The 144,179-nt window shown below is 40.1% G+C and overlaps 4 protein-coding genes across 5 annotated transcripts; 1 reads left to right on the plus strand and 3 right to left on the minus strand.

The window, feature by feature from the left end:
* Positions 1-18,498: 18,498 nt before the first annotated feature.
* Positions 18,499-33,157, minus strand: LOC139449136 (arrestin domain-containing protein 1-like). Its single transcript, XM_071230623.1, has 14 exons — positions 33,094-33,157; positions 32,157-32,190; positions 30,614-30,875; positions 28,817-29,043; positions 28,387-28,516; positions 28,142-28,281; positions 27,777-27,881; positions 27,147-27,276; positions 25,949-26,382; positions 25,085-25,225; positions 24,057-24,228; positions 23,242-23,347; positions 21,017-21,162; positions 18,499-19,397 (listed from the first exon to the last, which is right to left on the minus strand). The coding sequence occupies exons 3-14, from the start codon at positions 30,864-30,866 to the stop codon at positions 19,018-19,020; spliced, it is 2,364 nt and encodes a 787-aa protein (XP_071086724.1). The 5' UTR covers positions 30,867-30,875; positions 32,157-32,190; positions 33,094-33,157; the 3' UTR covers positions 18,499-19,017.
* Positions 33,158-42,936: 9,779 nt separating this feature from the next.
* Positions 42,937-69,074, minus strand: LOC139454309 (partitioning defective 6 homolog beta-like). 2 transcript variants are annotated; one of them, XM_071235937.1, is made up of 3 exons: positions 68,883-69,074; positions 63,399-63,624; positions 42,937-49,555 (listed from the first exon to the last, which is right to left on the minus strand). In XM_071235937.1, exons 1-3 carry the CDS (start codon positions 68,943-68,945, stop codon positions 48,891-48,893), a joined length of 954 nt encoding a protein of 317 aa, XP_071092038.1. In that variant the 5' UTR covers positions 68,946-69,074; the 3' UTR covers positions 42,937-48,890. The 2 variants fall into 2 exon arrangements, with proteins under 2 accessions (XP_071092038.1, XP_071092039.1); XM_071235938.1 differs by lacking the exon at positions 68,883-69,074 and adding an exon at positions 68,786-68,843.
* A 1,024-nt stretch (positions 69,075-70,098) lies between these two features.
* On the plus strand, positions 70,099-90,239 carry LOC139454310 (uro-adherence factor A-like). Its single transcript, XM_071235939.1, has 11 exons — positions 70,099-70,257; positions 72,977-73,086; positions 74,472-74,559; positions 75,423-75,511; positions 78,970-79,023; positions 79,784-79,953; positions 82,198-82,371; positions 83,434-84,323; positions 84,700-87,469; positions 88,806-88,933; positions 89,643-90,239. The coding sequence occupies exons 1-11, from the start codon at positions 70,126-70,128 to the stop codon at positions 89,766-89,768; spliced, it is 4,731 nt and encodes a 1,576-aa protein (XP_071092040.1). The 5' UTR covers positions 70,099-70,125; the 3' UTR covers positions 89,769-90,239.
* A 1,850-nt stretch (positions 90,240-92,089) lies between these two features.
* On the minus strand, positions 92,090-106,834 carry LOC139449151 (cyclic nucleotide-binding domain-containing protein 1-like). Its single transcript, XM_071230624.1, has 14 exons — positions 106,658-106,834; positions 106,353-106,431; positions 103,727-103,840; positions 102,651-102,694; positions 101,752-101,920; positions 100,521-100,669; positions 100,217-100,350; positions 99,367-99,428; positions 98,015-98,093; positions 97,530-97,662; positions 95,522-95,631; positions 94,281-94,431; positions 92,718-92,785; positions 92,090-92,262 (listed from the first exon to the last, which is right to left on the minus strand). Exons 1-14 carry the CDS (start codon positions 106,734-106,736, stop codon positions 92,134-92,136), a joined length of 1,500 nt encoding a protein of 499 aa, XP_071086725.1. The 5' UTR covers positions 106,737-106,834; the 3' UTR covers positions 92,090-92,133.
* Between the last annotated feature and the right edge of the window lie 37,345 nt (positions 106,835-144,179).

Consider the following 144,179-nt stretch of genomic DNA (forward strand, 5'->3'; position numbering starts at 1 on the left):
GAGGCGCCGTCATGAACGTTACGCCCAGTGTTGTGTACAGGAAGTTGACAGATTTCGAGGCGCAAGTGTCATGGTGTGGGGTGCTTTCTGTGGCAATGCACGTTCCAGGCCTCTTGTCATCCGTGGCAACCTCAACGCTGCTGCTTACCTCAACCAGGTACTGGCACCAGAACTTCTGCCTTTTATGGCAGCACATGGACCCGGTTTGATCCTCCAACACGACAATGCCAGACCCCACACAGCAGTTTTGACAAGGAATTTCCCTGCAGAATGCGGGAGTCACCGTCATGGACTGGCCGTCAAGGTCTCCCGACCTCAATCCCATCGAACACGTCTGGGATGCTCTTGGCAGAAGTCTGCGCACTCTCCAGAACCAACCACAGAATTTGCAAGTCCCTTGCACCATTTTGTAGCAACAATGGCGTCGTCTTCCCAATAATGTGTTCACAATAAAGCATCACAAGGTCCATGCGGAGGCGTTGTGTGGCAGTTGTCAACGCACATGGTGGCCATACACGCTACTAAACTTGTGCAGATTCTCGTGCTTTGGACTTATGATTTAAACTGTTGATGGTATTACCGAATACCGTAGGTGCTTAGAACAAATTATGGTTACTACCGTTAATTAAAATCCTTCTTTGGACATTAATGATTAAAAATTACCTTCTCTGATACATTTGTCCGTTGTATGTCATATATAGGATCACTTTTAAAAATGTGATATATTTATAGTTATAGTTATAGTTATAGTTTATCATACGGATTCTTTCAATTCAACTCATCCACAACATTAAAGTTCAGTATATATCAGATATACAATAACGCCTGTTATCATTATAGAGTCATCCTCTCGTATAACCTGTTATTGTTCATAGTATCAGATTTTAATCAACAATATCAAGGGCAGCAATTTAAACTACCGAAACACCCCAAAACAAGGCTGTTATCTAGCTCTAGTGGCTGATCTCCACACATGTGGTTATCATGAATCTGACACACTGCTGAACTAAACATAGGACTGATGGTGTGTTTTAAGTATGGGCAGCTTTCTGTAAGTGTTTGCTGGATATCCTCGATTTAACTATAACTTTTGGTATGTAAGGTAATGCAATTGACGAAGCTGTACCGTTTGGAAAGCAACAGTTACATATTGATCACTTCAGGAATCATCAAAGACACGTGATAGTACATTACCTCAGAGGAAAGGATGTCCTTTTTGTTCCCCAACAGTAACAGGCAAATCACTTACTCTTGAAATAGCACCATTCGTGTTTTAGAAACTTAATGACTCCAACCATGCTACTGTGATTGTTATTTCACCCTTGGTGGCACTAATGACAAAACAAACAGAGAAGTGTTCATCTATTGGATTGAAATCTGTTTATTTGAAGGGTCAACATGACCCTACTACTGATGATGATGAGGAGGAGGAGGATGACAGAGCGTGATGTAATTCAAGACCTCACTTTAAGAGAAGATTTTGAAGGCAATTTACATTGATGAAGCACACTGTATTGCAAAATTTAAAAAAAATGATATATTTTTATTTCGTTTTGTCTGTCGAGACATGACATGTTGAGTGAGGGAGCATAGTTTTACGCAGATTTTGGCAATATTCCAGCTATATCACAGCGGGGCACACCAGTAATGGGCTTCACACATAGTACCGACATGTGTCACGATCACTAAATATCTAATTTGATATTCATCAAATCAAAGTTAAAGCACAAAAAGTAACCTTCCAAAATGTACATTTGTCACATTATGAATACATACAATCACTTCCACAATCAGCATGAACTTGACACATTGTTGATCTGAAACAAGGACCAATTTTGTAAGTTTGGCGGCAGCCCCAGTAGAGGCATTTTGTAATTGATTTTTAATGCCTATATGAGAAAGGAATTCATACATCCACTACGAACAGAAATCTGCCAACTTTCAAGCTGCTGATTATTGAATTGAAGTTCAACATCAATCATACATAACAACATACAGCATACGATAAATCACAAACGACCATCAAACATTAACAGCTTAATACATTCATAATGCTTATTTTTGAAACTTAATTGTGTATTTTTTCAGTGGCAAGAGTAACAAAGGTGAAAGGAATATTAGAAATAAAAAGGCCTTTCGAACAACGTATGGGACACTTGGAGAACTCAGGGCTCTAGCTCAAGGCTTACCAGTGATTGCACTAACAGCAGCTGCAACCAGGTCAACCCGAGATATGATAATTAATGAAATGTGTATGTCCAGCTGTGAACTAATACTCCTTAGTCCAAACAAAGGAAACATCAAGTACTGGCAGATATCAACCAGTGGCAAGATTCACCAGGATTTTTCATGGTTAGTTACCCTTTACGGGAACGGAATCGACAAACATCAAGGATGCTGATATTTTTCCGCAAAATCAAGCAAATAGGTGATCTCTTTTACTTTCTCAAATCATAGCTAAAACATGATTCGTTCAAAAACAATAGTGGAGACGGAGTTAACAGTCATAAGGATCTTCTATTTGACATGTTCCACAGCAAGACAAACAGAGAACTGAAGAAACATGTTTGTTTGTTGTTTAACGCCGCAATCAGCAATATTCCAGCTATATGACTGCGGTCTGTAAATAATCGAGTCTTGACCAGACAATCCAGTGATAAATATCATGAGCATCGTTCCATGCAATTGTGATCGATGACATGTATCAACCAAGTCAGCGAGCCTGACCACCAGATCCCGTTAGTCGCCTTTTACGACAAGCATAGTCACCTTTTACGGCAAGTATGGGTTGCTGAAGACCTATTCTATCCCAGCGTCTTCACGGGACGAAGAAACATGTGTCCCAGTCCATTCAGCATGGGACTTGACTTACAAAGTGTGAAAACCGTCACCCACTCTGGTCCAGCCAATAATGTTGAGGATTATATTCAAGAGACAGGACGAGCAGGCAGGGATCCAGAAAAGCAGGCACATGCTCTTCTCATGAAATTAAGACAGTGTCTCAGTGGCAGGGGAACTACTTCGGATGAAATGAAACAGTAGGTCAGAATCAAAGTGTGTCGACGAGTTCGGCTGCTGAAGTCATTTGACCAGAACCCTCAACAAATTAAACCTTTGCATACGTGCTGTGACAACTGTGCCATATCTTGCAAGTGTGTCTGTGACTGCATCAACTCATGTACATGCAATAGTCCATGCAGTGAATGTAGATGTGATATTCTTGAGTTGTACAAGACTTTCCTTGACTCGAGTGATAGCTCATCATCTCACACAGACTCAGAACAAGAAGATCATGAAACATCCAGCGACATTGCAACAATGTCACGTTTTAGTCATGTGACACTGAATTACACATCTGAAGAAGAATGAAAGGTTCAGATGTCAAAGTATGTGCGGCTACTGAAGACTTTCAGACTTTCTGAAATCCAATTTTGGATTTTATATTGAGTGAGGACAGTGGATCCTGCATGTTCTTGAATTCTTAGTGACTTGTTGCCTCATTGAATAGAACTTCAAAGGCATGGAATTGTTCTACAAGTTAAAGAATATCACCAGAGGGATCAACAACTCCATGCCTTCCCGAACAGATTGTAATATTTTTTGGATAATTCTGCCATTGACAGCGCACTTCTGCTGACCCTGAGAATCGTCTTATCTGTGTACATCCCCTTGTATGTGTGTATACCATCTTTGAAAGCCCTGTTGCAATGCTCCACGTCGAGGTCGTTGGGATGATTGGTGTCTACTCTGCCTTGATGGTTGTCTGTGCGGTTCCATATCAATTTATACGCCTGCCTGAGACTTAACTAGTCTCATCATTCTGCCACCATCCCCCATGTGAATGGAATCGTTGTGATTCATTCGAAGAAGACCAAGCATGAGAGACAGACGGGTGCACTGATACACAGATGATCTAGATTCTGCTGTAGATCCTGTTTGTTTTCACCATTATATTCTGGATCAGAATGTCCTTTCAAACTTGCCTTGTGTTTGCGAAGAGGTTTTGGTCTCTGGTACAGTTCACCACAGTACCTGCAGGCTAGTGTGTTTGATTGGAGACCATGATTTGCCAGTTGAGCAACCTCCGGTAAGACGTGCTTGTCTTCAAACATGACCTAGAAAATAATCAATCATTTCATATGGATTGCTAACAGCACCCGTGTAGCTTGGCGTAGGGACAGAAGTGGGGTGTTCCATTTGGAAGTGATGTAGTCCCCCAGTTACAATGTAGGCGTGGGTGACCTTGTCCATGAATTCAGAGCATGGGTAAAAGTTGTCATTAGGATCCTGAGTAACATTCACCGCATATATTATGCTCCTTGCAGCATGCAGAGTGCCAACAAACTTGTTCGAGGAGGACAAGGAGGACGAGTACAAGTGTTTCCATATACCTTTAGAAATTCAGCTTGGTTATGGAACTCTTCCATCTTCGAGGCTAGTCCTTGTAATCTGGAACTTGGTGTAGGTCCATCTCATAGTGCATGATGGTCTTGTTTCTGCCTCTCAAAGGTGGGGTAGTCCCTTCCACTGAGCACCTTCTGTGGTGGAGAACAGTCACTGAGGTGCTCAATGTGGCCAGGAACGAACTGGTGAAGAAACTACCCTGTGTTAGCCATCTGGTTGTTGAATTCCGAGTGATATCTGAAATAAATCTCCAGTGTGTAAGTTTCTGAACCAATCTTTCATTAATGTATTTTGATAGTAGTTTGTTACTGTGTGTAGGATATAATAGAAACATACTTGTAACAAATATATACATGTTTTAAATATGAATAATCTGTGACAACTCAGCAATATTCCAGCTTAATGACGGTGGTCTGTAAATAATCGAGTCTAGACCGAACAATCTAGTGATTATCTGGTGACATCATGAGCATCAATCCACGCAATTGGGATATGATGACATGCATCAACCAAGTCAGCGAGCCTGACCACCCGATCCCGTTAGTCCCCTTTCACGACAAGCATAGTCGTTATTGAATTAGGCTTGTAACTAAACAAAAGAAGTAAGTAATACAAAACATACCCTTTCTGTCTTCTTTGTTTCCTAGATGTTTTCATGGGGAATAAACGTGGGCAGTACTGCTGCAAAGCTTTGAAAGCAGGGGATGTGTTGTGCCAATGCTTTTGCTACAAAGAAGGCAAATTCCTCAGCGGGTTTACTGCGATCTTCATCATTTAGAGTAAATTTTGAAAACGGAATGTTGTTGATGTCATCCTTTGGTGACGTGTCATCCAGGTTATTGCCTGATACCCTTTTGTTGTAGGCACACATCTGAAACATGTGCTGGCTCTGATTTTGCCTCAAATATGACATGTGCCGTACCCTGGTATAAAATTCAACATTGTCACCAACATGATAGTACCCCTTGTGCACTTGTTTTGTGTGAACAAGAAGAGCTTCTTCTTCACCAGCAAGGTAGAAGATTCTATCAGGAGTTGCACTATACTCCAGCATTTCACCTCTTGTGTTAGCTATGTTTTCCTGTAGCTGACGCTCACGTCTTCCATCGCGCTCACAGTGCTGTTTCCACAATTTTATAGTCTCTGGCATGTCTGAAGCAAATCTTTCAACTTGATTAATTGTAGCATTGTCGCTGAGACTATCATGCGTGGCATTTAATCGGTTGAACAAGGATTTCTTGGCCCCACATTGCAGAAGAATGATGCTGTTTAGGTGTTGCACCAGGATCAGTCGCTGGTTGTACAGGGAGATAAGCTTCGAACCAGCTGTTACGAGGCCAGGAATAAGCATCCTTTAATTTGTTTATCTGGAGAGCTGGATTTGAGATAAAAATCTCCAAACAGGACAAAGGAGCCTTTGTTTTCCATTCACTTACTATGGTATCCCATGTAAGATTTAGAATGGTGGACTTTTTCTTCCTTAAAATGGAAGGCTCATTCTTGCCACACAGACCAGCACTTTCCTTTGTGAACTGTTTGGTGATCGACTTCAAGACATGTACCCTTACGTCTTTTGTGTCTAGTGCCACTGTCGATATGTAGCAGAAGTCAGATGTTTTCAGGGCCGTCAGCAGGGGGAAAAGCGTCTGTACTACTGTGAAATGGCCATGTTGTTGTGAGGGAATTGATACCTGAAAAAAAGATTTGATATCATAACTAACATATACTTACTACATATAGAATGTCCTAATGCAGTCATACCCGACTACACTACCCGACTAGTCTGCTTTTTAATTATGGGTCAGCTTTCAGTCTTGTACTGACTTACTCGGGTGTTACTGAGGGAAGCTTATCGGCTAGGGTGTTATACCCTGTATTTCTAGTAATCCTGTTATAACTATATTCTTTTTAATGGCAACCTGTTCTCTGGATCACAGCTATGTGGTAATCCATAACAATTAATATAAGATGAACATTCAGTTCATGAAAGTAAATGAATGAGTGTGTTTTAACGCCAATGCTGTGCGGTTTGATGACACAATTCTACAAGATGGAACATTTTGAATCCTCATTTAATCCGCTGTTTCATTCCTGGTGACGAAAAGGCCCCCATGTACCTGTAATCTTGTCAAGATAACCATACTTGGTACTGACTACCTTAAGAGAATCATAGTTCACATGCTAATCCATCTCCAAATACCGTCCCGCTGAAGATGACTTTTATTAATGTTAAATCCACCATCTACATGATCGTTTAGACTTAAATTTAATAGCTAAGGACATCTGCAGGGATAAAATTCACTTCGTAGCAAGCTGTGATCTTTATTCACAACCCGGATATTCGTTATGGAGATCAGTAACTGAAGTTTATCGTAATTTTCCGCACCACGCACCTGAACATCTTAATGCTATTGTAAAATTCCTGGAAGCCCCTCTATCTAAGATGTTTGGACGGAGGAAATCTCTGTTTACTGATATTTGATATGCACATATTTAAAATATTTACGATATTTTAAACGTGTAATTGGAAGCAATCAATTTTACGTGAGTTAGGAAGGTGGTTATAGTTATATATGGATGTAGTGGAATGGTAGAAGGGTGTATGTAACCACGAATACGGATACATGAGGGCGGATATATTTATAGTTCAGTTACAGTTACAGTGTTTTATTTTACTCTATAAATATGTTACGCATTTTAATGATTTTAGTGTCTCATAGGCAATTCCTCATCTTCCTCTTCTTCTTTTTCTTCACACACACACACACACACACACACACACACACACACACACACACACACACACACACACACACACACACACCTCCAGAAATCCCTCTCAGTAAGGAACTAGCCACAGAATGTTTTCCCCATTACTTGACCCACACAGTCCGTTGGTTGGACATGTAGAGCACAGTCTCTGATGTAGTGGGATGGGATTTTCTTTTTGTCTTCCAAGTTCAGTTGTTAATTTATGGTTACTTAATCTTAGTTTAGAAAAGTGCACGCGATATTTCCTTATTTTATACTGACGGAGGTATGGTTAATTTTAAACTACCCTGTATGTCCTATGGTTGTTTCCTGTGCCTTAGGTTGCATTAGCATCTGAAGAGTTTCCTTGAACAGAGAGTTTAATTTAGACTTTATTGTCTCCTTGAATGCTAGTGACAGGAAATCTGAATTACTTTAAATATTGTTTTTCTAAGAATAGATTGGTATACCCATACTATACGTTAATTCACCAAAGCTTTTTTTTACATTTTCTCGAGGCAAATGCATTAACTGACTATAAAAGTCCAGTTTCCACCCTTGCCAAACTATGCTGGAATTTTCGGACTCGATCTTAGCGCCACCAATGGCTTTTGCGAGTTATGTCCCTTCTACGTCCTTCCTATTGACCAATCAGATTCCACCTCTCATGTCACTCGCAATTGTTTCAAACAAAATGGCGGCTCATCTGATCGATAATACATGGATCCTACCCGGATCCATTCAACCAATATCCAAGGCATTTACAGATACGTGTTGCTCTGTTTTTTTGGCACGAAGGCGACTTTTCTTTTAATTTTAGGTATTCGCGTTCGAGACTTCTTCCCACACCCCGATGGTGTTTTCATGCATACAAACGGCAATCAAAAGGCAGGAGAGGTTCATTGTATTGGAGATGCGGGATACACTACGACACATTGAAAAGGAACCTTGAGAAGCCTCAGCGACATACCGACGCTCAGGGAGCCATGCATGTCAGTTTATGTGCAGTGTTACTTATTCACTACGACTGCTGTTATTGTACGTGTATTGTGTACGGGCCTTACCTCCCGAAGTGCATCAAATAACTTAACACTTAAATTAAAAACATGAAAAGATTTGCAAAATATCTGTCGACGCCCAGTTGGCGGTAAACATAATCGCAAATCCTTCAGTCATGGATTTACAGAATCTGAGCTGCAGTTTCTCGAGAATGAATGAATGAATAAATCCGAGTTGTTCAGGGGGATTGATTCTATTCCCCAGATTTCTCTATAATATTACTGGCTCCAATAATGTTTTGGATAATTTGCAAGTAAGAGCTGCAGCTGTATCTTGGTTGTGAAGCTTGTGGTAGGCCTTAGGGCCTTTTTCAGAAGAGGTTTAGCCTATTTTTTTTTAGCTTAACATTTGCTTCAAATGTAACTCCTAAGTAATTGTATCTATCCGTAACTAGTGTTTTGCCACCATTGATCTTTAGGTTATTTGTTGGTCAAACTACGCTTAGACCATGAAGTAACACTTTTTATTTCGAATCGGCAAATAGTACTGAGTCATCGGGAAACAACAAATGACAAATGTTGAAACCATTAAGTGTTACAACTTTCAGATTTGAGTTAAAGATGATTGAGGAAAATATTAATTAATGTGAGAGACAAAATGCATCCTTGTCTTACCCGATGTAGGAGTTAACGGATTGTGAAATGCCGTTGTCAGTTTTCACTTCATAAGAGATACAGTGATGATATTATTTTTAATACATTTCCTCAAATTTTATTTGATAGTATTCTTTTCTTTTTACTTTTTTTGTAGAATATATTCATGTTTAATGAACAAATACATTATCTGATGTTCGGTATCCCCTTCTAAATCCAGACTTACAGAGGTCTTGTAATACAGTTTTTCCCATGTGTTCCATGTGTTCCATTATTCTTTCATTTATGAAGTTGCAAAATAGTTCACATAAGTCAGCTGCTTAGTGCAAAACGCCTGTAATTGTTTGGGTGAGTCTTATCACCCTTCTCATGTAAGAATTCACTGGAATGGAGCTAGCTTGAGCTGGCTAGACTGGAAGAGACTGAAATGTGTCTGTAGGAATGTATATCTGTTTTCATATTTCTATATTTACAATAGCATTACTTTGTATAGTTTATGTTGTTAACGACATCATGTCTCTCGTAACCCTCTCGAATTGTGGTACTAGTCTTTATATTTTTTGTATTGTATTTTTACCGGCTACCTGGAGGAGTGTAACTGAAGGGGGTAAACTTAAAGGTAAATCTCTTGTGCATAAGGTTGCTTTGATAACACTGAAGTCAAAATGCACTGTGAGCGAATGTAGACGACGCACTGGTGCATAAAGTCATGCATAAAGCTGTTTTGATAAACCTGTAGGCGAACTGCACTGTTGACGAAAGTAGACAAGGCCCTTTGTAAGGTTTAACAGGAGAGAAATGAAGCTTTTTTTAATAACACACTTCAAGGTCTGGAACGAATGACCAACGCAGCATTTGGCGTTTCATTTAAGAATTGACTTTCACTTTGAGTGAGTTCATTGGAGTATGAACCTTCATAGAGTGAGGGCCAAACTGTATGAACATCAGAGCGTTCACAAAGTGAAAGTCAATTCTTATAATTTTATATCACTATTTTATATCGGGATGTAGCGCTAGATCTATACGCGTGCCCCCTTGTTTACACCGACAGCCATACAACATGAAGCTGTGACGTCGAATAAAATATTTTCCCAAAAAGAGAGGTCGCATTAGCGTGTGTCTGCTCAACTTGCTTTTCAGGAACATATGTTTTAGTTTGTTTCCAAGAAATGTATTCCAATAATGTCCCCATTAGATGAGAAAGGTTTGTTAAGAACTACACCAGCAAGTCTGTCACAACGACAGAGCGTCGTAATACATTTACATCAAGTACAAGACGTCAAAATGGCCGACACAATAAACGTGGCGGGAGAGATTTCCGAAGTCGTTAATGAACCTGTGGCCATTTCAAGTTTTTCATTGCTGATCAATTGGCCGATCATTGAGGGTGATTGTAACCATGTGTCAATTAAATACTAAGCTACATGAATTTTCAGTCGTTTTTCCGTCCAATGACTATATACGGGAAAAACCCGACGTTTTCGTGTTTGCAGTGTTGTCAGTAGGTATTTATAAATATATATATGAATATTTACAGTTCACAAAATCCAGAGATGCGGTTACTACGATAGTCAAAGAATATCAAAGCATAGCATCACAGAAAACAAGTTGAAGAGTGTACTTTAACTTTTTGGGACAAGAGAGAGCTTGGTATTTTAATAAGTCTCTTGATGTGACGGGGCGGTCGGGTAGCCTAGTGGTTAAAGCGTCACGCCGAAGACCCGGGTTCGATTCCCGACATGGGCACAATGTGTGAAGCCCATTTCTGGTGTTCCCCGCCGTGATATTGCCGGAATATTGCTAAAAGCGGCGTAAAACCATACTCACTCACTCACGATATCACGATATCACAAAATCGCAAGTTGACAACGCCCAGTTTAGGTATTTGTTTTTTTCTTGTAAGCTGATTCTCTATGCGCGTCGTCAACTTTCGCCATGCTGGGAGTCCGTACGTTCAGGCCTCCATTTCCAAAGCTCATCTCGTTTATGTGACGTCACATCCGGCTTAGTTCAGCTGGACTCCGTCTCTATTTCGACGTCTCGTGGAAATATACGGGAAGAAGTTAAGATGTTATGTCAATGTAAGTTGCACACTTGTTAGCTCATTTTCTGATAAGATTAAAAGATATCGAATATTTCATTACTGTATAGTGGTTACCCGTAAACTCAGCATCACTAATATCCCGAGACCCCCGATAACGTGATATTAAGTGATGAACCGGTTATAAATGAAAACTGTGTGGATGAACTCAGTATGCTGCTTAAACTATTATACAAGAATCTCAAATACTATATGATATTTGAAAATAAGCAAGAGATTTCATGCCATCGGTGTGTAGTTACACATCAATGTTATATCAGTGGTTGTGAAAATGTTGAAAATATCCCTCAGTGAGTGCATGTGTATGGTATTACGCCTCTAATAGAAATACTTCTACAATGACTGATTGTGTGTATGTTTTCACGCCGTTTTTAGCCATACTTCAGCAATATCACGGCGGGGGACACCAGAAATGGGCTTCACACATTGTACCCATGTGGGGGAATGGAACTCGGGCGTTCGGCATGGCAGGCGAATCTGCACTATGACAGAGGAAGACACAAAACCAGGTCCCATACACGTACAGTACATGTATACGAAAACAAGAAACCTTCGATGCGATGCATCAATACGGCGGCAAACTTTATGTTCGTCAAATTAAATTTACAATATAATATATTCCCAAAATGTTTAATCAAGACAGGCATTATTAAAACAATATGAACATTTGTTTCAATTCATTCCGTTTTATATCTTACGTTTTTTACTACTATGGGATTACCCTGTATACTGAATTTGATAAACAATGTCTTTCCACAGTAAATGAGTGCAGTACCCTGTTCCAGCCGCTTGTGAAGACCGGTACTGTGGCATTGTCTCCCCTTATCATTGCGGTAAATGTTCTGACAAATGTCATGCATTTCAGGCTTTAAATAAAACTGAACAGCTAACAACATATCGAGAATTTTAAGAACTAGAAGACAAAAATAATAGAAATGCATGTACTTTCTTTTCAATTACCCATATGTCCCATATTCAATGTCCATAATGGTAAGCCGGGATAAGTTGAGTGACCTGACAATTATTCCCGTATGACTATGTATGAGGTCCGCTTACTGGCGCGTTGTCCGATGGATGACTGTGAAAACGGTGACAGAATGTATGATTTGGCCATGCTTACTAAGCTTTGACATGTGTGTTTGCAATTAGTGAATGAGTGAGTGAGTTGGGTTTAACGCCGCTTTTAACAGTATTCCAGTTATATCGCGGCGTGTCAGCTTAATGTGGGAGGAAAGCCCGAAGTGATGCAGGTCTCAGACGTTTACCACTTCGGTGAAACCCACGAGCACGGGTATGGTGCTGACAAACCTAGAAACATAATTGGGGCGAACCGGGATTCGAACCCACAATCATAGGTTTCTGGCGTGCCCAAGGGACGCATCACTGCACAGCGAATCGTGGCGCCTTAGATGACTGGGCCACTCTTGCCCCCGTGTTTGCAATTAACTTCTATCAAACCACTTTAGAGATTACTACGACTTGTCAAGCCGACCTCTATTTAGTCTTATGAGCAACTCGTGTGTCCACGGGAGCTTAGTCAATGTCAAGGTCATGGTCTGCACGTGTACAACATGCGTACACCCTCTCTAACTGTAACACACCAAATATGTTTGCCAAACTTCTGTGCACCGCCGACTTGTCTTAAATGCGCTTTGTGAGTTGGTTCAACCTATCCTGGAGTACCAGTAACAACCACAGACTTTTCAGACAACTATTACAAATAGACCAATAGTTGTATTTCGTGAACATTTACCTTTGTACATTACAGACAAATGTGTAAATATCACAAATGAACTGGGTTCATTGGGTTTTATATTGAGAGAGGTACCTAATATATTGTTTCAATTGGTGATTCATTTCAATTAATTGTCAAAATGAGTATTAAACTGATTAATGCAGGACAATGTTAATCAAAATATCACAATTCCTACGCGAATTCTCATTGGCAAGCGCTGCATGTTTCGCGATCTCGCGTTCTCGCGTTTTTCTGCCAATTTCCTGTAGACATCTCGTGGCTCAGTCGTCTGAGGCGTCGCAATTTGCAGTGTGGAGTTGCGTTCCTTGGGCGTGCCAGAAACCTATCTTGGTGGGTTTCGTCCCATTTCAAGCTGACAAGCCGGGGTATAACTGAAATATAAATACTGTTCAAATCGGTGTTAAGCCAAACTCACTCACTTATTCAGATCCATGCCGGTCCCTGGATATTGGGGGTACTTTTCCAGTATAAGCATGCCTATCATGTGCATGTCAATAAATTAATAGTTAGAGTTTGATTGATTTTTTTTTTAAAACATGGGAGACAGGACTCATTTTATTTTTAACATTTAATTGTTTTCTTATTGGACTATCGCATCTGTGAACAATTGCTGTCGAAGAGTGCGATTCACATACATCATGCGTGTTCAGTAGGGCTACGTGTACGGAGTAGAAACACACATATTAGCGATATTTCTATTTCTAGGAATAGAATTATGTAAGGCGAGAAGTTTTGTAGTTAGGTGGGAGAGGATGAAAATCTATTGATTAATTTTGTCTGGCTGAAAGTAGCGAAAATGGTGTCGTGTAAAAACATCTGACAATCTCATTTTGTCGAATGCTACAAATTGGTCTTTGAAAATTTTGTTTAAATAAATATGCTAGCCGTGTATAATATTAACAGACAATGCTATTTAGAAAGTGGTCAAATGAGAGTGAGGCACCTAATCGCCAGCACATTTAGCCACCGAGGCTTCCACAAAATGAAAGTCCGACAACTTGTAGTCTACATGTAGATCACATTCTTTGTGTACCCCTCTGAAACTTGTGTGCTGGCGATTAGGTGCCTCACTCTGGCAGTGTGGGTTCGAATCCCGGATGGGACTAAACCCAAAATAGAACGAGAATCTGTACTTCACGCAGAAAGTGTTATCCCAAATATAACATTTGTGTATAATATTGCCTCATGGAAAAAATCACGGGCCTGTGATTATTTCTGTAACTGAAAGTGCAGCCGCGAATAGCTGCAATACTCTCTAAGTGACAGTGGGGACGGTCGGGTAGCCCAGTGGTTAAAGCGTTCGCTCGTCACGCCGAAGGCCCGGGCTCGAATCGATAAAATGTGTGAAGTCCATTTCTGGTATCCCCCGCCGTGATATTGCTGGAATATTACTAAAAGCGGCGTAAAACCATACTCACTCACTAACTGACAGTGATATTTGGTTTCGTGCTTTCGGACACTTTATTGTTTTCACTATCACTGGACATTCATGTACACAATTTCTTTTGTTAAATTAAATTGAGCATGTTGTGGGTTTTACTTTTTAAAGTACATAGGAAACTGTACCAAAGGGAGAAGACTCTACTCTACTCTACATTGGACTTTGTGTATGTAAAGTACAGAGCATTTTCAAGCTCAAGTCATAAGTTTGCTAAATGCTACTTGGAGAATGAAGAGCATGAAAGAAGCATGACCACAGGACTACTAACGTGCGCATGCGCTCGACCTTATGATACTACGCATGCGCACGGACAGCGTATAAAACACGAGAACAAGAGATCGCGAGAACAAGAAATGTCGCATTCTCGCGTTCACGCGAATTTGTGTTTTTGTGGCCTAATTTGACAAGTCATGTCCAAATGTCGCATTCTCGTGTTGTCGACTTTTGACAAAAAGTGCTATGTATCAAAAACACGAGAAGGCGTCTTTTAAAAGCCACTACCACGAGTTACGAATGCCATAACTTGCAAGTGCATTTTGCTTTTCTGTTTTTCTCCATGACATGTTTGAACAAGTGTAAAATGCCGTTTAAGACATTGCAAATCGTAAATGGCTGCGCTTTGACGGACCATTTATTGAATACCAGGCCACCAACATTTTCCAATAACATGTACCCAATTTGGTGTAGTGGGGTTCAATGAACTACAAACTACCTGCGCGTTTCTCTTTTTGAAGAGTGTATGTTGATGTCGGATTTCTTCTGTTTCAACTTTGCTTTGATAGCAGCGAGTATAAACTTACCACGGATATTGGCCTTTGTTTGGACGGTACTTGTTTTTTCGTGATAACCCCATGGGAGATTCTGCTTTTTCCTAATAAGACCTGATGAGTTGAGTAGCAGACGAAGTTTGGACGTTCAATGTTCTAAAATTGAAGACTAGGCTTGAAACATTTTTTATTATGGATGACGGGAATCGAACATGCAACCTCACATATAGTGATAACTTTTTAACACACTGTTTTCCCACTGAGCCACCGTGGCAGGTGGCCCGTGAGGATCCGGGGTAGAATAGGTCTTCAGCAAAGCATGCTTGCCGTAAAAAGGGGACTATGCTTGACGTGAGAGTCGACTAGCGCGATCGGGTGGCGAGGCTCGCGGACTTAGTTGATGCATGTCATCGATCCCAGTTGGGTGGATCGATGTTCATGATGTCAATCACTGGACTATCTGGTCCAGAAACGATTCTGTACATACCACCGTTATATAGCTGGAATATTGCTGAGAGCGGCGTTAAATAACAAACAAACATTCAAAGAACAAACCGTGAAAGGTTGGTCAATCTTACATGTCATGACTTCAGCTTAGGTTCATGATGCACGTGTTCTTTCTCGCGCACGATTTCTTCGAATTCCTTTATACCGCGCTACATATTGTATTGTTTCACAAAAAGGTAGTCCGGTGTTTTCCTATATTTTCTGGTATCAATTTTATTGCATAAGTCGGTTAAAACAGAGAAAAATGAATTTATTTTAGGAATAGACACGAAAATTGTGTGATATAAACGCCTAAAATATATTTCTGAATATGTTTTGTACATGTAAGGAACAAATGAGGTTGTTTAATAAGTGTCGTAATTTCAAAGATGTTAAAATCCGGAAAAAAATTTGCAGTGTATAGATAACATAACCGTGTAAACATCTGTGTGTTTATTGATGAATCGTGATTTGAAAGAGCATGTATTTATTGGTACTTTGTTTCTTTTGTACAGCTTGTACCTGCCTGTCTGTCTGTCAGCAATATGGGAAAGTAAAAGAAATAAAGTAAACAGTCCAAGTGCAGAAAGCTATAAATGTCGTTTTCGTCACCGTCTTTCATTCCCACTTGATGCAACAACTGAATTGTAACATCTTAACTATGCTTGTCGTAAGAGATGACTGACGGGATCGGGTGGTCAGGCTCGCTGACTTGGTGTCTTCCAATAGGATGTTCTTAACTATGCTTGTCGTAAGAGGCGACTGACGGGATCGGGTGGTCAGGCTCGCTGACTTAGTGTCTTCCAATAGGATGTTCTTCACTATGCTTGTCGTAAGTGTCTTCCAATAGGATGTTTTTCACTATGCTTGTCGTAAGAGACGACTGACGGGATCGGGTGGTCAGGCTCGCTGACTTAGTGTCTTCCAATAGGATGTTCTTCACTATGCTTGTCGTAAGTGTCTTCCAATAGGATGTTTTTCACTATGCTTGTCGTAAGAGACGACTGACGGGATCGGGTGGTCAGGCTCGCTGACTTAGTGTCTTCCAATAGGATGTTCTTCACTATGCTTGTCGTAAGTGTCTTCCAATAGGATGTTATTCACTATGCTTGTCTTTAGAGGCGAATAACGGGATCGGGTGGTCAGGCTCGCTGACTAAGTTTGAAGCATGTCATCGTATTACAATTGCGCGGATCGATGTTCATGATGTAAATCAATGAATTATCTGGTCCAGACTCGATTATTTACAGACCGTCGGTATATTGCTGAGTGCGGCGTTAAACAACAAACAAACAAAACAAATCATACACGCGCCGAGACCTGACATTAAACAAAGCAATATCCACGAGGCCATGAACTTTTCGATTTAGCTTCGTTTACAATGAAACATTAGAACTAAAGCTGATCAGTTTACAACCTTTCATCAGTACCACTCATAAAAATATTGATACACTTTTATCACCCGATACAAACGTGTATAACCACCTCCCGGACAACGCATTGGATGTCATGGTTGTGTAACTAGAATACTAGTACATCATCCCATGTAGGACTGGGCTGTTCTACCAATATGTGCTGTCATGTCTATCAATGACAAATCAGCTAATAGGTCTATATACTTTTATTACAATGGGAATAAACACATAATGATCAATCGGTTCCTTTATCATTACCAGCGACGATCATATTAAGTCACATCACAATACATGGAACTCTGGAACCATTCAACCTGTGAGGTGTATTCGTTTCTGAAATATCGGGTAGGCCTGTCCGTCATGTTCTTACTTCGTGCATGTTGTCATCTACAACATTCGTTGATGATCTAATCTCTGATCTGATCATAGTCACACTAATCTCCTATGTCAGTAACACTAATCACTAATCACAGTTGCACTATAATCACTAATGACAATAACACTAATCTCTGATCACAGTCGCACTAATCTCCTACATCAGTAACACTGATCTCGGAATACAGTCACAATAATCACTAATGACACTAACTCTAATCTCTGATCACTGTTATACTAATATCTGAAGACAGTGACACTAATCTATTATCACCATCAAACCAATATCTGACGACAATAACACTAATCACTGATGACAGTCACATTGATCTATGATCACTGTAAAACTAATCTAAGATCATAGTCACACCAATTACAGGCCACAGTCACACTAATTACAGGTCACAATCACACTTATTACAGGTAACAGTCACACTAATTACAGGTAACAGTCACAATAATTACAGGTCACAATCACACTAATTACAGGTCACAATCACACTAATTACAGGTAACAGTCACACTAATTACAGGTAACAGTCACACTAATAACAGGTCACAATCACACTAATTACAGGTCACAGTCACACTAATTACAGGTCACAGTCACACTAATTACAGGTCATAGTCACACTAATTACATTTAACAGTCACACTAATTACAGGTCACAGTCACACTAATTACAGGTCACAGTCACACTAATTACAGCTCACAGTCACACTAATTACAGGTCACAATCACACTAATTACAGGTCACAGTCACACTAATAACAGGTCACAATCACACTAATTACAGGTCACAGTCACACTAATTACAGGTCACAGTCACACTAATTACAGGTCACAGTCACACTAATTACAGGTCACAGTCACACTAATTACAGGTCACAGTCACACTAATTACAGGTCACAGTCACAATGATTACAGGTAACAGTCACACTAATTACAGGTAACAGTCACACTAATTACAGGTCACAGTCATACTCATTACAGGTAACAGTCACAATGATTACAGGTAACAGTCACACTAATTACAGGTAACAGTCACACTAATTACAGGTAACAGTCACAATGATTACAGGTCACAGTAACACTAATAACAGGCCACAGTCACACTAATTACAGGTCACAGTCACACTAATTACAGGTAACAGTCACACTAGTTACAGGTAACAATCACACTAGTTACAGGTAACAGTCACACTAGTTACAGGTCACAGTCACACTAATTACAGGTAACAGTCACACTAGTTACAGGTAACAATCACACTAGTTACAGGTGACAGTCACACTAATTACGGGTAACAGTCACACTAATTACAGGTAACAGTCACACTAATTACAGGTAACAGTCACACTAGTTACAGGTAACAATCACACTAGTTACAGGTGACAGTCACACTAATTACGGGTAACAGTCACACTAATTACAGGTAACAGTCACACTAGTTACAGGTCACAGTCACAGTATTGCACAACCCATTAAATACATTAAGTAACCTGTGAAGATACGAGGTAGAATAGGTCTTCAGCAAACCATGATTGCCCTAAAAGGCGACCATGCTTGTCGTAAGAGGCGACAAACGGGTTTTGGGTGGTCAAGCTCGCTGACTTGGTTTATGCATGTCATCGATCCCAAACAAACAACAAACCGTGACAGGTGATGAAAGGTTGGTCAATCTTACATGTCATGACTTCAGTTTAGGTTCAGTTTAGTAGTAACCAACCTAAAGGTGAAGTGTGCAGGTGTCGAGCAACACAGGTGAACAACATCCCATCAACTGTGACCACACATGCGATGAAATACGTCAAGAAGCAACAGTTTTCCTGTAACACACTTTGAGGTCTTGCAGCAAATCTTCCAAGACTATTGTAAGTCGGCTATTGTGGTTTTTATGTCAGCAGATTCTTCCTGACGTTCCTCTTCAGCCTCATTCCCATCAGCTGAAGCCTCGCTTTGGTTTTGGGTAGCGGCACTATCGATATCCTCCGATTGCACTTCGATGGCTGGACTGTCAGATCTTGTGAGGTCTGTCTGTCCTTCCCCTGTACCATCCGCCCCATCCCCTGGAGCCTCGCTTTGAGTATGTGTATTCTCGGACTGCATCTCGACGGCCGGGCTGTCAGATCTCTCGGCCGTTTGTATGGATGTCATTTGAAAGAGAGACAAATCCTCGGATTGGAAGATAACACTTGGTTGTACGTCAAATACTTCCTTGAGCAACTCAGAACATTCTTTATTGGGACCTGTGAACAAAATGCAATGGTCTTACTGGTGTGAGAGTACACACATGAGATGTTTACAATCTGGAGCACTACTGATAACTGCAGGTCCTTGCCAGCACCTGCAAAAACAGAAGCAGTCCCTTTACTGTTATCATCTTGACTTCCCCAGAATCGTTACATTCCACATCTGACCCGTTAAGATTCCGGGGTAGAATAGGTCTTCAGTAACCCATGCTTGCCGTAAAAGGTGACTATGCTTGTCGTAAAAGGCGACTAACGGGATCGGCTGGTCAGGCTCGCTGACTTGGTTGATGCATGTCATCGATCCCAATTGCGTGGATCGATGCTCATGATATCAATCACTGGATTGTCTGGTCCAGACTCGATTATTTACAGACCGCCGTCATATAGCTGGAATATTGCTGAGTGCAGCGTTAAACAACAAACCAACCAACCAACATTCCACATCTAGTCCTCAAACATTTCTTTCCTGGGATGAAACAAGTAATGAGTCTTAGGATTATACACGGCAAAGTGCAACAGTAACTGGCATTCTTCCATGGTATGTATTAACCCTGCATTATGATTGGTTAGACCTATGTTAGACCATGATATTGTTAATGACCTCAACACCGCGAAAAATTTAAGGACATATTCATTCGAATAGAGAAAATTACAAAAACGGAATTTGTTTCATGAACGATGCTAAATGTCTTGTTGCTGTTCCAAGATTGCTTCAAGCGAGTGTGGCAATAATTTGAAATAGGCTTCATATCATATTTAGACCCGTGAAGATCCGGGGTAGAATAGGTCTTCAGCAAGCCATGCTTGTCGTAAGAGGCGACTAACGGGATTGGGTGGTCAGGCTCGCTGACTTGGTTGATGCATGTCATCGTATCCCAATTGCGTGGATAGATGTTCATAATGTCAATCACTGGATCGTCTGGTCCAGACTCGATTATTTACAGACCACCGTAATATAGCTGAAATATTTCTGAGTGCGGCGTCAAACAACAAACAAATAAATTATTTTTAAATTAACAAGAGTTTGCCACTAACGTGGCTATATCCCCCGCCCCTGTTGCAGAATTTATGACATAATTAAATCTAAACAAACCCTCACCTTTTTTAACCGAGGTGACGGAAACGAAACGTGACGGAGCCCGTTTCTATATCCCCCGCCAACTTTGTTGGGCGGGGGATACCCGCCAACTTTGTTGGGCGGGGGATAATAAGTTCACTTAAATAATTTTAGACCGAAGACACCGATAAACATACAGCTAAACGACTGATCATTTGATATCCCAGGAGGGCAAGAAAATACCTTCAGAAAATAATTTTGCCTCACGTCAAAAAAGGAATTTGATGGACATATATACTGTATGTTCTGACAAAATGAGCTGTGGAACAAGCAAACAAACAATTGCTTTTCAGAAGAAAAAAGTAAGTGTTGAAGCAGTGACCACAAAATATACTGTTTCTAACAAAGATCCCTTAATGTGAATAACCTTTGCACAGTAGACATGAAAATTCAAATGCAGGGTGGTCATATTGTGACAAATCGTTCAAACTGTCCCGTTTCAAGTGACTGCTAATTACGATTAGCATAACCTCCGGAGGTTAATCACAAACATGCTTACCACATTTCCTTTCGCTTCTGTACTCGAAGTAAAGATCTAAAGTTTCCCACTGTGTGACCGAGAGGTAATACTTGTCTTCCAGCCAGCTGCCCCGCAGTGTGGTGAACTTGTTCGTCGACACCAGATTCACCCCAGTCTTCAACAGTCTGTAACAACCAGCCACAGTCATCTTATATCGTGAATAAAAGCGACAAACCTCTTTCAATAACCATAAGAAATCTCTGCTAAAAGCTACCCATTGTACGATTCCGACTATATGAAAGCATAAGCATGTGCTTATGAGTGAGTGAGTGAGTTAGTTAGTATGGTTTTACGCCGCTTTTGGCAATATTCCAGCAATATCACGGCGGGGGAGACCAGATATGGGCTTCACACATTGTACCCATGTCGGGAATCGAATCCGCGTCTTCGTCGTGACGAGCGAACGCATTAACCACTGGGCTACCCGACGGCTCCGCATGTGTTTATGAATCTCCATCACATAACGATTCGGTGAGCGTATCCTGCCCCACCGATGGCCCCCGTCACAAACATGAAGGCAAGGCAAGGCACGTCTTCACCTGATACAACACTACAACATATGGTTCAAGTCTACATAAAGAATAGCACCGGACACCAGTTTGGTGACTGATGCGTCAAACATTGAAACGTCCTCCTTCCTCAACACACAGTGAAAGCAAGCGTCAGTGCATTCAGCAATGTCATATCATTATTTGGCCTTTTGTAACTTTTTGCTGCATTAAAATATACAGGAGGTTAATTGGTCAATCTTCTTTTCTCTGTCTGACAGGAAGTACTATATTACGGTAATAAACTAGAAATGATGTCATCCATTGCTAACGACGTCAAACGTGAAGTGGAATAATTTCAATGACCTTTCTTTGTACAATATAGAGGCAACACTTAATTTTAACTTAATAACTCTGCATATGTTGCAAAACGTATAAACGAAATATATGACGTCAATGACGAAACTACGCAATCTCTTCATATCTTTTTTTCTCGCACATCGCTGGCTTTAATAATTACAAGATATGGTGATAGATACAGCAGGTGATAGTCAAAGCAATTATGTAATGAATGAATTAATAAAACGTTTGATATGTTCTACTCAGGTTATTTGTTTATTTGCACAACAGATTTACAGCATAAAATGATGAACTACTTTAAACTGTCGAACAGTGTTTTCTTGAGGGTAGATAATGTGAAGAATTAAAGACAAACGGACAAATATAAAGACATTTGTGTGCATTACTTTCTCCCTACAGTAGACATGGAGAGAGAGAGACGAGCTGGTGATTTGAAAATTTGACAGTACGTGAAACATTGTATGTTATGTTGCAATCATAAAATGAGTTATGTCAAATGGATACATATCCATTCGAAAATTTAGTGCAGAATAGCTCATACCGCTTGACTGCAGAATAGTTTCAGTATAATAACAACAACCAGATCATATGTGTTTCACACCTGCCCTAACCCCCATTCCAGAGGTGTGTAGATGGAACGATAACTGATGACTATATTTCGCCAGTTTTAGTGTAACCTGCTTCAATACGGGTGAGCGGTCATTCTACATACGAGAAGCCGAAACCACTCCACACCCCAACCTTTTGGGAAGCAGCACTAAAATATAACATTTGAATTTTTAAAGCAATACTACAACTAACTCATTTGGTGATTTGTTCGAGATCAATTTACTCCACTGACACTGAGGTTTAACCTGGTATCCACATGCACCGATCCCACTCCATTCACCCCTCCCCTTTTTTCCCCAATTCTCTATCTGCGCTTGTTCTACACACTTACATTATGTTTATCAGTGTTTTTTTGTTTGTTTGTTGTTTAACGCCGCACACAGCAATATTCCAGCTATATGACGGCGGTCTGTAAAATAATCGAGTCTGGACCAGACAATCCAGTGATTGACATCATGAGCATTGATCCACGCAATTGGGATCGATGACATGTATCAACCAAGTCAGCGAGCCTGACCACCCGACCCGGTTAGTCGCCTTTTATGACAAGCATATTCGCCTTTTACGGCAAGTATGGGTTGCTGAAGACATATTCTACCCCGGAATCTGTTTATCAGTGATTGAAGCAATATCCTTCAGGCGAGTTGTCATACAAAACCATTCACACTTAGCCAAGGAAGAAAACACATGACATTGCATCATGAGGCAAGATTCATCAGTTAAACCATTGTGAGCGAGGAATCTTACCTGAGAGGACGCAGCGTCTGACTGAACAGTGTGCTGTACTTGTTGACCTTGGCTTTTTTAACTGGTAGCTTGTATTTCAATGTTATCATTGAAAAGATGCTGTTGGCTGTCAATGAGGAAAGCATCACATTATGGCATTGGTATATTTTATGTTTGTGGACAACTGACCACAACGCAACTGTGTAAGCAACACCGTCACATCAACCATATCACAAGCACGTGTTTATGAATCACTATGAAGTAGTGATGACAACAGGTGCTCGCGAAGAGGTGGCACCGTCAGAAACACATGCATATGCAAGTCGCCTAAAAATACTCTGGAACAAAGGGCACGTCAAAATAGTGTACTAGATCAGACATCATTTTGTACCACTGGTGCTTCAAATTTGGAAAAGTCAAGATTAACCAAGGCCTCGAAATGAATTTAAAATGTTCAATGAGAAGGTCCAAGACATGGCAAGGTCAATATCCCAAATACCCTTTTCAATTTTCAAAATAACAAATATGGCTCAAACGGGACCTTTTCCAGATGAGCTAGGAATGTTTGTGTCGACTTGGTCCCCAGTACTCTATTCTTGTCACAAGAGAAGACCTTAATACATCGGCTGGTCAGGCTGTCCTCGTCCTCACCGTGTCCTCGTGTTGTGGATCCTCGCTCATGCTTTCAGTCATTGGTTTGCTCGGTCCAGACTCGATTACTACAGACCGCCATGATATCGCGGAATATTGCTGACTATGGCCGTAAATAGCCACTCAAGTCACAGATCAGTTAAAATATTATTTTTGTATGGAATATATATCATATACGTCCATACCTTCTCTGAACTGTTCCTTCATAATTCCAACAATGGCGTCACATGTTTCCAGCCATTTTGGATCAGCTACTCCTGGCGTCTTGTTGAACCAATCAGTTGCCACCTCCGCAGACGGAAACTTCAAAACGGCGACAGACGTTCGTGCTGGCCATTGGCTATGTTCCTGTAGGACCTATAAGCATACTTTATTTTAGGATTTTGCTATCATCGATCATAGAAACAACAAATGTAGTCATTAATTTCCAAAAACCAAAATGACAAACGGTTGCTTGAAATATGAACTGTCGTATTTTACTATCAACACCAAGTTGTATATATCTCTCTCCAGCGTGCACCGGAGGAATTGCTGAATATGAGATCCGTCGATAAAAAACGTACTGTCAGAGAGACAAACAACACATGTTTTAGGACATCCATCATCATCAGCAAGCATTATTTTTTATTATTATTTTTTTTTTAATCATTTATTTTATATTTTATTTTATTTTATTTTTATTTATTTATTTTTTTGGGGGGGGAGCGGGACAAACTTATTTTCATATAATTTTTGAAATATCACAGCACGCCCTAACATATCTAAAAGAATTTCTATTTCTAACTGTATGAGGGATGGGTGGTTTCGTTGACACAGTAAGAGTTCCCATAACCCATCCTTAAATAGTGTCCATTACAGAGGACTACTGGGGCGGGGTGGGGGTAGGGGATGTACTGTAGCTTGGTGATTATGGCGTTCGCTCGTCATGCGAAATGCCCAGGTTGTTCCATACCCACATGCAAATGTAAATGTCGCTGGAACGTTACTAAAACTGCGTGAAAGCAATCATTCACAGATGACTGATAACACATGATTACATGATCTGTACAGTATCCGTGTTATCATTGGCGGAAGTGTACCATGAACTAAATCCCGTTCCCATCAACACCGTTGTCCAATTACAGATGGGACACGGCTGTGCATCACATAATTACAAGAAGGAAAATGAATTTCTATTCGTCCTAGGGATTATGGAAACAAAACTTTGTATCACCTGTGGCGCAAATGCAATGATTTCTCCCTCACATTCTGCAAGACTCTGGTGTTCTCTCACTATGGTGTCTCTGAACTCCTGAACACGGGTGTCCGGGAACCGAAGGAAAAGCAGTCCATACGGCTTGTCTGCCATCTCCGGCTAGAAACAAAGTACAGACAAAATCTATGAACTGTGGCCATGAATGTATGACGTGAAGTAAATCTTGGAGCGAACGAACAAAGAGACTACAAACCTAGATACACTTGTTGACAATCGATTCATCGCAACATGAGCAAGTTCCTTATACAAATGATAAAAACAACCTGTTTGCGTAAGACGTGTCCCGATTAGAAAAGGGCACAGACCATAGCAATAATGCGTTCAACTCTTCAGATCCGCGGCGGTTGAAGGTTAGTATACCCGCCACGAAGTGGGAGGAGGATATAGGAATGGGTTCTATGTGTCTTTACTCCCCTTACGTTTCGCTACCGGAACATAAACTCCGATGTCGTTTAATATTTTATTATTAAACTGTGCATATGCATCAAACACACGCTGAATTGGTGACTTTTGATAGTTTGGTATTTCTGAAAAAATATATTTTGTGTTTCCTTGTTTGGCGCATTTTGGCCACACTGGGGATAATTTCTCTCAGAAACTACTGACGTTACGTGAATATAATTTGTCATGCTTATCTGAGAGATATCTGTCAAGAGCTAATTATCTGATGCCTTTATTATTTTTTTCCGGTGTTTTTCCTCCCTTTTTCCATGCTTTGGGTTTTGTGCTTCCTGTTTGTCTTGCATGCTGTTAGAAAATCACCCGATCGCGGGAATAGTGATAACGGTTTTCTTGTTTTTCATTGACCCTAGGCCTACTTACTGTGACAGCAATTTCCGTAGTAGCAGCCGGATTGTCCATCCTAAGCACATCATCATAGGACGGTGGTAGCACCATGGGAGGAGCAGTAACGTGGGGCGGGGCTTGTGGCGGTGTTGGGGCAAGGGCATAAGATGGAGCTTGGACAAAGGTTGCTGGAGGAACCTTCACACCTTGAGGCGCCGGCTTGGGTTGTGCTTTTGTAGTAGCTGCAGCAGCTGTAGGGCGTGGTGTTGCAGCAGCAGTAGCAGTTGCAGCAGCAGGGCGTGTCCCTACAGCACCACTGGCGGGGCGAGGGGGAGGGGGGAAAGTGTAGTTAACCACGTAGGCACACATGGGGGTGTATTTGTAGTTCACAAAGTTCCCTTCCGACTTCCGGCAGACATGGAACCCGGCGTTGCATTTAGTGTAGGTTATGGCACTGGAGACATCAATCTCTGAAATGAATCCACAGTAAGGAACGGCCTGGTGGTACTTATTAGTCAGTGTCAGAGTCGCTGTACATCAGGCGTATTTTGGTTCAAACCAGAATGCGAGGTTTAACAACATTAACTTAATATATCCTACATGTGTATACCAAACAAACACTGTAATTGACACCACCAGAAACTGGATAAATTGAGATTTCTCTTTGTGTCTTCTGACAATCTGGACATTCGCTATGCAAGCCAGGAGTTTCAGGAACATCAAGACGGGGTGTTACTCATCTTCCCGAGGCAAGGGCGTTAACTGACCATAAAAGTCCAAAGTCCAGTTTCTACCCTTGCCGTATTCCCGCTGGTATTCTGGAGTTATATTTAGGCTGGACTAACGAGTTTATGCATAGTCCAATCGAAATCGCATAACGAACTAAACGAAATGGATTTCAACGTGCTGATTGCGTACGACTGCAGGATTAGAAAAGCATGTGTTCCGCCAACTGGGCGTAGATTGATATTTTGCAAATTTTATCATGTTTTTAATCAACGTGCTCAAGTGAGTTGATGCCCTTCGAGAGGTAAGGCCCGTTTTATTACAATATAGATCTTGATTCACTGCAGTGAAGTATCAATTGTTATGTTCTCTGTAATGAAATTATCACTTTTGTCAACTTCGGAAAACTCATTCTTTCACACTGAAGTGTATAATAAATCCTGATATTCAATGCTCAAAAACAACCACAACTCTGGAAACACATTGAATTAGCCGGGGTCAGACCTACCCGAGCCAGCGCCTGCAGTAGCTCCCCCTCTCGATGCCCCAGCAGCAGGGGCGTGGCCGTACGGGATGGTGCCGATGGTGATGGGCATGATGGTCTCAAGGTTAAATCCTAGAGGCACCTCAACTAGGACCTGGTGGAAATAAAGGCAATTTCTACACTGTTTTATCGGGTCAAAGTGACTGAGTTCCTTCCGTTTAACGTTGTTTGGGTTGGTGCCATCATGGCTTATCTGCTTCACATGGAAGGGAAGACAAAAGTGGCTGAGGTCATAGAGGTTTACCACTGTGGTGAAACCACCGAGTGCGGGTATGGTTCTGACACGCCAAGAATAATAGTTGGGGCAAATCTGGTATTCGAACCCTCACAGGCCGCAAACTAGTACACAGCATTGCAGCACCATAGATCTTAGTGGAAGTTGATGTCTTTGATTATTTCCTCAGACATCTTTATTTGTAACAACTCTAAGTATACGTTTGTGACATGAGGTAAATACCGGATTGAGATCTTTCATAATGACCCAGCGTATGGTACTCTTTCTAGCCTTTATACGTTTTTTACCTTTTCTTATTTTGGAATGGACGGACAATTTGGCATGAAAATTTCCAGATTGTTCAAAGGGCGGTGACTTACCTTGATGCAGTAGCTGACCGCTATGATGTGGCAGGACCTGGTCTTGGTTGACGGTGGAATGGCGTCTACCTCCAGCAGTTGGTTGTTCCAGACCCTCTCCTCTCCCTGGATAATAAGAGAACTTGTTACACAGGAAACGTCACCGCCAATCAATCTCGATTATCTGCCGAAACTGATCTGATACGGCATAAAGGTAAAACAGAGATGTGACATATGAAAAGGTCACTGAACGAACATCAGTGATGACGCCAGGTGTCTGCGAAAAGGGTAAGCGTGTTTTGCTCTGAACACACATATGTAAATACTAGTATTCCGTATTAAATTAAGACCTAACATTCACTTTTAGGGGCATTATCTTGACCGACCTTCATGATAGGAGATCCTTCCAGGACCCTTATAACGGTGTAACGTGTCTTCGTCTCGTTGTTTGCCGTGAAGACAACTTTCTGCTCCAGTTGAGCCTTCAGTTTCCCCATGTCCTTCGTTGACTCGTTCTTCACCACAACTGAAACAGGGGATTGATTCTATACTCCAGGCTTGAAACACAACTCCAAAAGCATCAACAAAGATAAGACAGGACATGGTACTCAGAGTTTGATCTAAAGTATACCTTTCAGTGCGATCTTTTCTCCTGCACAGTAAGCTCCCCTGTCAGTTGCAGCGGTCAAGGTCAGAGAACCAGCATCTCCCAAACCAAGAGCCTTAGAAATCTGTTTCTTTGCCTGACGTCGAACTGATGCCTGTCACAAATATACATACATTTAGGTGGACTATGGAAAGCTTAAATGGACTCCTGTTATAGAAATTACAGAATTACAACAGACTTAGTATAATTAGACCCGAGTTATTTTCTGCCTGAATATTACCAACATTTCAGTAAAAGCGTGACTGGGGAACCGATAGGGTATTCCCACATAGTATCAGCTTTGGGAAGCGAACTCGGGTCTTCTGTGTGACTTATTATATAGCCACAAGGCTACAGTACGGCCCCTCATTTGACAGAAGATTGTATGAACATATACACTGACATACTCTCGTACCTTATACTGAGAGCCGTTGACGTTGATGTCGTCCAGGACGGTAATGCCGCGGTACCAGCACTGGTTGAAGTTGGGGAACGGCCTGTTCACCTCAACCTTAAGCCAGAATCTGATGGCGCCATGCTCACCCTCGAAGGATGATGGTAGGCCTTCCTTTGGGAGGTTGAACTTGTACCTGTAATTGTGTCGTCCCGCTGTAAGGGTGTGGTTTGGACCAGTGGCGTTTTCTGGGAGACAGAGGCAACAGTAGTATGTTGTATAAATGCTCAGACACAAATCATGAGGAGGTGAGTGTTGTTTAATGCCGCAGTCAGCAATATCCAAGCGATATCACGGCGGCCTGTAGTAATGGAGTCTTCCCGAGGCAAGGGAGTTAACTGACTTTAAAAGTCCAGTTTCCACCCTTGCCGAACTAGGCTGGAACTACTGGGCTCGATCGTAGCGCCACCAGTGGCTATTACCAGTTATTTCCCTTCTACGCCTCGCCTATGGACCAATCAGATTCCACCTCTCGTATCACTTGCGTTTGCTTCACACAAAATGGTGGCGCCGAGTCAGGACGATCTGATCGATAATCAAGATATATATTGTGATAAAACGGGTCTTACATCGCGAAATGCATCAAATCAAGTGAGTACCTTGATTAAAAACATGAAAAGATTTGGAAAATATCTGCTGTCAACGAATTGGAGGTGCTTATGCTTTGCAAATCCCGCAATCTACCGAAATCTGCACGACAGTTTACGAACCGGATTTCGATTTCGGTGCGCGATTTTGATTGGACTATGCATTGACTCGTTAGTCCAGCCAAAATGTAACTCCATAATACCAGCCAAGTTCGGCAAGGGTAGAAACTGGACTTTTATAGTCAGTTAACTCTCTTGCCTGGGGAAGATGGTCAGGACCAGGAGAACCAGTGGATGATTGCACTAGAAACGAACCACGGCGTCGGGGCTTACTAATCATCCAATCATCTTTAATCCCCTCTTACGAAAAGCATGGGATACTGGTGACAGATTCTGTCCCTGTAGCATTTGGAAATGTGAATTAGTGGGCCCTGGCATGTTAATGTTAATGTTCAACGCTCCTATTATAGACGCTTGGTTTAAAGTCTACGCTTTCAACCTACAAAGACCTGTACAACCAGTGTTGACCTACTTCATATGACAGATTATGTATCTGGAGTAGCAGCCTGATATTGACTCAAATATCACCCGTTTTCAACATTGTACAGGTCTTGTGTATGTTCTGTCTTGCCTGAATTGACACAGAACATCACATGTCTGACTAATACAAACTATACACAAAAACAAAATTTGGAATATATTTGTGAATTCCGTATGAGTACAAATCCTCAATGGAATTAACATTAAAATCTGGATCTATCTATGTGTTCCAATCCAATAATAGGGCTTTAGTATAAAAATGCAATGAAAATGAAGGAAACACATAGGGTATGTTGTCGACGTCAAAATAATTTTCTAAAATAATATTTAGTTTGTAACTTACTTCTTATATATCTACTTTCTGAACCAAGTCAAACAGTTGCTCTTCTTCCAATATTGACTTTCTGAAGTTACGTGGACACACATAGACACAGATGCGAAGACTAATATAGACACAGATGCTAGGTAGCAATAACAAACTCAGACTTAAAGTCAATGTAAAAGGTCTCTTACCTTGACGCATTGATTGATTATTTCTTTAATTTGTAAAGTTAGCTAAAAGACTCGAAGCGAAGAAAAATAGGCTTCTGACAATGTTAATTCTAGTCCACGTAAAATTTCTTAAACTTACGTTTCTTGCCAAATACTGTAAACACAAGTCCGAAATATTTTTCCTTGGCGATAAAATCCTTGGTTCCTCCAAGGCTGCCTGGAGAGAACTCGTCCCACTTGACGAGCGTCTCCCCATACAGGTAAACTCTGACCCCCTTCACTGTGACATTCTCTGTGACGTCCAGCACTAAAGACCCCGTCACCGTCTCTCCCTTCCGGTACACTTCCTTCTTGCCGTCTAGGAGCACTGCGCATGTCTGGAATATCGGCATCGTTCAGTCCTAGAGAAACAGACCTGTCACACTTTATATCCCGGTGTTGACGAAAAACAATACGTGGAGGTTGGTAAGGCCTATTGTTGACGGCGTATATCACAACGGTGTGCACAATATTGAATACGGTGTGTATCGAAACAAGTGCAGTGAGTGCTGTGGCCACTAGTGTTATATACAACACAGATATTGCGACAGTTTCGTGACGATGGCTCTTGTGATTATATCAGTGGCGTGCCCTGACACGTGATACTGACGCGATACTACGCCAGATAACACAGACATACATACGCCACAAATACTGTAGACGTATCTCAGCCCCGCGTTATATACAGTATTCATTACAACGAAACACGGGATAATGACGCCGCCGTGCTTGTCAATGGAAATTTCCTTGTGATTAAACTTTCCGGCACATATTTTGTAATTAGGCCCTTATACTTCATTACAGCGAGACCAAATACTGACAGTGACGTCACTGTTATGAGTAAACGGAGTATCACAATTTTCTTATGTAATGGGACACTGACTGTAACATCTCTCGTTTAGACCATGCTTTAATTTATCAACAGCTCAAAATAACCATGAAACCACGTTCTTCTCGCGGCCCAGAGATGCCTTCTTGTTCACCAATCGTTAATATTCAGCACCATCTACCATCCACCACCACCAACCTACCCCATCCCACCCCACCCACCCCAGCCTGGCCCCTTATAAGAGTTCGGACATTCCCGATGTCATACGAAAAACATGTGTAGAAGACAACAGCTTCCGTGTGATAAGACCTTCTTGATATGTAATAGATTGGTTTTATATAATTATTATTAACAACTAAATATAATTGGATTTTTGAGCGGGCCTGGTAATACTTGAATTCTGATTAGCTGAACTGGTCACGTGTTATGCATTCATTTCCCAATGAATGAAAAACAGTTAAGCCACGCCCACCGAAGCGGATCTTTTCGCCACGACGAAATATCGGGGAATCCCAATTACAGTCGAGGAATTCCGTTTCTGCTCACCTGTATCATCATGAAGTGATCATGCCAAGTAACATGTTATATATTATATTAACTGGGCCGTCGATGTATGTACTGTTATGTCGCGATACCGACCACATTGTTTAAGACTGTATCAACGTATGGTGAAAGAAAGTCTGATATTGCCAAACAGGCTTTTATCTATTCGAAACTGGCATTTTTCAAATCAGTAATTCTGTTATCATACAGGTTATTTATGTGCACATTAAATTCCGACATGTTTGTCTGACGATACATGGATTATACAAACCTCACACGATCAGATGACACACCACATCCTGAATCTGAAACATAGGATGTAATAATATTCCTTTAGGGCAACTACAAGAAAAGGTATAAGTTGATACTTTCGTCTGGTTCCGGTCGAAACATTCTTCACTAATAATCACCCTTATCTTTGATTCCAGATAACTAAAATTGTTATTTAATTATAAATAGTTAGGTTTGCGTACTATTGGGATGCTCTAATAGCATTTGTTTCTATTCATTTCATTGATGGAATTTTACGATAAAGTAGAAATTAATGTTTCTGGTGCGTTGAAAAATGATATCACCAGGAATGGTACCTGTGTATCTAAATACAGTATATAGCATTACCAATATGTTGGAAATAACATGACCGTTAAAAATTAAACGGTCGGAGTTACGCAGAGATTGCCCTAAAAGCGCATCAATCATGATTTATATACAATCATAAAGTTCTAAGACATTGATCTCCTAAGCATCAAGGGTTAGCAATAGGTGAAAAATTGAAAATGTTCAGACTGTCGGATTTACAATTTTTTTATTCAGGGTGACGCGAACCTGTACCGACCACCACGACTTACAAATGTAGTTAACAATATTGAGTTACCTCCCTTGTGATGGGACTCGTCTTTTTCTCGCTGCATAAAAATATACTTTCATTGTGATCTTATGGGTGGATGATGACGAACGAGTTGTCAACGTTGCTTGGTTTGAATATTTTGTTCACGTATTATTCTGTACATTATTTGGCAGATGAATAAAACAAAAAAGCAGGTAGCTCGCGACACACCTCCTCGGCAACAAGCGACTTGGCCTTCAGTTCACGACAGTTTCTGACGACGATAGAGAATTTTGCTTCTGTCTAAATTTCGAAGTCAGTGTTTTATTGATACGAGTCAAACTATTCCGTACGAACTCTATTTATGTTACTTGCCACTCACCTTTCCTTGGTTTATTTCTAAAACATCATTGCACAGTCGAGGCGATACAGTCTGCCGTGTAAGGTCAAATGGGGAGAGGTCACATCTGTGAGTATCCGGGATATATATATAGCACTGGCATCTGATTGGTCAAGGTATTTTTACAAGCAATAACAGTTCCACGTGCGTTGTCTAGGAGAAATGCATAAACCTTTGACCTACACCTATACAATGATTACACATTGTATCTTCAATGTATAGACAATTATGTAGACAATTATTTATAAAACTAGAGAATACCCAACTAAATACTGGGAATAGCTAATTAGGCCAATGTGTCCCGAGTGAATTAATTATACAAGCCCCGAGTAGGTTATTCTACATAAAATCTCATTGCGACTTTAAGAAAGGCATTGAAGAAAAACGTGTGTAATTTCAACCACAGAAACATCACGAATTTCACCAGATCTTCAGATGATGTAATGTTATTAATCTGTGACGTCAGGAACAATGAATGACATCATAGCATTGTTCTCAACAATGAAGTAATGTGACGTCATAATGCCGACCAATCGCTATAATGCTCATTATTGTGAAGATATGGGGAAAGTCTATCGGACCAAATGGTCGGGCCCCAGTGTGAAACAATGCTATTGTGACAGTACACTACTTTCTACACTGTTGTCGTGTGTTCTCATATTTCTTTCAATCAGCATATGTCCCTCGTCAAAGGAGTTATCGTTGTGCCATCTGAAGAGTTAGTGCACGGCGGAGGGCGGTGACGAGAACAGCATGTCACGTGGTGCAATACACACCCATCAAATATGATACGTGATCATCACAGACAGACGCCCCATGATATCCCACTTGTGAGGTTCAATGTGGCAAGCATTCTGCTACATTTGTACTTTGCACATATAGTGGGGCGGTTAAGGCTAAAATTGTGCACTTTGGGTTAAAAGCACCAAACTTGGCACACTCACACATTGAACCATTCCGAACATGTTTGGATATGGATCCACCTCAGCAGAGCCCTTGGTGGTAGAAAGTCCAAGCTGGCCGCCAACATGGCTGAAATCTCTAATGATATCAATATATACTCACTATGTCATACCTATCTGATCCCTTTATACATATATCCAAAGTAATGCCTTTCACTTTGTCAGTGATGTCGTTTCCAATGGAAATAGAAATTGTATGTCCATTTTGTTTACATAGACCAATAATATTAAAAATATACATGCCATGTGACAGCTTCGTTGTCGTAAAATGAATTTCAAAATTTGGCTATATATATATGTGTGTGTCTGTGTGTGTGTGTGTGTGTGTGTGTGTGTGTGTGTGTGTGTGTGCACAACTGCGTACACTTAAGGATAAAACAAATAGGTGTTACAAAGTTCAGTTCAAAACAGATGTTACTGAATTGCAATCGCTATGCCCTTGTTATCCCTTCTTCGTGGTATTAATCTACATCTGTATATTTGTGGTCATCATCTGGTGCTTTGTTTAATACCTGACCTTATTACAGGTATAATTAGTGGTAGAGAGAGAGAGATGGGTCACATCTGTGAGTATCCGGTAAATACATCAATTGTTTCTCTCTATATTATTGACCACAAGTCGGTCAATATCAGTTTCTTGGGTTCCTAAAACCCGATATTGCCCCCATGAATGGTCAATAATTGATAAATATGGACCACAGTAAATGGCATTAAAAAGTTCCCAGTATGCCTGTGTTATGCACATATACATACCATGATATAGGCGAGGAAATCAACTACAGAGATGGTAAATATATGCATTGCCAGTGCTAGTTAAACTATATGACAATGAGACATTGACTATACTAAATATTGCAAATATACTACACTAGCTTTTAACAGAATATCTACCAAGTATGTGGTACTTGAAGTCACCAAGGTATACAAGGCAAGGTATAGGCAAGTATAACGACCTTGCATCCAAAATACAAACATACATGTCAATATATATTTTGTTGGTTGGTTGGTTGGTTTGTTGTTTAACGCCGCACTCAGCAATATTCCAGCCATATGACGGCGGTCTGTAAATAATCGAGTCTGGACCAGACAATCCAGTTATTGACATCATGAGCATCGATCCACGCAATTGGGATCGATGACATGTATCAACCAAGTCAGCGAGCCTGACCACCCGATCCCGTTAGTCGCCTTTTACGACAAGCATAGTCACCTTTTACGGCACGGGTCTTATATTGTCATACACCTATTGAAGGCAACTGTGTCGACAATGAACTTGTAGTGTGTCTGACAATTTTTTGGTGACATTTCAGGCAACTTTTGAAAATGAAATTTCTTAAATTACCCCACCATTGTTTTCCTTGAGCTTACATTACCTGTGACTGCACAATTTCATTCAAACTGTGGTTGATCAATCATTTGTTACCCCTCCCTAGATTATATTATAATTCACAACAAAACCTCTTCTTGTTATTTTTTTATCGAACATGATACTCGACCTATACTTTATTTTGCCGCCCAGTTTATATACCAATTCTAACCCGGATCTTCACAGGGCTTAAAACACTATTGATTAACGATGCCAATACGTTTCGATGAAGGTTTTCGATGTGTGAGTGTTTCAATAAACAAACCATCGGATCCCAGGGCACCCCAGCGATCCACTTGTTGCGGTCCAGTAATGCTGTCTATTGTGTGGCTGTCTATTGTGACTTTCTAGGATCCCCTGAATGTGGGTTCGATTCAGAGATACCAAGATTTTGATCCTCGTGTCAGCTCAATATTCCTGCTCATGATTTTCATCGAACTGTCTATGCGATCTGCCTCATCTTGAGCTTTTCTCCTACCATCGGACAAGCTGTGATGCAGCTAACATGGTGCAGTGAGGAGCATCCTTTATCCCAATAGTAAGGCTATATACCACTGGTGGTACATACTGGCACAAATATACTGAACCGCAAAAGAAACGTCACCATGGATAGATATATGAGAAACCTTATATGTCCAAACACTGTAAACATACTTTGAGACATATTAAAAAGATGAAACTTGGCAAAACTGATCATCAAGGTTGAAATGAAAGTGTCAAATGTTCTTACAGTGAAACACAACACTAGTCTCTGGGAAAATGACATCACAAGTCAGTATCTCGTGTCTCCGCCATGTGCATTGATGACTGCCGTGTAACATCGATACATGGAATGGATGAGGCGGTTGATGAAGGCCCTAGGCACTTGAACCCACACTCTGAGGAACGCCTGACGCAGTTCAGCTGCAGTTGTCGGCCTTTGTCGGACGTCTTTCTGCCGTCTTTGAATCTCGTCCCACATGTGCTCAATGGGATTTTAATCGGGACTGAGGGCAGGCCACTGCATGATTCTGATGCCATTCTGCTGGGGGAAGTCTCTTGTTGCTCTCGCAGTGTGGGCACGGGCGTTATCATGCTGAAACTCGTGGTTGCGGTGACGTGCCAAATGAGGTATGGCGTATGGTCTCGAGACTTGATCAATGTACCGAGCTGCTGTGACACCATTGTCTCGCCCTGGACCGATGTTCTGGAAGACCACAGGGTCGACCTTGTGTGCAAGACCAATTCCACCCCACATCATGATGCCCGGACCACACCACGAATCTCTCTCAACAACACAAGCATCCGAAACGTTCCCCACGGCGTTCTCTCTCTCTCTCTCTCTCTCTCTCTCTCTCTCTCTCTCTCTCTCTCTCTCTCTCTCTCTCTCTCTCTCTCTCTCTCTCTCTCTCTCTCTCTCTCTCTCTCTCTCTCTCTCTCTCTCTCTGCCATCTGCTGTTGAGATACAGTAACGGTTCTCGTCTGAGAAGAGGACCCTTCTTCAGTGCTGGTGGCACCAATGCTGGTGCTGTGTTGCCAACTGAAGACGGTCCCGGAGATGACGTGGTGTTAGAATGGGTCTTCGGTGTGGCCTGTGACAGTGGAGCTGTCTGCTCGTCAATCGTCGACGCACGGTGTCATCAATAATGTGTCGCATGTGTGTCCCAATGGTCTGTCGAGCAGTTTCCGCAGCAGTAACAAAGCGATCTTGAAGATGCTGTCGCACAATCTGACGATCCTGACATCGGGTGGTGACCCTTGGTCTTCCACTACGTGGATCTGTAGTGTTGGTGGTCTGGTACCGCTGCTGGAGCCTGTATATGGTCCTTACGTGGCCTTAAATGCATTGGCTACTTGCCGGGCGGTTTGTCTAGCTTGCAATCGTCCATGGGCTTGGTGTCGCTGATTTCTTGTCAGTCTCGGCATGTGGTAGCAATTCAATAACGAATGAATGTTATCAGATCTGGATGGATTTTTATAGGGCAAGAAATGGTGGAACGCATGTGCATTTCAATTTGCACGGAACTCGCGTGCATCGGGTTACCACTGCCGTTGCCGTGACGCGTTTGGGCGATAAGTTTTATTGTCATCTGCTTTGTTTTTTTATCATCAAATTTCTTTTTTCGGACAAGCTAATGTTAAATTTTAGAAACTTTGACAAATATTTAAATGACAACTTTACAAGCAATGTTACTTCGGGTGACCTTTCTTTTGCGGTTCAGTATATAAGCAATATATTTAGTATGCTTTCTCTTTATTCAATATGATATCACTGAAACATTCATGACATGGTTTATGAACATTAGTTGATATATTTGAATAAAATCGACAAAACCATTTCTATAAGCATAAAGAAATCTCCACTAAAAGCAAATCCCGTTGTACGATCCCAACTACACAATAAGCTTGTGTTTATGAGCCACTATCATTAAGTGATGATACCAGCTGTTCATGAAAAGGTGAGAGTTTGGGGATTGTTGTTTTAGGTGGATTATTTTTTTCGCTCAGCCCGGACAATTGAAGGAGCCAAAGAGAAACAGCAAAACCAAAGCCGCCACATCCCAAATATTTCCACCTGTTTGCACTGTTCGTATAGTTTTGTATATTTGTATTCAATATTGTCGACGATATTTGGATATCAGTTTCTATCTTGATAGCTTGTAGTAGGCTTACGGGTTCTGGTAGGATGACTACCTGTAGTTCCGGTAGTCTTGGTGTAACTTTGAGTTGGTAATGACTTGTCTCCAGTGCAGCCGTGAACTCATCCGAACGTGCATTGTGTATGGAGCTATGGTATTGATTCACCTAATCAGCCGTGTTGTAAAACTGGATTCTTGGACCTATCAGTATATACTAGTATATTGGCCCAGCTGTCCCAGGCAGTTTGAACTTCATTGATGGCTACTGATCGTAGTAAGGTTAGGTTTTCTTTCTGTATCACTTCTGTGTCCTCTTTGGAAGTTTTGGAAGTCCAGGGAGAGTGTAAACCTTTGTAATGACTTTCTGGTGGTCGAATATCATCATCATTGTTACTTGAATGGACACTTTAACGTACCAGTATCCCAGGTGGTTTTAGCGGGGATTTCTCCGAGTGAGAACGTCATGTCGAGCGTTTTTGTCCATGTATTTTTATCCATAGGATTTGCTGTTGGACCCCAGGATAAGAGTACTGCCTACTCCCTTCTTAGTTTCAGTGGGGGATATCAGATTTCTACTTTTAGAGCTTCTGATGGCGTACCTAAACCTGTGGCTGGCATAAGAGCTTAGTATTGTATTCTGCCAAGGCGTCCTCAAGACAGTGGTTTATTCATGTCATCGATCCCAATTGCGTGGATCGATGCTCATGATATCAATCACTGGATTGTCTGGTCCAGACTCGATTATTTACAGACAGCCGTCATTAAGCTGGAATATTGCTGAGTGCGGCGTAAAACAGCCACAAAAACAAACTAAGACAGTGTGGCGAGTGAAAGGCCTCACAACCATATATTGTTGATCTGATTAATACTTTGTTGAGGTCCAGTTGGCACCCAGCCCTCTCTATAGGCACCTTATGATGGGTCTGAAATTGCCCTTAATACATTCAGGTCTTTATGGCATCTACTTTCAACATATACCGTGTTTGTTCCACGAGGGATCTAGGATCACACCTTGTGAACAAAAAGAAAAACGTGAGAGGTTTACCTTTTATGGATAGACAGTGTATCGAGTATGGAATAATTACTTGTACAAATTTCATCAGTATCACTATCACCATCTTTACCGGTATGACAAAATGGAAAGACACCCATTGCCCGTGTACAGTAACACATCTGACATGGCTGGTTCTTCTGAATAGCATGCCAATATAGTTCTTGGAAAAAAATAAGTACCTCATTCAACGTAATAAGCGCCCAGGGCCCTCTCAAAATTAGAAATAGGGGGCTCTTATTCGAATATAATTTTAGTGAGAAAAAAAACAGATTTGAACGATCGAAAATTTCGTGGGTTCTGCTGACAGCCTGAATGAAATGATACAAAAGAAAAATCTGTGCATGTTGTACACGAAAGATATATACTCACCAACAAGCGTTATTGTATTGGGTGGGATTACAGCAAGACAGAGGACCCGTTGAATAGTTGTAGAGGGAAATCTCAATGGACAGCGCTACCGCAACGAGATCATGGGCCCTGTTGTTCTACCGTTTTTGCGTCGTCATGGCCCAGGCATTACCTTTCAACATGACAACGCCCGGCCTCATATTGCTCGACTTGTTCAGGATTCTCTTCAACAAAACAAAGTGAATGTCATACCCTGGCCGGCTCGCTCCCCTGATCTCTCACCAATCGAACACATGTGGGATGAGATGGATCGGCGCCTTCGACGTCAACCTCGTGTTCAACAGACACTCCAGGAACTTCGAAACATGCTCCAGCAGATTTGGACAGATATCCCACAGGACTTTGTGCGACGCCTGGTCCATTCCATGAGACGAAGATGTGTTGCTTGCATCGCATCCAGAGGTGGACACACACGCTATTGATTTGTAAATTAACATTTTGGCATGTTCATGTTTGTTTTATGAAATCACGCATTTTCTGAAGTGAGTATGGCACCGTATTTCATAATTTAAGATAAACACAATGTTTGAAATTAGGACACAGAAACCATAATTGAAACACCGTTTGAGGATCAATGTACACAATGTTCAAAACATTAATCGTGTCGCACAGACAGACACACGTACACAATAGAGTTAATGTCACTGGGGTATAGGAAATGTCAGTATCGGTTGTGACCACCACGTGCATCAATTACCGCTTGACACCGATGACCCATAGATGCAATCAAGTTGTCAATAACACGCTTTGGAATGTGCTGCCATTCATGCTGAAGTGCCATAAGAAGCGTCGGAAGTGTTTGGGGTGGTGGAGTCCTTCTGTGCACGCGTCGATCCAACTCGTCCCACAGATGCTCAATCGGGGACAAATCTGATGACCGCGCTGGCCAAGGTAATGTCTGGATGTTGTTGCGTTGTAGAAAGTCCTGACAAACACGTGCAATATGCGGTCGAGCGTTGTCCTGCTGGAATTGCCCACCGTGAACGTTGAAGTGAGGCAGAATGTAAGGCTGTAGGATCATGTCTCTGTAACGCACGCCTGTCAATGTACCTGCCACATGCACGAGAGGCGTCCTACCGCCGTGATGAATTCCGGCCCATACCATGACACACCCGCCGCCAACTGCACACAGTTGGGGTGTCTGTAGACACGTGTGCACCCATCAGCACGTGTGAATAGATAACGGGACTCATCAGTGAACTGTAAATCTACATTTCTCCACCTTGCACGTGCCCATCTCACCCACTGTAGACACCAATGCAGACGGTCTGCCAGATGACGTGGGGTCAATACATGACGTCGAACAGATCTTTGTGCAAAAAGTCCGGCCTCCCTCAATCTGTTGCGTACTGTTTGATCTGAAATTCTGCGTAGCCCAGGGATCTGCGTGGTTGTAGACGTTGCTGTGGTAGTGCGTTCTCGTAGGTGTCTCAGCTGGACGTATCGATCTTGTGCTGGCATTGTCCCCCCTTGTCTCCCTGACCTTGGTCTGTCGTCAACTGTGTTGGTGTTGTTGTACCGGGTCCATAATGCGGAAATTGTCTGTCGGGATATGCCAAAGTGTCTGGTCACATCTTGCTGAGTTGCTCCAGCTTGTAATCTGCCAATGGCGTTGTGACGTTGAGCTGTATTCAGTCTTGGCATCCTGTCACCACATCTACTGTCGTTATAAGGTCTGTAAGAAAGGCCGTTGATGTGTTTTTTATACCCCTTTAGCAGGGGTGCATGTATGCATAAATGCAGGATCCTGTGCTGCACGTTTTTTCACAGCCGGTTGCGTTTGGATGAATCTGTAAAATTGATCCCCAAACGCTACGTTTATGTGGTTTGGATGTGTTTCCGCGAATTATGGATGCATCATCCCTCTGTTTGAGTGAGTTGGGTTTAGCGCCGCTTTAAACAGTATTCCAGTTATATCACGGCGTGTCAGCTTAGTGTGGGAGTAAAGCCCGGAGTGATGCAGGTCTCAGACGTTTTCCACTTCGGTGAAACCTACGAGCACGGGTATGGTGCTGACAAACCTAGAAACATAATCGCCCAAGGGACGCAACTTTGCACAGCCAATCACGACGACTGGGCCACCCGTGCCCCTCCCCTCCGTCTGTTTGACTAATTCTAATCACATTTCATTTAATGATTTTGGATATTTTGAGAAATGTGGTTATACATCTATGTCAAGTTTCTTTTTTTTGAAGAGTATAGTTTGATATATGCGTGTTTCAATGCAGACAAGGGATACGCCGAGAGGGCAGTTAAAATATAGTGAGGTGATTCACTTTATAGCTACAAGGGATATGTGCCTGTTGATTCAATGTTTTGTTTGTTTGTTGTTTAACAACGCACCCAGCAATATCCCTGTCTGTAAAATAATCGAGTCTAGACAAGACAATCCAGTGACTGACACCAAGACCATCGATCTACACAACTGGGGTACATGACATGCATCAACCAAATCAGCGAGCCAGACCACCCGATCAAGTTGGTCTCTTCTTACATGCATTTTACGACAAGCATGGGTTGCTGGAAACTTATTCTACCCTGGATCTTCAGGGGTCTTTCAGTGTAGACAAACGCCATCACCTCAACAGACACAAGGACCATATGCCAGCGATTAATATCATGCATGATCCAGGTCACCGAGCCTGACCACCCATCCATCATGTTGCCTCATACGGAAAGCATAGGTTGCTGGAGCCCAATGTTAACCCAGAATCCCCTCGAGGTTATCTTCAAGTTTGTGTTGGATTGGATCAAAACAGATTTGAAAATAATTTCAATTATTCATTAGTCATCATTAAAAGCACAACAGTATTATTTCGGTAATATCACCTTTGAGCACTGACCTAGTCCTGTTTATGAAATCAACTATGGTCATTACCGGAATTGCATTTTTAATATAAGTAAATCAAGTTGTGTCAAGCTAGCTTGGTGGAAGTGAAACAGGATACAGGCCATTCCTAGTTCTGACCCACTTCATAATCACAACTGGTCCCATATAGATTCGGGCACCATTAAGGTGATGTAAGGTGAAATGGGGTTTAACGTTGCATCCAAGATTATTGCACTTATATAGCGACGTGCATGCACGTGTGTGTGTGTGTGGCTGCTTGTACTAGACCGGACTGGTGCCGATTTATAGTGCTAGCCCACTGAGATACCATGCTGCAGTTTAACATGAATACCCCACTCAGACACAGTATACTGACTCCGAGCCGACCAGTCCTTGCTTTTGCCCCTTAATGCCGAGCGCCAGACAGGGTAACAAAAATAAACCATTTCTTAACGTCTTTTGGTATGACACGGACGGGGATCGAACCCCAGACCTCCCGCTCTCCGGGCGGACGCTCTACCACTAAATGACAGAGGCAGACCTTTTGAAAGAATGAAACAGACAAGCATATCAGTTATTATTTTATTCATTGTTGTCAGGTTGTGTCTACAGTTACTCTGCGTACTTACAGGCTATCAGTACCTCATGTAGTAAATATCCTATGTACAAATATGGATAAAAAATCTCCCTGCATATAAACATTACACATGCAAAAAGTCACCTGAAATAAAGATGGAATGATTAACAATTCAGGTCTTTTCATCTTAAAAATAAGCAGAATGGTTTCAAACCATCATAATTAAAAAAAAGGTTAACAGACTAAAATGTACTTGTCTTTTTAAGTTACCATATATACAGACATACTTCACAACCTTTGAGCTCAAATCAACTGAGCATTGGACAAGCATATCCTGTGATACAATGTCCTTATTCAATGATACATGGAAAGTGTGATACACTGGCTGTAATTAACAAGGGGGAATATATGCAGTTATCATATGACAATAAATTGAATATTGTATGGTTATAAAAATACCACTATCAAATACAATAAGGACAGCTAATGTTTTGATTCAAGCTTAAATCAGTAAGATAATATACACATCAAACAGCTAGGTTCATAATGATGTTTTTTTAAAAAAATAGGTCTGAAGGAAAATGAAGTTGTGTGCTTTCAAGCTGGGCAGAGAAAGAGATTAAGGTTGAAATGTTGAAGTAGTCACTGGCTCGAGGATAGCAAAGGTAACAAAGATACAACAGACAGGAAGATACAGGAAACAAGGAATGGCAAATATTGTAGCGCTTGTCCCAATGACGAAGTGGGTTTTGATTTTGACAAATATATACAGAACCGGACTTGCATCAATAAAGGTCAAAGTTGTGTAAACTAAGGTCAAGGTCAACAGACACTAGTTGTATACCATGCATCAACACTGGTAGCAACGGGCGACATTATGTTAATTTGAAGATATTCCAAAGCGCCATTGAAAAATATGCTGAGGTCTGACACAAATAAACTGCTTGGTTCCTTACCTCCATAACATATTATTATTAGGCACTTGAGATAGAAACATCCGTGGATAACCTATCTTTAAGATTTTACATCCATTTAACTTCTACATTTTGTTAACAGTGACTGATCTACCCAACTGTTCCACCAAGAACCAAACAATTCTTATCATTTAACCACTGGGGCGGACAGAGCAACATTGATCCTGGCAGTAGACATTTAACAATCTGAAAATAACTGTTATATAATGTAATTAATAATTGAGGTCTTAGGGCTGACCATTTGATATTCTGGGGCTTGAGGATTTTTCTTTGAAAAGAACAATCTGTTACCTTTTAAAAATATGGAAAAAAATATTTTTTTCTGAAGTTATACAAAAAGATTTTAAACGTTTCTGGCTCAAGTCTGAGAAAAATAAAGCATTCAGAGAGAAAACTGTATGTCTCAAGCCAATATCTCCATCCAGAATATGGTCCCTTACCGTGGTTCTGAGTGGACCGTAAACCACTGATTATTACTCTGTACTGCATCAACACCACAATGACAGCGGCAATGAAGTATTCATGGCCAATCTATATATAAACGTACCCTTCAACATGAAGACACTAAGTGACTTAGGCGACAACCAATCTATAACAATACCTGAATAAAATGAACGTAGTGTCAGCATGTAGGCAAACTTGGTAACAAAGACTAAATTATCTACATACAAAATAAAACTAACTCCATGGTCCCTTGAAGATAAAACAACTTGGTACATGACTACTGGACAGTGAGATGCGAGCCCCAAATACCACAATACACCAAAGTTGAATATTTAATGCTTGCACGATGTGTTCAGTTGTGAGCATGGGCACTGTATACAAAACCATCCAAATAAGTATATTAATCAGTGTGGCACCTGATCTGTGTACTTCACTGTATCACAATATTGTTCCATCATAAAGATGCAGTTCCCTAGCTTGGAAGTTCTAGATTCCGTCTCTGCATGTTGAGCACCAACATGTGAACTCACAACCACCATACGATGTCAATGGCAAAATAGGTATAGAGTGTTAAGGCAAGTGATAACTATATGGTCACGTATGTGTCACAACCAACATCCGAAACTCAAAGAATTGCAATATTCACAAACAACCAGTTGAAAATAATCACTTCTGGCATACACAGTGGAACCTACCAATTTACTCAGAAAAATAACCTTGAGAACCATTACAGCTTTATTTTTACAAGAGATGTATCATTACGCAGGAGCTGTAAAGAAGGAAACTATCCTGATTCCACTGTATGTCATACCACAATGAAAGACACATTCACAGTTCTCATTAGAGCTGGGTACAAAGAGGGCAGGATCACTTTTGCATAAATGTCATTCAGTTATTCACTAACAGTTGGTGCTCTTATTTATAACCCTGCTACCAGTTACATGATTGAAAATGTATTAATCACTAAAAACTTAAATGGTGTTGAACACAAAATGTACTCTCATATGCTAAACCCCTACTTCAATGACCAAAAATTCATTTTAAACAAAGCATTAACAGACAGTGTTAAAACGTTTTTTCAAAAATCAGAATTAAGGTAAAATATCAGTTTTTAGAGCAGGATATGGTCACAAACAAGCAGAATAAAAACAGACATTTGATGTCTTAAGCTTGTCAAAGGCCTGGAATGTGAAAGTGAGTTATTAACATAACCAGAGTGCAGTGTAGAGGGGACGTGCAGCCAAGTTAGTGGGTTAGCAAATGAAATTAGTCAAAATAGCACAGAAACAAATATTGCTACTTGGATAACCAGACTGACTTTTGTAATAATGTAACACCAGAAATTAAATTGTCATTCATTTCAGCTAGATGATAACATGTTACCAAGGTTACTAGCTGAGAACCATTCCCTGTCAACTGAGATCCATATTGGAAATACGAAAGTCATGAACTTGAAATTTCTAGCAAGTGTAAAATGACACCGGTTACAATGTCTGGTTTGATTAATCATGTTCAAGGTGCTAAGAATATCTTCTAAGAACTATAATTCTAAATGTCTTTATTTCCAATTCTGACTTAATAATCAATGTCACTCATATTGTCAAAAAAAAATTCAAAAAGTAATTCAATTGTCTATACTTAGCTTTGTTAAAAGGCACAAGAACAGCATCACTGTGTCTAAGGGAGACAAGCCAGTATCACCAAGTTACCTCCCTTAGACTATGCCATGGCAGGAGAAGATGGTGGCAACTACAAAATATTTACATTCAAAACCATCAGATTGATAACAGTTCTTATACACAAATCCTGGCATTTGATACAACAAAACAGCCATGCATAAAATGCTCAACATGCTCAAATAGGAAGAATCTGTACAATTAAAGACTTCAGTGATAAAAAAGATCCTGCCATTTCAACAAGTCTATCTTGTCCAAATAAAATACAAGGCAAAAAGTGTTGTTTTCCCTCTGAAGAACCATATTGTTCAGTGTTGTTCATTATCACTTGTTCAAGGTTATATACATAAAGTATCCACGAATCCAAACACATGCATGTAAAAACATAGTGTTAGCAGCAAGATAAATCCAACGTGAAGGGGCGCTGTATTATTGCAACCTCTCCTCAAATGGCTGGAAAAGAAACCAGCAAACAGATCTAGGTTCATTGTTCGTAGCAAAGGATGATTATTACTTTACAGGAATCTCCCATCACAAGGGGCGTCACGATTCACCAATATACCGATGCATTTTGAATTTACACAGAATACTGTTCATTGTATGCCTACTACTATTACTTCTGTATCGATTCATATTTTAAGTCCGTAGAGATTTTCAAAAAGTAATATTAACAAAGTAAACACCTTATGAAAATAACTCTGATTAGTATTAACTCATCTGTTTATTCTTACAGTTAGAAGATGCTTAAATTAACCAATTCATACACAAATTGGTTCACAGCAACGACTTCACACAAACTTGGCCAAATGGAGCATGAAGTTCATTCAGAAATGGCACAAAACAAGTATTGTGAAATATATCAGTACGTGAGGGAGGCATATCGTGACACCCCTACTCATACAGCTACACTTTAACACCTCTCTTATGGCAATAGCTGGGTGATCAACCAGTGAGAGAAGTCGTCTTCTGCCAGCTAAAAAGCAACAGCTTATAATACAGATATTTCTATATCAACAGGCAAGTGTTGGCAAGCAAATATTTCCTGATTCTAATAGTTTGCCTAGAAGTTGAAATTGTAATGATTTTGGCGAGTTCCAAGAGATGTAAACTATCTTCCCCGATAGAACTAGTGTCCAAGTCTTGCTGTATCACTAATACTGCGAAGGAGTTGGCAGAAATACTTCTGAAATGACATCAATAAATGCAGACTGCCCAATTCTGCCCAATTGTGTAGCCACTTGTACCTACTTGTAACTAGATCATGGGTGAATTTGTTCACATGCTAAGGCCAAATGTTCACTATCTTCATACATTTCAACATGACGTCTCAGACAAGACGATATGATGGTAAAGCTATCCCAAAATGGAAGTATTTACTTTGAGCAGAGGAAACATTAATTACTTCATCAAATGTGGCAGCTGAGCATTTGTATGCAATTATATACCTCACAAAAGTAATCCATACCCACAGCTGAATATACTTTTCTGCATTCTGTGTTGTTGACATTAAACGTGACATAAAAGTGACAGTGCAAGTCCCCAAGTGCAATAACAAAGTGCAACTTTGAACTATGAAAATAAGAATCCATCATAACATCTTACATAAACTGTTTAAAATACTTCTTACCACTTTTAAACAAACACACACAACCTGTGCAACAGATATATTACTTACAGTTTTTACAATCTAACATATGACTTAGTAGATTCTGGCAGTGAGGTAACACTCTCTATCTTAACGCTATTAAGGACTTAACACTTTTCACATGCTGATTGATTTTTAGCTAAAATCTCTGAGAAATAAAGTCTCAAAATCTCTTTCATCTTGAAAAAAATTGCTGATATCAGTCCATATGTTTAAAATTAGTAAAATGTGCCAAAGATATTTGAGCAGACTTAAACGTTTGTAGCACAATTATGCTTATGAAGATGTTTATAACTGAATCAAGCAAAATTTTAATTACATAACTGCATATTAGAATAAAGAAAACACCATCAATTACTATGGAAGAGATACAGGAATAAATATAGAGCAAGCCTGTTGCTAATCAGCCTGTGAAAGAAAAGAACATTACCACATATTGTTCTGTACCATGTTATACTTGTCACCAGCAAGTGGGCAAAAATTGCAGGAAGCACAAATAAAATATATGCACATAACTTCCAAAAATACTTCTGGGACAGAGCTTCTCACCAATGCAAATGTCAATTTTAACCCAAACCACTTCCCGAAAGAATTTTGCTTACTAAGCACATAGTGCTTCATTACGCCTATTACACATTTTTCCTGCCTATTTATCAATGCATAAACATTCCAGAGTGAAGGTTGTGTTAAGTTTAACTCAAGCAATGCAATGTGTTCAATGCTTTGCAACAAGCAAGATAGTGAGTATGGTCTTATGGGCAATATTCCAGCCCAATCACAACAGGGAATACCAGACACACTGTGTAGGCAGCTGAACCTGGGACTTTCAGCAGGACAAGTCAACACATGTACCACCAGGCTACCCGATGCCTGTACAACATCAAAAGCATGATAAATCAATTTTCCCTAGGTGAAGGTTGAAGAGTTGCTGGAATTCTCTGTTCCCATCACAGTGCACATGCCTATGTGAAGCTGAGTGGATATGCCATGCAATAGTATTAGAGAGGTAATGTAGCGAGTGTCTTTCCAGCACTGGATATTTGCAGCAACAACATAGTCAATATTCCATTCAGGGCCCTGTTCCACAAAGCGATCTTAGTGCTATGCCTGTCCAGTGCCGAGATAATTTTGTGGAATAGGGTCTGGACTGCACAAGCACATCACTGTTGCACTAGAAACCAGTCATAAACCAGCACACCAAACCAAACACACAGCACCTGCTTTGTTACAAAGTCACAACAGCGCTGTCTTTGTCCGATTTCTCTTTTTCAGGTTTACTAAGATGATCATGAACTTCATCTTCGTCATCGTGTTCAATAACTGTGTCACTGTCAAACGATTTAGATGACCGGTACGAGTGTTGTGACGTGGAGGACATCTGGGAGTGTCGCCCTGGCGCCCCACGCTGATTCCCTAGTGTCATTCTCTGATTAACAGGTTTCACAGTAATGATCAAATTTGCACTATTTGCCACCATCATGTCTGTCACCTGGTCTAGAGTTTTCCCTGAAACTTCAATTCCGTTCACTTCTAGAACTTCGTCATTAACTGCCAGTAGTCCCGTGCTCTCAGCAAGCCCGCCAGGGACAAGCCTCGATATAAATATTCCAGGTACTTTTTCAAGTCCCTGTGATGTAACCCGCACAGTTGTACCATCACGAATGTAGAAACCAAGTGGTTTATCAGAACCGTTTTTCATCAGTTTTACCCTACGCAGCGTTTCAGGCACAATGTCGACATCAATAATGGCTGACACTCTCCGGAAGTCCTCGGGCATTCCAATATGAATCCTAGGTTTGGGCTGGGTCTCATCTTTCATTAACTTTGTGATAGGATTCCTCCTCTTCACTGGGAGAGTTCCATAGCCATTCGCTTCACCATAGCTTTCACCTGGAACAACAGAAGAACATCATTAGCTTCACAGGATTATCTCACTAAACAATGGCCCATATTATCAAGGTTATTCATCCTTTAAATCAGTTACATATGGAACCCTTTAGTTCTGAAACCAAACACATTTTTTTCAAAGGTATGGGTAACTTGATAAATACAAATGGATCTCAAGACCTTTCTTTGTTGCTTTACGCAGCACTCATCAATATTCCAGCCATATCACAGCAGGGATAATTCGAGGGTGGGGCTTTGTGCTTTTAGCCCCAAAATTTGAAAAAAGGACCACATTTTCAAATGCAATGGGGCATCTTAACATTCTGCTGTATGGGCAAGAGTGGGTGTACCTCTGGAATATTTTCACATTAAGAGCCCATGTCATAATTCCTAATGTGAACCCTGTCACAGCAGGCTGTAAATAATGAAGTCTGGACCAGACAAACCAATAGACTTTTCAAAGTATTGGAGACTTGTGTGGGAATATTTGGATAGTTTTGTTTCGGGGTCTGCATGAGAAAATACTTGAAAACATTCAAAACCTCATGCCCTGTGATACTGAATGTGTCACCTGGTGAAATGTCAACATTAGAACTTTCTTAATGATGTAACTTCATTCTTTCATACAGCAGGCACAGGATATTAAGTGACAGTTTCAAAGGGGCTCCCAGTGCTCCACATAATGTGTCACGGTAATGAGGACAATGCTCATTACAAAACAACATGATCAGAACCACACTGTTGACTCATTTCCAATAATGTGAGTGGGAGTATGTCTTGAACCCTTGAGACAACATCAGTTCAGTACTATCTGGGTGATCTGTTCAATGTGGGTGGAGCGCCTGAAGTAACAGCTGCCCCACCCCTGAGGTCCTGCCAGCCATGGCTGGTAATGAGATATGACTCACCTGATTACAATTCCAATCACAACATTAACTCGATAGTCAATACAGCGGTAGAAACTAACATTTTCAGTCCACTAGTCCTTATAATGATAACATATAGCAAACCTTTAAAAATGGCAAATTTCTACTAGTCCTTTTGATACCAATACTTAATTGGTCAGTTTAGGATTAGTGCCAATTTCTCACATTGTGATAAGACATTTTGTAAGGAGAGACATTTAAATAGCAGCTTGTTCTATATCCTCTATTTTTTTCAAGTGACTATGTATACTAAGCATTAAACATTTGGGATTGAAGTACAGTTTTAACCAAACACTTTGATAAGAAAACAATGTGTTTGATGTCTTGCTTTATATGGGTAGTCACATATTGTGTGAATAAATACGCTGGCTACTTGTTGATCGGGGTTTGACCTTGTCAATACTCTAATGTTAAGGCTATAATTAAATAATTACCATGTTCATTCTAATAAGCATATAAACCATACACAAGAAGTTAAATTTGTTTAAAGGGATCAACTGTCAATGCAAAATAAAACTTATTCAATAATAGTCACTAAGTCTTGGCAGCTATACACCCCTTTTCCACAGCTGTTGCCTGAACACACACGAACACACATGAACACATCGACTGTTATGTAAATGTACAGTGTTGGTAGGAGCTGCTTATAATAATTACTTGTATATTGGTCTAGAAGATGGTCAGGGCGTCCTTATGACTCCTTATTGGATCAGGGCACTTAACATGCTAAATGTGGCAAATACGATATAAGATTTTCATCCCTGTCTGCCTCACACCCAAACACCCTGCCTCATATCACATAATTTTCCCCAAAATTAAAATAATTGCCAAATGTGTTTTCATCTTTCCTTACTTGATGAAATACACCAAATACAGTCCAACAAAACAGTCATGTCAACATTTAATTACATAGATACTATGAATAAAAAAATTTTTTTAATAATATGATATTAAAAAAATAGACATTCTGAAAATTTGTAAGAAAACATTTTTAAATGTGGCTTCAGTTGAATGATTTAGGAGACCCCTTGATAAAATGTGTGAGAAGGAAAACTTCCAGGACCCCAGCAACTACCGGTAACTTCCATATCAAGAGCAGCGGAATTACAGGGCTAATCATCAAATATATTTATTCCTAAAAATAAAGACATTTCAAATCAACAAATAAAACAAAAGCCCACAAAACAGCACAAATCATGTCATAAAGATATTTTCTAGCCTCAGTAAGTCTAATGATCGTGGGTACATAAGCTTTCACATTTAACCAAGGGCTGCAAATAACCAAAGCTTTTATCATGTTTATTTAACTTTGATTACCACCTCATCAAAACTTCACGTCTGAACAGGTTGTACTGAATCCCCGAGACCATAATCTCTGCATGGGGATTGCACATACACAACCATAGGCACATACACAACCATAGGTTCACCAGGGCAGTGAGACAACCAGCGAAGCACATGATCCAATGATTAATCAGTCAAGTATGTGGTTAATTAATGAAATGACCATGAAGCTGCAACAGCCGCACCAGGTTATCTGGAGTTTGCCCCAGGACACTCAAGGTGGGGGCTCTTATCTCAGCCTCTTGTGCCTGACCCCATCTCCTTGTCTGCATGGTCTCATGCAGGGAACAATAGACAGCCCCCATCCCCTCCCCCCTCAACAGAACACTCTGAACAAACAGCTGACATCTTGGAGATACCTTAATGGAAGGCTCTCAGGACTATTTCTCTATGTTTTCCCATGTGGCATTTAACTTATCAATTTGTTCCAGCTGTTTATTTTGTTTATCTTATTTATTTAGCCTCTTTCTTAAAAAAAGGGTACTTAAATCAGAGTTGTTCATGGTACTATGCTGAGTGAGTGAGTGAATATGGTTTTACGCCACTTTTAGCAATATTCCAGCAACTTTTGGCCTGATTAATAATGACAACGACAACGATGACAACGTAGAAGATGATGATGATGATTATATTTATACTGCAACAGTTTCCACACACTTGCAAATGCTTGCAGAGCAAACATGATCATATTCCCAATGTCTAGCCCTTCAACTGAATTATATATTATCCAAGCGATGTTCCTATGATTGATTATTATGAGTTTGTGATTGATTACTTTGTCTGTACTGAGGCATTGCTAGATCGTGAGTGTCCATGATCTGAGTAGGACTGTACTGGACACTTTATAGTTTTTACCAAACTTTTATTCAGTATGTCCAGTTGTAATTCACATGCACATGAACAAAGTCATAATGAATAAGCAACAAACTAAATAATTCATTTATGGAATAAGACACTTAAAATCGCAAATCAAATGACACCCATAATGGATGATAAATCACTTCAGAAAAATAACAATGACAAATGATCTATGACAAAATCCTAATGCCCAACATTAATTCAAGTAAACATGATGTGGGCTTACGTCAACATAATCACACTAGTTTACACAGATAAAGTAAATCAATAATTTATCAAATATCTTGCCAAACAACCTAATGCACAACGAATGAATATGATTATATTATTACCATCTCTAAACACTTGTCTTGAAAACATTAACAATAATTCACACAATCTTTGTTGAATCCAAATTAAACGTCTTAACAACCGGAAAATAAAATAATAGTTCCTTATTATATCTATAATATTATTTCAATTAACCACGAACACAAGCATTCCACCTGAAGCGTGTGTTGGTGAAAACATGACATTACGCTTGTACACACTTTCCGACGATTATATGCCTGGGGCGACATGAAACATTGATGACACATTGTCATAACGGATGTTGTGATCATATGGCAATAACGGATGTTATGATCAATATATCCTACATTCCATTACAGCTAAGTCAGCAGAGGGTCTCTAACTAACAGACTAAGTTACAATGTTACATCACATAGGCAATACTGCAGCCATATGGAGATGAGAACAAGCTAGTCAGTATGTCCCGGGCAGTAACAGGGTAAGCTGGAAGTAAGGCCATAAAGCAACCATGTCAAAATTAAACATCATTAAACCATGTCAAAATTAAAGACATCACTAAACCATTCTCATCAATTAAAATTAGGCTATAGGCAAGCAGCAATCAAAGCCAAACAACTTTACCAAGGATCATGGCTTTGTCTATTTGTTTGTTGTTTAACCTTACACTCAGCAATAATCCAGCTATATGACGGCCATCATAGGGCCTTACAGTACCTCTGCTTCCTGCATGATTCCCCAGCAGGATTTCTATCATCACTTCAACTACCAGCAATTGTATGCAATGGTGACCAATCATAAAATACATACAACAATCAAAGTACAAAAACACTAGGCGACATTATAGACTTTGATTTAGATCAGATTTTTTAAATGCCACTGTCATGGGTGTAAACGTTTTACACGACCGACACATACAGACACAGACAGTCAGACACAGACGAGCGGGACCGCCTTCTTTAATCTCAGGCGATTGTAATATCACCCTAATAACAGACTGTGAGGCAGCTACATTATCAGAAGATTAATGTTTGTCTAGGCTGCAAATGTTGCTTGTATCCTGATACTTGAGAAGTCAGTAAACAACAAAGTGCTTTATGATGAGAATAACCCGAGTCCGGACTGCCAGATAGATAAAGTCAGCATGGTAAACATACACGCCATTGCTGTGTACACTGCCAGTAGACAGATGGAAACGTAACCAGACTGGAAGCAAAGATGTACCCTCGGCTTCTCTATGGATCCTTGAAGCTTTATGCCTTTTCAGGGTTTTCACATCTTAATGTGGGAGGAAAGTGAATGCTGTTAAACGACTGGACACATTCACCAATACAGCGGTAGAAACTAACAGTTTCAGTCCACTACTCCTTATGATGATAACACATAGCAAAACCTTTAAGAAGGCAAATTTCTACTAGTCCTTAGGATACCTTTACTATTGGGCAGTTTTCTGAGGACTGTAGGATAAGTGCCAATTTCTAACACTGCAATATCCAAGCAATATCATGATGGCCATTAAAGAATCAAGCTAGAACAGGCAAACTAGTGGTTGACAGAATGAGCAATATTCCATGGTATCAGTGTACAAAAACACAATCAGCTAAGCCATACACAGTAACCATCTAATCTTCATTTTAGTCGACTCTTGGGGTATTAGGGGAGGCGAGGCTTATCTAGCCCAGAGTGATGGCACCAAGTGGACTGATCATTTGTTTACGAAGTTAAATCAGTGGGTATGGTGCTCAATAAACTATCATTGAGTCCCAGAAATTTGTGAAAGTTAAACAAGTTCCTTAAATCAAACCCTGATTGATCATCTGGTTTTAGACTCAATATAGACTCTTATAAGCAGAAAGAATGAGAGTCCCCAGCAAAATCCAGCAACATTTAACAACAGCTGTGTAACACATTATTGCATATTACAACAAAATGTAAAACCCATGCAACATATTCCTTCGCCTGAGAAAAAATAATTCCAGTTTAAATTCAACATTAGCTGAAATACAAACTGCTTCACAAACAGAAATCTGAACCTGATCAGTGATTCTTCTAAAGGTGAATTCATTATTCTAATCAAATTCTAATGTATTGTGGTTCATATTCTTAAAAGCTTCTTAATATTCACACAGCAAACACGTTTGGTTTGAAGATCAGATTCATGACATGACTGGTAAATGAAACCATTCATCTTAACGTACATAACATAGGCCTAGCTAACATAACATTGTCTCCAAGTAATGCCTGAATGAACTTCCCTATCTACACAGGTATTGTGTGGGTCACGCACGAATGTCTCGACTACCACAGCATGGTTGGGTGAGGATCAGTATCTAGAAGACTGTGACTACCATGACAAACTTGACTTTTGTGACAGATGTTGATTACCTTGTGTAAGAATTTGCCACAAGCTTGACATGCTATAAACATCTAAAATATCTCAGCATCACTCTGAAATCCATACCTTCAAAAGGTTTCATTCAAATACCTCATCAAGAGAATGACCTTAAGAACATTCTTGTGTGTGTACAGGCTTTCAGGTTGAAATTGAACATCAGAAAGCAGTGTAACTGTTCCTGTAACCCATGACGACTGCACGCTGTGACATTCTCCACAAGATTAAAAGCATACATACTGTTAATAACACAAACGGAGGTTGAATGTGAGGAAATGTTAACAACTCCTTCATTTCAAATACATTTAACGCTTTGTCTCGCAACAAATTCGACACAAATTTGTTCTTAAGATTTAAATTTGTTTCAGTTTACTTTGGGGTCACACAAACAATCTAATGATGATTTCCTTTTTTCCCCAATTGGAAAGAACAAATATTGACAGTAGGTTTTTTTTGACTATCCGTGTACTATAGCTAAGTAAATTGACTTGCACAGTTTGTCTTTGTTTGTAAAGTGTCGGGGAATGCCACAACCTGAGTAGACATTCTTGCCCTCATCAGCAGGTAAACAGTAACCCCACGACTGTCCACCTAAAAATACAGTTTCTCTTCAGTGTCCGTCTCAGTCAGTCACTGATCGTGAGGATTGTGAGGGGCACACTGTTAGAGGGATCGTAGTCAGGAAAGCAGCATCTCAAGTACTACACACTGATACTGTTACAGCAATAGAAACTAACTGTTTTAGTCCATTCGTCCTTATAATAACATATAGTAAAACTCTAATAATGGCAAATTTCTACTAGTCCTCATGATACCTAAACTATTGGGCAGTTTGGCAAGGACAATAGGACTAGTGCCAGTTTCTAATGCTGCTGTTACCTGAACACATAGACTACAACCATTAAACAGTGTTCAAAATTAAGGGGGGTCCTGGGGTTCTTGAGACTTGCTGCTAAAGAAGTTGACTGAGAAGAATACCAATACCACAAGCAACATATCTGATTTGCTATGAGCATGATCCGTATTGCTATGAGCATGATCCGTAACACTATGAGCATGATCTGTCACACTGTCAGCATGATCCGTTACACTATCAGCATGATCTGTTGGTAGATAATGTGTTGAGTTTGGCTACAAATCTGTTAATTCAATATTTGTTACATGCATCGATGAATAAATCAGGTGTTTAACGTTAAGCTTAACACGTTGTGGTTGCAGTAAAAATCCTAAATAGGATAAAATAAATATTCCTCATTCATAATTTTACCCCATGATGCAAGTCTTATCCAGAGACTGTTGAGACCATAAGTTTTGGTTAGATCATGATATTCTTATGTTTTAGCAGGAAATCACGACCTACATTTAATAACATGGAATTTCATTGACCTGTCATGATAGGTTACAAGTTGTGACAAAGATCTCTGCTGCATATATTTTGGCATTAAACATTGTGTCCGAAACCTAGAAATCAAGGAGACCAAAGCCGAGATGTCATTTGACATACATTACACGTGAACAGACGAAAAGATGGAAATGATAACTGATATGTAAGTTTGTCAACTTCTAGATATATTTTTGTTGATTTTATTTATTAGTATTATTTAGCTCTTTGACATATTCTATCGGGATTCGTTGTCGAAGCATGTGTCCCAATTTTATTTGTTTCGAATAACATTGAACATTTTTTAACATATTAATAAAATATGATGAATTGAAATGAGTGAGTGAGTGAGTTGGATTTTACGCCGCTTTTAACAGTATTCCAGTCATATCACGGCGTGTCAGCTTAATGTGGGAGGAAAGCCCGAAGTGATGCAGGCCTCAGACGTTTACCACTTCGGTGAAACCCACGAGCACGGGTATGGTGCTGACAAACCTAGAAACATAATCGGGGCGAACCGGGATTCGAACCCACAATCATAGGTTTCTGGCGTGCCCAAGGGAAGCAATTCTGCACAGCGAATCGCGGCGCCTTAGACGACTGGGCCACCCGTGCCCCCTGAATTGAAATGAAATACGCAGTGTTAGAAATTGGCACTAGTCCTATAGTCCTTGCCAAACTGCCCAATAGTTAAGGTATCATAAGGACTAGTAGAAATATGCCATTTTTTAGGGTTTTGCTATATGTTATCATTAAAAGGACAAGGACTGAAACTGCTAGTTTCTGATGCTAAATATGTATTTCTGACATTGTGAAAAGTGAGAGATTTAATAAATGAATGACTTGACAGGTAGGTTTATAGAATTATATACTATTCTGACCTGGCTATGGCTTGGCTGGTCTACCGGTCCGCGGTGTTGAAAGAGTTATGCTGATGCATGTTGACATGAAAACCTAGTTGCACCCTGGTCCCATTAATGTATCAAAGTTGAAACATGGGCCAGTCTCTTGCCAGTGACTGATACATTAATTACATATTGCTGATAAACATAATAGGAACATGCACAAATCTTAAAGTACCCCCAGTTTGATGACGTCAAAGCTAAGAAAGCTTGACAAAGTACACATAACACAGGGATTAGTGATATAGTACAGTAAATATAGCCTAGAGGTACTGAGTGTGTTCAAAGATTGATGTTGTCTGGACAAGTAAGGGTCAGGCAGACAAAAATTTGATTTTTTTTTTACATGCACTAGACATAAACATGATAAATATCAGGTTGCATTTTTCTGATTTTCAATTTTTGTAATTTCTGAATGTGGGCAGGTTACTTTAAAGATGGCCAGGGAATACTTATGGGTCACCTGCCCGACTGTCTTGTTGGGCTGTTGGGCTGTAAACACCTGACCAAAATGTATCTTTTACTTGTTAAGTAACACCACAAACAAGCTATGGATCAGAAAAGTGCATATTGATACTAATCAAATACAAAAATATACACCTGTACAATCATACAAAGAATAGGTAGAAAATTTGAGGTGGGCATTCTTCTGAAGTCCACACCTAGATAACAGGAATGAACTGAATAACATATACTGACTAGTCCAAACTCTGCACTGTACAATCTGTCACTCACTATAGATGTGTTGGCATGACAACAGGTGTTAGGGATGTATAGATAAACACAACCTTCAGGTAACATAATGCCAATATACCAACAAATGTATGAACTTCCTACTCAACACAACAGATGGGGATGTAAATTTTAAGGTACATAGTGCCATGCTTTTCCTATCTCTCCTGAGAAATAATACCCAAGTCACATTTAATGTACAGGTTATAACAAAGACCAGATTCTGTAAAATCTGGTTTTATTCCCGAGCTTTTGACTTGATCATAATAAATCAGTGTTGCGTCATAATGCGGATATTTGTGGTATTTCACACCTGTAATCACTCAAACAGAACTGACATGTAATCAGCGGAAAAATATTTCACATTTCTGACCTCAATTTCATCCTGATACAATCAAAGCTGCTATCCAAACAAACACTGAACTTCACATTATGACAGCTGAAGTGATTTGACATTATCGGTTATGGAAGGTGATACGGGTACCATATAAAATGATCAAAATATATGTTTACACACAGCTTCAAGATACACTAACATATAGCCTATGAAATTTTTAATACTTAATACTTTAATACTCTTCTACCTTTTTACTATTATGCTAATTTCATACAGCTATAATACCTAGACTTGACAATTTTGATAATAGTTACTTAGCTTGACACAAATAGCATCAGAAAATTTTCCTAACTTTAGCAAAGATATACAGGATATTCAGAAAGATTTGGTTTCAAGACATTTTGATTCCCAATCAGTCCATGTTCCAGAAAATGAACCGATCTGAAACTCTGTATAATGTAAACTGGTCTTTACTAAATTAAATGAAGATATTCCATAGTAATGGTGCAGGACTACACTTGGGGTTCTGAATGAATAACTGACATTATCAACAACTCCACATTTACGCAAAATCTGAAGAATTCTAAGGCTTGGTTTGGTTGGTTGGTTGGTTTTACACCGCACTCAGCAATATTCCAGCTATATGACGGCGGTCTGTAAATAATCGAGCCTGGACCAGACAATCCAGTGATTGATATCCTTAGCATCGATCCATGCAATTGGGATTGATGACATGCTTACAAGCATAGGCACCTTTTACGGCAAGCATGGGTTGGTGAAGACCTATTCTATCCCGGTCAGAATTCTAAGGCACATTACACAGTCAGTACTGTAATGTATATGGATTACCTTCAATTAATTAAGACTGTAATAAATTCACTGAACATTTGGAAGTATTAGTACATTGTCATACTTTGTGTCAACAGTGTTCAACATTATGGGGGGAGGGGGAGGACATTTTACAACAGGGTTAAAGACAAACAAAACATTCCTTGATGTTTTGAGTATTTGATCATGAGGCCAGATATTGTTTCAAAAATATATATATGAATGCAAGGATAGCACATAACATGATTAAAACATTTGTCATAAAACTAACATACTACTGAATTTGTTGCTGACAGATTACTGACTGTGTGCTCTACATATTAATTCCCTTGGATAATGGAATATGATTCTCTATCTTCAACATATTAGTGTCAAATTTTCATGAATTTTGTATCATATTTCAACCTTACTATTGAGATGAACCTTATGATTTAAACAATTGGATTGGTGAACAGGTTCAACCTATTTTAAACAACTCTCCCTACAAAGGACATTTAACAATTAATGAGAGAAAACTGTATATAAAATAATAAATTTAGATAATTGTACCTACTGTTGCAAATATTATGATGATATACAAGTCACACACAAATACACACATACATGTATCGGTACATAAACAAACAGCATATCACACATACAAACAACTATTTGATTGATGTAATCCTTAAGAAGACATATTCAGATTTTAAATCTTTTAGATTTTGCAATGAACAAATGGACAGATTGTACAATAGCAAGGTTAGTATCAGTAGATGTTGTAGCATTTCCATATGATACTGGATCCAAGTCATATCCCTTTATATAGTAGTACATATTGTTCCGAAGATTGCAGTAGTTGCGACATGAAAAGAAGTAATGTGTAGGATCTTCATAATGATATCCACAGGAGCAGGTTGGAATATGGCTATGATATTTGTATGCATTTAAATCACGGCATCCTAATCTGAGGCTGCAATGGTTATCTTGACAGAAAAGGGTAGCATAGTCTGATTTAAAGCCAAATATTTTAGGATTTTCTGTTGTGGTGATACATTTAGTGAAGTCATTTACAGTATGTTTTGACTGAACATTATCTGGTAATTCATTCCAAATACGCACTGTGTCGGGTAAATATGATTTGTGGTAGTTAACTGTTCTAGCATTTACAGTCTGTAGCTGTGAAGAAGTTCTTAAATTGTAACATGCGCCCGCTGAGACATCAGGAGGAACAAGATTACATCGATATCAAGCCAACATGTATCATGATAGCCCTGCCAATTATCAGTAATCCACACATCCACATATTACACTGCTTACTCTCAAACTTACATGTCAAAGTATATCTGTATTTCTTTACCTAAAATTCCAGATTGGCTGGCTTATGATGTTCGAATAATAATTATCATTGATAGTTGATTGGCAAGCCTATACCAATAAAACCATCGACTGTACATACTTAATTGAGAAAAATGCTTGTGATCAAATGATTAATCTACATGTTCAACGTGTCACTATATATATGATCAATAGATACAAATTCAGAAGGTGAGTGTGAAGCACTGACTCAACATATCTGTATCAAGTACAATGTTTGTTTTGGTTTGTTGTTTTACGCCGTACTCAATATTCCAGCTATATGGCGGCGGTCTGTAAATAATCGAGTCAGGACCAGACCAGATCCACTCAATTGGGATCGATGACATGCATCAACCAAGTCAACGAGACTGACAACCCGATCCCGTTAATCGCCTTTTACGACAAGCATAGTCGCCTTTACGGCAAGCATGGGTTGCTGAAGAACTATTCTACCCCGGATGTTCATGGGGAACAATGTTTGTAATACAGTAAATGTTTGTAATACAGTAAATGTTTGTAATACAGTAAACTATGTACATAACGAACTGACTGACATAACAAACTGTTTTTTTTGTCCTGGTCACTGGATGTACATTTTATTATATAAAAATGATTGGATATAACAAACACACTTATAAAGAAATAAAGGATAGAGCGAACTCACTTTGAGGTCCCCTGTGCACTCTGCCTACGACAATGCTCGTGTTTATAACAAACTGACTTGTCACCAATCAGCCTATCAAAACATCCGCGACCAAGCATGGCTGTTGAAAGCAGCCATAAACTATTGAAGACAAGTGATTAACTGGATTATATACTGACACCTTGTCCTCATTTTACACCCTCAATTAACAACAGTAAAAAATTGATTAGGCTGTAGCCTTTGAAGTGGATATATGCTGTCAATAAAACGTGACGACAAGAGAGAGGAAATTCAGTCGAAATGCTTATAACGAGCTATGGTTATAACAAACTAAAATTATTGGTCCCTTTGAGTTCGTTATAACTGTAGTTTACTGTACACACTGGTCCTCTGTACACTTATCATGCCAATATAACAACAAAATACAACTGTAAATACATATACGACAATGAACACATGCAACTTGTTCAGCTTTCATGCTTCTGGACAACTTCCAGACTATCCTCATCTGACGTGCAGACAGCTTCTATTTATAAATAGCAGCAGTATATACTTTCCTGTTGCTGAGTCCACATTACTGTCAAAATGCATCACAATTGGAAGCCTCAACAAAATACTTGCCACTTTCTATACAATGTACACTTGTTAATTTATCCCCAACGCCTGTTTATCAAAGTAAAGGCTTGTCAATCTGGATGTGTTTTCAGATACTGACAGGGTAAGAAGCACAAAAAACCATGATAAACCTGTTTCAGTTGAACAAAGATTGACATGCTGCAGGAAACAAGGAGAGCAAGGATTGGTGTCCCACCATGATTAGTGATTTGGCGACTTGGGGTAACTATTCGTTCCGGAAACTCAAAATCTGTGCTTTACATTTGCTTTTGGGATGTCGTTGTCAGAAACATCATGATTTGGAACAATAATGATAACAACACACACAAGCTTACTCAGAGGGTTATCATAGTGCATTCTACTCGGCAAATTACACAGCCCACCACCTATGGAATATGGCGTACAAAAACACCTGAAGTGTGAGTGAGTGAGTGAGTTTGGTTTAACGCCACTTTTAACAGTATTCCAGTTATATCGAGGCGTGTCAGCTTAATGTGGGAGGAAAGCCCGAAGTGATGCAGGTCTCAGACGTTTACCACTTCGGTGAAACCCACGAGCACGGGTATGGTGCTGACAAACCTAGAAACATAATCGGGGCGAACCGGGATTCGAACCCACAATCATAGGTTTCTGGCGTGCCCAAGGGACGCAACTCTGCACAGCGAATCGCGGCGCCTTAGACGACTGGGCCACCCGTGCCCCCCCTGAAGTGTGAATGGCCCTGCAATTTTTCCATCTGATCAATTTCCCTGATTACTCAGTAACTGAACTAAACTGATCCTATTTTCATTCATATGCTGTTAGTTGTCATCAAATACATCCTGTCTTTCCACAAGGTAGGGTTTTATCATCGCTGGTAATAGTCCATCTAGCGCAGTGGGTAATATATGATGACAGATTCGATCAGTTAAAAACCCTGCAAATGATTAACACCTCATAAATCAACTGTTTCGATAGATGTTCCGAAAAACAGGGCAATACACGAGAATGTGTGACAAAAGAAACCACTAAACTCAGAAATTCAACATTTTATTAATTACATTTTGTTTGTTTTGTTTTTCTTGTTTGTTTTTTGGGGGGAGGGGTTCATATCTCAAAACTCAAGGAATTTAGTGTTTCATCCAACATCAAACTTTTAAACTGTCCCTTATTATTGTTGCCTTATCAAACAAATGTTTGGCAAATTTTAAGGCAAAACTTTCTATTTCTTGCATAAACCCTGATGGGTGTGTACTCGTCCAATCAATCAAGGATGAGATTACCTTTGCGTTGTAGCAGAAGCCTGAGTAGTGGCTTTGCTGTTGTGACTGCCTTGGAGAAGTTGATGTCGTTGTTGATGGGGAGGAGGTCTCCATGGACGGGGTCTGTGTAGTTGATCACAAATGGAATGTCTTCCAGCTGATGGAGTTTCTCCACCCGGGACTGAAACTTCTCAAATCCATCACCTGGGTCACGACTCACGCAGAATCTCCGAAACTCAGCATCGAACTGGAACAGCAGAGAAAATAAGGTTTTTGAAATATTCAAGTCCCGGTAATAACCATATTCCACTCATGTTGTAAATCTCCAAACATAAATCTTTAAAATCATACACCAGTGATTTAAATTGAGGGTCCCTGAGATTTTCAAAATGTGATAACATTGTGATATTGTTCAAAAGTATATTTTTTAAATGTTTTTATTTTCGTAAATTCTAAGGAATTGGAAAATATAAATTGGGAATTGTTACAGCCATTTTCGGCAGACTTACACAAACACATTAAAACCATCTGATCCTCATCAATTGGCTCTCACACCAAGCACAAAGTATAGTGATGTTCAACAACCTCGCACACTAAAACCATCTGATCCTCATCAATTGGCTCTCACGCCAAGCACAGGGTATAGTGATGATCAACACTGTCGCACACTGAAACCATCTGATCCTCATCAACTGGCTCTCACACCAAGCATAGGGTAATAGTGATGATCAACAAGGTCATCCACTGAAACCATCTGATCCTCCTCAATTGGGTCTCACACCAAGCACGGGGTATAGTGATGATCAACAAGGTCATCCACTGAAACCATCTGATCCTCCTCAATTGGCTCTCACGCCAAGCACGGGGTATAGTGATGATGAACAAGGTCATCCACTGAAACCATCTGATCCTCCTCAATTGGCTCTCACACCAAGCATGGGGTAATAGTGATGATCAACAAAGTCGCACACAAAAACCATCTGATCCTCATCAATTGGCTCTCACGCCAAGCACGGGGTATAGTGATGATGAACAAGGTCATCCACTGAAACCATCTGATCCTCATCAATTGGCTCTCACGCCAAGCACGGGGTATAGTGATGATGAACAAGGTCATCCACTGAAACCACCTGATCCTCATCAATTGGCTCTCACACCAAGCACGGTGTATAGTGATGATCAACAAAGTCACACACTAATAACCATCTGATCCTCATCAACTGGCTTTCACAACAAGCATAGGGTACAAGGGACTTAATATCATTCTGGCCCAGAATGTAAAAGGTGTAACAAGTCACAAGTTGAATATTTTAAATATAGGTCATGGTTTTATGAGCAAAATCTTTTGTCTAAATCTGAAAGTTATACATGAGGAAGGTATCTATTGTTGTAATTTGATTAGCTGTCTTAGGTCACGTGCTTGAATTTGACTAATCATGATCCTTATAGCAGATTACAGAAAACAAACAATTACTATCCAATAAAAACACATGTTACAACTACTAACATACCTTTGGCAAGGTTACAGTAATTATGGATGTTCAGAGCTTTAAACAATACAAACATCAAAGTAATCTTCGCAAGTGTTATTCATACAAAGCTTTGAAAACAGAGGTATTTGCTCATGTAGAGCACAAAGCCACTGTTATCGGGAAATAGGTGATGATAGATATTTTTTAAAATTCTTTATGTAATAATTTTCCAATTACATAAACAAAAATAGCTACCGTTTAGTGGATTTTCTGAAATGTTACAAATGTTGTCACAATCGTCACAATTTACACTACCTCTGTGATTAATCTGGACATTACGCTTACATTTTTATTGAAAACGAACTTAATTAAATTGTAAAAGCATTATTTAAATAATATAGAAATAACTATCATATTTGTCAACAGTATGATTTGACCTTTCAAGTGGTGTATGACATGATTCAGTGATCCTTGATAAATGTAGGCTATATCTATTACTCCAGATTCACTGGGAATTCGATGTCAGCAGCAAACGCTTCTGGTAAAACTAATATACAATTAATTTTTTAGTGTTAGTGCATTATTCAAGTGTAGACTGCATGGATGAGGATAATTTACTTTATAAACATTAATCATGATTATATTTCAAAGCAAAGGTTACTTGATATTGAGAAAATCTAATTAAATTATTTGTATTCCAAGTGAGCATTTACTGTGAAAGCAGATGAAAAATTTTGGTGTTAAATATGTTGGTGTATGTGTTGAGAAAACCTATGTTTCTTGTTATTTCAATTTGACATAAGACTACATTCGCTTAAATTTGTAACCATATATATCAATGGCACACAGTGAATACATCATTGGCTTCTGAATCTATAAGTTTAGTTCATTGAGAATATTTGAGGGGGAAGACACATGTTCCTTCATAAGAACAAGTTCCGTCTTAACCATTGGAGAAGAGAGAAAGTCTTTTGGAAGTGTGTTGAGTTTCAGTGCTCAGCCTACTTTGCCACTTCTAAGGACCAACTACAAATGGCACAATTTACTGGGCCACTGACACCACTTCAGCCCAGAAGGATCCACCAAGACCAGATCACCACCCCTATACTGAACCTTAGATGCCTGGCGACAGTGCTCCTGAGCCAGGCCCAAAGTGACACTGAGAACACTCACAGTTCATGTGTGACTTGTTAATTTTAGATAAAGGTGAGGTGAAATGGAGTTTAACGATGCGTCCAAGATTATTACACATGCGTGTGCGTTTGTACTAGTCCGGGACTGGTGCCGATTTTATAGTGCTAGCCCACTGAGATACCATGCCACAGTTTAACATGAATACCCCACTCAGACACAGTATACTGAATCCGAGCCGACCAGTCCTTGTTTTAGCCCCTTAATGCCGGGCGCCAGACAGGGAAACAACAAGTACCATCCCTTAACGTCTATTGGTATGACGCGGTCGGGGACTGAAGCCCAGACCTTCCGTTCTGCAGCGGACGCTCTAACACTAGACCACAGAGGTGGTCATTTTTAGATAAAGACACTTTTTGTACTGACAATTGTGCCCTAGTACATGTTGATATAATAACATCATAAACAGCTCATGTGCTTGAGTGAGGGTAATTCAGAAATATGTTGAAACATTGAATTTGTTTGGTCATGTTATATAGTGTACTTTTATTAATTAAAGTAAGTTGTTTTTTTATAACTTAATGCATGCAGTTAAAGAGTGTCTGTCAGTGTTCACCGATATTAAAAAAATCATTATGAATGACTTTATATGTGTAATGTATACTACATAAAAAAATATTAACTTAGATTTTGTTATGGTTCGTTCACAACTCAAAAAATGGGAATGATTTAAATATGTTATAATAACATATGTTACCATGGTTATTAATTCTCTTTCCAATTGTTTACAATGGCAATAATGAATCTTGCGTGTATCAAAAGCTTGATTCCAATTTCAAATTCAACAAAATATCATTAATACGTTCAAGATGTCATTGCCAGTGAATGGCCTCTGTGGCCACACAGCTTAAAATACCACACTTGAACAATACCACCCACCCCTCCCCCTCCATGTCAAGGTTGCTCTGACCCCCTGAGGGCAGAGAAAGACAATGGCAGAGGTAGAGATATTTCTTGCTGTTCCCTCTGGGGCTATACAATACCAGGCCACAGAGATTATGGTCATTACACACTCCATAAACACCAGTAATTAATTAGTCCCATACATCACAAGAGCAGGGATCCAAAGGCTGTCTAGACATGTGCACAATCTTCATTACCAGGTGCCCCATGGGAAATACTTATCAGGTGAAATTTGTTGCGTGGATTGCACACTTGCACATGAAAGCATGTGTAACAAATTAAAGTACGGGAACTTCAGCTGTACAACATGTTGAAATAATGTCCTGAGTCTTAAAACCATAATTAAGTGAACAAACTTTGTGTTTATGATCTGTTAACCTATTTCATAAACAAATTGTTAAAGTCGTCTTTAAACTGAATAAGACCAATGTGATCATAAAAGGGATAACTTTCATTGTTGACAATGATAGATACAATAACATCACTATGAATGTTCTGACTTCTTTGTTTATAGGCAATTAAAATGTTTCTATCAAATAGAGGATACACTGCAAATTGTACTGCTAATCACTTTCAATAAACAATCTGGTTAATTAGATCACCAGCTGGGCATGTTAATTTGTCCAGGTGAGATACCTATCATCTTTCACTAATTGCTCTGCACCTGCTGACTTAACAATTTGATGGAGACATTACTTGGTCAGGGTCAGATTACTCAGAGTGTTTGAAATGGAAACTCCCATCTTATGTGCTAATACACTAAGGCAACGTTACATAAATCAATTTCATTTAATAATATGACAAAATAAAGCTCATCATGAGATGAAATTAAGAATCAGTCATTTTCATAAGAGCTGAAGAGTTGTCCAGACTAAAATACCAGAAAAGAAACCACAAGGATCCACAGAACCCCTTTCATTTCTGGTCATGATCAATTATTAATTGTGATCATTGTTTAACACTCAGCACTATTCCAGCAATAAATCATCGGTCTGTAAATAATCAAGTCTGGACCAGACAATCTTGTGATTGACATCATGAACACTGATCTACGCATTTGGGATACAATGACATGCAATCAACCAAGTCAACGAGCCTGACAACCCCGATCCATTTAGTTGCCTCTTATGATCAGCATAGGTTCTGGGAACTTATATTCTTACCTGGAATCCCCACAAGTGGATGAAAAATGGTTAACAATACTTATGTACTTGTAAACAGTTTAACACATATATCTGAACTTTTATAACATGCTTAATGGTTTCTGGCATAAAGTAGTTTCATTGAAGTGACCCACCCAGTCCAATGATTCATCATGTCACTACCAATCTTTTTACATAGAAATTACTATTTGTCTTATCTTGTCAAGTAAAATTGGTTCTATAAATGAAATTAAAACATGCATGTCTAATATTGTTCTGTCATATTGGGTCTTTCCCATTTGACAGGGAAAGTATTATCCTCCAGACCTTCAAGTTGTGCTGATGTTTACCAAACCACAAAACATGTCAACAAACAAAATAATAGAGGATGGGGTATTGCCTGACAACTGACATTTTCGTGGAGAGAATGTTGGAAAGTAATCAGCCCAAATACTCTCACAGTTCAAAACCTGAAGAGTACATTATTCTACATCTCCATACAACGAAATCAGGTTGAGATTGTTGTTACCTGACACGTTCCTGACCTGGAAGTGAAAATGAGGATTCCTGTCAAAAACGATGTCGACTTTGTGTCAGCCGTTTTACAAAGCTAGAAGACATATTAATCTGAAACTACCATACATATCATGACATAACTGTCGATTCTAACGGAGCCCGAGCGGCTGAATAGATTCGGCACCTGAATATTTGTTGACATGCCGGGGAGGCAGGCATGCGACCGTCCTCCCTTCGGCTTTGGAGACTCGCACCTGTGCAGGTTTTCGTTCAGTCCTTACCTTGCTTTTCACTTCTACTTTTCCATTCTCGATTCTGGCACCTGACTTGGTACTTTTCGCCATAATTCAGATGCAAGCCCTACATCAGGGCATACGTTTCGGCAAATCACCACAGTTTAATGAAATTCTAATCCGAAATTCTCCACAAATGACCCAGTTACGATCCAGTAATGCAGTGACTAACAAGCTTGACGTCAGGGAAGGGCTGCCCTATGAAATACGGTTAACCTTACGACTAGTATTATTACTTAAACTCGCCCAGGCCTTCGGTTGATATTCAATGTATGCTGTGTTCACCAATGATCATGTGTTTGTATGATTTCAAAACACCATTGATTTAATGTTAATGGGTGAAATATGACTAGAAAATGTAAGGAAACTGATACTGTACAAGGCTCAAAATTTCCAAACTACGCGATTGACTATATGTTAGTTGGTGTTTTTTTATGAAAGGATTATCGTTAGATTAGTCAATTCAAGGCTCGCGTGAATCCGGGATTAGGTAAATGTGTGTGCGTTCAAACATATATTTATAATTGAGGGAGGGAGTGGGGGAGGAGGAGAGGTGGGTGGGAGAGAAATAAAGGTGCATTTAAGTGATATTTTCTGGATGCCTATATATTTTTTAAGTTCTTAACGCTCCATTTGAAGCGAACGTGTTCCGAACTGTCTGTGAAGTTTACAGGACGAAATATCAGATTATGTAGTTTGTATATTGATGTGACAAAAAATATGTCATAACGTAACACGCTTCATCACCATTATTAATTTTCACTCACTATTAGAATGCCATGGTGCAAATCTCAAAAATAGTTTGAACTGAGTCGCATTGTAATCATAATTTATGTCGTAAATTGGTGGGATAACTAACTTCTAAAACAACTTAAGTCACACTTCAGACTACAGTAAGCGACTAGATTATACATTGTTAGGCTAATAGTACAATAGAAGTCGTTCCCGTAAATTTACGTGGGACGTGACGGACACAGACGACATAGTCCGAATAACTTGGTTAATCTCAATCCAGATGTTCGTATGAGTAAATACACCATTGTCCTCTCTCTTGTCAAATGACAGAATAAATGTTAACTCTCTGCAATACCTTTGAAAATAAGTGTTACAATTATTCACCATTTACATATGCCACAAACATATGTAGTGTAAGCTAACATAAGCAGCTTCTTTGAGATTACATCATACGACAAGATGGCGGGAAGTTGGAGCTTGTATTTTGCTCGTCAACATGTTTCGTTTAAAAATGTTCGGCTTCTCCTCAAATAAATCAACCGAACCTACTAACGAGAAATCCTGGATTTTGGACTTTGTTCTTGGAAAAAATTTAAACCCAAAAGGACAAACTGTCAAAGTATGCAGGGTTGGTAAATTTCGATATTTTGTAAATCAGAAAAATGGTACGACTTTCGTCAATTAGGCTACATTTCATGCGTACCATGTTTTCGATCATAACCACAAGCTAAAACTGCCAAACTGAGAGGGTCCTATCGTATAAACTAGACATTTCGCATGAAAACACTAATGCAACCTTCCAAAAGGGATCAGATTAAAACGGCACCAAACTGGCTAAAACTACACCAGATTTCGCTGGCGAAAACTTGAGCACCACATGATATGCATATTTATCATTTGGTACATATTTAACACTATTTAGCCATTCAACATACATTTACGTAAATATATCGCTAGTGTTTCTATGGCATTTGATTGGCTAACAACAGTTTCTTTTTTCAACGGTGTAGGCTAACACGGCACCTCAGCAAAACATCACCGATTTCTCAGGCAAAAACGTCACCTCATTTGGCGAAAACGGCTACTAATTGTCGTGCGGAAACTGCACCTCCATTTTTAAAAACCACATGAATGCTTTATATAGATGAAGGGAGTAGTGCACTTTACCGAGCGCACTTTTTCAGATCCGGTAAACTGCATTGTTGCCTAGATGTATATATGTTTCATTTACATGCTTTATTATGCTATGTTGTAGTATATATGTTTTCCTTGGACGGGGACACGGTCTGTTATCTGTGGAAACATTCTTGTGATGTCGGCTGCAGGCAGAAATGGGAGACATATATAAAATATCTATGAAATTACTATTTATTTCCTGCTTACTAAAATAAATATTAAATATATTGTATACCTGTAGTCCAATTTCTTGACATATCCGCCAGACTCAGTTTCAGCTTGACATCGAGTTGATTTGAGTAAAGGTAATTAAAACATCAAAGTATTTGATGTTTTCACAATAAGTTAAGTTGCACCTCCCAATCAGAGTCGGTGAGTAAATTGGAATGGAGGCTAATTTCTAATGTAAACTTGTTTTAAGGCGATAAACATTTCACAATTATTTGTGTTTTCAAGTGACTATGTGAGTCTAATTTCAATTATTTTACTTCAAAGCATGTAATGTTTTCACAATAAGTTTAGTTGCTCCTAATCAGTCTGCAAGTAGAAACTAGCTTCTAATGTAAACTTGTTTTAACATTTCATAATTATTTGTTTTTGCAAGTGACCATGTGAGTTTAAATTTATGTATTTCAGCTCCAAGGTTAATAAAATAATAAGTTACCGTTTTCCCCTGGCAGATATTAGCCGTTTTCGCTTTAGGCAAGGTGACGTTTTTTCCAGTTGGTCGTTTTTGCCCGGTGATGTTTTGCTGAGGTGACCTGTTTCGATGACCCCCACCCCAAAAATAAAATGTAAATAGGCCATGCCCACAGACAGATGTCCTATGGTTTCCTGATTAGCAGATAATAGAGATTGTAGGGCATTATTGCACCAATTTCGTTTTGTTGTGTTAATGATTACTTAAGCAGTCTGTGAAGTTATTATTGCTGACATATTTATGTTTGAGAATTGACTCCAATATGTTTATGGAGGTATATGCGTTTAAATGAAATATGGATAGTACCTTGATGCATCGAGGATGTATATTTTCTACTTCTCGATACAAGTATGGATCACAAGTATGGATGTACTATAGTACATAAACTTGTTTTTTCTTATTATTTTCTCATTCTGAATAGTTGACTTGATGAGTATAAGTCAGTTATCAGTTGTCCTTTATGAGCAAGTCTATGGACTCTATGCATAATCAAATGACTGGGTTTTCCACACAAAATTTTGTACATTCATTATCGTGGCTTCTGTATCGGGATATGTATCGTGTCATGTGTCACCTGTATCGTGACATCCCAATACAGTACATTACGCAATGATATTGTGAACATGATGGATTAACATCAGTAATGAGTTAATGGTTTCTGAGCTAGTTTTGACCTGGATTGACTTATTGTCTGAAGTCAGGAGTTTAAACAAGCATCAGTATATTGTGATTATGCCAGAAGGTTTCTGGAATAGTGTCTTCAGTGTCAGGCATACGTACAGGACAAACTAAATGTCTGGCTTATTTAATTGTAATTTGTCCAACTATTCCCATCCAACATTGATCATTATTTCTGTTAAATCAAGTCTAAAACTTATAAGATCAGTTTTCCACTTATTGACATTTTAAGCAATCTGTACCATCCACATTGTCGACATCCAGTCTTGACAAAACATATCAATTGCTCTCTGCTAAAACTCTTTGAGATAAGCAAACTCCTTTCGAACCCCCTGACATTACCATACATAACCAAACATCATGAATCCACACAATTGGGATACGATGACTTGCATCAACCAGCGAGACTGACCACCCGATCCCGTTAGTCACCTCTTGCGACAAGCATAGTCACTCTTTACGGCAAGCATGGGTTGCTGAAGACCTCTTGTAACCCGGATCTTCACAGGTCCGGGGCTGAAGTGGTACCATTTGCTGTGTGTCGGGTGGATTTGTCTTTTTCTGATAGCTCTTGTTTGTATAGGTTGCAACCCAGCAACACTGTCTAAGAATAAGTACCATTAGGAGTGGAACAAAACAGCGATATGTAACACTATGTGTGTAAGACAGTTGGTAGATACAGATTAATTTAATTAGAGCTGATTGTTTTAATGTTGAATATTTGTTGCCACTGTGATAAACAATGTAACTGGGTAACAACTGACCAAAATTTAACCACTGATCCTATTTCCAGCATGTCACTGGACCCCTGGATGATGGGAGTGTAGTCAAGCAAGTGTCCGACTGTTCTGTCTTCATCAATGCAGTTTTTACACAAGAAGCCATTGACAACTACAACTATGAGTATGTTCCTGGCATCAGTTTACTTCCACTTGTTTTTATCTGGATGAGATTTTTAGTTGAATCTTTTTCATGCAAGAATATCATATGTTAATAATAAGAAGTGTTTTAAGCGAACCTTTTCAAATATATGAAATTTACAATATGAACAACACATGGCTAATTATTTTTTTGTTATTTAATGTCATTCTTAAAATAATTAAGGTGATTTTAGAAACCGTGAATTAACACCATGCCTGGGTGAACTGTCAGGTTATGCTCATGATTATATAGTGAGTTGGGTTTAACGCTGCTTTTAACAGTTTTCCATTTATATCACAACGTGTCAGCAAAATGTGGCAGGAAAGCCCGAAGTGATGCAGGTGTCAGACGTTTACCACTTTGGTGAAACCCACGAGCATGGGTATGGTGCTGACAAACGTAGAAACATAATCGGGGCGAACCGGGATTCAAACCCACAATCATAGGTTTCTGGTGTGCCCAAGGGACGCAACTCTGCACAGCGAAATGCGTCGCCTTAGACGACTGGGCCACCCGTGCCCCCAATGATTATATAGCACCAAATGATTTGACGCCATGTTTGTTTATAGAGCACTGCTACATCATGATGCTTCTATCTTGCCTCTTTGGAAATGTTAGACAATATTTTGGGGGGCAGCTAGACATTGCATCCATGTATGGAGCTTATTTCAAGTTCTTCCTGCCAGTAGACCTCATTTGCTTAGCTTGATGATGATGCCAAGTCCATCAGATTTGGTTGATCACCTTCATAACAATCCATTATGTGATAAAACTATGTATGTCAATATAAATGAAATTCTTTTTGTTATTTGATCTTACACTGACTTAGGAAGATGCAATGTGTGACCTGGTTGATACTGTTGCCATCATACTCTGATAGTATGGACTGTTACTCATGCCATCAACCACTGGTTTGCCGCGCCCAGACTCAGTATTGTACAGTCCAATGGCTGGAGTATTGCTGACTGTGACATAAAACAGAATTAAGACCATGCATGTTTCTTCATTATGAAAGTCAGACGACTGCCTCTATGGTTTAGTAGTAGTGTCTGCCAGGATTGTGGAAGGTGGTGGGTCGATCCCTGACTGTCATACTAACAGACGTTAAAAGATTATACTTTTTGTTACCCTGCAACATGCTCGTCATTGAGGGGCTAAAACAAGGACTGGTTGGCTTGAAGTCAATATTCTGTGTCTGAGTGGGGTATTCATGTTAAACTGCTGCCACACATACACACACACGTATGCACGTCGCTGTATAAGTGGAATAACCTTAAACATGATGTTCACCTCCAGTTCACCTCACCTATCAAAGTCAGAGTTCCAGTTGACTTTAAGTTTGTGGTTTTTTTTTCCAATTTTGAAAGTGACGAGTCCTGCACACCTCCGGAGTGGGATCAAGCCATTCTGATTGTCAAAGATTATCACCTCAAGTTTGTGCCTGCTCCAAGCTCTGTAAGTATGAAACTATTGACTTCCCCGCTGGTCAAGGGGAGACAACCAGTTACAGCAGTCCAAAAAAATGTAACTGTGTTTTCACCCTTTCGCCACAAGCTCAAAACTTCAGCCTAAGTTAACTGTATGATCTTTCAGTTGATTGAAATATGTTTGCTCTTATGCCAGAGACCATTTTGTATTCTTTCATTTCATTTTTGTGATGAAATGTGAATAAGTAGTTGTTTTCTGACACTGAGATTTAATCCATATTCAACAGGGATATGGAAAGTCAAACAGATGTTAACATGTCCTTGGGCTGTCAATATCTACTTTTCCAAGTTGTATTTTACTTGTTTATAATGCTATACCCACAATTTATTGCATCTTGTGTATGGCAATTTGTGAACAACTGTTTCAAGCAGGGTGTACCATGTAGCGATAGCAAGCACTAAGATCTGATTTGACTGAGACTGCAATTATGTGGATATAGGTATGGCTAATGTTATGGCTTTGTACTAGTGATAACAGGAAGAAGAAAGAGGAAGACGATCTAATGCTTAGTTTAACATTATGGCATTGAATTCAAGGTTAAAAAATCAGAACTTTGAAAAAAGACATTTTTTTAAAAAGTAATTACTTTCCCTCCCAAGGTGCTAAAGGTGCTTAGTTTGGGATCCTGCTTAAAGAAATTTCAAACTTGTTCAAAGACACCAGAGGTGTAACAATCTACTTGTCTGACAGTTTAACATATAACTGTTTACAAGTTGTTTGTTTCCACATCCCTGATTCTGTGTTGACTTAGTGTAGGTCATCTTATGTAGGCAAGTGTGCAAATCACTACCTTTTGTGGTAATGAGGAATGTTTTGATATATTTTTGCAGAGTGACTGTGAATTTCTTCTGGTCATCGGCAAGTTTTCACTGCTAGATGTTCATGATGGGTTTTACAGCAAGCACACAGCTAGAGATTGGTAAGTGTCAGCCAACATACAATCTTGTTAACATAATGATACTCGTGCCACAGATATTGCCTTATACAGGGAACCCAGTCATCTAAAATGCAACAATTCACAGTGCAGGGTTGCATCCCTTAGGTATTCCAGAAACCTTTGGTCGTTGGTTGAAATCCTGTTTCTGATTATGTTTCTTGATCAAACTCATTCACTCACAGAAAGATAAATAGTTACTGGATCAGTGATATTTTTGATGCCACACACATGATTTATGTGGTAATGGCATATTCTACAACATGTGACAATTAGAAAATTGCTTTGTATTCCACCTGAATTTCATTTCCAGTAGGCTGCTATCAGATGACACAAAAATAGTATTCACTGGTGTGGAATCAAAACAAACGGTGAACTCCATGGAGTTGGTGAAGTAAAATTCCTCACACCCAATTTAAACCAGTAAAGTAGTTTGTGTAAGAAGTATAGACATGTCTTTGTGTTGATTTACCAATGTACCTGTTACCAAATATGGACTGTGGAACACATGCTCCTTTTTGTTTAAATCCTTATTTGGACAGTCGTGCCTCAAGAAACATAACATGGCAGGAATAGAAATGTATTTGTGTTCAAGTGTGCTAAAGATGTATAGGTTTGCTCCTTGGAATGTAACAAGATGAATGCTTTTGTGAATGACATTTCACCCTGAGCTTGATAATATGTAGTTCTTATTTAGAATATATGCCCACTTCTTTTCAATGAGGTTCAGGGGGCATGGGTGGCCCAGCCATCTAAAGGGGCATTCACACGGTACAACTAGTTGTATACAATTTGTTGCATGCAACACATTGCATCATGTGAACGTGCAAGTCGGTCCAACTTTTGACGCATGCAACTTGTTGGACGTGAGTTGTACGGAATAGGACATGCTCTATTTTCATGCGACAAGTTGTATGTACGCAGCCAATCAAAATGCGTATGAAAATCACGTGACATTTACACGTCAATTTGTAAACAAAAATGGCGACTCCGATTCACGTCGGTAAGTTCTGCTTTTCGGTATCCTAAGTGTCACCACTCAATAAAGGACCTATGAAAAGTAGGTACCACTGTCTCAAATTATATATTTTGACATTTGCATCGGTCTAATTCTCCAGGTTAAACTGTTAATAGTGTTATTTGAAACGACAGGCTATGTGACTGTATATACTGTAGTGTAGACCAAGGTGAGATTAGGTCCATATACGTTTCTAAAACTTAACATACATCATACACACAAATAAACGTCACAGTTTTAAATTCTGACGCCATTAACAACTATGTTAGGCAAAGCATATGTATCACTAACGACATCTGAAAATAGTGTACAGCGAAAATATTGCCATTTTCGCATTTTACGGATTCACTGTTCTAAATGTCATTATTTATTTAAATAAGGTATAGCTACATGAGAATTTCAATTACAAAAACATTGGGTTTCTGCTCTTTGTCAAAACACCAATCATCATTCCAAAAAGACTCCAATAATCCTATATTCGTTTTCGAAACAAAAACTCTGGACCGAACCGCCATGTTGATAGCGTTGGGAAATCACGGTTCTTTTCGCGTTTGACGAGATGCCTATCACATCACATGTATTTCACACTCAGCTACGATACATACATCCCTGAATTCATCATACCATTAAGAATCAAATGACATTTTGTCTAAGTCACCAATACAAACGGTCCAAATGAAATCAACCGCAATATTCAAGTGTGAAGCCAAACCCTGTGCTCTTCTCATTGAAAAAAATGTAAACAAAGCAATCTTCTAGTTTTACTTAACATTTTCTACTATTCCGAGAGATTTAGTCGTCAATTTGTTGCCTACATTAGCTCGGATTATTATGATTATACAATCCTTGCAAAAATTGAGGAATAAATAATTAGAGTCTAGATACTTTTTTGGAAAAGTCAACAGAAATCGTTCCACGTGACGCCATGATATTGACGCAAAATCACACACACTGACGACGGTATTGGTCTGCCTTTCCACATAGTATCAAAGCGAGAATGGAAACATAAAAACAAACAGAACTTGTTGATTTCAGATTGATTCTGATTACTTAACTTACATGACTCATTTATGTTTGTATATGATCCCAGCATCACGGTAAAACCTGCTCCAAACATTCCGCGTACTGCTATCAGTGAACTCGCTACGTTATGACGGGAGGTTACCGGTAGTGATGTCATATTAGTATACGTCAACATCAACATCGTTGTACATATTTGTTATTTTCTTTGAGGTGCGGGTGAACTAGCACACAACGCATTCAGTTTATGAAGTAGTTTACTGTTTCAATCTTGAATTATAATTTGAATATCTCTTTAATATCTTTTCACCCAGTAAAATAATGCACTGCTGCAAAATGGGTACATGTATGTAGTACTGTTACTAATATGATCTGAAATGCCATAGAATTTATGAAACTCAGAATAATCAGCTGGTTTTTTTATCACAGAAATTGACATTCATCGTGTTATTCTTCCTATAATATGCTTTGTGAATGTACCACACTGCAGCATATACATATTTCCTTTGGAGAATTGTGAAATATTCATTGTGGCAAATTTTATATAGATAGGTTAAATAAAACATGCCCTTCATTTCTTAAATTAAAGTAAATGTACTCCTGAAGGAAATTCGTCACGTTATATTTTTATTAATGTATAACTCATGTGTGGACAACTATTTGTTTTACATTTGGATTTTATCGTCTAATTGGCGGAACATTGACAGCTAAGGCTTTTTGTCAGAGATCTCTTGCGAGACCCGAGTTGTATGCAACTCGCTGCCGTGTGAATGCGGAGTTGTATACAACTTCAGTTTGTGCAACTAATTGCATACACCAAGTTGTATACAACTAGTTGTACCGTGTGAATGCCCCTTAAGGCGCTGCGATTCGCTGTGCAGAGTTGCGTCCCTTGGGCACACCAGAAACCAATGATTGTGGGTTCAAATCCCGGTTCGCCCCTATTATGTTTCTAGGCTTGTCAGCACCATACCCGTGCTCATGGGTTTCACCGAAGTGGTAAACGTCTGACACCTGAATCACTTCGGGCTTTCCTCCCACATTAATATGATTAAGCTGTCACGCCGTGATGTAACTGGAATACTGTTAAAAGCGGCGTTAAATCCAACTCACTCATTCACTCACTCGCTCATTAAGGTTCATATTAAACTTTCCTCAGGTATTTTTGCAAGTCCCACTGTGCATTTTAACATTTTCAATGTGTTTATCACGTTTATTTTTGAGTACATTTATCACTGGCTTCTTAAAATAAACATTGTAACAAGATATTGTTGTTATGAAAAATATGATTTCTAAATGTGAGCTTCCATCACTTGGAACTTATTTCATCCATTCCATTGCAATGTTAACCAAGCATATGTCTTTAAAATACAAGAGTTAACCTGCATGGACTTACTTTCCTCAGCATGGAAGATCCACAAGTACAGGTGGCAGTCGGTGCAAAGTGGACCCAATGGATGTAAGTTGCATATCTTGACTTCACCATGTTAGGTGGGGCAGATAAAGTGCAAAATATTGGCATTTTGTTCAAATGATGGTACAAGGATGAAACATTACCTCAATAGTCCTGTTGTTATGTATATTGAGAAAATACATGTTAGTCACCTGAAAATCCAAGATGGCTGCCACATTTTAAGATGGCCACCAATTGTCTGTTTGTGATGTAGCATTTCATAGATGTCATGACGTTGCTGTGTTGGTAGTGGTTAGACTGGATGAAGTTTGTACTGTGTTCTGGTGAAAAATGAATCTGTAAATCTCAGGAAAAAACTAACTAATTCTTAAGTGAAATAATCAACTTACCATATTTGACGTAATAAGCGCCCAGGGCGCTCTCAAAATTAGAAATAGGGGCTCTTTTTAGAATATGATTTTGGTGAGAAAAAAAGAGAGTTGAAAGATTGTAAATTTCGTGGTTTATGCTGACAGCCAGAAATGACATCAAAGAAGAATCTGTGCATATTATACACGATAGATATATTTTCCAGAATTTAATTGCTCATAATTAAGGGTGCATGTATATATAATATACACAAATAAATAAGTCCTTTGTACATTGATCAATCGGAAGGGGTACTAATTTGGATTGTTCACTAGCCAATATATTAGCAAATATCGCCGTGGGCGCTTATTAGAACGGGGCAATTGCTTCAATTTGACTGTTTTTCTCAATTACACACTAATGATAGATGTTAGAGACTGTGACTGTCGTATTACAGGGCTGAAAATAAGGACGAGGATGCAGATAATGAGGAGTCCCAGTACACTGGCACCTGTCAACTGAGCCAGTTGCTGGAGGAGATCGGACAGCCAGACACACAGACTCACTCTCAGACACAGGGGAGCTTCCAGCTCAACATACACTCTGACGACAAGATGAGTGGACTAGGTAGGACTAGTTGAATTTGTTAATCAGAGGTTTGAGATGTCTACATTTTACCTCGTTTGATACTCAGTAGCACCATCATATATGTACCTTTCCCGCGGTAGAGGTAGAGCTGATAGAGTGGGTGAAGGAGTGTTGGATGGCAGGTGTGGGTATCAGTACGACTGATATCCGCATTAAGGGCCTCGACATCGCCAAGAAAGTAGGCATCGCCCCAAGTGAATTCAAGGCCATTATTGGATGGAGTCATAACTTCATGAGTCGTCATGACCTGTCAATCAATTGAAAGACTCACATAGCGCAGAAACTCCCAACTGACTTCGAAGACAAGCTTCAAGAGTTCCAGATATTCGTCGTCATCAAGTCACGAGAGAGAGAAAATTACAGCCCCGCCCAGATCGGAAATGCAGACCAGACTCCTGTCACCTTCGACATTCCTTATCAGCAGACGGTCAGCTTCAAGGGAGAAAAGACAGTCACCATCCGAACAACAGGGACTGAAAAGAACGGCTTCATGGTTATGCTCTGCGTCACGGGAGACGGCAACAAGTTGCCACCCTATGTCATTTTTAAGAGGAAGACTACCAAAGAATGAACCTTTTCCCAAAGGAGTCGAAGTCCGAGTTCATGAGAAGGGGTGGTTCGATGGAGACCTTACTGAAGATTGGATTAGAACTGTTTGGGAGAGGAGACCTGGTGGCCTGTGCACACAGAAGAGCCTACTAGTGCTAGACGCATTCCAATGCTATCGTCTGTGGTCAGTAAAGAGACAGTTGAAAACCATGAAGACGGATTTCGCCATCATACCCGGGGGGCTTACAAGTCTTCTTCCGCCACTGGACGTCTGTCTGAATGAGCCATTTAAGTCCATGCTTCGATCCAAATGGAACCAATGGATGGCAGAAGGGCAGCAAACAACGACAGCAACTGGCCGCATCCGTCGCTCGGAACTATGGCGTATGTGCACCTGGATTCTTGAAGCTTGGTCGGAAATCCCAGCTGAAATGGTTACCCGTTCTTTCAAGAAGTGTTGCATAACTAATGCCTTGGATGGAAGTGAAGGTAACATCCTTTACGAAGATGAAGTAACAGAGTTTGCCGAAGACGATGATGAAGAAGACGTCCAGGAAGTGTTTTATGCCGGCAACATCCCTGACAATGTCATGGACAACATCTTCAACAATGACACTGCCAGCGACTTCCTGGGCTTTGATGGAGATGAAGCTGTTTATGAATGATTCATAAACATTATGAAACAGTGATAGAGACAATATAGTGATTGTTTGTATATATAGAAATGTATTTTAAATGTGAATATTATATGATTGTAAAATATGTATGTTTGGAAGTGCTTAAAATATATGCAATGACTGGAATATATGATGATAAATGAAAAGAATGATGGCTTTTAATATAAATTAATTTATAACAGTCTTAGAATCATTTTGTCTTTACTGCAATATAACATGATATAATGTCAAGGGTCAATCCCAGAGTATGAAACGGTTTTCACCGGTCAGACCTATCAGTGACTTTGGTTGAGTCACGTGATGAAGCCACACTATACCATAATGAAAAAAATCAAAACACTGACTATAACAGAACAAATAACAACAATTTCGACTTATTATGGCTATGGATCGACATAGTGGATATAATATATATTTATTCATTCTTCGTCAACAACAAGTCGCAGATGGTGTCAGTCAAGTTGGTGTAGCTGTAAATAACGGTGAGCGGGTGGGATTGCCTCACGCAGGATTTCGCCTAAAATGACATGTTTGAATGACCTATGTTAAAACGATATAAGTAAATATAAGTAAATATACATATGTAATACTTCTTATAATAGTATTCAATGTTCATTTATTCTAATAATGTTCATATAAATACAAAAAGGGTACAGACGAATGTATCGGTAGTTTATTCTGTTTGTTGACACTTGATTTCCGGTATACATGCTGGATGTTTTGTTTACCCATGGGGGGAAAAATACCTGAAATCTTATGTTGGCGTGTATAATGCGCACCCCCCTCTGCGCGGTTTCATTTTCTGAAAAAAAAGTGTGCACTCTACACAAGAAAATATGGTAAGCTAAAGTTTTAGGTGAGTGTCATCGCCAACCCAGGCTTGTGTTTTCATGAAATTGGTAAACCTAAACGTAAAAGACAGAGCTTTCTTTGACATAAAGATCTTTTTTACTTGTGCATAGCAGGGATTAGCAATTAGATGTGGTCTGTATTACAGAAGCAGGACCAAGCAAGGCATTGCCTGCACAGAGTCATCTCAGTGAGGCTGTGTCTGCAAGAGCTCCTCCAGGAGAGACAATGGTGTCAGCCTTGGCAAGGATGAAACAGACAACTCCTGTGGAAGACTTGATTATCCCCCCTGAACAGCTGGCGATCCTGGAGGCCCTGGAAGGTATGGACAGAAAACTGTCTCAATTGTTTAAGATTTGGATACAGACATTCCTTTCCTTATTGCCCTCAGTGCAATAGTTCAGGGACAGTGGGCATTCTGGGTAAGAATGGGGCTCCCAACAATCTATACTGGCAGGCTCGATTTAAGGAGCTTGATTTAGCTTGCTCCAGGTGCATGTTGACATGAATACCTAGTTGCATCAAACAAAACCAGGTTGCACCCTGGTCTCATAAGTTGAAACATAGTACAGTCTGTTGCCAGTGTCACATAAATTAATGATGCATTGCGGTAAAACGTAATAGGAACATATGCAGATTAACTTGAAGCACCCACAGTTTGATGACATCACACCTATGAAAGGTTGACAAATTACATGTAACACAAGGATTAGTGATGTAGTATGGTTATTAAGCTTTAGAGGTATTGAGTGTGTTCAAAGATAGATTTTTGTGGACAAGTTCAGAATATTTTGGCAAGTGCATGTGCATGTAGACATAAACATTAGGTGCATTTTTAAAAATATGTTGCTCTTGTGCATGTTTTACACAGCTAAATTGAGCCCTATCTGGTCATAATTTATTGGGCTGTCAGGCTCAGTGACTTGGTTGATGTGACATTGAACCCCGACGGCATGGATCATAGCTCTGAATATCAATCACTGATTTGCCCCAACCTGAATCAATATTTTGCCCTCATATGGCTGGAATAATGCAGAGTGGAGAAATAAACAACAAACAGTCATTCAAAGCTATTGTATTGTGAATATGAAGTTCCCTTGTTAGGATGCAAGGAGGATTGTGTTACAGTTAATCTTGTAGTTCTTTAGTTATTAATGATGCTGATTGATGATTGGCTTGACTGGCATAATGCTGTATGTTTGAATGTTTGGTTCTTCAGTACTGCCCTAGCAGGAACTCCTGCATGTTTATGTGAAGATTGTATTATTTTATTTCCATGTTGGATTGACACAGTGTGCACACTTTTTTTTTTTTTTTACATTTTTACCTCTTCACATTTAATATATTAAAGTCAATTCTTAAGTTATGTTTTCTCTGTTTCCAGAATGGAAAGAAGACTACCACCCTCAGCCTTCCCAGGATACCACGAGTAGTTCTGACTCCTCAAGACCAAACTTCTCACAACCCACTCTGGCAGAATCTCCAAGGAAGAGGGACCACACCGGTGCGTGCAAGTCCTCCGTCATAACACGAGACAAGAGTCAACTCCTCAAACCTCAGTCCCCTGCAAGGACGGACATGTCAAAGCCCTCCATTACACCAGAAAGTGCAGCTGGTCATCGTGAACAGGAACGGGGAGATGTCCCATCAGATGAAACTAGCCTCACAGACAGACAGATTCAGCCCAGACCTGCTTCTTTCAGTCACAGTATCCAGGGAGATGCTGATGCAGAATGTCACCAATATAGCAACAAAAGAGCAGACAGTCAAGGAACACCAACATCCAAAGACGTTTGCATCCTTAAACCAAATAATTCAGCAAATGCAAAACCTGGATATTTCTCTATCAAAGGGATAACTAGGTTCTTGAATAACAATGAGAGTCCACGGGATAAGAGGATACCTTTAGCAGAAGTTCCAGGACAGTCGAGGATAACGGATACACCTGAGGAGCAAGTGGGGCAGAACGCTGACAGTGAGCATCAGTTTGATAGATCACCGAAAGGATTCACAGCAGAGTACATGAAGTTTTTAGATTCATCTAACAAATTCAAGAAAGGTTATCGGAGTGATTCATCTAACAAATTCAAGATGGCTGATAAAAGTGATTCATCTGACAAATCCAAGATGGCTGATAAAAGTGATTCATCTGACAAATCCAAGATGGTTGATAAAAGTGATTCATCTGACAAATCCAAGATGGCTGATCAAAGTGATTCATCTAACGGTGATATCTGCGTCATTGATGTTGTGACCCTGTGCAGTCTGCCAACAGTAAGGAAAATGCAACTTTCATATTAACACATTACCTTGACATATTCTGGGGTCATAATATGTAGGATATCTTAATCCAGTTGTTAGGGATGTAAACAGAATCATGTCATGTAATAAAGGGCACGGATCGCCAAGCAGTCTTGGTTGCGGCAGCTTAATACACAGTTATGTCCCTTTGCTGCCAGGATCTGCTGATTGTGGGTTCAAATCCCAGATTCTTAACAATCAGGATCCCTGGTGTGTTATCAAATTATTAACAATTATGCCTGTGATTTATGGTTTTCCTTTTAGACTATGCTGACATACTACGATAATTACTTTTTATTAAAGCGGCATTATACCCAACTCACTAATTCTGAAATGTATTTGCTTCCAGGCCTGGCACAAGTCCAGTGCTGACTCTGTGGAGTTTTCCTGTTCACTGCCAGACGATTCTCAGAACTCGCAAGACTCACAGATCTCGATGAGCTCACAAAGCTGTCCTAGCTCACAGACATTGCCGAGTTCTCAGACAGGTGCACCGACTGATGCAGAACACGAAGCAGGAGACACTGACATGTCACGCATCTCTGATCTCACTGCAGACATGCAGGAGTCAACCCAGCCTCTTAGAAACAGGTCTGGGAAATTGTCTGCTTCATCGAGGTTGGATTCGATATCAGAGGACTGTCAGTCAGAGATACAGGCCAGGGAGACAGAACCTGCAGCTGGCCGAGGAAAAGGTTCACACCCTGATACAAGACGAGTCTCCTTTGCCCCGTCTGCAGTGATGAAATACCCCTCACTAGATCTTGACAAGGTTGGTTCAACGCAACCCTTTGATGTGGTGAACGACTCCACGTATTCCATGTACGAAGATGCCAAATCTCACTTGTCCACCCCAGATCCTCTACCTCGAACAACAAGTCACCTTGACTTCCCCGAGTCCCAGCCATTTGTGCCTTTCAGCCAGGATTTGTTAGTCTCTGATTCAGTTGAGGACAAGAGCGCAAATACCAGCAGTGACCCGAGTACACGAAAGGACTATACTGATGTTGTTTGTGATTCTGTAGAACATCTGACTGATGCGCACTCAACTGGATACAGTGAGACAGTAATTAATGACACTTCCTTCCATCACTCCACACAGACATCTGGAGTGACAAGAAAGTCAACACCAGACTTTCATATTTCACCTATTAGAAGAGTGACAAGAAATAACAGAGTAGACTCATCAGACAATATTGATAGATCAGGCAGTGATAGTGTGTATGACAATGCGCTAGATCTGCCTAAAAGTCAGCGCACTTCAGTTGTCGTGGAGTGTGTGGTCCTAGAAGGAGAAAGTCAGAAACATTCAACTGTGGACAAAGCTGTATCCCAACGTTCAGCTCTAAGATCTGAAGAATCTGTGGAGAAAACTGCTTCCCAGCCAAAACAGAAATTATTCATGCATAAGTCACCTTCGCATGATCATCCCAGTTTTGATGAATCTGATTCTCTAGAACGTATTCCCCTGTCGCATGGACAGTGTAAAGGTGGAAATACTGGTGCCGTGGAAACAGTGGAGAGATTGTGTACCCCTGAAACTGACCCAGAAACCAGCACCACAAAGGTTCTGACAAGATCAAAACGTAAAAAGAACTTCACTGGGTCATCCCATTCCAGTCAGTCAACATCAGACCCTGAAACCTCCTTGGGTAGAAACCGAAGAAAACTCGTCCAAAATTTGAAGGATAATATTACAGAAAAATTGTTTCGATCACCGAGACTTGACAAGCAGAATCAGTCTGCTAAGGAATTGGACTTAGATCTGTCGGATAAAAAGTCTGATTCCGAAATTGTTATTGAGGAATACTCTACTGATTCAGATGTGAGTAAGGTTGGTACGCAAGACCAAAGCCGGAAAGATTCACTAAAAAGTGGTGGAACGAAAGATGAGAGTGCTCCTGGTGCTGAAGATGTCAGAGCAGACGTCAGTATCACCATGGATGTGGACAGTGGCCAGAAAGCTGGACCTTCACGCTCAGAGGGTGATGTTTCTATGGACGACAGCATCATCTTGGTGGAGGATGATGATGAGGAACATGCTGAGGAGATAACAGAAGCAGCAGAGCCACCACCAATATCTGGCAAAGAACTCAGGAGTTCAAACATTGGGAAGAGGGGTTCACAGATACTCTCTGATAATCATCCAGACAGTCAAGGAAATCATAAAATTCTGGAGAAGTATATCACTACGAGAAAAACACGGTCTTCCAAACAAGATAATAATGATGCAGATGGTGTTGCTCCACTGAAGCTGAGGAGCTCAAGAGCTGTTGTTCCTGGTCCCGAGGGAGATGCATCAAGTCAGGCCAAGATATCACCAAAATGTACCCAAAACAGCGTGGAGAAGATTGGCACAAGAAGACATGGTAACAAGAAGTCTGTTAATGATGCTGATAAGAAGACTAAGAAGAGGAGTAAACTACAGCATCATGAAGTTCCTGAGAGTCAAGGTCAGGAAGAGGATCAAGGACCAGAATGTGGTCAGGTGCAGAACAAAGTCACTGAGGTAGATGATGCTGAGAAGGATCCAAGGAAGAAGAAGAAAAAGAAGGAAGTTGAAATAATGTTTGAAAAAGCAGTTAAGAAGTATGGCCTGATTGGAAGTGTATCCAAAGGGTGGAAATCTGAAAAATGTTACGGCAAACAACAGCAAAGCGTAAGCAGAGCTCACAAGAAGGATGAAGAGGAGTGGTCGCAGGTGTTGTGTGAGGCTGATGGTGCAACTAGATGTGCAGGACGACAGGTATCTAGAGATGGTGCTCACAAGGTTCATCCGCCTCAAGCGAGAGAGAGTAGTCCTGGTGGTCAGCTCAATGACATACAAGCTGGAGGTGCAGAACGACGGGTATCTAGAGATGGTGCTCGCAAGGTTCATCTGCCACAAGTGAGAGAGAGTGGTCCTAGTGGGCAGCTCAAAGACATACAAGCTGATGATGGAACTAGTCAAGACCATGCTGTGGACAGCGACATGCATGAGATAACTGACCAGCTTGACATTGAGAACATCCCAATACATTTGGAGAGAGGGACAAGGGAATCGAAGCAGAGTAAGAAAACACCTGCTCAGCCTAAAAGAAAGCAGATGAAAGGCATTATGCCAGAACCATATTGTAGAGGTGAGTGAAGGAATTATGTAAGTCCCTCACCAAAGGCTGAAGGTTTACACCATTAGTAGTTAGTTATATGTCATTAGAACAATCGGTTGACTTCAGTGAAGTATGTGGGGTTGATTTTTTCTGAATATTTTGTGATTTAATGAAGGCTGCATGAGACTGTATTCATTCAGGACACATATAATTCTTCTAGTGTCTACTCTTAGTGTTATCAGTAGAGGACGTAACGTGTACGCAAGACGGATGTGTACAAGTAACTACCTGAGATCACAAATCACAAATGCCGCGATACGATGAATGCAGAAGTACTACAAGGTCCGAGTATGTATACACGGAATATGTCAGAAATAACATGAAAAAAATGGCGATAACTGGTCGCTATCTTCGACGTGTACACTTTCAAGTGAATCCAGTTTAGAATGACATGTTGACATGCCTTAACTGTTCAAAAATAGGGAATGTGAAGTTAGGAAGGCGGATGCACACGTGACCCGCCAGTCACGACCTTGGGTGGGTTGGGGTCTCTCTCGGCAGTAGATGATTTTACATGGCACTTTCATTGATTTCGTGGAGGTCGCAGGTGATAACCACAGTGATTGAATTAATTAGTATCAAGCGCTTCACTGGGTACTGCGGACCTCGCCCGTCTTGCGTACAAGAGACAGCAGAGCCGTCTTGCGTATACGTTACGTCTGCGACTGGTTATTATACAATGGCACTACCTCGAGAGGGCAACCTGGTTATTCAGCTCTCTGACAGCTAAGTCTGTCATGTATGTCTTCGAAACTATCACTGTATTTTGTTTATGGTCTCCTTGAAGACTTGCAGGAACACAGGTGGCTCAGTTGACTTTGGTGCTGCAATTTGCTCCGCAGAGTTGCATCCCTTAGGTGTGCCAGAAACCTATGATCGTGGGTTTGCCCGATTATGTTTCTCACCACACCCGTTCTCACTGGTGTCACCAAAGTAGTAAAGGTCCAAGTTCTGCATTACTATAAGCCTGCCTCCCCCCACATTAAGCTGACACTCTGAAATACTGCTCGCTCGATTGCTCGCTCGCTCGCTCGCTCGCTCTCGCTCACTCACTCACTCACTCACTCACTCACTCACTCACTCACTCACTCACTCACTCACTCACTCACTCACTCACTCACTCACTCACTCACTCACTCACTCACTCACTCACTCACCTACAGAACTTCCTCCAGATCCCAGTATTGTGCCATATACCCCCAAAGAGCCTGAAATTCTACCAGCCCTCAGGATACTTTTAACATTTTAACATTTGATGACGTGACTGGTGCTTTGGTTCATATCCTTGTTGTTGTGAATGTTGTAGATGTGCCCGGCCCCCGACAGCCAAGTGTCGGCACCTGGGACGAGGGCAGGAAGGCTGTATGCAGGAGGGTGTCCAGCATCAGGCGGGAGTCCGGCATTGACAGCAGCCAAGATGTTCCAACAACACAGGTACTGTCCTTCTTAGCCAGCCTCTCCCATCGTAATATTAAACAACTATGCCAATATGTTTTGTGTCTACTGGCTTGAACCTGAAATTAGCAGAAGCGTGAGTAGATTTTAGGATTAGTATATAAGCTGATCTGACTGGACCAGGAGAATTTCTAAACTCAGGCTGTGGCGACAGTTGCAGACTGAAATGACAAAGTATGACTCGTGATACCCCACCCCGAAGATATGATATTTAAACTTGGACTGTATACTTTCTGATAGAATCATGAAATTCTATGATGTGAGATGAAATGAGATGGGGTTAATGTCGCTTTCAAGATTATTACACTTGTAGAGCGACGTGCATGCACGTGTGTGGCTGCTTGTACTAGGCCGAACTTATGCCAGGTTTATAGTTCTAGGCCACTGAGATACCATGCCTTAGCTTAACATGGACATGCCGAGCAGCCGGCAGGGTACCAACAAGTACTCCCTTTTAACATTGTTTGTAATGACTTGACCAAAGGCATTAAACCGCCAACCTTTCACTCTCCAGGCAGACACGTCATCCGCTACACCACTAAAGCAGTTGAAATGCTCTTACATATGTTTAATCAACTGTATAAACAATTTTGTCTTCTGGACTCATTTTCTCCCTATAAATATGTACCTTTGATATCATAATGTGAATATGGGACCATAGCATCATGACATGAATTTGTTGCCACAGGTCCTGTTGGACTTCCTGGAGATGCAGCCTCCAGAACATCAGCCTTTGCTGGACCACCGGGTCCCCCCCGATCTACTGCAAAAGATCTGCAGCATCTACAGGAAACCCATCTCGTATCCCCACTGAAGATTACCTCCCCTTGTAGAGTTTGCGCGTGTCTTGATGTATGGAATGTTGAGACCAAGTTGATTATCTTACTTCATAACACACACTGCCCTGAGGCAGGAAGCACATTAGAAGGCAGGATATGTGCTGATGATAATAAAGCATTAGAAGAATGCAGACCATCTTTCCTTCCCAGTGTATATATCATTGTTATCATGGCATCATGTTATCGTGTGGGGGGGGCATGGGTGGCCCAGTCGTAGCGATTCGCTGTGCAGAGTTGCGTCCCTCAGGCACGCCAGAAACCTATGATTGTGGGTTCGAATCCCGGTTTGCCCCGATTATGTTTCTAGGTTTGTCAGCACCATACCTGTGCTCGTGGGTTTCACCGAAGTGGTAAACGTCTGAGACCTGCATCACTTCGGGCTTTCCTCCCACATTAAGCTGACACGCCATGATATAACTGGAATAATGTTAAAAGCGGCGTTAAACCCAACTTAATATGCAGTACTATGAAATGTTGTTCAGAAGTATGGCAAATATTTACTTTCAGAAGTTCTGTGTTAAGGGTTACACAAGAACACTGACAAGTCGGCTAAAGTGGGTTCAGGGTCAGTGCTATTAATTGTTGATGCCCGACTATTGTGTTGATAATCTGAGTTTCATTTTCTTGTTTATGTTCATGTTAAGAATATTCCCTGCAATAATTGTGATGTTTCTGTTTGGCAAAGTATGATGAGTGACTTACTACCACTCTGTGTTGTCCAACAATTTATTGTTCCAGTTGATCAGGAATATGTACATTGTTTTGATTATGAATAAACAAATGTGTGCCTGGTTCTTAGTCTTCGTCCTGGTCATGTTAGTCCAGCAATGTGCAGGTGATCATAAATCTTTCATGCTCTAGATGACTCTGACTCACTTAACGTTATCACGACCGCCTATGGTACAGCGCATAGAGCGTCTGTCCGGAGAGTGTCTTACTAAGAGATGTTGAAAGACATTAAATGATGGTACATGTAAACTAGCAATGTTACCATCTAATTCCACCGGTACCCGTTCACTGCTGGGGATGAACAGAGGCACATTTCACAGTCACCTGCCTGAGGAGACACCACATGTAACATGTGATTCAATGTGGGGCAGAACAAAGTCCTAAAAACTCTGGAGTCCAGCTGCCGAACACGGTCTCCATCCATCTACTCTCCACGACCAATGGTGCTTAACTTGGCCTGCTTGTGACCTGTGTTTTATACCCAAAAGAAACCATAGCAACAAGACCACTCTCAAGCTGCCGAACACGGTCTCCCATCCATCTACTCTCCACGACCAATGGTGCTTAACTTTGCCTGCTTGTGACCTGTGTTTTATACCCAAAAGAAACCATAGCAACATGACCACTTTCAACAAATAAGTTTAACAGTTTATTTTACTTATATATATTTTTAGTAAGCCATCACTTAACAAATATAGGTACAAAGTTAACTTTTGGCCCATGATTCATAAATACAAAAAATATTGTTAAAAACATACAAAATAAAAACAAATATTGTTAGATTTGACATTTTGGATTAAACATTCTGCTGCAATAAGATTGTATACCAGACATGTATTTTTTATCACACAACAAAGTTCATTCATTAAAACAATATATGTATACATGTTTTTGCCGGTCACAAGAAAGGACAAATGTATGCTATGTTTTTCTCACTGATCTTCATGATCTTACCAGTGTCTTGGAGGCTGACTGAAAGTAGTTATTTCACTCAAGTCTTTGAGTTCTGGATGTCAGATAGGTGTTCCATTCCCGATGAAGCAGAGTTAAGGTATGACCAATAAGGGTAGAAAATCTAGTGTAATAACATCCTGATTATGTGCACTTGGGTATAGCAATTCTCACATCTATTGACTTAGGTCCCTAGGACCAAGTGATATCTGTTTTCTTGAAATTTTGTCATAGTCTCTGCTTACTATGGAATACTGGTTTTAAATGCTTGTGTTTCTTCAATCTTGCTAAGATCTTTTACTCCAATACGATGCCACAGCAAGAAGATCTGACAAACTACAGGTGGTGTGTCAGGGGAACTGGTCATACAGCCAACTGACTGAGATAGTATTGTTTCTGTTATTTCTGTCAGAATGATTGTTAGTGTTGCTACAATAAATAACAACCCAGGTCATTGGACCACAGACAGAGTAGTCTGCCCTTGAGTAATGTTTCTCATTGTTGCAATATTTCACTGGTGGTGTGTACGAGTACAAGAGCCGTTATCTAACAGCAACTGGTATCAGCTGAATCATAGTTTGAGAATATCTGGTACAAAAGCTCCCATTCCTGTGCCAGATTTCATAGTTTGTCTTTTCAGCATCTTTGGACTTGAGCCTTTCATTTTGTCCAGCGACCATAGCCTGGTCGTATGCCGCGTGAGTTGATAACATCTACAACAACGCTATGTTTGAACTCGTTCCACTCCCGCTTCAGTTCCTGCTGAATATATTCCTCCTGAATATCCTCCTGCAATAAAGAAGCCGACCAGTTACCATGGCAACACAGTCACTCACCCATCTCCATGTTCAAATATACCTTGGTTAAAATCACCATAAGTGCATCTCTACCTTGGGTATATCACCAACGTTTATATCTGCCTTGGGTAAATCAACGTTTATATCTACCTTGGGTAAATCACCAACGTTTATATCTACCTAGGGTAAATCACCAATGTTTATATCTACCTTGGGTAAATCCCCAATGTTTAAATCTACCTTGGGTAAATCACCGTTTAAATCTACCTTGGGTAAATCACCAACCTTTATATCTACCTTGGGTAAATCACCAATGTTTAAATCTACCTAGGGTAAATCACCAATGTTTAAATCTACCTTGGGTAAATCACCAACGTTTATATCTACCTTGGGTAAATCACCAACGTTTATATCTACCTTGGGTAAATCACCAATGTTCATATTTACCTTGGTTAAATCACCAAACGTTCTTGTATTTGACTGCTTGAACAACTGTATTGTAACTTCATCAAGTTCTGAAATTACATGGAAATAAATCTTGAAGTGGATTTCTCGGGTGATTGTTGCATCACAGACTCATAATAACCTGCACCAGAAACACCCTACAACAATCATCCTCCCTCTCCACAATGGTCCAATTACTCCCCCCATTCAACACCCAGTAATACACTTGCCACACACCCTCTCTCCACTTACCCAATTCTACACCAGTAATACACCTGCCACACACCCTCTCTCCACTTACCCCATTCAACACCCAGTAATACACCTGCCACACATCCACTCTCCACTTACCCAATTCTACCCCAGTAACACACCTGCCACACATCCACTCTCCACTTACCCAATTCTACCCCAGTGATACACTTGCCACACATTCTCTCTCCACTTACCCAATTCTACCCCAGTGATACACTTGCCACACACCCTCTCTCCACTTACCCAATTCTACCCCAGTAATACACTTGCCACACATTCTCTCTCCACTTACCCAATTCTACCCCAGTGATACACTTGCCACACACCCTCTCTCCACTTACCCAATTCTACCCCAGTAATACACTTGCCACACAGCCTCTCTCCACTTACCCAATTCTACCCCACTGATACACTTGCCACACATCCACTCTCCACTTACCCAATTCTACCCCAGTAATACACCTGTCACACATCCACTCTCCACTTACCCAATTCTACCCCAGTAATACACTTGCCACACACCCTCTCTCCACTTACCCAATTCTACCCCAGTAATACACTTGCCACACACCCTCTCTCCACTTACCCAATTCTACCCCAGTAATACACTTGCCACACACCCTCTCTCCACTTACCCAATTCTACCCCAGTAATACACTTGCCACACACCCTCTCTCCACTTACCCAATTCTACCCCAGTTATACACTTGCCACACAGCCTCTCTCCACTTACCCAATTCTAATCCAGTTTTACACTTGCCACAGACCCTCTCTCCACTTACCCAATTCTACCCCAGTTATACACTTGCCACAGACCCTCTCTCCACTTACCCAATTCTACCCCAGTTATACACTTGCCACACAGCCTCTCTCCACTTACCCAATTCTACCCCAGTAATACACTTGCCACACAGCCTCTCTCCAGTCACCCAATTCTACCCCAGTAATACACTTGCCACACACCCTCTCTCCACTTACCCCATTCTACCCCAGTAATACACTTGCCACACACCCTCTCTCCACTTACCCAATTCTACCTCAGTAATACACTTGCCACACAGCCTCTCTCCACTTGCCCAATTCTACCCCAGTAATACACTTGCCACACACCCTCTCTCCACTTACCCAATTCTACCTCAGTAATACACTTGCCACACAGCCTCTCTCCACTTGCCCAATTCTACCCCAGTAATACACTTGCCACACACCCTCTCTCCACTTACCCCATTCTACCCCAGTAATACACTTGCCACACACCCTCTCTCCACTTGCCCAATTCTACCCCAGTAATATGGTACTCTTGCTAAACACCTTCGATCCTCTCTGGTTTGATAATGCCGAGTTCAATATCTGTTGCCGTGACAATGGAGCATGTGATTGGCTCATCCAGGAGCACGCTCAGTTCAGCAAAGGAGTCCGATGGTTTCAGTCTTCCCATGACCACTTGCTTTGTCTTCCGTTCCTGCAACAAGACGAAGAGTTGAGAGTGTTTCTTGTTCTGCTCTACTTGCCGAACGTGAACATCTTGGGTGATGCAGTTGCATGCTACATATGTTGGACAGACCCTAACACCAGAACAACGGACATTAATTCCTGCAGATAAATCACATCTGTCTGATTCTGAGATGATAGATACTGATCCAGAGCTGATTGGTTACCTGTACAAATGCAGGGTTCTATTGTCTATATCCATAATTGAAGGTAGGGAAATCTGTGATTTAGAATAAGATGTTATTTCTAATGTTCAAGCAGTCATTAAATGGAGAATCTCACCCGAGTTTTTTTATATCAAATATATCAACACAAGTTGATAAAAGTTGAAAAACTCTGAGGCATGCCAAGGAGTTTTCCACTTTATTCAATGAGTGTTGATATATGCAATATCAAGACACTCAGGTGAGATTTTATTTATCTTCCAACATCATTCATTTTTTCAGTTTGTAGACAGTAATAAGCAGTGTCTTAAGTGTAAAATGTACTGCAACAGCTTCAGTAGCAGAGCCATTAGTGATGTCATTTGATTGTGATGTCTTAGAACTGTGAGGGTTCCCTTTGAGAGAGAATGCTTCAGAAAACGAACAGATAACGTTTATATTTTACAATGTAGATAAACGTGTTTTCAGATTGGTGAGTTTTATTGAGTATTCAATAATGGATATTGCATTGGGAACCTACAACATCGGTGGACTAAGCCCCAGCATTGATGCAGCTTTCTGGAAAAGGTAGGGTGCATTTTGTGATTTGGCAGTTTTCCCATCTAGAATCATGTACTTCTGTGGAAAATGTAACACCATATGAGTAAAACATAGTGATATACTATACACATTTTTAGTATATCGTAATATCCGGTTCTCACATTATAAATTTCCGAATGTATAACTGTTTAGTGAATTCAAGTGTTTTCAAAATGGGATGTGCAGGTTATTGAATCTGCAAATGAATACAAATTATGACCAATTTGTCATGACAAAACGTGTGAACCAGGAGTTTAGAGTTACCTACCCTTGGCATGTGCTATACTCCCACTGAGGGAGGACGGAGGTGAAGATTACCTTCTGTCCATTGTGGAGAGTGTGTAGGACCTCGACCTGTCGCAGCACATGGCACTCCCCACTCTTGATGAAGCCGATGAAGGGAGACTTGTAACCCTCGGACACAACCACTGGAACACCAGACATCGGGACTTGCATACCGGGTTGACATGTGCCATCATGTATAGCCAAGTTTCATATTAGGTGGAAAGATGTGATCACTAACTAGTCATTGAGTGAGTGGGGCTTTATGCCATTGTTAATAATGATTCATTGGTGCACCAGTGAGAGACTGATATTTCTGACAAACAAATAAGCTCTTGTTACATAAAAAAATTACCAGAAATCATGAAATGCATCTTGAACACAGTATTAACTGATATCATATCATGACTCATCACCACCTGTAATACGACAGGGTTAGAAATTAACACTAGCCGCTAGCCCGGGGCTAGTACAAATTCCTACAGGCTACACAATTTCCCCATTGTTTTAACAGTTCAAGGGCATTTAATATTTACCTGGGCCAGTGAGGCTTTTCAGTTCAGTTCTAACACTGTACAACCTTGCCTATAATACGACCGCACTGTAGAAACTTACAAACCCTGTCTCTACAACAATACGGACTGAAGCACTACAGCAAAGCCTACAGAGTTGTAAACAGTTAAGTAAAGTAGATTTATGTTTGTCTTTGCTTTTGTTTCTTTCAGCCCTATGTTAGCAATTGCAGGGAAGACCAGAAATGTTTGAAGATCTTCTTACATTATACCAGTGTTGGAATTGAGCCTGAATATTGACTGCTTCAACAACAACGCCAGTTGGCTGTTTAGTGGTATTCTGTGTATGTATTGCTGATAGAGTTATCTGCCTTGCGCTCACACACGCATGTGTGTATTGTGGTGTACTTCCTGCCATTGTCCCATGTGCGCCGGTGATCCAGCAGTATGATAGATAATGCTACGCTCAATAAGAAGTCAAGATGAGTGTCCAGGCTGTATACCAACAAGGGCAGTTTGTTGTTCCAACTACTGGTGCAAGGCTATCCCAACTCCCCCTGACCCAAAGAGTAGCCAGTGTGGCGGACAGTACCTGTGTTGGGTGGGTATGTCATCCATTCGATGAGGTTTGCCACTTGTATGAGAGGTTGGCGAGGCCACACTCCCCCTGACCTAAACAAGACCAGTAGCCAATGTGAGTGACAGTACCTGTGTTGGGTGGGTATGTCATCCATTCGATGAGGTTTGCCACTTGTATGAGAGGCTGGAGAGGCCACACTCCCCCTGACCCAAACAAAACTATTAACCAGTGTGGCTGACAGTACCTGTGTTTGGTGGGTATGCCATTCACTCGATGAGGTTTGCCACTTGTATGAGAGGCTGGCACAAGGCTATCCCAACTCCCCCTGACCTAAACAAGACTAGTAGCCAGTGTGGCTGACAGTACCTGTGTTGGGTGGGTATGCCATTCACTCGATGAGGTTTGCCACTTGTATGAGAGGCTGGAGAGGCCACACTCCCCCTGACCCAAACAAAACTATTAACCAGTGTGGCGGACAGTACCTGTGTTGGGTGGGTATGTCATTCATTCAATGAGGTTTGCCACTTGTATGAGAGGCTGGCACAAGGCTATCCCAACTCCCCCTGACCTTAACAAGACTAGTAGCCAGTGTGGCTGACAGTACCTGTGTTGGGTGGGTATGCTATTCACTCGATGAGGTTTGCCACTTGTATGAGAGGCTGGAGAGGCCACACTCCCCCTGACCCAAACAAAACTATTAACCAGTGTGGCTGACAGTACCTGTGTTGGGTGGGTATGTCATCCACTCGATGAGGTTTGCCACTTGTATGAGAGGCTGGCGAGGCCACACTCCCCCTGACCCAAACAAAACTATTAACCAGTGTGGCTGACAATACCTGTGTTGGGCGGGTATGTCATCCACTCGATGAGGTTTGCCACTTGTATGAGAGGCTGGCGAGGCCACACTCCCCCTGACCTAAACAAGACCAGTAGCCAGTGTGGCTGACAGTACCTGTGTTGGGTGGGTATGTCATCCACTCGATGAGGTTTGCCACTTGTATGAGAGGCTGGCGGGGCCACACTCCATACTGATCCCCTGACAGGAGGACATTCAGCTTCTCTGTGTGCTCTCGCTGACGGATTTGCTGCAATAGATATGGAAAGTAGTTACTTAATCACAGCAAAATCCTGTTTTGTGATCATCGGCTGATATCAGATTTTATTTTTCGATATTATTATAATCCTACAAAAATAACAACTGAAATTATGGCATTATCTAATGTCACTGACACATCACCAGTCCTGATATTTTTCCTTTCCCTAAGTTCAACCCAACTATAACTGGTTCCTTTCCTACACACATACATGCATGTCTGCCTAACAATATCTATAGACTGCCATTGTACTTATTTATCTATCTTCAGCTGATAACCTGGAGATGGTCCCCTTGGTTAACTGGATATTTTCACAGTACTACGTCCATCTAGCGGGACTCACCTCTATGACCCTGTTGTAGTCGGACACGGATATCTTTAATAATTCCACTGGGGTTTCATCTGTATTGACACTCAGTACTCTGAAGACAGACAGGGTAGGTCACAGGATAGGTCACAGGATAGATCACACAAAGGTCACAAAGCTCACATGATTAGTCACAGAATTGATCACGTGATTGGTCACCCGTGAAGATCCTGGGTAGAATAGGTCTTCAGCAACCCATGCTTGTCGTAAAAGGGAACTATGTTTGTCGTAAGAGGCGACTTAAGGGATCGGGTGGTCAGACTCACTGACTTAGTTCATGCATGTCATCGTATCCCAAATACGTAGATCGATGTTCATGATTTCAATCACTGGATTGTCTGGTCCAGACTCGATTAAGTACAGACCGCCGTCATATAGCTGGAATATTGTCGAGAAAGGCGATTTACAGCAAACAAACACAGAATTGGTCACTTAAAGGTCACATGGTTGGTCACATAAAATTCAAATGATTGGTCACATAAAGGTCACATGATTGGTCACATGATTCACATGATTGGTCATATAAAAGTCACATCATTGGTTATATATAGGTCAGATGATTGGTCATACAAAGGTAATATAATTGGTCATATAAAGGTCACATGCTTGTTTACATAAAGGTCTTATGGTTGGTCATATATATTGGTCACATAAAGATCCACAGGAATGGTCACATGAAGGCCCAAACTGTGTCTTAATAGCCATTTATTAGTGCTGAACATATGGAGATGAAATAAGCATGTTTAAGTTCTTTTTGCAAGATCTGGAACTGTGGAATATGTCTTATCTTTACATACAATGTGAATACAATGTTTTTGAAAACAAGAATAATTTTTTTTATTTCAACAGACATTTTGTTGTTCTGTGATATTGAAACTAATTTGAGAGCTGGCATATAACCAGTGTTCCAGATGTGTCCAACTCTGCTGTTTGCTACAGCTTCAAAGTATGTGGTCAATCATTTCTATGTATAGGTCATCAGCAACCCAGGCTTGTCGTAAAAGGCTAATAAATAACAGGATCAGGTAGTCAAGGCTTGCTGACTCGATTGATGCATGTCATTGTATTCCAAGTGGGTGGATCGATGCTCATGATGTCAATCACTGGATTTTCTGGTCCAGACTTGATTATTTACAGACCACCATCATATAGCTGGAATATTGCCGAGTGTAACGTTAGACAACGAACAAGCAACAAGCTATCAATTTATTGATGTGTCCTTCTCTTCCACCAGTATGAATTACTCATTAAATGCCTTGAGCTCTGCCTGTGATGAACTGGTATTAACTCTAAGATCTATAATCCTGAACAGTGGTGTGTTTGCTTACTTGGTGTTGGCTGATCTGTCCTCAATCTTCACCAAGGTGCCAAAACATTCTCCTACTTCAAGCTGTAACACAGAGACATCCATGAAGCATGAAGCATCCACACCTCTGCTGTCAGATGTTCCTACAACCCTCAGGACACAGGACAATGATGATATATAAAGCATGGGCGGATACAGCTTTTTTGAAAAGGGGGGGGGGGGGGGTGCACAATTAAGATCTATTTATTGTCTTTGGTGGGAATTAAGAAATAAAGATTTTTTTCGAAATAAAAGGGGGGGGGGGGGGGGGGTGCGCACCCCTGCACCCACCCTCTGTATCCGCCCATGTAAAGGCATTTCTGGGAAGTCTGTTACCGTATTTTCTTGAGTATAGTGCGCACCCATGTATAATGCGCACTCCCCTCTAGCGGGTTCAATATTTTGGAAAAAAAGAAATTTGAATATTATGAGCAGAAAAAAATTACACCGTACCCTTTCAGCGAAGTCCGGCAAACAAACGGGTGCTGAGAAACTTCGTCAATACAAATTCAAATTTGAGATAAAAAATCACCAGACATGTCTCCATTAGGGACATACTTTCAGATATTCTGAAGAGACCTGGGATTTTAAAAATAATTTGTTCCAGATAATTTTGCCTCAGTATTTATAAAAAAAATGATTGTTTGATGGATGTCCGAGAGGTCCTGAAATAAATGTGATATGAAAAAAATTGGTTCAGCTGCATCTTTTAAAAAAAGGGTCTTGAAGCAATGACTGGAACATATTCTGTCTCGACAAAGAAAACCATTTTAGTACTATTTTCATAATTACCTCCACAACATCAGCAAGGCAAATCTGTTGCTGGTACCTACCTTCTCATTAACCTCATCCTCTATTGGCGTGGGTGAGCGGAACTCCATCTGGGAGAAGTGGATGTTGAGGTATGGTGATGTCAGAGGCAGGACAGAACCTTTCAGAACCATGTGCAGACCTGAGTTGCCGAATACTGAAACATATTCACATCCTTTAACACCATGTACAGATCCGACATGATTCTTGTAAAAATCTTGTTTGTTAGTTAGTCAGCTATTTCAAAGAGGCCCATAAATTATCAAATTTGTGTCGACTATTATGACACACATAATTCAAACACTTAGGACAGTAAACAGCTCCTACTTGTGAAGTTGTCCTCCTTCCAGATCTCGAGTTGGGCGACCACACAAAGCTCCTTCAGGACATTCAAGGGCACACACTGGGCGAAGAACGGGAACGTGCGCAGAATAGAAAACACCCTGTCATTGTCCACTGCTGTCCTCTCGAAGGGACTGAAAAAAACCACACTTGGTCCACAAATTGGAAGTGATATAATGGATTCTATATCAACATTAAGTGAACTTGGACAAAAGGATATCAACAGGTCAACTTGTGCCTTCGAGTCTCTATTCAGCACATATTTTCTCACTTTCACTTTTCAGCATGGTTATTATTTTCTGTATGGAATTTTTGAAAGCAAAAACATGATGATCTAAGATCTAAATTAATTCTACAACGAACTTACAATCCAAAATAGATTTATTAACCTGATTCTGTGTAAGAAATGTTGTAATAAAACCCCAAAACACCCTACAAGCACAGATTGGACTGAAAACAGAAAAAACATCAGTACATATTTTCAAGAATGCTCAAACAAGTCTCATCTCAGAGATGTTCATAACTCTTACAACTCGATCACACTGAAACAGAGCCATTTTGTCTTTAAGCAACATCCTACAAATTAGGGCTGGGACGGGTTATTCGGGTACTCGGGTCGGGTGGGTACTGAGTGGGACCTGGGTACCCACAGGACCCATGGTTAGTCATGTGATATATTGTTTAATGACAAAAATTATCTAAAACTCTATGGTTAAACTACAAGTCACTCATGTTCCCATTTCTTCCTGACTATGCACCCCTTCCTTCTGACTCGTATATGTTTGAATAAAGATAAAACTTCATACAGTAAACTTCAGTGTAAGCATGACCAGATTGTTTTACACGTGTATCTAAATACATTTTGCGAGGGCAAACTTTTCCCAATCAGACAGTTTGGACCTATCTCTTGAGACCTACAGCATGTACCCGGGGAGGGTCGGGTAAAAAAGGGGGTTGGGTACCCGGGTAGTGAGTGAGTGAGTGAGTATGGTTTTACGCCGCTTTTAGCAATATTCCAGCAATATCATGGCGGGGGACACATTGTGCCCATGTCGGGATTCAATCCTGGGTCTCCAGCGTGACAAACTAACGCTACACGACCACCCTGAACCCTGGTAGTAAATCTAGACTCGTCCCAGCCCTACAACAAATCCAGTTGAGTGTTCCATACACCCTACAATCCTATGAAAGGGAATACAGTGCAACCTCCACATACAGTTTTCTGAGAATCCTCCGCAGCGTCCTGATGTTTGCAGCTCTGATAGCCACTGGGTCCTCACTCTTGCGTTCCTTGTGAAGCAAGGGGAGATAATCACTGACATTGTGAGACTCCACATGGGTCTTTATTTGCTTCTTGATAGGTTTCTTCTCATGTGATTCACTTCCTGTTGCAGAACGAGAGGGATATTGAGATCACTACATGAAGGGCTGTCAGATACCATTTATCTTACAGCAACAATAACACATCCAGAGTTATCACCCTTGCATACCAATCAGATATGCTCTGCTATATTTGCTAAACTGCGTTCAAGATTACTGCACTTATTTAGCAATGAGCATGTGTGTATTACTGCTTGTACTGGTCCAGATTAATGCTGGTTTTGTAGTGCTAGCCCTCCGTGACACTATCCCACAGTTTGACATGGAAACCTCATTCAGACACAGTAAACTGACTACGAGTTGACCAGTCCTTGTTTAAGCCCCTCAATGCCACGCGCCAGGCATGGTTACAACAAGTACCATTTCGTTATGGTTTTTTTGTATGATTTTTTTGTGTGTTTTTTTTGTTTTGTTTAACGCCACACTCAGCAATATTCCAGCTGTATGACGGCAGTCTGTAAATGATCAAGTCTGGAACAGACAATCCAGTAATTGACATCGGGAGCATTGATCGACGCAAATGGGATATGATGACATGCATCAACCTAGTTATCGAGTCTGACCACCCAATTCCTCTTATGGCAAGCATAGTCACTTTTTACGGCAAGCATGGGTTGCTGAAGACCTATTCTACCCAGGATCTTCACCAGTCTGATGAGGCCAGAGACCTAAAACAAAGGGCCTAATGCCTGTCATGGAGGACAAAGTGGCATCCTTGCTCTATATGGAACTCACCTGTAGCTTTATGACTCACACTCAGTGTCGAACCACGATTCTCCCTGTAACAAACAGAACTATTTTTTCAAATAAATTATTAATTTGAACATTATTAAGGGACTGGTCATTTATCATATTGAGGGAAGAGTGGGGAGGGGGGTAAGCATGAAACAATGTCACATGTATTTGGGGGAGGCGTGAAAACATGTTACATAAAGTGATGGGGGGGTGTCAGTAGAAAATGACAGTCAAAATCCAATCCCACCATAAATACAAGACCAGTCCCTGAAGTAAAGTAGAAACTTATAGGACTTCTGAAAAATGTGAAGACTTCTTAAGCCATTCTTTAATTCAGAGAGTATACCCATTCGGCTGCATCACTACAGATTATATGTCCTGATTGAAAGCAACGTGCCTTTGACAAGGGGCTTCCAGCATTGGGCTGCATCACTACAGATTATATGTCCTGATTGAAAGCAATGTGCCTTTGACAAGGGGCTTCCAGCATTCAGCTGCATCACTACAGATTATATGTCCTGAGTGAAAGCAATGTGCCTTTGACAAGGGGCTTCCAGCATTCAGCTGCATCACTACAGATTATATGTCCTGAGTGAAAGCAATGTGCCTTTGACAAGGGGCTTCCAGCATTCAGCTGCATCACTACAGATTATATGTCCTGAGTGAAAGCAATGTGCCTTTGACAAGGGGCTTCCAGCATTCAGCTGCATCACTACAGATTATATGTCCTGAGTGAAAGCAATGTGCCTTTGACAAGGGGCTTCCAGCATTCAGCTGCATCACTACAGATTATATGTCCTGAGTGAAAGCAATGTGCCTTTGACAAGGGGCTTCCAGCATTCAGCCATTCATTTACGAGGGGACAGGTAATTGCGAGTAGATTATTCTATATCTTACTCATCATCATTTTAAGAATGGAAATAAACAAAATCTTCTGATATGTCAGCCTGACAGAACTCTGAAGCTCTGAAGTCAGCATGTTGCTCAGATGACATCATGGTATCAGTTTGTGAGGACATGAACAATGGATGTCTCTGGATGTCTCTGGATGTATGAACGGTACTGATGTGTCTCACCCTCTCTTCTCGGTGTGGATTGGGAAGCCTAACTTCTTGGGAGGTTTGACAAACATCTTGTGGTAGTTTGCCATGAACTCTCGATGTGCTTCCTCTGACGTCTCATTGTTGTCTCTGCAATGTGAAGACGAAGGGGTAGTTGCCTTAGATGTGATTTTAAATATTTCTCTGTGAGTGAGTTAAAATTTAACATCACATTGGCACTGCTTCAGCCATATAGCAACGAGAACAAGTGGATATACATTGTTTATACCAGTGCATCATGAACACAAAGTTAATCTGTCAAACATACTTTGGCATAACAATATCAAAATATTTCTTACATTACCAGTGATAACAACAATTTCAACAAAATCAGATCTTACTTTTCGCTACCGCTACAACGTCACAACGACCTTTCGCAAACTTTGACCGACCAATGAAATGACTGACAAGAAATCGACATTAGCCAATTGGAAGGCAGCTTTCTCGAGCTTTACGGCTCTAGTTTCAAACTGGCGACTACGCTTCGAAACATATTTTGACGTATTCTCGATTACAAAAGTTAAAACTGACCAAAACAACATTCTGGAATGGCTTATAGATGGCCTAGATTGTATGGATATAATCATAAAACCCGTAACTGTCGTTTGGAATACCCTCTGTTATATATTTCGAGGTTGCATGATTAGAAAACACATTCCGACTGTCACTTTCAGGATCTGGTAAGCGATGGTCTGATTGATTGGATGAAAGGTCATTCTGACGTGACTTGTAATGGGATGTCCTCAGATCTTTGTTTAGCGGTAGCGAGAACTAAGATCTGATTTTAATGAGATTGACATTACAAAAGCTGGAGTGAGTGAGGCAGGGTTTTAATCAACGCAAAATAGTGCATCCGAAATACATACAAATTGAGAATGCACAAAATAATTTTAATCTTGAAAAGATAGATACCAAAAGATAATCGATTATTGTTTTTGTTAGAATAAAGATTTTTATGTATTATTAACAATTTCTTATTAACAGCAATTATAAAATATTGTGGTTTTTTTCATTTTAACTACAGTCCATTTGATTCCATCTGAGACCGATGAATTGCTCACTAACTCAAAATCTTATAATTGCAACAAAACCAAACAAAATGTGCAAAGCGACATGAATTGGACAGACCAACTCTGATGGTTTATCTCATAATTTTGGACACCCGAATAAAAAAATTGTTTAACAAAATTAATGATCATCATATTATTGACATTTTTCGCCATCCCATACCAGGGAGGACCAGTCGCTCATGAAGCAGCCAGGTGGGCAATTTCATGTTACCGGGTATATGTTCTCTGGTTTCATACATGTATCTAAACAGTTTTTGCAAGGGCTACAGTTAAACTATTCCCAATTAGACATTGTGTACCTACAGTGGGTACCTGGGTAGGGTCGGGTAATAGGGAGTTGGGTACCCGGGTAGTAAATTTGGACTCGTCCAAGCCCTAGTGGTCAACCTTCATCCTCTCAGCTGGTAAACCAATGAATCTGGGACATGCGACTGGTGGTAGATGGTATGAACAATAACCCATGTTGTCAGGACATTGATGACCAACTGTGTCACTACCTGATCCACGCGACAGGTGGCTTTATGACAAGTGTGAAGAACTGGAGACCTGTACTACACAACATTGGTTGAGGACCAAAATACTCATCTTTCGTCAAAGGTGTGGTCCTTAAGGAGTTGAGGCCATGAAATGGGGTTTAACGTTGCGTCCAAGATTATTACACTTACATACAGCAACGTGCATGCACGTGTGTTTGTGTGTGTGTGGCTGCTTGTACTGGACTGATGCCAATTTTACAGTGCTAGCCCACTGAGATACCATGCTGCAGTTTAACATGAATACTCCAGTCAGACACAGTATACTGACTCTGAGCCAACCAGTCTTTGTTTTAACCCCTTAATGAAGAGCACCAAGCAGGGTAACAACAAGTACCATCTTTTAACGTCTTTTGGTATGACTCGGCCAGGGATCGAATCCCAGACCTTCTGCTTTCCGGGCGGACACTCTACCACTAGACCACGGAGGCTGTCGTTCAATTGAGGAAGGTTGAGTAACATGTTTTACCAAAGAATCCCCATTGGCTGATGAAGAGTAACTATTACATCCTCATATATTGTCCTCATTTCAACAGATTAGCTTCTCAAATAATGACCAAATTGCAGCTAAGGAACATCGGCAAATAGACAGTAAGAGAGGAACCAATAATTATTATAATTTGTAAAAGAATACCAACTCCAGTTTACCTTTAAATACAAAAAGCCTTTATGAGAACAATAGAACTAGACACAAATTTTTTGTTCTCGATGATGGATGTCCCGCATATCAACATTAAGTAATTGAATTAATATTCTTGTTTCCAATGACTTTTCACAATTGAATTTTTTCATATGTTATTTGTTTAGTTTATGTTGGAAATCTATAAAAGAAAATATGATTCTGTGACATCTTTCCGCCTGCAACTTCAAGTACAATAAGTTGTTTCTTAATAGTTCTTAAAAACAAAACAAACGGGCAGGGGCTATTTTAGTGACAACATGTAAATAAGTCTGCTCTCTAATGTGTTTGCTGTTATCTCAATTTAGGTAATTTTTTACCTGTTCTTCATTCCATCAATGCTGCATAATTCCTGTAACTTGTCGTAGTCTATAACTGGTGGGTTTTTTATAACAGGAACTGTGAAAAAAATCAAAGATTTTACATTAAAATAAAAGATCATACAATTTATCAATTTTACTGAATATTAAAACATATTTCTTGTGTACAGGACTTAACACCTATGGCATCTACGCATGCAATATGATTCATTTTGCTTATTACGAAACGTGATCAAACATTCCTTTTAAAATAATTCTTTATCTAAATGTTGTTATGCATCAGCTGCTCATTCATCCGTCCTCACGTTTGTGTTGTGTTTTTCTTGAATCCCGCACATTCCACGAAAACGTTTGAGGTTTGTCATTCCGTTTGACGAGGGCCATGATTACTAAGAAATAGATATGGTTCACTGTCCCTTCACAGAAATCACAATTCAATTATCCTATTTTCTTCGAATGGTCAAACGGGCACCTGTATCCACGCCGCCATGTTGTTTACACCCGTGACTAAGCACGACTTCTCGCCAAATCTCGCGGTACGAGCAAACTCGCACTCTGTCAACTATCAATATTTATGTCACGATGGCAGAAGTGAAAGGGGCGCCTAATTCGGATTTCATTTGAGAAGGACGTTTATGTAACTCGTAACAGGTGAGTCAGCTGCAAGTGTTTTGTGTGAATATACAATACTAAAAAGACGCACCAGCAGTGAAGGCAGAGCTGTTGATTGATTAACGCTAAGCCGCGACGTTTGATTGTACCTGTGAAGCCCAATCAATAATTGATGCTCATCAAGGGCGCGCTTGTCATTGAACTACACGGATGGCGACATTAGGTTTACACGCAACGCAGATTTGGAATTATCTTGTTTTAATCCCGCGACACATATTCACGCGAAATTCTCTACTTTCACTGAGACTGACTTATAATATGGTAATGAACTTATTTCTGTACATTTGATTGCTCATGACAAGTCAATTAAGTATGCTGAGGAGGGTTTTCCGTTTTTAACATCACACGTCCGTCTCAAAAACTCCATATATTGTTGTGGTTAATTTTGATCATTTTTGCTGTATGTCAATTTGCATTTAAAGTTAAAAAAATGATACATATGAACTTTAAAAAACCCTGATATTTTGTGTTCTAATAGTTATTTCCCAATCGTTTACATGTGAAACATCCAGTCCTGCTTGACAACGGTATAAGGATCTATACCGAAACGTCGCTTTTTACAGTATTAAAGAAGTTGTTATCCATAAAATTGTGTCTATCTTGTGAAACATCTGTTTAACATTTATATTAAATGTATATATATTTGTGTACTGTTTTCAACTTTGTTGAAAGAGTTACATATCAAGGATTAGACACGAGATTTATAGCATCAGTACAAACACTATTGATAAGTGTAGTATATGGCAATGTGTATATTTTTATAACACATGGTATTTTCCATTCATTAATAGATACACTGTTTTTATAAGAATAAGAAAGTGTCCATTACTATTTTTCAGCCTCATACTTGTGATGTTTGTTTGTTGTTTAACACCGCACTCAGCAATATTCCAGCTTTATGAAGGCAGTCTGTAAACAATAATCGAGTCTGGACCAGACAAACCAGTGATTGACATCATGAACATCAATCCATGCAATTGGGAAATGATGACATGTATCAACCAAGTCTGCGAATCTGACCACCCGATCCCGTTAGTCGCCTCTTATGACAAGCATTGTTGCCCTTTACGGCAAGCATGGGTTGCTGCAGACCTATTATATACTTGTGAAGTTTAACAATAATTTCAGGGTTTGAGATCAGTTACAAAGAAACAAGTCAGTAAAGTTTATTATCTCAAAATTCAGGTTTTTATTTTGATGGTGCATGGAGATTATAAGACGTACAATCATTCTTCAATGGAAAAAAGTCTCATCTGAGATAGATTTAGGCCGCATGATATCAGGATTCACGCAATATCGCTGCACATTCCCGCAAAATAATAATACAGTTTGACTTGGATAAATATTGAGAACACTTTCAAGCTGTCACACTTTGCAATGCATGACCAAGAGCCTTTGAATTCAATCTCCAAGGACACTTAAATACTTTTAACATGTAACATTCACCATTATGATCAGTTGGGAAAAGGAAGTTATCAAAGCAGCCATTATGAGAGGTTGTTAGACTCATTTATGACAATGTCATCGGCCGTAGTTTATGTTTAAAAGTGTAATATTCTCTATTCTCTTCTACACTCACACCTCTCACATCTTATCTATGAGGATTGTTATGATGAATATCTTGTTTTTCATAACCCTCTGTCCCTTAGCTTGCCCCCCCCCCCCCCCCCCCCAATTTAATTACAACATTTAGCACTGTTCAGAAAGAACATTTTGAAGTCCAATTTTGTTTCTGTGCTGGATTCAGACTTTTTACACTTTCAACTACTTTGAGTTGCTTGCAGAATGGCCAAAAAATTGTCCTGTGAAACATTAGAATCAAGTACATAGAAGTATATTTTTATAGATTTGTGTTATTTATCAAATATATAATAAAACAATAGTCCCACCCTCCATACTCAGTGAGTTAATATTTTTTATCTGGCCTATTAATTATTAATGCAATAGATGTTAATGTATTTACCTAAGGTCAACATAAAAATTGTCATTACCAGTTCCAAAATCTGTACTATTAAGTATACATAACTATATTCCATCAATGTTTCAACTGAACCATTATCTCTACATTCTTTCATTAAAGTCTTCTTACCCTTCCTTCCCTATATGTTTACAAATATTGATTGTATTTGCTCATTACGTGTGTTAAAAGTCCATATTCTGGAGGTACTTTTGCTGTATCACAGAACAGTGATGTTGATTGTATATTCATACATTCCTTACTGTTGACTTGCAGGGTTTTGCTGTTCATGAATATGTCACTTCTGCTTGCTTCTGTCATCTCTGGTCATGCCCGATGGAAGCTCTTCACCTCTGATCATGCCTGTTGGCCTCTTGTTGCCTCTGGTCATGCCTCTTGTTCCCTCTGGTCATGCCTGTTGGCCTCTTGTTGCCCCTGGTCATGCCTGTTGGCCTCTTGTTGCCCCTGGTTATGCCTGATGTTGCCTCTGGTCATGCCTGTTGTTCCCTCTGGTCATGCCTCTTGTTCCCTCTGGTCATGCCTGTTGGCCTCTTGTTGCCCCTGGTCATGCCTGTTGGCCTCTTGTTGCCCCTGGTTATGCCTGTTGTTGCCTCTGGTCATGCCTGTTGTTGCCTCTGGTCATGCCTGTTGTTGCCCCTGGTCATGCCTGTTGTTGCCCCTGGTCATGCCTGTTGTTGCCTCTGGTCATGCCTGTTGTTGCCCCTGGTCATGCCTCTTGTTCCCTCTGGTTATGCCTGTTGTTGCCTCTGGTCATGCCTGTTGTTGCCTCTGGTCATGCCTGTTGTTGCCTCTGGTCATGCCTTTTGTTGCCCCTGGTCATGCCTGTTGGCCTCTTGTTGCCCCTGGTCATGCCTCTTGTTGCCTCTGGTTATGCCTTTTGTTGCCCCTGGTCATGCCTCTTGTTCCCTCTGGTCATGCCTGTTGGCCTCTTGTTGCCCCTGGTCATGCCTCTTGTTGCCCCTGGTTATGCCTGTTGTTGCCCCTGGTCATGCCTGTTGTTGCCTCTGGTCATGCCTGTTGGCCTCTTGTTGCCCCTGGTCATGCCTCTTGTTGCCTCTTGTTATGCCTGTTGTTGCCCCTGGTCATGCCTGTTGTTCCCTCTGCTCATGCCTCTTGTTCCCTCTGGTCATGCCTGTTGGCCTCTTGTTCGCCCCTGGTCATGCCTCTTGTTGCCTCTGGTTATGCCTCTTGTTGCCTCTGGTCATGCCTCTTGTTGCCTCTGGTCATGCCTCTTGTTGCCTCTGGTCATGCCTGTTTTTGTCTTTGGTTATGCCTGTTGTTGCCTCTGGTCATGCCTGTTGTTCCCTCTGGTCATGCCTGTTGTTGCCTCTGGCCATGCCTGTTGTTGCCTCTGGTCATGCCTGTTGTTGCCTCTGGTCATGCCTGTTGTTGCCTCTGGTTATGGCTCTTGTTGCCTCTGGTCATGCCTGTTGTTGCTTCTGGTCATGCCTGTTGTTGCCTCTGGTCATGCCTGTTGTTGCCTCTGGTCATGCCTGTTGTTGCCTCTGGTAATGCCTGTTGTTCCCTCTGGTCATACCACTTGTTGTCTCTGGTCATGCCTCTTGTTGCCCCTGGTCATGCCTGTTGGCCTGTTGTTGCCTCTGGCCATGCCTACTTTTGCCTCTGTTGTTGTCTGAGATTACCCTGTCATCCAGTTATGTGTTTATCATGTTTATTTCCATATTGTGATGAACATGATGAATTTTGAACTTCAGTACTCTTGACATTCAACTACCGCCCCGCCTCCACAAACATCAAGTATTCAAAGGACACAAATAACGTGATCCTGCAATTCAAGGAAAAAATGACATGCCTTAGCATGGTTGGTCATTTGACTTTCTAATCGATCGTGCTATGATTAGGATCTGGTTGGTGTGGGAAGCCATTACTTCCTGACTAACAAATTAGAGTGCACAAGTTACAAGTCTTGATTTCAAGTGATTGATTACATCCTTCCTGCATCACATCTACATCAGGATGTAGGATGTTGTTCTTCACAGAAACTGTTTCTTATGCAAGATGAAATGTGCAGATGCTTCCTCCAACATTTACATTTATTTCTCATAAAGATATTTTAAAGTTGTCAAGTGTACGATTTCTGAAACATTTGCAGATAATCTATGCCTGTATGTAGCTTTGTAGTCCTCTTTAATGTTTAGTATCCTATAGGGGTGAAATGATACAAGGTCACTATACCTAGGTCACGATATGATATTATCACGATACATAGGGCACAATACGATACATATCGCTATACGCATATTTACATCAAATCTCATGGAAACTTCTTGATTATTTATATTTCAGAGCAGATTCCAAAGAAAAAGCTAGCTGTTGACACATGTTTGAAAAGCTAGCTGTGGACACATGTATTTAGGGGCTATTTGTATTAGTGAACTTGAAAAGCTGATTACAACACATTTTGCAATATTAGACCCCGAATTAGTCTAACTAAACAAGGAGTACGTAATTTATTTTAGCATGTGTATCATCTTGTATCGATACAGAAAAAAACAAATTGTGTATCATATTATCTCATTAAAACTCATGATGCACCGGTGCACTGATATATCGATTCACCCCTAGTTGGTTGGTTGGTTGGTTTGTTGTTTAACGCCACACTCAGCAATATTCCAGCTATTTGACGGCGGTCTGCAAATAATCAAGTCTGGACCTGACAATCCAGTGATTGACATCATGAGCTTCGATCCACGCAATTGAGATCAATGACATGCATCAACCAAGTCAGCAATCCCATTAGTCGCCTCTTACAACAAGCATAGTCGTCTTTTACGGCAAGCACCCCTAGTGACCTACACGCCATAATCTGATGATATAACATGAATGCTGTTCAAAGGAGTGTTGAACCCAACTCACTCACTCACCCATGTTGAAATGGGGTTTAAAGATGGATTTAAAGAATTTTTCTTGTCACACTTGTATTCCAAGTGGCACACCTACACATCTCTATGAGTGAGTGCCTTGTAGCAAGCTTCAATACAAAAACATTTCAATTGCTGACCTTATAAAGTTAATTGTCTGTTGGTAGTGTCTAGGGCTGGGTATTGCCTGGAATTTTGTATACAAAATATTTTGAACTTTAGGTCTGTATTCTGATATGTATTGCAATATATTGCCATTAACATACTGCTGAATACTTTAGAAATAAACGAAGAGTGGGAGCTGTTTATCATTCAGTAAAACACTGCAGGGAGAATAAACCATGAGGGGTGCAGTCATCCCTCTCAAAAATAACTTCATCCAATTTACGCCGTCATGAAGTTGCGGACATATTCAAATCTCTGGAGAGAGATGTCATAATGGAATAATCTTTTATCAAGAAATAAATGACCCTTCGTTCTTTATTGTTCTTTGCGATTTACGGCGAAGCTGTATTATATTTGTTGTTTATTACCTCATGCAGCATTATGTAATATTTAAGATTAAACATGTGTAAGAAAGATACATTAAAGAGATCCGATCCATGGATAATTATTTACTGTTTATAATAGGTCTTATTTGTCCACAAATCTCATGAATGGTAATTGTTTGTTGCACTCTGCAATATTCCAGCTGTATGATGGTGGCCCGTAAATAATCAAGTCTGGACCAGACAATCCAGTGGTTGATAATATGAGCATCGATCCACGTATTTGGGATACCATGACATGCATCAACCAAGTCGGTGAGCCTGACCCCCAATCCTGTTAGAGTGACGTCACCTGTTTGAGTTCACATAGAAAGAGAGGGCAACAGGAAAAATCTTCATAAGCTTTACTATGTCAGTAAGCAGAATTTTAGAACTGCAGATGTTATTTATTTATGTACAATTTTAACAGTGCATTGTCATGGTTGTCAGTCCCATTTGAAAGTCTCAGGCATTGCATACCTAACACCACAATCTGATGATGAACATGTGGGGATTCCAGTTCGGAATATACATGTAGGTCCCCAGCAGCCTATCCTTGTCAGTGACTGGTCTGATTGCATGTCATAGTATCCCAATTGCGTGAATTGATGCTCATAATGTCAATCACTGGATTGTCTGGCCCAGACTTAACTATTTACACACACCATCATATATGAAACATTGCTGAGTGCAGTGTTAAGCAACAAACAAACAAGATCAAAATACATGATTAGCTCCTGAAAGTCTTCAGAAGTTATCTCTGTCCCACCCAATCAGTGTATGATAGGACCAGTGTAAGATGCGGTGTAGAATAGGTCTTCAGCAACCCACGCTTGCCATAAAAGGCGACTATGCTTGTCGTAAAAGGCGATTAACGGGATGGGGTGGTCAGGTTCGCTGACTTGGTTGATGCATGTCATCGGTCCCAATTGCAGGGATCAATGCTCGTGATGTCAATCACTGGATTGTCTGGTCCAGACTTGATTATTTACAGACTGCTGTCATACAGCTGGAATATTGCTGAGTGCGGCGTAAAACAACACACAAGCAGTGTATAATAGAGTGAGTGAATTAGGTTTTGCACTGCTTTAAACAGTATTCCAGATCTATCACAGCATGTCAACACCAAGTGGGACAAATGCCGAAAGTGATTAAGATTGTAATGTTTACCACTTGGCAAAACTCACAAGAAGGGGTCTGGTGCTGACAAACCAAGAATCATAATCAGGGCAAATCCGGAATTTGATCCTGGAGCAACTGAGGGACTCAACTCTGCACAGCATATTGTGTTTTTTGTGGTTTATTGTGGTCCACGGGGCAACTTGTCCCCCAGTTTCAGAAGACTTTAATCTGTATTATTCTGACCCAATTTGTTGAAAAATGTGTCTGCGGACCTACGTCTGACCTGCAAGAAGAAAGAGTGTTTGGAAATTGCCTTGTTCCACTTGTGCAACATGAAACTAAATCTTCTCAAATCTACCATGAAATCAATATTGTGTATTTGAAATTGATTTGATTGAACCATCCAGCTTCTTGTAATAGCTTTCAGGCTTATGCTTGAGGATATTCGCTATAGCTTACGCATAAGAGCTGACATTTGAGACGTTAAATCAAGTCATTACAGTTAACTGATCAGGTTTTATGATGCTATTAGTATTGAGAGCCACTGGTAACAACCCTAATGAAAGCATTCTGTCCTTGCCATGTGAATGGAAGGCCAGTTTTATGCTTACTCCTTATGTCAGAATCAGTGGGATTGTATACAATAACAATGTGACTCAAGGAAACAGAGGACACGGTGTTACTGGCATGGCTTACAAGCTGAGGCGCAGTGGAGAAGTACCTGACTGCCTCCTCGTCAGTGTATATATTGACCACGACTAGTTAACCAAGGCAAAATGTTGTCGTTACTGACGCTGCCTCTGAAGCTATGCATCGTCATGGAAACAAGTGGTTTGTTTTAGCCAACTATCACAGTGGCTTCAACATATACATTGGATTGATTTCCTGTGTTGCCTTGGTAACGGATGACAAGGTTTTTATTGCCATTATGCTATTATGTTGGACATGTGTTTTCGTTAAGGTGAGTGTTCAATAGGAAGGTTTGAAAGTTGACATATCCTTGTTTAGGGTTTTGTTTTGCGAGATGTGTTTGTGTTTGACTGTTGTGTCTAGTCACACAGTGTTGCACTATGTTGTTTTACTGCCGCGCTCTGGCTGAAGCCGAATAGGGCCTCGATGTCTTTTTATTTTGTTGTTCTGTTGTGATGGTACAGGTGTTTTTGACTTGGAAACATCTATGTGGTTGAAACATATTTATTCAAGAAAGAATACAAATTGTTTATTTAACGGGTACATGTAATTCAATTTAGGACAGGCAAACAGGCAGCTTGGCATTATTCTGCCAGCCAGAGTCACTTTGTCGACTTGGCACTATCCTGCCAGCCAGAGTCACTTTGTCGACTTGGCACTATCCTACCAGCCAGAGTCACTTTGTCGACTTGGCACTATCCTGCCAGCAAGAGTCACTTTGTCGACTTGGCACTATCCTACCAGCCAGAGTCACTTTGTCGACTTGGCACTATCCTACCAGCCAGAGTCACTTTGTCAACTTGGCACTATCCTGCCAGCCAGAGTCACTTTGTCGACATGGCACTATCCTACCAGCCAGAGTCACTTTGTCGACTTGGCACTATCCTGCCAGCCAGAGTCACTTTGTCGACTTGGCACTATCCTACCAGCCAGAGTCACTTTGTCGACTTGGCACTATCCTGCCAGCAAGAGTCACTTTGTCGACTTGGCACTATCCTGCCAGCCAGAGTCACTTTGTCGACTTGGCACTATCTTGCCAGCCAGAGTCACTTTGTCAACTTGGCACTATCCTGCCAGCAAGAGTCATTTTGTTGACTTGGCACTATCTTGCCAGCCAGAGTCACTTTGTCGACTTGGCACTATCCTACCAGCCAGAGTCACTTTGACGACTTGGCACTATCCTGCCAGCCAGAGTCACTTTGTCGACTTGGCACTATCTTGCCAGCCAGAGTCACTTTGTCGAATGTTCAGTATAGTATGTATAGTATAATTTTAGGCTTTTAAAGGTGAGGTGAAATGGGTATTTATGTTGTATTCATGATTCTTTCCCTTATATGGCGATGTGCGTGCACGTGTGTATATGTCTGCTAGTTCTAGTCCAGACTAATGCCAGTTTTAAAGTGTGTGGTATGGATACCCCTCTTAGACACAGTATACTGACACTGAGCCAACAAGTCCTTGTATTATCCTGTTAATGAAAGCCATAGGCAAGCACCATCTTGTTACATCTTTTGGTATGACGTGGATGTGTATCGAACCACTGACATTCTTCTCTTCTGGCAGATTGGGCGGTCGGGTAGCCTAGTGGTTAAAGCGTTCGCTCGTCACGCCAAAGACCCGGGTTCGGTTCCCGACATGGGTACAATGTGTGAAGCCCATTTCTGGTGTCTCCCGCCGTGATATTGCTGGAATATTGCTAAAAGCGGCGTAAAACCATACTCACTCACTCACTCTTCTGGCAGATGCTATATCCACTAGACCACTTTTAAACGATATCCCAATGTGTTATCATTGGTCGGCCATTCAAAGACTTAAATGTTTCAGGTGAAGTTGCATCCCTGTATGTAAATGCCTCTCCTCTTTACAGCTATCTTTTATTTGGTAACATTTTGTGCATCAAGTTTACCATGTTTACATCAAGATTGCATGATTTTGGTTACAATATGAAGTGGTTAATACATTATACAATGCATGTGTAGCTCAAATAATCAACAAGAGTAACAATTAGAGAATGTAAAGATTCAGGTATTAAGTAAGACACCAAGTGAAATATTTTACAGTTGCATGTAACTTCCTCAGAAAGTGTGTAGAAGAACAGTGAAACCCCTGGTTTAGAAGTAACTCTCTCATCTCACAACATGGTATATGTGACAGTTACAATCAGTGTTCCCGCTAGCTTTTGAAAGTGCCAGTCCTTGTGGACTGGTGACTCTAAAAATTACCAGTTCCCTCAAATTTGTGTCAGTCCCAACTTTGAAGAAATATAAAATCGAATGGAAATTGTATTTTATTTTTTTCAACATCATGTTCGATAGCAATGACGTCATCTCTGAAGTAACTTAGTTAGATCCACACGTCATTCACACAAAGTTCAGTCACAATTTTTTCTCTTTTTACAATATTTCGAGACTACGGTAAGTTGCTACAAATATATATTTAACCTCAAGACAAAGCGAAATGATATTTCCTTGCACTAAAAATATAGATAATGGGAAACCCCCAGGGTAACAGACAAAATATATTGAATATCGCCAATATTTTGCTCAACAACAAAACTTCTTTTATTATTATTATTATTATTATTATTATTATTATTATTATTATTTAGGAAATGTTTCCTTGTGCCAAAATTGAATCTTTAGGATGTTTCAGAGATAAACATATTATTGTTGTTGTTGTTGGTTGTTGTTGTTTAGAGAATGTTTCATTGTGCCAGAATTGAATGTTTAGGATGTGTCAGAGATAAACATATTGTGTGGTCAATGTGGCCAGAGATACATTATCTGTAGCTACTTCAGTCAGAGGTGGTTATTATGATTTGAAACTTCTGAGCTGCTGAGTGATGATTATTATAATAGTATTTACTCAACACATGCTTAAGTTATGGTGGTATTTCTTAATTCAAAAGTATCTGCTCAGATATGATTGATTTCAGATTGTTTTGTTTCTCTATCAGATTCTGTTTAAGAGCAAATTTAATACCTCACATTTTTATACCCCCGACCTTAAAGGTCCTTCTATCCATCCTTCCGAGGACATTTTTATGCAACCATTGATTATTAACCATAAACTACTGCATAGATCGTTTTCAGACTTGGTAAACATTTTCTATAACATGTGTAACAATAGGTGCAGTGAAGTTTGATTTCAATATTTGGATTTTCTGAAAAAAATACAGCTACTTTTAATTTTTTTACTTAAACATTTGTGTGACCTATAACTGATAACTTAAAAACTACCGCACAGATTCTTGTCAAATTTATGGAACAGTTTCCATACTAATAGAAGAGCAAAGTTTGAATATAGGATAGGTGCTGTAAGAAAATATGAATTTTTACATGTTTTGCATCTTTTTACATGTTTTACATTTCTTTTTACTTCAATGTTTGTGCAACCTATAACTTCAAAAATACTTCATGGATTCTTTTCTAATTGGGGGTACAGTTTCTATACTAATAGGTTAGGTGCGGTGCAAGGTTTGTTTTGATAAGTGGATTTTCTGAGAAAATATTGATTTTTTTCATGTTTTGAACGTAGAAATATGTTGGAGTAGAGGTTTGGGGTATTAGTGAGCCCTGCTCACTTTTTGCCCTGTTTTATTCACTTCATTTTGGATAGGTTAAACATCTGAATACAGAATGATAAAAACTACTGACGGGAGGGAAATGTTGTCAAGCTGTTTTTGTAACGGACAGATAATTTTCAAAATGTCGGAATAGCTTATTGGAATAATTATGTTGAATACAGTAGCAAATTGAATCTGCTGGTGCTTATATAGCATGTAACAGGACAGAAAATATTGCATCCTATATGAAAATTATATCCTTTGAAGGTCCAGTTGAATGAAAAAGACTCTGGAATTTGGAGTTAGTGTGGTTTTACGCCGCTTTTAGCAATATTCCAGGAATATCACGGCGGGGGACACCAGAAATGGGTTTCACACATCGTACCCATGTCGGGAATGAAACCTTGGTCTTTGGCATGACGAGTGAATGCTTTAACCACTAGGCTACCCAGCCGCCCCTGAATGTTGGAATGATTGAAACTTCTTAAATTGACACATGTATGTAAGATTTATCTGATTATTCTGTTCTGATAAGTAATACAGTAATTGGACAGTCCATATTCTTCACTCAGTTGTTAAGTTTCAATTTATACAATGACATATCTGGCTATACTATGGCATCACACCTACTTTGTATTTTATTTGTTGTTGATACCTTTGGTGACCTTGGACCCCCATTTAAGTGGTTCCACACACTGTTGTACTATAGTGATGATACCAGGTCTTCACAAAAAGGTGAGCATATCTTGCCCAACTGGTTGCACCCATCACAAACACATGCAAAGGCAAGTCAATTGTTCACCTGAAAAAAACACAGGGACATATGGTACAAGTTTAAGTAGGGAATTGCATCGGACATCATTTTTGTCACTGATGCGTGAAAATTAGGAAATGTCCTCCACATGTCTACCATAAAACTTTTTGAAAGCTTTACTGAGTCTTTGAATGTTGTAACCTTGATCAAACAACTTCTGAATAAGAGTTATATTATGATCTTTGAAGGAATATTGCTCGTCATAAGGGGAAGTTGATGATTGGAAAGGTGAAGTCATCCCTCTTGCCACATGGTCTTGTGGAGGGTGTTTTTGCCACTCTGAATCTTTATCATGTTTATGCATGGATCTAAATATGAAACAGATCGAGCAGTCTCACTGGTCTCCTTTATTTCTAGTTCAGGTGGGTAAATCAGTGGAAGGAAATTAGCTATTTGATGGTTATTGAACGATATCAATTCATCAATATACTTGAAGCTTAAGTTAAACTTCTTGGCTAAATACCCTTCTTTTTACTTTGCCAATCCGAGCAGAATTCTGATTCATATGCATAAAGAATCAGATCAGCAAGAAGAGGAGCGCAATTGGTGCCCATGGGGATGCCTACTTCTTGCCAAAATGTCTTCTTACCCCAAAAGTTTACATAGATGTTATCAATGAGGAAGTCCAGCATTTCACATATTGTTTTCTCAGTAAGCTTTAGATGACATTTGCTTTCATTTTTGACAAATTGACCTGAACCTCTGAATATAGCTATATCTATGGTCCCCATGTTTTGTAACAAAATCCCCTCGGATCAAGGATTGAAGGTTTTCCTTAAGTTGTCATGTGGGATGGTGGTGTACAAAGTTGAAAAATCAGATGTTTTGACAGAATTGAACCTTGCTCTTTTCTGAGATTGTAAAAAGTCAAGCAAATCCTTTGAGTTTGGAGAACCCACATGATATTAATTCCACTTGTCTTAAATTCTTTCTGTTTAGGCATACATGTTGGAAAATTTTACAGTTAAAATCTGTGAGAATGATTTTATTATTTCAATAAGAAAAAGTCCATATCATCATATCGAAACAAGTTACAACTGTTCGAAAGGTTCATCCCTCATCCTCCATATCTCCAGGGCTCACATTTGGGTAAACCTACACTTAAACCTGGATCTGTTCCCATGGTTCTGGGGATTTCAAATTACCCACCCTTGATTTTCATTTGCCAATCGGACCTGCCAAGCTACTCACCAATCAAAATGCAAGTTCGAAACCAGCCTCAGTTTAGGGAAATATGTAAGAGCACACGTTTTTATCCATTTACTTCAAAACAAGTACACTAACATATAAAGGGGGCGGTCGGGTAGCCTAGTGGTTCAAGCGTTCGCTCGTCACGCCGAAGACCCAGGTTCGATTCCCGACATGGGTACAATGTGTGAAGCCCATTTCTGGTTTCCCCAGCCGTGATATTGCTGGAATATTGCTAAAAGCGGCGTAAAAACATACTCACTCACTCACTAACATATAAAGATCTTGTAGCTGAATGTATTATGACATTTTTACGAGTTAAATACTGTGATGTATTTCCTTTAGTTCTCATACTGAACTATCTCCGTTTCTATAACACGAAAGCTGGAATACGATCATGGGTTTATTCTTCATCATGGCATCAGTACATCGGTCTGCGCTGATGTAATCAGCTACTTCATAGCGCAAGCTAGCTAGTACTATTTACTATAGCACTAATCACAATGACAATACACTACAAATTCTATTAATTATACTTTGCAATACTATAAAGACAGTGAGTGATTTCCCTATATATCTCTGTAGTAAAGTGTGAAGTTGGCACAGTAGCTAACAATTGTGCCTAGAGTAATAGAATGCAGAATGGCCGTCTTTTTTCAATTGAAAAGTTTCATTTAAAAAATAGCTATCTCAGCAAAAGTTGAACCTTAAGTAAGGACATGGCAGAAATATTGGACTTTGTCTATCGCAATATTAGTGCAGTAGTGTTTTAATTGTGGCAATATAATATTGCAATAGTAACACAATTGTGTTCTAAACATGGAATTGTGTTTTTCGTATTGTAATACTTTTACAATAGTGACCGCGGTCTGTAAAAAATCGATTCTGGACCAGACAACTCAGTGATTGATATCATGAGCATCAATCCACACAACTGCGATACCATGACACGCATCAACCAAGTCAACGAGTCTGACCACCCGATCCTGTTAGTCACCTCTTATGACAAGCATAGTTGCCTTTTACGGCAAGGGCAAGTATATGTTGCTGAAGACCTATTCTACCCCGGATCTTCACGGGAAAGTTTCATTAAATCATGCAAGATCATTGTAACTTGCAAGAAAACCAGTCTGTGACTTTAGACACTACCCTGAAGCATGTGGCTAGTAAAAGTCAGTTTTGTCTCGTAGGCTCAGCTAATAACATCCATATTTAACACTAAAATGTACTTATGATGCTCAAGAGACAACTTTGGGCAAGCAGACGCCAAAGTTTTTTTTTGGCACAGGCTGGAAAACTAGAATCGTTTTAATGTGAAGTTAATAAGTGTTGACGAAAGCAGCTAATTGGATCAAAAGCTACCTTGTGTTCAAGCTGGTACTGATGACTCGACGTCAACATCACTTTGCACATTTGGTCAGATGAGTAAGTGAATTTCCTTCATACACCACCACAATGCTAATACCAGAAAATGTCTCCTGGCAACCGGCACAATGACGTCGGGACACTTTCTAATGCATACCATGTTTACAGGATTCACAGCAGGTTGTAGTGGAGGTGGTGTAATTTGGTTAGAAGTACACAAGCAGTAACCACTGGCCCTCTGAATCAATATGTTTTCCCTTCATTTAAAGAGGAAAAAACACAAGGTTGGGTTGATGAAGCTGCAGATGTTGAGTTTATAGAACACTGTTCGGGTGCTTCTTGTAACTGTTTATGAGTGCATAATAGTGTGAATCAGTGAAACTAGACTAGGCAAGGCGTCTTTAGATTTAGAAAAATAGAAACGTGATATCCTCTCCAGCAACATGCAATTCTCTGTGCGATAATTGATAAGGCCACACAAAAATAGCCTTTTATTCAGAAACACACCTGACCCTGTTAAATATCTGTGACTAAAAACTATTTTGGCCAGCTTTCATTTTGTATATGGCATTTAAACAAATTACATTAAATCCTGCATGTGTCATTTTTGTTGCCAATAAAAGAAATATTTCAATGATGCCACTGATATAATTTTTGAAAAACCAATAATTTGTTTCAGTTTATATTGAAAAGAAAAGGTTTGCCTCACATGCCTCAGTTTTTGAAAACAGAATAGGTCATGACTTCACACATACACACAACCCTTTACATATGGACTGTGTAACTGGGTATATTGTACCCTTACCTGTCTAGATAACCAGCCACCTACTATGTGATCCAAGTATTTCAGGTGCTTGTGTAATGCACTGACATGATTATGACATCTGACGTTGCCTATATCCAATTAATTATCACATGTATTGATTTATCACAGGTGAACTATACCATTAGATGATTAACCTCGTACAACTGACAGCCAGCATTGATTGCGCCAGTCTTTGTGCTCTAGCATGTCCGGAAACGTGTTTTTATGTGGCTGAAATTGATGAGAGCTAGCAAATACTTCCTTCACTCTTAGCACTGAAGTGAGGAATCATAAGCATGAGGACTCCATTGATAAGATCTCTTATCATACCTCCCTGTCAGAATAATCAGATCTGATTGGTTCACATCAGCTTGATAACATACTAAGTATCCCACCTTGATGGGAAATAAATTTCTCAGCAGGAGAATAAATCCCTTTTACCCTGCCACGAGCAAGACAGGCTGCACATGGATTTCTGGGGGTATAATGTTTAGAACTTACTGGTTTCAATAAGTTTGTAAAATCTTTTAACAAATGAAAAATTTGTTCAGAATGAAATCTCTGGAATATCAATGGGTGTAGCTATGGAATGCACATGCAGCGTGAGGGTTCAAATGTTACATTTACAAGGCTAAATCAACAGGTAATCTGCTCTACAGTGAAAACACAGTATGTTAATTTCCATTCTACCATGACTAAATAAAACGCGAACACTTTGGTGTTAGCAAATACCTTGAGTGAAACGGCATGGGCTCAGTCCTGTGTTTTGAGTGGGTTGTTGATCAGAATTTACAGAATCACCAAAACAGCCTTTAAACAAAATATGGCGCAAAACTGACACCGTAATACTTCACTCGACCTTATGACAGGCACTGAAAGCATGTGGCTCAGCAACTTCGTAAGCTAACATGAGCCGGGCATCCCTAAAGAAAACTAACCAAGACTTGCAAAGGTTTTGTTCTACACCACATGTCACTATTATGATGTCATATTGTTCATTGTGATTCAAAAGATAGTCATAGTCTTATATAGAAAAACCAAATAGGAAGCTCTCTGTTGTCCTCGAAACTTGAAATACATTCTCTTTGTAGATTTCTATCATGTTTCCTGTATGATATGTATTGCCACACATCTTTTAAATGTTGTAGTAACCACAACTTTGCATTTTGTAGCCTTTAATTGTACATTAATTAGTTATTTAAATATGTTTACCAATAATGACTTTACCATTCTAAAATTACTTTTCTAAAAATATTGGCTTCTGCAGAGATGTGACCATTAAATCGGCTATTTCAATTAGAGAGGGTTTGTTGTGATTGTTAACCGCTGACTGATCAATCAAAATCGGGTATTTTCCAAATTCGTGGTGGAATGATAGATCAAAACTTGTAGATATATGCTGGCAATACTACTGATAGATCAATACTTGTAGATATATACTGAGGGGATAATACTGATAGTTCAATGCTTATAAATACATATTGGGAGATTATTGATGGGTAGTAGGATGACGATGTAAGAATAAAAAATTGCTAGATACGGGTAGGAAGACAGTGGTCAAGAGATGCTGCTACTTGATTATACGGATGGATGACACTAGTTTGGTAGAATAGTTCATGTATTAACCAGGGGCTGAAGTGATGTCATTTGCTATTTAGGAACTTTTCTTACTTTTATTTTTCCTTATTTCCTTGGAATCAAGTTTGACTTAGCTGAAATGGAGGTGGGTGTTGTTTCCAGAGCAGAACAAAAAAACTATTGCTTGTCCGGACGATATCTCTAAAGCTAATAGGTATTCTTTGTGCATAAAAGACCAGGTTGTCAACTGCTGCTTTTAGCTATTTAGGGATGTTTTGAATTATCATTTTTTTCGTTTCCATGGCAACAAGTTTAATTTTGACCCCGTTCAGAGTGGTGTGTTTCTCTGGACAATATCTCTAAAACTAATAGGTATTCTTTCATGAAACTGTCCACACACAAAGGCAAAGTTATCAGTCTTTTGCTATTTAGGGATTTTTAGAATTTTTAGAATTTTCGTTTCCATGAAAACATGTTTGACTTTGACTCTGTTCATATTGGTGAGGACCTGACATAGAAATATAAAGTTCCGAATATTGTTTTAACAGCTCAATAACTACTCTTGTATATGGACAGACAGATTAGATAGAAATTCTCTCATCAAGTTGGACTTACAGTAACAGTCAGATGATTTGTTCAATCAAACTTGTTGGGGCTGGGGGGATTTGTCATCTTCTGATGACTCTTGTTTTAGTCAGTTCTTATGACCAACATGGTGTACTGGCAACATTTTTCTGGAATCTCCATGAGAAATAAATCCAGGAACACATGTTGGTGCCATCATTGAAAATACATGCAAGTTCACCCCCATGGGGATTCCGGGTAAGAATTGGTCCCCTATGTGAGACATGTTGATTTGTTGATTGCGTGTCATTGTACCCCATTACTGGATACTGAGCTGTGTTGGAAATGTTTTTTCTATGGTATTCCTATCTATGTTTGTTGGTTGTTCCACACCGCACTCAGCAATATTCCAGCTATATGATGACGGTCAGTAAATAATTGAGTCTGGACCAGACAATCCTTTGATTGACATCATGAGCATCAATCCATGCACTTGGGATAAGATGACATGCATCAACCAAGTCAGCAAGTATACCGCCTGATCCTGTTAGTCACCCCTGTTACGTGTCAATTACCAAATTGAAACAATATGTTTACCAACAAATGGTATATAAATAACAATTGAATTACAAAAATAACTAGGTTTACAAATCAATACAAATTGCTGCACTGCATTTACAATGGCAGTTCACAACAGAGTGGTAGTACTATATTCAATAGCAATATAATATGTGAAAGCAGTGGAAATGACAATGACAAGAATAATAATCACCTCGCCGCCACAGTGGTCAAACTTCCGACATATGCTAGGCTGAACACCAGGGTGAAAAGTGATCTTCACACGAAAGCTAGAACATCACAGAATATTCTACATGTTTCTATAACCCTTGACATCCATCCATGCTATTCCGGAAGTTTATAGATAATTTGAACATCTAAATGTAATAACTTCCTCACCGCAGCTTACATTAAACATGTTCAATAGCTATGTTCCTGCCCAGTCATTGTCCAAATACAATGCAATAAACTTCTACGGAATCTCAACAGAAATAATGTAATATAGTTACCATAATTGTTTAACACAGTTACATAATTGTTACACTGCTATATAACACCTCTTAAAACAAGCATAGTGACACCTCTTACGACAAGCATAGTTGCCTCTTACGACAAGCATAGTCGCCTCTAACAACAATCATAGTCGCCTCTTACAACAAGCATAGTCGCCTCTTAAAACAAGCATAGTCGCCTCTTACGACAAGCATAGTCGCCTCTTACAACAAGCATAGTCGCCTCTTACGACAAGCAAAGTTGCCTCTTACGACAAGCATAGTCGCCTCTTACGACAAGCATAGTCGCCTCTTACAACAAGAATGGTTTGCTGAAGACTTATTCTCAACTGGGATCTTCACAGGTTGTATTCCTATCTGGGATATCTTGATGTTTTATCTGGCATATCTAGGACCCCCAAAATGAAGTCTTTGACATCAATGATATAACAAGGACCCTGTAAATTTCATCCTTAATTTTGAACAATGCCAACAAAATTATCTCCTTGACTTAGCATCGAAGAATAAAAGTGGCATCAAACCCTTCAAGTGGTAGCAAATCTTTGAGTGGTAACAAATCTTCTGCTGGAGCCATCTGTAGGGATTATGCAACAAGGTCAAGCTCTTTCATTTAACGTGTGAACAACATTCTGGGTGATCCTACCAGGTGGTCGGCCATTGATTTTGTTGTGTGAGCTGCTAATGGCTGGATGAGATGGCAGTAAACTGGACTAGGATGCATCGTTCACTGATCTATTATAGGGTAGTGAAGGTATTGATTGAAGGGGGGATGCTGTACAGGTAGATAGGTGATGGTCACTGCTTGATGTTTACCAGGAGTTACCATGCTTGATGGAACCAAACACACTGCACTCGGACCATAGATGTGTGTGTGTGTACTGGTGGTCAGACACGTCATGGGTGGTTGACATTGCAGCCTCGGACAGTTGGCCTGGACAGATGGCGAAGGTCACCAAGGTAGGAAGGAATAGTAGTGCAGATTTGGAAAGTAGAGCTTGCGATTAGTGAAAGTCAGTACAAAATAGTTAATATTGGATGTGGAATTCAGTAAGAAGTGGTTAATTTTGGATTTGGCGTAAAGTGCTTGAAATCTGCTGACAGTTCTTGTAAGATGCACGAATTTCATGAAATGGCGTAATCGTTAGAAAATGTGTGAAAAGGAGCAGAAAAATATATTTGCCAACGAATTGTCTGAACCTGGTTTTCATTTAACGTTAACTGCTCCTGTGGGTCACTTTTGTAAGTTGCTGCCTTTAGTTGCTATGGTAAGTTCCTGTTTTTAGTGACTACTTTGAATTGCTGGGTTTTTAGTTGCTACTGTCAGTTGCTGTCCTTTCTGTTAGTTGCTTCTGTGACAACTGTGTGTCACTTCTGTGAGTCACTGGTGCGAATAGCTTCTGTGAGTCACTGGTGTGAGTAGCTTGTGTGAGTCACTAGTGTGAGTAGCTTCTGTCAGTAGCTTGTGTGAGGAGCTTCTGTGAGTCATTGGTGTGAGTAGCTTCTGTGAGTCACTAGTGTGAGTAGCTTCTGTGAGTCACTGGTGTGAGTAGCTTGTGTGAGTCATTGGTGTGAGTAGCTTCTGTGAGTCACTGGTGTGAGTAGCTTGTGTGAGTCATTGGTGTGAGTAGCTTCTGTGACAACTGTGTGTCACTTCTGTGAGTCACTGGTGCGAATAGCTTCTGTGAGTCACTGGTGTGAGTAGCTTCTGTGAGTCACTGGTTTGAGTAGCTTATGTGAGTCACTGGTGTGAGTAGCTTCTGTGAGTCACTAGTGTGAGTAGCTTCTGTGAGGAGCTTATGTGAGTCACTGGTGTGAGTAGCTTCTGTGAGTCACTGGTGTGAGTAGCTTCTGTGAGTCATTGGTGTGAGGAGCTTCTGTGAGTCACTGGTTTGAGTTGCTTATGTGAGTCACTGATATGAGTAGCTTCTGTGAGTCACTGGTGTGAGTAGTTTCTGTGAGTCATTGGTGTGAGTAGCTTCTGTGAGTAACTGATATGAGTAGCTTCTGTGAGTCACTGGTCTGAGTTCACTCAGCAGCTACTGTGAGCGGCCTCTTTGAGTTACTTTTGAGAATAACTTCTGTGAGTCACTCCTGAGATTTGCTACTGGGTGTGAGATCAAGATTAGTTGAAGTTTCGATGAAACTAAAACAAGTTGAAGACTGTTACAAGGCAATTACAGGCCCCTCTGTGCTGCTGGTTTCTGTAAACTAATCTGTAGTATACACAAGTAAACACAGTCTGTCATGCATTGAGTCCTGTCTTGTCAGGACTGGCTCTGTGTTCAGTCTTTGTAGGGGCATTTATGAAGCTTACTTACCAGTTGGTCCAGATGTTGGTCAGGGGAAGTGTATTGGAGCAGGGAGCTTCATACAGCGGACCCGTGATGATCCAGGGTAGAATAGGTCTTCAGCAACCCATTCTTGTCGTAAAAGGCGACTATGCTTGACGTAAGAGGCGACTATGTTTGACGTAAGAGGCGACTATGCGTGACATAAGAGGCGACTATGCTTGACGTCAGAGGAGACTATGCTTGACGTAAGAGGCGACTATGCTTGACGTAAAAGGCAACTATGCTTGACGTAAAAGGCGACTATGCTTGTCGTAAAAGGTGACTATGCTTGACGTAAGAGGCGACTAACAAGATCGGGTGGTCAGGCTCGCTGACTTGGTTGAAGCATGTCATCGATCCCAATTGCGTGGATCGATGCTCATGATGTCAATCACTGGATTGTCTGGTCCAGGCTCGATTATTTACAGACTGCCATCATATAGCTGTAATATTGCTGAGTATAAAACAACAAACCAACCAACCAATCATACAGCAAAAATGGTAGTTGCTCTGGTGTCGCTAGTTATTTACTTATGTAAAATAGATATGTGATAAATTGCAAAGAACAATGAACAATGAAGCATGGTTTTTTTCATGATAAGACATTGTTCTATCATTTGTGGAGATTCCAACATCACTTGATAATGTTGTAGATTGGACGATGTTATTTTTTAGAGAGGAGTGTCTAGTGAGTTTTTCCCCATAGATGTATAGCCAGACAACACAGAAAAACATCATGGCCGAACAGTCGCATTCGAAAGTGAGCTAGATATGGCAATCTGCTTTAGGGGAAAAGGTAAACATATTATCATCATGAAAATTGTGATAATATCCATGAAATACCTAACTGAGCCCTATGTTCATAAAATGGACTTGTCTCCCATTGCCGAAGGTCAGATTGCATTCAGGGAGTCATCATTATATAAATATGGGTAAATAGTTTTAAAGTGTGTACTTACTAACATCTTTAATGAAGCTGTATGTAATGTTCATATCTCATGTAAGAAATAAACAACTTGTGGTTCTTGTTTATCGTACAATATAACACTGCAGGGAGAATAAACAAGTCATTTATTTCTTAAATATCTCTACTGTGATGCTGTGAGTTACTGAATGTTACTGTGATAGAACAATACCAATGATAAAAGTTCATCACCCTGTACCCGTGGTGGGATAGGTCTTCAGCAACCCATGCTTGCCTTAAAAGACGACTATGCTTGTCGTAAGAGGCGACTAACGGGATCAGGTGGTCAGGCTCACTGACTTGGTTGATGCATGTTATCATATCTCAATTGCGTTGATTGATGCCCATGATGTCAATCACTGGGTTGTCTGGTCCAGACTCGATTATTTACAGAGCGCCTTCATATAGCTGGAATATTGGTGAGTGCGGCGTTAAACCAAAAACAAACAAACAAACATCACCCGGTATCCACGTTGTTATGATCCTGGTTAAAACTTGACATCATATTTAATCGAATATGTTTACTTTTCTTCTCAAGGAACATGTATAATCTGATGTCAATGTCTTTGCTATATAAAAAAATGAAACAAGAAAATGTTGAAACACAGTGACCTTCTACAAAGTAAAAAAGGAATATTTGGGAAGAAAAAAATTAAGAAAAAGATGACACGATTTATCTGCATGAATATATTGGAACAGCGGAATATTAAATAGAGCAATAAAGAGCTAGGACTTCTTAGAAATGTGTCCTGCCAGGTCTCCTGTTATGAATATATGAATGTGTTCAGGGATGTACGTCAACCACTCTCCTACCCAGAGTTCCATGCAGCCAGCATGGTACCTGTGCTGCAGGGCATCGCCTTGTGACGATTCATCCCATCTCAAACAGTCCATTCAAGATATTGCATTTTTTTGTCATCTGTTTAATTTTTGACAAGTCTACATATCAAGATAAACATATGGCATAGAAATGTTAATTTTCATCAGAAAAAATCCTAAAACGAGAAAAACTATTTCCATTTGTGTAGTATCATTTGTTTGCATTGGTTGTACGGCTGCATGGGCTGTCATCGAAGCCCTTCAGAGAACTAGATATATATCTCTTTGATGTATAAATACACATTGTCAACCACTTTACTGTTGCAGTTGTAGTAGCATATCTATATAATATTGCAAAACAATATGTAAAGCGCCCCAAAATACTTGCATTAGGCTCATCTGTTTTCAGAATAAATATGTTTGTTTACAAACAAGAGCAAATTAGCCTGTGGCAGTGGTGTTATGCTAAGTCACCACTCCATTAGGCTTTGAAGCTTAGTGTAACATCATTGCATTGAATGCAGTGTTATTTTTTAATGTGAAAATACCTCTGAACTTAGGAAAATACGAGATTTAAGAAATCCCAATTTTGAACAAAACAACGTTTTTTCTCCCAATTTGCCTGCCAAGGGCACTTAGTTTGGAATGCTGAATACATTCCTGGTCTTGCATTGGTCTGTAGGGGTCAGGTGCTGTCTCGTCAGCCTCGTAACCATAACCCCCGGCTCATATTGTGTATAGGCTCTCCACAACTATTCTTCATAATGTAGGATGTTTGTGACAGAAACAAATTCAGCCAATAATCGCTATTTATCAGTTTGTTGCAAATTCAACAACAATGTTCACCTTGGCATGGGACTCTTGTTTCCTGACTGGCTCAGGTAATGGGGAGGATGGGGCTGGTGGTGCATTATTCTGCTGAACGATGTCACTGACTTCATATCATTGTCGACGTTTTTTTGTTAAGGATTAAACACGCAGTATGTGAAGTTATTATTGTTGTCTTCAAGGTAGTTTGTATTTATCTTTTAATGTCAAAAATGGATTTCCACATAGTACACACTGTGTTTTATGTTTATACCTCCATAAACAAAAAATAAATATTGAAGTCAATTCTTAATGCGGATTTATGCAAAGTGTCCACTACCATAGCCATCCCCACATCCACCCCCTTGAATGTTGATCATGAAGACTTTGGTAATACCCAAGCTCCTGTCATAGCGACTGATTTACGACACCCATTGTCTGAAGAACATTTAATTGCAAAGGCTCATTACCCTGGAGACATGACATCTATATGCCTTGAAACACTTAATTGCTGTTATTTATAAGATGCTAATCCTATTTGTTAATCCCCATTTTTGTGTACATGGACCGTCTGCCATCCTGAACGAGATGTGCAAGTATGTCACTGATGATTTACTGTTTACATTTATATTTATTACTTACTAAATGTCAGGTGACCTTGGCTATATAAGCCTTGGTCCAGAGAGGAGAGAAAGAAAGGTCTTACCCTTAGCCTAGCTAGGGTTAGGCTGGGTGCTCCGGGGCACCTAGACAACAACCACTACCACTATGTGCTGACCTGGCACATAGTGTCTTTAGTAGGTGTATATCAACATGTATAAACATGGTAAAGTAAAACTGTATATACCGCAAGCCATCGCCTCCAAGTTCTCACTTCCTACTGAGAACCATACGTCGGCCTCTTGCATATACGAGTATGCAAATAATTCATTAATCAACGTCAGACCACACGCGTTGTTACTCCTCTGAAAGCTACTGGGTCAGGGCTGATTTGGTAAACAACATCGTTTGGTGAAAGAAATGTTGTGAACATTGTAATTATTGGTGATGTTTCTCTAAAGGTTTCCCTGATGAAGTTTTCAGCAGACTAATGGTATCTGCCAAATGAACTATTATAATTGCTTCTGTGTGACTGTCATTAAACTGGCATCTGAAACTAAGAAAAAGAACATTTTCCATTTATTGAATGTAGTTTGCACGAACATGATGAATTGTGCTTTTCTTAAGATGAAAATGTGACATGGTATTAGGGTTTTAATGAGTACAAAGAGCAAGACTCAAGGCTGTTATTGACTCACTAAGGGGAGATAACTCTAATTGTATTTGTTCTTTTTCAGTCAGATTCCAACATGGGCAGTTGATATAACTGTATGTGTTTACGTATAACGAAAGGCAATTTCATACTCAACAGTTTCACTGCAACACAGTGAATTTAAAACAACCAATTATGCTTGATGAGCAGTATTATCAGCAACTATCCTCATTGTTTGATAGGCTTTTCTTAGAAGTTGGCAGATAACAAGGAAGACAAAAGTTCATGAATAACATCTACTTTATTAAGGAAGAGAATTTATGGATGTCAAATTCTTTATAATGAGGAACACAACGTTTCAGAGTATATACTTACTCCTTCATGAGGTCACCTGATGATGAAGGATTAAGTATTTGCTCTAAAATGTTGTGTTCCTCATAATAAAGAAGTTGACATCCAATAAATTCTCTTCCTTATGTGTATCACTTCTAAATGCCTTTCAAAGACTTGATCTTCTTTACTATACTGTAATAGTGATGTTCTGGAATAGATCCTTATACCATTGTCAGGTATGTTGCTTGACAACCGTATAAGGATCTATACCAAAACAACGCTATTACAGTATAATAAAGCTAAGAAAAGCCTATCAAACAATAAGGATAAGTAAATGAAAAGCGATAGTTCATACCATATTCATTTCAATTTCTATTAAAACTTTAGGTTTGAGTATTTTTCTATCGACAGCCAGCCAGATAGCATTGAGATATGTCTGTGTCCAAACACTCGATGCATTCAGAGATATCTGTCACAGGAGCATGATAAGAATTATTGAGATGTATAATGACTACATCAGGGAGATGCCTAATGATTTCTCAATCAACATTACCATGTGATCGCTATGGCAGCGGTGAAGAAGACCGATCTTGGCACATTGAGAGGCTTGCAAAAATATAATGTAATTTGGTCTCGCTCATAAACGTGTGATAATATCGTCCGATTTCCTTTCTTTGTGCGGGGACCTGCCTATTGATTGGGTGGCCTTAATGAAAATTGTCATAGAATGTGACATACGCCTTTAGGTAGTGCAGTTAGATGGATGTATATATGATAATTGACATTTTTCTATTATACTCTCCTGTCTTGTTGAAAAGCATTATCATGGGTTGTTTTACGTAGGGAATGGATTTATATTCTTTTGTGCTTGTGATAGACTTTTGATGCCATAAGAGTCTAAGAGTGTCTGTGTTTCCTTGTCTGGGATTAACGTATTTAAATACCTCTTGCATGATTGTGTTTTGTTGTCATAGACGTTAACATTGTTAAGGTTTGGATATATTTCTGATGTAAATGTCATACTGTTTCGTCGTCAATGGACAAACATTGTGATTTTGAAAATCAATTGTTTTGGGGAGGTTGACAGGTTCAAGTATTTCATGGGTAAGTGTGGTATTGTTTTGTTGACAATTGGATATGAGTTGTGATCCTGTGGGTTTTTAAAGTGGGGAGTAACAGATTCAATTATTTCTGATGTCAGGATACCTTTTCATGGGTAAATGGATATTTGTGTATTTTAGGGCGAGGTAGGGAAACAGATTCAAGTTCTTCTCATATCAATGTGAGGCCATTTTGGTGTCACACATATCGGTAGGTGTTATCCAAGCACATCGCCACATTAAGTTGCAAAAAATGTCGGTTAATGGCATTCTCAACCACCCACACACTGTATTAATAAAATTACGTCCAGCGATTGATTTCAAACTTTTGTGACAGTCCCTTAGTGTTGTGTTTTAGATCATAGCTGTTTGTGAAATATAAGTGAAAACTGAAACATGATTTCATGTACAGCTACAAATTCCAGTCCCCGGGGTAATTATATGCAAGTAATGTATGTATGTAATTCAATAGCTGAAAGTTTTTGAGCTGAAAATAATAGTGGTACCTGATCCTTGTTGCTGTGAATAATGGTGAAATGTTGCGATCTGTTGATGGGTTCACACACGATTTTGCAGAAATTAATCTAGACAATATTGACTGAAATTTTGAAGAAAATTAATAAAATAGATTTCAAACATTAGTCCAGCCTTATAAGGTGTGTATTTTGCACATTCCTCTTAATTGTGGTATCTCATGGGAGAAAAGGCACTCTGTACTTGAGAAAATATGTTACGATATGTAGTGATGCATTTCCACGGATGGCGTAAATTAGCCTGAAATTTATTGAGACCCCAGACAAGTAGAAAGTAACATTTTTTGCATTTCAGCCAATTTTTCCACAGTGTAAGGTAGACCAGTAGTATTTGTGTTTCTTTGGCAATTCACATTTTATTCATTCTCATGATAAACCTAAATAAAAATCAGATTGTTTACTGGTTGGTTGGTTGGTTGTTTTACGCTGCATTCAGCACTATTCCAGATATATGACGGCGGAGTGTAAATAATCGAGTCTGGACCAGACAACCAATTGGTTGGTATCATGAGCATCGATCCATGCAATTGGGATCAATGACATACTTCAACCAATCAGTGACCTGATCACCCGATCCTGTTAGTCGCCCCTTACGACAAGCATAGTTGCCTTTTACGGCAAGCATGGGTTGCTGAAGACCTATTCTTCCCTGGATCTTCATGGGTCTGTCAGGATAGGAGGACACTTCCTTAAGAGGTGGTAACAGGTGAACTTTCTAATAAGCCAATCAGCGTTGATGCTTCGCAAAATATTCAGACCAACATATTGTCTACACCCAAAAGGGAGCTCCAACAATGGAATATTTTTGTTCTGTGCAACAGAACATCTACACCAAAATGAGCTCCAACAAAGGAATATTTGTATTCTCTGCAAAAAGGCATCTACACCCAAAAGAGAGCTCCAACAAGGGAATATTTGTGTTCTGTGCACTGGGATATCTACACCAGAAAGGGAGCTCCAACAAAGGAATATTTGTGTTCTGTGCACTGGGATATCTACACCCAAAAGAGAGCTCCAACAAGGGAATATTTGTGTTCTGTGAACTGGTATATCTACACCAGAAAGGGAGCTCCAACAAAGGAATATTTGTGTTCTGTGTCAGATCTTGACACAGAGAGAGATGGTATCGGAGTGCCATTTACGGAGGAGTTGTCAGATCTTGACACAGAGACTAGAGAGAGATGGTATTGGAGTGCCATTTACGGAGGTGTTGTCAGATCTTGACACACACAGCGGGATGGTATTGGAGTGCATGCTACGGAGGTGTTGTCAGATCTTGACACACACAGCGGGATGGTATCGGAGTGCATGCTACGGAGGTGTTGTCAGATCTTGACACAGAGAGAGGGATGGTATCAGTGTGAAAGGCATGATGTTAATGAGATTGATAACAAACCTGCATGTTGACATTTAACAGAGGTGACTATGCTTGTTGTAAGAGGCGACAAATGGGATCGGGTGGTCAGGCTCGCTGACTTGGTTGATGCATGTCATTGATCCCAATAGCATGGATCAATGCTTATGACATTATTTACTGGATTGTCTGGTCCAGACTCTATTATTTACAGACCGCTATCATAAAGCTGGAATATTGCTTAGTGTGGCGTTAAACAACAAACCAACCAACATTTAACGATTTAACAGTGAAAGATTTACGACTTCCGGATTAAACTAATGTGATGACATCACATTATTGTTTTTGCAGTTGATTCTGAAACAGCAATTCAATGGCCATTCTGAATTGGCATTTTGTGCAAATAAAACTGATGTAGGTTATTATGAAAAATTATAGAGAAATTATATCTCAATCAACACGCCCCTTCTATTTCTACTTCCAGAAACAACAGATTCTCATGATATGTGGCATTACAGCCAGAATATTAGATGACAGTTGTGATACCCACCACCATTAATTTCCTGCTCTGTCATACCTGTGGATTGCGAACCCCGTTGTGCAAATATATGAACCTAATCAAATCAGATCAAAGTGTATTTGTTTGTCATGGCATTGATGAAGCATATTCAAGGTCACTTGAATGTATTTGTATAACAGTCATGTAAATATGGTGATTTCTAACCTCATTGGGTGACATTCACATTAGATTTGATCCAATAATAAGTGTGCACTGTCATGGGCACAGGGTTAGAATAGTCTGTTAAATTGGGTAGGGTTGTCTGGATCGGAAACTTGGCTGATTACATGTCATCAGACCTCAAAGATCCGGGGTAGAATAGATCTTCAGCAACCCATGCTTGCTGTAAAAGGCGACTATGCTTGTCTTAAAAGACAACTAATGGGATCAGGTGGTCAGGCTCGCTGACTTGGTTGATGCATGTCATCATATCCCAATTGCGTGGATCGATGCCCATGATATTAATCACTGGATTGTCTGGTCCAGACTCGATTATTTACAGACCGCTGTCATATAGCTGGAATATTGCTGAGTGCGGCGTTAAACAACAAACCAACCAAACAACATGTCATCATGCTAGATTGCGTTGATCGTTGGTCATGGTTTCAGTCACCTGTTCGTCTGGTCCAGACTTGATTCTTTGCAGGCTGCAATGATATAGCTGAAACCAGTATGAATGTAGTGTTAAACATTCACTCTGAAATTAGTGTGGCAACTTAAGTATGAATTGCATACCCAGGCACATTTGGAGGTGTACAAAGCACGTGTCTTCTATATACAAATACAGCTCAGGGCTCTCTGATAATGCCAAGGAGGCCAGCCACCTGCATATTTGTTATTCAGCACAATCCCACAATGACCTGAAATAGTCAAGTCAAGAACCAGCTATTGCAGTATGATGCCATCAGGGTACAATAACATGCACTCAACCAAGTCAACAAGTCTGACCTCCTGATTCATGTAGTTGTCTGTTTGAACAAGGGACGGTTGGGTGGTCTTGTGGTTTAAGCAGTCGCTTGTCATGCTGAAGACCCGGGTTTCATTCCCCACATGGGTACAATGTGTGAAGCTCATTTCTGGTGTCCCCTGTCGTTATATTGATAGAATATTGCTGAAAGCGGAATAAGACACTCTCACTCACTCACTCACTCACTCACTCACTCACTCACTAAATCACTCACTCACTCACTCACTCACTCACTCACTCACTCACAAGCATAGGCTGCTGGGACCAGTTTGAACTGGGGTCCCAATGGGGAAGAAGTGCTTCTTGCCAGTGAAGTTGTAACCATCTATCCAGCATACCCGGTATTAATCATGTTGATGGTGATCCTTCAACAGACTCAATGTTATCGGTATATTTAATGGTTGAGTCGGCTGATGGGAAGGCCATGTTTTTGAATGCATACACTAATGTAGCTGTCAAGGAAGTGCCATGTGAGGCAGATGAGTGAAGGTGGCATTATACTGGGATCAATACAGGCCTCTACAGTGTCCTGTGTCATACTGTAGCAGTACCCACCTGAAACATCCGGCACCTGCACCAGCATTGCCCATCTCGTCATTTACCGCATTTCCTCCAATAAATACAAGACCAATAGGCACCAGGTCAAATAAACTGGAAGAATAACGATTATTACTTGTTGAAAAATCTTGCTTTATGATTGGCCAGCCACCATTTTGAGAGTTGCTTAATTGGGCAGTATGGAAATCATGATGTGTCCTGTTGACTGTGTTGTCACACCACCTTGACCGTGTTCAAGCCACCATACTGTGAGTCCAATAGCAGTCACAATTACGTCACAGAAAATATGTCCCATGAAGATCCGCGGTAGAATAGGTCTTCAGCAACCCATGCTTGCCATAAGAGGCGACTATGCTTGTCGTAAGAGGCAACTGACAGGATCGGGTGGTCAGGGTCGTTGACTTGGTTGATACATGTCATTGTATCCAAATTGTGTGGATCAATGCTCATGATGTCAATCACTGGATTGTCTGGTCCGTACTTGATTATTTTTCAGGCCACCGTCACATGGAATATTGCTGAGTGCGGTGTTAAACAACAAACAAACAAATATACAAACACAGAAAATATGTCTTTGTAGCTTGTAAACTCAGTCTTGTGGGATACAACCTGTTCCGCTCGTAAAATCCTGCACACCCCATAAGTTAGTCTTTCTTACAGACCCTGATACAAATATAACAACTACAGCCCATGCAAGTCTATAATGTTTGGCAAGTCTAGAAAATGAAGAGAATCACTGGGCTCCCTTTTTATTATATTTTTATTAAGATAACTGAACAACTGTTTTTTCTGTACGATATGTTCACTAGATGTTAGTCTACCCATTAGTGACACATATCACTTAGTCCTTGGTGTAGTGGATAGAGCATCTGCAGGGTTAGTGGAAGGTCAGAGGTTCGAGGCCATGGCCGTGTCATACCAAAAGACAGACGTTAAAAGATGGTACCAATTATTACCCTGCCTTGCTCTCGGGATTAAGGGGCTAAAACAAGGACTGGTTTGCCTCAGAGCAAATGAATGTGGTATTAATGTTAAACTGTGGCATGGTATCTCAGTGGGCTATCACTATTAAGTCCGGACTCCGTACAATCAGACACACACATGTGCATGCATGTCACTGTACAAGTGCAATAATCTTGAACACGATGTTAAACCCTGATTTCACCTCACCTCACCACATGCAATATAGCGCATAAACACGTTGATAACAGCATAACGATTGCACACAGTAAAATAACTATAAAGAAAAAGTACTGGTGTGGGAAATATGAGGGTTAAGCAAACATTGATATTGTATTGATGATTAAATAAAAAATAAATGCGTTGATTGTAAGTAATACATAATTGTTGCTGTCTCCTTATGTTTGCATGTTATCTTCTCCCCTGAATGAGAATTCCCACTCATTATATAGGTTGGACCTCTGAGGGATGCCAGAGCTCTGATAAACTCCCTTTAGCATGGTTTGTAATATACTTAAGAGATCAGAGTGAGTGAGTGAGGTTTTACGCCGCTTTTAGCAATATTCCAGCAATATCACGGCGGGGGACACCAGAAATGGGCTCCACACATTGTACCCATGTGGGGAATCGAACCCGGATCTTCGGCGTAACGAGCTAACGCTTTAACCACTAGGCTACCCGACCACCCCTTAAGAGATCAGAGGACTGTTGTAGAAGTTGTCATGTTGATATTGCGATGAGTGAGTGTATATGCACACACATCAATCATCTGATCTGATTGACAAGAAACTGTATGATGTCCTACAAGGGTAGAAGTGAGTGAGTGAGTGAGTGAGTTTGGTTTAACGCTGCTTTTAACAATATTCCGGTTATATCAGGGCATGTCAGCTCATCGTGGGAGGAAAGCCTAAAGTGATGCAGGTCTCAGATGTTTACCACTTCGGTGTAACCCACAAGCATGGGTATGGTCCTGACAGACCTAGAAACATAATCGGGGTGAACTGGGATTCAAACCCACAATCATAGGATTCTGACTTGCCCTATGGATGCAACTTTGCAAAGCGAATTGTGGCGCCTTAAATGACTGTGCCACCTGTGCCTGCTATAAGGGTTAAAAGTACTGACTGTAGGAACATTGTGAGTAATGAATTTTCTAACCATAATTTGATTAATTTTTCGTAAATAACATCAAATAATATTTTGAGTTCTTAATTTCTTTTTCTGTAAAAGTAATTCATTCTTGCTTGGCGTTCCAATATTTGTTTTCAAATAACTGTTGTACTTTAGAACCAATTACTTATCAGTTATTGCTTTGATGACTAAGACTAGCAAACCATGTTACTTTAATATTAGTAGTTTTCTCCTACACTTCTTTTGAAAACTGCAAGGTGTCGTGACAGTGATCTGAGTAGTACATGGGAGTAACACCGCTACAGCCAATGTGACAGACAGCCCTCTATCAACATCTCAGACTTAACCTCAGACAATCAATATGTCATGCCAGTTGCAAGGACCGCCTCAGTGGTCTAGTCGTAGAGCATCAGGTCCGGGGTTCAATCCCCGGCCGCAGCATACCATAAGACGTTAAGAGATGGTATTTGTTATTACCCTGTCTGGCGCTCGGCATTAAGGAGCTAAAACAAGGACTGGTGGGCTGTGAGTCAGTGTACTGTGTCTGAGTGGGGTGTTTGTGTTAAACTGCGGCATGGTATTTCAGTGGGCTAGCACTATAAATCGGCATCAGTCCGGACTAGTACAAGCAGCCACACAAACACACACACGTACATGCACGTCGCTATATAAGTGCAATAATCTTGGACGTGACGTTAAACCCAATTTCACCTCACCTGACCACTTGTAAGGGGTGTAATGATTGAATAAGCTATTGATGCATCACAGTTCTCATGGTCCAGTGGCAGTGCATCGATTACAAGTTAAAAATATCTATAGTTACCATTGATGCCACCCTGCATTATCGACAGTATCAATAGTCATACTAAAATGAATAAATACTGTTAATCATTTACTTTTCCATTCATTATCATCCAAAATACGCCCTGCACGAGAGACGTGGGCATCCATTCAGAAAAAGTCCATAACAACTTCCACAGCAATCTGATGAACCTGGGATTTGGCAGGTGTATTAGACTTTATCACCTGATGCCAGGAAATATATGTTTTAGGAGAGATGTATTTGTCAACCTATCACAATACTGTTATGAGAAAGCAGTAGTATTAATATAATATTATAGTATAGAAATACACTCACTCACTCACTCACACAGGTTTGAGGCATCTAAATGGCACATTTCTCTTGTTTTGTTTCATGCGCGAAATGTGTGGCATTAGTCGAGACTTTTGTAGGCAGCACCCTTCTTTCACTTCGTGACTTGTGGTGTCAGCATATATAGGGCAACCTTCTTAAATGTATGCCGATCTGAGTTCCAGTCTGTGATTGAAGTGGAGACATATAAAATGTTCCCTCTCATTGTTGTAGCAATATGCCAAATATAAATGCAGATCTTTAAAGAGTCTTAACCTTTAGCCTGCTGAATTATTTTCACACTTCTTACCCCTGCCTGCTGGATTAATTTTAGCATAAGGCGCTCTAAAGAGGGTGGGTGATTTCAAACAGTCGGTGCCTCATTAAACAAGGGCCAATTGTAGAAATATTTGGCACATTTACTCCTGATAGAAAACTACACAGTACTATAAAATAAACTTGATATCATTCTACCCATAAGCCCCCATGGACGTTTCACAAGGGGATTAAAAGAAGAGTAAGGCCCTAATATCAGGGGTTCACACACAGTTGAAAAGTGTTTCAATTTACAATTTGTGATGAAAATACCTTATCTTACCTCCATGTCATGTTGAGGTCTGATAGGTTCACATGATCCTGATCATATACTATGTATCCCACCTTGGAGGGAGGGGGCACGGGTGGCCCAATCGTCTAAGGCGCCGCAATTCGCTGTGCAGAGTTTCATCCCTTGGGGACGCCAAAAACCTAAGATTGTGGGTTCGAATCCCGGTTCGCCCCGATTATGTTTCTAGGTTTGTCAGCTCCATACCTGTGCTCGTGGGTTTCACCGAAGTGGTAAACGTCTGAGACCTGCATTACTTCAGGCTTTCCTCACACATTAAGCTGACACGCCGCGATATAACTGAAATACTGTTAAAAGCAGCGTTAAAACCAAACTCACTCACTCACTCACTCACCTTGGAGGGAAATAGATTTCAGAGTGGGGTAATAAATCCCTGCTACAAAGCAAAAAGCTGTACTTTGCTTACGAGTTGATGAAAATCATGTGAACCTCAGCTCAATCAATTCTTTTACAATGGTAGATTGAAACATATCATCAAGATATTTGTTGTAGCAGTATACATGGTTCTGTTTCTATGGTTTCACTGAAGGACTGTTGTGCTGTGTTTCTATGGTTTCACTAAATGGGGTTTGTGTTGTGTTTCTATGGTTTCACTGAAGGGATGTTGTGTTGAGTTTCTATGGTTTCACTGAAGGATTTGTGTTCCGTTTCTATGGTTTCACTGAAGGACTGTTGTGTTGTGTTTCCATGGTTTCACTGAAGGACTGTTGTGTTGTGTTTCTATGGTTTCACTGAAAGACTGTTGTGTTGTGTTTCTATGGTTTCACTGAAAGACTGTTGTGTTGTGTTTCTATGGTTTCACTGAAAGACTGTTGTGTTGTGTTTCCATGGTTTCACTGAAGGGCTGTTGTGTTGTGTTTCTAATTTCACTGAAGGGCTTTTGTGTTGTGTTTCTATGGTTTCACTGAAGGGTTGTTGTGTTTCAGGTTGATGGGGACTTATGGCCTGTGTAACCTGCAGAAATGTGGCACACTGTGTGGAGGATGTAGAGATACCATTGTCACTGTTTGACAGTCACCCAAGTGCCATGTGCGGGACTCCACATCTAAGTGTCCACAGGTGAGTGAGTTTGGTTTAAGGCCACTTTCAACAGTATTTCAGATATCAAGCCTGGTGTTAGAGGAAAGTCTGGAGTGACCTCTTCTGTCAAACGCACAAGCATAGGTGACAAACCTAGATACATTATGACAACTATTCTAAGATTTAAGCCAATGATCATAGGTTTCTGGACATTTCAAGGATGCAACTCTCGACAGCGAATATAGATGGGAGTCCATATCCATTGGGGTATTATGTCTCCATTTTCTTATAACTTCCTACACCCTTTTGCTTTGTTTTGAGTCTGATTAAAAAATTGATTGTGCTGAAAATAACCATCCAATCAAATTACACTCCAGTGAGAGAGAAATTGGTGCAACGCTACTGATAATACAGATGGAGATGGTGATGTCACTTTGTAAATGAAGCTGTGGTGATGGATGGGCCACTGTTATCTATCACAATAAAGCCGATGTATAAAATACTCAATGTTTGAGGATGCCATGGCTGGGGCCATCATGCAGTTTGAAGCAGTTATTGCCATGGTGATTTCTTACGTATACCCTGTCTATTTTACAGTTGATAAACCCAAGAATTTCAAGTCCATAGTATTGTCCGTCCAACTAGCAAGATGTTCACGCCACCATCGTCATCTCCCAAAATGCCAAAAATTCATGTGACTCATCCAAATGTCCCCTTCGGGTCTCATGAGAACCTCATGAATGAAGGAAATGGGAAGAAATCACCAAAAGAAGGGGTGGAAAATCCCATGTTTAACTTCGACAACATCTCCCTCCTGTCACGATCAGCAGCTCCATCTAGGGCCAGTGAACCAGCGGATGAACCAGTCCGCATGTTGCCGCCTCTTCGCCGTGGGAGTTACTCCCCCTTCCTTAATTCCTCCAATATGGACAGTCTTTCAGTGCCTGATGGGACAGGTAAGATTACCGGTAAACATTTTATAATAACTCTCACAAAAAGCAACTGTTCACAGAAAGTTTGAACCAACTTATAGATTTGTGGCCACCTACCCATTGATTTGTGGCCACCAACTTATAGATTTGTGGCCACCAACTTATCATGCTTATAGATTTGTAGCGACCAACTTTTCTTTGTCCTACTGAGGTATATATAATACTCATATAAACACAGTCAGTCTGGAGTAGGTAACATTAAACATTTTATCATCATTGTCACAAAAACCAGTAGTTCAGAAATGTTTTGAAGCAACTTATTTATCTGTGGCAGCCAACTTGATTTTTGCACCTCGACTGTCGTACTGAGGTCGTATAACACTCCAGTTAAACACAATCAGGTGTTGATTTATCTCTCTGAAATTAAGGGACCATCTTCCCGAAGGATGAGAGTTAACTGACTTTAAAAGTCCAGTTTCCACCCTTGCCGAACTAGGCTAGAATTACTGGACTCGATCATTGCACCATAGTGGCTCTTACCAGTTATGTCCCCTCTAAGCCTTTCCTATGGACCAATGAGATTCCACCTCTCGTATCACTTGCGTTTGTTTCACCCAAAATGGTGGCGCCCAGTCTGGACGATCTGATCGATCATCAAGATGTATATAGTGATAAAACGGGTCTTACATCGCGAAATACATCAAATCACTTGTGAACCTTGATTAAAAACATGAAAAGATTTGGAAAATATCTGCTGACAACGAGTTGGCAGTGCACATGTTTTGCAAATCCTGCAATCGACCGAAATCTGCATGACAGTGTACAAACCAGATTTCGATTTCGGTGCGCAATTTTGATGGACTATGCATAGACTCGTTAGTCCAGCCAAAATGTAACTCCATAATACCAGCCTAGTTCAGCAAGGGTGGAAACTGGACTTTTATAGTCAGTTAACTCACTTGCCTCGGGAAGATGTTAAGGGACCTACACAACTACCATTTATATTTGCGAGGTCTTGGTTGTTGGATTAAAGTGTTATTCTTTCAACACATGCATTATTAATCCTATGCAACACAAACAGGTCTATCATCATATGCTCATTAATCTTGTGGAGCAGTGGAACGAATTGAGCCTTGGGAGAAACTACTAGAATGGGATATTTATCCCCTTTATTCAAATCTCAAGGTGCCTTTCTGTACAGAGAGTATTGGAAACAAATGAGCTCACATGAAACTTTTCTGTTGGGGAAATAATATTTCATTAAGAATAGGGAACTCTTCTGTGGTTTAGTCGTGGAGCATCTACCCGGAGAGCGGACGGGGGTACGATCCCTAGCTGCATCATACCAAAGATGGTACTTGTTGTTACCCTGCCTGGGGCTCGGCAAGGGGCTAAAACAAGGACTGGCTGGCTTGAAGTCAGTATACTGTGTCATTTAAGTTCAGTGGGTTAGCACTATGAAATCGTCATTTGTCTGGACTAGTATCAGCAGCCACTCACACACACACACATGTGCATGCACCACACAACATGAGTGCAATAATCATTTCACCTCATCTCAACATTAAGAATAGGTATTATCATGGGAGATAACACCTCAATCGAGATGGTACAATATCCTTACAAACCAA

This window comes from Haliotis cracherodii, unplaced genomic scaffold (genome assembly GCF_022045235.1).
Source record: "Haliotis cracherodii isolate W230 unplaced genomic scaffold, xgHalCrac1.p SCAF_10, whole genome shotgun sequence".
NCBI classification, from domain to species: Eukaryota; Metazoa; Mollusca; class Gastropoda; order Lepetellida; family Haliotidae; genus Haliotis; species Haliotis cracherodii.

Bases quoted from the DNA above. Each gene is read 5' to 3' on its own strand.
- LOC139454309 (XM_071235937.1), bottom strand. From the start codon at position 68,945: ATGGCGAAAAGTACCAAGTCAGGTGCCAGAATCGAGAATGGAAAAGTA. The intron at 63,625-68,882 runs GTAAGGACTGAA...CTGCTGTTCCAG, and splicing joins AAGTAGAAGTGAAAAGCAAG to TTCGATGCTGAGTTTCGGAG. The intron at 49,556-63,398 runs GTAATCTCATCC...CTGTTGTTCCAG, and splicing joins GCTTCTGCTACAACGCAAAG to GTGAAAGCTATGGTGAAGCG.
- LOC139454310 (XM_071235939.1), top strand. From the start codon at position 70,126: ATGTTTCGTTTAAAAATGTTCGGCTTCTCCTCAAATAAATCAACCGAA. The intron at 70,258-72,976 runs GTTGGTAAATTT...TCCTATTTCCAG, and splicing joins AAACTGTCAAAGTATGCAGG to CATGTCACTGGACCCCTGGA. The intron at 88,934-89,642 runs GTACTGTCCTTC...TTGTTGCCACAG, and splicing joins AAGATGTTCCAACAACACAG to GTCCTGTTGGACTTCCTGGA.
- LOC139449151 (XM_071230624.1), bottom strand. From the start codon at position 106,736: ATGGCCCTCGTCAAACGGAATGACAAACCTCAAACGTTTTCGTGGAAT. The intron at 106,432-106,657 runs GTGAGGACGGAT...TTTTTTTCACAG, and splicing joins AAGAAAAACACAACACAAAC to TTCCTGTTATAAAAAACCCA. The intron at 100,670-101,751 runs GTATGTGGAGGT...GGTTTTTTTCAG, and splicing joins CGGAGGATTCTCAGAAAACT to TCCCTTCGAGAGGACAGCAG.
- LOC139449136 (XM_071230623.1), bottom strand. From the start codon at position 30,866: ATGCCGATATTCCAGACATGCGCAGTGCTCCTAGACGGCAAGAAGGAA. The intron at 25,226-25,948 runs GTAAGTAGGCCT...CTTTGTTTCTAG, and splicing joins CTACGGAAATTGCTGTCACA to CCGGAGATGGCAGACAAGCC. The intron at 21,163-23,241 runs GTAAGATTCCTC...TGGTTGTTACAG, and splicing joins CAGACGCTGCGTCCTCTCAG to ACTGTTGAAGACTGGGGTGA.